General features: G+C 45.3%; 1 protein-coding gene across 2 annotated transcripts; it reads left to right on the forward strand.

Moving 5' to 3' along the window:
* The first annotated feature begins 39246 nt into the window (after positions 1-39246).
* On the forward strand, positions 39247-100386 carry LOC138261639 (zinc finger BED domain-containing protein 6-like). Of its 2 annotated transcripts, none has more exons than XM_069210774.1 (2): positions 39247-39770; positions 93279-100386. In XM_069210774.1, the coding sequence occupies exon 2, from the start codon at positions 94245-94247 to the stop codon at positions 97698-97700; it is 3456 nt and encodes a 1151-aa protein (XP_069066875.1). In that variant the 5' UTR covers positions 39247-39770; positions 93279-94244; the 3' UTR covers positions 97701-100386. The 2 variants fall into 2 exon arrangements, with proteins under 2 accessions (XP_069066875.1, XP_069066876.1); XM_069210775.1 differs by having other exon boundaries at positions 39247-39670.
* Positions 100387-144179: the final 43793 nt, after the last annotated feature.

Genomic DNA, 144179 nt, shown 5'->3' on the forward strand with positions numbered 1-144179 from the left:
ACCTGATACACATACACATACTACACCCACACACGCACAACACTATAAAACACCCACCCACATTACCCACAAACCCTTACTACCAGAAATCTGAAAGCAGGCCAGAGAGAGACACTACCTAAAACAACCCCAGCATCCACAGACACACGACACCATCACTTACACAACATCCACGCACCTCAAACAACACACACCAACACACCCCCTCACACTTCACAACAGACACCACCTCACACATCACCCACACCACATCATGGCACCTCAACGACACCCCAGGTTTTCTGAGGAGGAGCTCAGGGTCATGCTGGAGGAAATCGTCCGGGTAGAGCCACAGCTATTCCGATCACAGGTGCAGCAGACGTCCATTGCAAGGAAGATGGAGCTATGGTTCAGAATTGTCGACAGGGTCAACGCAGTGGGACAGCATCCAAAAACACAGGATGACATCAGAAAGAGGTGGAACGACCTACGGGGGAAGGTGCATTCCGTGGTCTCCAGACACCAGATTGCTGTACAGAGGACTGGCGGTGGACCCCCACCTCCTACCCCACAACTAACAACATGGGAGGAGCAAGTCTTGGCAATACTGCATCCTGAGGGCCTCGCAGGAGTAGCAGGAGGACTGGACTCTGGTAAGTCCAATCTTTACTACTATATCCCCCCACCCCACATGCATGCCATCACATACTCCCACCCTTACCCTCAGACCCATCACCCCAACAACCCACAGATACCCTACCAACACAACCCACACATCCCAAAACCAAGCCCAGCATGTAACACCAATGCATGGACACCCATCACCCAAGCATGTCCAGTACAGAGACTCACTCATGCCCCAAAATCACCAACACACAAGGACCAAGCCAATAACGCAAGCACTGGAATAGAGGGTCAACCACCCATTGCACACAAAGGCACACACAGATACAATAATTATGCATTTACACCCCAACAGGACCCCTACCCAACGTCACCGGACAGGAGGTGCCCGACGTATCCAGTCCCCCCACAGAAGAGGCCCACAGTGATGACAGCAGCTCTGCACGCCTGGATCAAGATGACCAGCCCAGCCCATCTGGGACCTCGGGACAGTCGGTTCCCCTGACACTGTCACAAGCCACCACAGAGCCTCCCCCCTCAGGAAACACCAGCAGAGCACCCACCCAGCGGGCCCATCCCTCTGTCCCCAGGACACATCAATCAGCAGTGTGTCCACCACTACAGGGAACCCAGGCAAACCCACCAACCCAAGAAAATCAGAGACCTGGGGGAAGGGGCAGTGGGCACACGGTTCAGGGGACAGAGGAACAGGATAACAGGGAAACTGGGAGAACTGCTGTGCGACAGGGGGAGGACAGGCCCAGGGAACCGACACTCCACGAGGCACTCTCCAACATCATGGGAGTTTACCATCATTCCCAGGAGACAATGGCAATGGTAGAGGCCGTGTTTCAGGAGGCCCAGCGGCTGCAGGAGGAACACTACCCTGGGATCAGGGAGGACTTGAAGTCCATTAACACCACCCTGGTCACCACTGCAGGGGTGCTGGCAGACCATGTCAACACCAGGAGGGACACAGTGGCACAACAAGGGGACCCTGACACTAGCCTGGACGATGAACAGCCCTCCACCTCTGCCGGCACTAGTGGACAGGAGGCACCGCCACAGGAACAACAGGACACCAGCACCTCACCCCCTGCAGATGGAGAACCACCCCGCAAATGGTCCCTGAGATCCAGGAACAAGACAGAGAACATTGCCAAGACCCCCACCAGGAGATGAGACCCCCCCTGAATGTCATCCTTCTGTCCCACTATGTCACCCTGTCCATCCTTAAACTGCCATTGCTCCACTTCCAATGCCTCTTTGGACAATGCACCTGTGAAACAAATAGACTGGACTCTGCTATGGATTCCTCACTGGGGTCAGTAGCCATGACAGGTTGGGGTAACCAGAGTCACCTGCAAATGTCGAGGGACAACTGTTAGACACACACTAACCCTTAGGGACAGCCCCAGACAGCAAATGTAACTGTGTGGGGAGTTTAGGCTCACCTATTAGCCACACACGGTGCCTCTGGAGTTCCCCCATCACATGAGGGATGCTGCTATTCCTCGAAATGTAAGCATCATGGACTGAGCCTGGATACTTGGCATTCACATGGGAGATGTACTGGTCTGCCAAACACACCATCTGCACATTCATAGAATGGTAGCTCTTCCGGTTTCTGTACACCTGTTCATTCCTGCGGGGGGGACAAATGCCACAAGTGTACCATCATTGGCACCAATGATATTGGGAATATGTCCCAGGGCATCAAAGTCACCTTTCACTGTGGGCAACTCCTCCACCTGAGGGAACACGATGTAGCTGCGCATGTGTTTCATCAGGGCAGACAACACTCTGGACAACACGTTAGAGAACATTGGCTGGGACATCCCTGATGCCATGGCCACTGTTGTTTGAAAAGACCCACTGGCCAGGAAATGGAGTACAGAGAGGACCTGCACTAGAGTTGAGATTTCTATGGGATGGTGGATAGCTGACATCAGGTCCGGCTCCAACTGGGCACACAGTCTGTATGTGACTAGGATGTGTCTCTCTTCCATTGTCAACAGGTCCACAAGCGGTCTGTACACCAGAGGATGTCCCATCTCATCACGTGCCTGTTTTGAGTGGTGTGGATGGAAGATACATTGGGGGGGGCTGAGGCCTTCATGTGCGGATGGGGAGTGTATGTGTGTCAGGGCAAGGGTGGGAACTGGGGGGCAATGAGTATGACGGTCCGGACAGGTAAGTAATTTCCTTTCCCCCGTACCATTCCTCTAGGTCAGCGCATACCAGAAGAAGGGTATTTGGCATGCCATTGCCAAGGACGTCTGGACCCTGGGGGTCTATCACAGACGGAGCACCCACTGCCGGAAAAGATGGGAGGACCTGCGCCACTGGAGCAAGAAAACGGCAGAGGCCCAGCTGGGGATGGCCTCCCAACGTGGGAGGGGTGCCCGTCGCACCATGACCCCCCTGATGTTCTGGATCCTGGCAGTGGGTGCTGGTTGGATGGGCGCTTCAGGGCATCACAGCAGCCCCAAGGGGGTGAGTACACACTCATTCAGCTGACTATGCGTGCATTAACGAGGTGTCTGGGTGGGGGAGGTGGGCAGTGGATTCCCCTAGGCCAGGGCGAACTTGGTAGGCAAGGTCCCTTGTATGGCAGGCCATGTGGCACCCGAAACCCACCAGTGGTAAGAGCCATCTACACCTAGTCAGGCTCCTGTGACTTCCAGGTGTGCAGCAATTGGTCTTAGGCCTCGTACCCCATGGTCAGCTGAAATTTCTAGGAACTGTCAGTGCATGGCGTAGTGCAGAGGGCTGCTCCTGTGTGTTGTGTCCGCCAACGGTAGTGGTGTTGCATGCACTGAACATGTCTTTCTTCTGTCTCCCACCCCCCTTTTTGTGGTCTCCCTGTTCTTGTGTGCAATAGCATCATCAGGCGGAGGAGCATTGGCACCGGAGCAGGAGGGAGCTGCAACCCACTTGTCCCTGGAGGGTGAAACAACGGAGTCTGAAGCCACCAGTGGGACGGAGGGCAGGGGAGCTCCACGGCTGGGACAGGAGCAGACAGCAGTGACAGCGAGTCCTCCTCTGATGGGAACTCCCTTGCGGTTGCGGGCACCTCTGTGCCCACTGCATCAACAGGTACAGCCGCCACCCCCCCCTGCCAGCACAGCCCTCCCAGCAGCCCCTCAGCGTGTGTCCCGTGCCCGCTCACCCAGGAGGGTGGGCGTCTCCTTTGCCCCAGGCACCTCAGGTCCTGCCCCAGTCAGCCCTGCTGCCCTCAGTGAGGAGGCTATTGACCTCCTGAGATCCCTCACTGTTGGGCAATCTATCATTGTGAATGCCATCCAGGGTGTAGAGAGGCATTTGCAACAAACAAATGCATACCTGGAGGGCATTCATTCTGGGCAGGCAGCCCAACAGAAAGCATTTCAGGCTCTGGCCTCAGCACTGATGGCAGCCATTGTCCTGGTGTCCAGCCTCCCCCTCCAACTTCCTCCACCCAGACCCAATCCCCTGTACCTAAGCCTATCCCAAGCACACCATCAGACCAGCATGCACACTCATCAACACACAAGAGTGGCTCAGGCAAACATAAGCACCACACATCCCACTGGCATTCACACAAGCACCATCCCCATGCAGACACAGCAACATCCACTGCCTCCACTGTGTTCCCCTCCTCCACGTCCTCCTCCTCCCTCCCTGTCTCGTCTCCACTCACACCTGCATGCACTACATCCTCAGCCACTGCCTCCATCACCAGCACGCCCATCACCACACACCGCTCATGTGCACTCACCACCCCCACTACCATTCACACATCCCCAGTGTCCTCTCCCAGTGTGTCAGTGAGCCCTCCTCCCAAAGTACACAAACGCAGGCACACACCCACCCAACAGCCATCCACCTCACAGCAGCCTCCTGCCCATGCACCTTCACCCAAATTCAGCAGACGTACACCTCCTACAACCATACCTCTTCCTTCACTCCCAAACCCCCTCCATCTTCCCGTCACAGAGTGTCTAAAAAACTCTTCCTGGCTAACATTGACCTCTTCCTTACACCTCCCCGCGTGCTTCCCCTATGGCCAGGCATTCCGGGTCCCAGCCCAGCACCTCAGCCACCACATCCCCAGGCACAGTGGTGCCAGCAACTGCGGGGTCATGGAGTGCGCAACCCATCAGGGCTGCCAGTGTGCCATGTAGCGAGGGCAAGGACATTCCACCACCTGTCAAGGTGAAAAAGGTGCCCACGTCTCGGAGGGAGAAGCCGAAAGTACCAGCCACCAAGGGCTCAGCAAAAACCAAAGGGAATAGTGGCAAGACAACTGCGGCACCATCAAAGCTGGGGAAGGGCCAAAAGCTGAAGAGTAGGTCAGGAGAGGACATGGTGCACCGCCTGAGGGACCAGTGTCACACTTTCTCTCCACGACCACACCAATCTGTACGGCGGCGGGCACCGCTAGCTGCCCGCCACCACAACCACCAAAAACACTGCCCCTGGCACGTCTACAGCCTCAACGACAGTCCCCAGCCTCTTCCCCAATAGGCAGGTGTCCGAGGCTGCAGGAAACATCCTGCTGTGTCCCTCAGCAGGTGCTGACCCATGCACCGCCACCAGCACTGCTGCCAGCACAGCCGCAACAGACACCGCCCAAGCACCGCCGCAGCAGACACCTCCGCAAGCACCGCCACCGGGCCCCGCAGCGTCCTCGGACACAGGTACCACCGCTGACATGGCTACCATCCCCAGTGGTAAGTCATCTGAGGCTGGAGGAGAGTTCCTGGACCCTGGGCAGCTTCCATGAGGCATTTCTTCCATCACTGTTTGCAACTGCAGGTGAAAGGCGCAGCCGCAGCAGTGTGAGGTATGTCGCTGCCTCCATGGCGTGTCATGCTACCTGAACCTCGCAAATCTCGTGGCACGCACACCCAGGGGAGGGAATTGTACCGGCCACACTGCACATGGAGCACTCTGGGCACAATGCCCCCTCCAGAACCAGTGGAGAGATACATCCACTACCTCAGTCCTTGGCAGGATGAAGCACTCTGGGCACAAAGCCCCCTCCAGAACCAGTAGAGTATCACATCCACTACCTCAGTCCTTGGCAGGATGAAGCACTCTGGGCACAAAGCCCCCTCCAGAACCAGTGGGGTATCACATCCAATACCTCAGTCCTTGGCAGGATGAAGCACTCTGGGCACCAGGCCCCCTCCAGAACCACTGGAGACTATTATCCACTTGAGAGACTGTGGCTTTGCACTCCCCAGGATAAAGCAGTGGGCAAACCACCCACTGGAGAGACTTGAGAGACTGTGGCGTTGCACTCCCCAGGATAAAGCAGTGGGCAAACCACCCACTGTAGAAACTTGAGAGACTGTGACTTTGCACTCCCCAGGATAAAGCAGTGGGCAAACCACCCACTGGAGAGACTTGAGAGACTGTGGTGTGCGTTCATCAGGCTGAGGTGCCACCCCCTCCCCCTGAGGTGCCTGTATATTTTCGATCTGATGCCCCAGCAGTGTTCTCTCCATTTCCATTCAGGTTTCATGTGTGGGCCTCGCCCATGCATTTTGGGCCCAGTGGTCCACGGACAATGATTAGTACACTATCCGGACTTGTGTAGTTGGTGTACATATTTGTATATACTGAATTCAGAGTTTTGACTAATGGATTTTTAATGATTACAGTTGTTACAATCATTTCCTTTTGTCCTTCCTTTCTTCCAAGGGGTGGGAGGGGGTGTTTCTGTAATGTTGCTGTATGTATTTGTGTGTATGTTGTTGTGGGTGAGGGTGGGGGTGGGGGTGTTGCATGTGTGTGTCACTCTCTTTCCTCCTCCTCGTGTTGTAGGTGCAGTACTTACTGTGGTTGCCGCCGCCGCCGTTCGTACTCCTAGTAGAAGAGGAGGTAAACCAACATGGGTAACACCTGAAGTTCGGGCTCCATGGCGTCCTGGTTCCTCGTTGGGTGTCGAGAGGTGAGAGTTTTCCCTTCTGTGTACTGTTTCCGCCGTGATTTTGATAGCGTTGGTTCCGCCCAGGAAAAGGTGGCGGATAGGCCTCTTGTAATACAGTGGGCGGTACTTTGTCTCCCACCTGTCTGGTCTCCCACCTGTCTGTTGGCAGTGTCCGCCGCACTGTTTGTTTCTACCGCCGTGGCAGTCGGAGTGTTAAAGTGGCTGTCTATGTTGGCGGTTTCCTCCACGGTTGTAATCCCATTTTTTTTTCCGCTGGCCTGTTTGCGGTTTTACCACCGCTTTAACACCGACCGCCAGGGTTGTAATGAGGGCCTGTATCTGGTGAACACCTCTGCTTTTTAGATTTTAAAAAGTTACGTTGTTACTGAACATTTTACCTAACTATAACCTTACTTTAACATTTTGTTTTTTTTTCAGTGAATTTCTAGGTTTTTTTTAACGAAAAGTAATATTTTATTACCATACGTAAATGTAAAAACCTGCCTATCCTGTGACTAAATCCTGCGGCCAACCCCCGGCATGCAGCCAACCCCACATTGAGCATGGCCTTCAGCTGTGCGTTGTGAGGTGTTGGCAACAAGGCCTGGCCTGCACCCCCCTGCCAAAGGCCTGGCCCGCACCCCTCCAAAGGGAGCCAAACCGATGCTGCAAAGGGCCTTTGGTCATGAACAGCGGGGTTGGCCGCAGTGCCTAGTCTGTGGCCAGGCCCTGTGAGGAACTGCCCACATTCAGCCAATTCAATGCTAGGCACTGCTTTTGGCTGTGCATGGCAAGCAGTTGGGCAAAGGGCCTGGCCTGTGGCTAGGCCATGTCGCCCACCCTCCCAAAGGCAGTCAATCCCATGCTGTGCAGGGCCTTTGCCCGGCGTGGCAGGGGGTTGGCCTCAGGGCCTTGACACGCATCCCACCACCCCATGCCTATGAGGCCCCTGAGAAGACATCCCCCAGGGGCCAAGTAATTAATAAAGTGAGGGGGTGCGCAGCCTCCCTCCCTGAGCCTATTTAGGCCCAGGGGACCCCATTGTCTTGAGCCAAAATATAAATAAGAGGGAAGGGGGGCCTGTGCAGCAAACCTCGCTGACCCCTTAAAGGCCTCAGGAACTAATCGCCTGGAGCTGTATCTTTTTTTTAAAGGGGAGGGGGACGTGTACCCCCCTCCCTGAGCCTATTTTGGCCATGGGAACCCCATCCCCCGGGGCTGTATTTTTCTAAAGGGGAGAGGGTCTGTGTGGCCCCATCCCTGAGCCTCATCAGGTCCTGAGGACCCCATCTCCCAGGGCCATATATATTTTGAAGGGGATAGGGGGCGAACAGTCCCCCTCATCTAGCCTCATTAGGCCCCAGGGACCCCATCCTCCAGGGCCTTATTTATTTTCTAGCGGAGGTGGGGTCACGTGGCCCCTCTCACCAACCCCCATCCCCTGCGGCTACTGCTTAAAAGTATCCCCCAGGGCCCGCATTAATAAAGGTGGGTGCCTTGGTGCCCATTGTTGGCACCTATCGTACACTCTTTGTGGTCCGTGGGGGAAGCTCCAGGACCCTATGGCTCCCTGCATGCAGAGGGAGCAGGCATTGCTCCCACCTGTGAGGAGCAGCTACTTATGCTGCTCACTCCAGACGGGAGCAGTATTTTGATCTGTTTCCTTGCCCGCATCAGTGCAGGCAGGGAAACAAATCACAAGTCTGCTCCCAGCCAGTGGGAGCATTTTTAAAGTTCCCCGAGTCTGGGAGCAGACTTTGGGGGTCATTCCGACCCTGGCGGTAAATACCGCCAGGGCCGGGGACCGCGGGAGCACCGCCAACAGGCTGGCGGTGCTCCCTTGGGCATTCTGACCGCGGCGGTTCGGCCGCGGTCAGAACAGGAAAACCGGCGGTCTCCCGCCGGTTTTCCGCTGCCCTGGGAATCCATTCCGACCCCCTCACCGCCATCCTGTTCCTGGCGGTTCCGCCCGCCAGGAACAGGATGGCGGTGAGGGGTGTCGTGGGGCCCCTGAGGGGCCCCGTAAGAGGGCCCCACTTTGTATTTCAGTGTCTGCATTGCAGACACTGAAATACGCGACGGGTGCCACTGCACCCGTCGCACATCCTCCACTCCGCTGGCTCCATTCGGAGCCGGCATCCTCATGGAGGGCTGTTTCCCACTGGGCTGGCGGGCGGCCTTTTGGCGGTCGCCCGCCAGCCCAGTGGGAAACCCAGAATGACCGCCGCGGTCTTTTGACCGCGGTACGGTCTTCTGGCGGTTCCCTCCAGGCGGGCGACCCCCTTTATGTTTGCTCCTGCATGGCAGGAGATTAAAAAAAGTTCCACTAAGCCGGAGCAAACACAGGTTTCTCTGCCCGCACTGGTGCGGGCAGGGAAACTGCTATGTCCCAGGGGTGGGCTCCCTGAGGCCTAGCTAGTGAGCCAGCCCCCTGGGGATGGGGTCTCCGGGGCCTCTTTGAGGCTTACGGAGGGGGTTGTTTGGCCCCCACCCCTTCCTGATGTATTTCGCCCATGGGAATAGCTCCTCACAGCCTATAATGGCTCAGGGAGGAGAGCCACACTGTCCTCCTCCCCTTAAACTTACTTTTCAGCCCCGGTGGATGGGGTCCCTGAGACCAAGGCAGGATCTGGGTGGGTGGCAGCACGCCCCCTCCCTTATTAGTTCACTTCAGACCTTGGGGATGGGGGTCCCTTGAGCTTCTCAGTGGCTAGAGACATTTTTAATGCCCCCCCCAGGACCTGGCCTACCCGCGTGCCTATAAATAAAACAATTGCGGGACCCGCACTTGCTTTTTAATTTCTTTTGCCACAAATTCGCAATTCTCGCAAACTTGTGGCAAAAAATAATTTTAAAAAATGTTTTTGCTCTAGAGGGGTCATCCACCGGTGCTAAGGGGTCAAGGTGTCCCTAACCCGGCCCCTTTTATTTTATTTTTACTTCTTTTCTGGGACTCGGCTCAAGTCAAGTCCCAAGATGGATGCCAACACTTTCTGGTCTGAAGTGTTGGTAGCCAATCAGAGCTGTGCATTTCCCTGCACGAGCTTGTCTTTGTTTGTGAATACATTGCAGCCAGAGATATTCAAATTTGAATTGCCCTAAATTTCTCAAAAACTGCTGAACGGATTTACTCCAAATAAGCAAAAGCATAATCTGCGTACAGACAGATAGCTTTCTGCCAAATCTGGTGTAATTCCATCCAGTAGTTCGCTGTGTAGTCGTGTCTAAAGAATCTTATGGAAAGTAACATGGGAAACCCAATGTTTTTTTAGCCCCTTTTTTCTCTGCCCCCGCTAGACGTATCACCCCGAAACTTTCAATGCCCAACAAGAATCACTGCAACAGTTTTTCTGGAAAATTTTGTGAAGATTTGTCAAAAGGTGCCAAAGATATAGGCAAGTCAAAACATACTTTTCCTATGGAAACATGGTCCTAATTATAACTACCTACTGGTGACCGCCAGTACGTAATATATATATATATATATATATATATATATATATATATATATATATATATATAAAAACAAAGTCGGTCGAGCACTCCACCAGGGATGTTTATATTTTAAAATGTATTCAAGTAACTGTGACAAACAAAGAACAACGTGTTTCGACCAACACGGTCTTTATCAAGTTCTAAAATTCATGAATCCATTTGTGTCTTATTTATAGCTACTTGCACTATTAACCAGAATGATGCATGCTGGAACTGATAGTACTACATGCAAAGAGATAGAAATAATAAAAATACTACGACCAATCATTTCATATTGATCTGAGTGATTATGCTGACAAATATAGTATGATTATATACATTTATAAATTAAATTTATAACAATTATGAATCACTAATGAAAAATTATTATTCAGTTAGATTAAACAAAAGGAGCATATACAATTTAATTAATCATTGTATTATCCAAAGTTAAAGTTTCAGATGCGTATTTTATCACTCAAATTCCAGATTTATTCATCTTTCACACTGAAAACACCAATTTAAATAAATGTGTGCCAAATGGAGTTAGATACACTTCTTAACCAATTGATTTTAACATCATCTTAAATATTCTCAAGTGTCTGTGATAAATAGTATGATAACACTAATACATCAGGTACAGGAATTATTACTGTTTCAATTTATAAATGGACATAGAGTTCCTCATCATAATTCATCCCATAAGGGTCCCTCGTTTGCATTTGAATTATATATCTGGATTCTAGTTGACGCAGTTTCTTAATTCGATTGCCCCCTCTTTCCTGATCTGGTATGTGATCTATCCTGTAATACCTTAAACTTTTCCAATCACTTGATGTGTATGTTTGCAAATGTTTAGCAATTAATTTATCGAGGGTACGGCTTGCCCTCTGTCTGAGCACCGGTTTTTAGGAGCGCGGCTCCACGATTAAGCCGCATTTTCAGTTTGCTATATATATATATATATATTTATATATATATATATAGTCTCAAAATAGCACATTTATGGGCAGCACCTGAACACCAGGGGTGCTCGTCTGATCACTCATGCCAGAGCATGTATGCATCCAAATCCTGTTCTCTCAGCAGGGTAGAAAAATCACAAGTATCAATCAAATATAAATTGAGGATATAGCAATACTTCAATCATCAACGTGTTTCGGCTATCTTAGCCTTCTTCACGATATCAACCTCTTTACAAACAATATATTTTACCCATAGATAAAACATAATCAAAGGACTATGCACAGTGTAAAAATCAGGCACCATCTTATAACAATACTTTGCGCCAAAAAAAAAGTATCACTTATAACAAAATTAAATGAAACAAGATTAATGTTCAATGCTCTCCCATTACCATGCACAACATATTAATGTATGTCAAAATCTACCAAGCGTTTACATTGTTATGTGGAAAAATCAATCTATCATTGATTATACCATTATATATGGATCAATACAAAAGAGAGAACTTAACGCCATGGAACCATTGGAGTCAACTTAAAATAGAACAAATGTAAAGTACTAATTGATTAATACTCATTATTCCCCAACGCCCTACATTATTATGTATAATTACCAACCAAAATTGTGTGTTCCAAAATTTGCTGTTTTAACATAAAATATTACAAAATGAGAAATTCCTAATCCGAGATACAGACGAGGGCCAAATGACATAGAATTTGTGGGTGCCACCTTTGAATGGGTCATATACGGTGTATTGTTACTCCAGGGTACCAGGATTTTGCCCAACAGGATGTTTAAGTTCCTATGATCCTAATGTATACTAATAAAAGTAAAAATAAGAAATACAAAATAAAAAATCCTTCATGATCAAAAAAATTAGAAAAAAGCTTTATTTATATACAAAAGGACAGACATATAGCCCCCAAGGGCTCACTCTAATGTCCTCTGAATCCATAAGGTAAAACAAAAAACAGAACCCAAGATAACTATAGGCCCAAATAGGCACAATTCCCTTTACTTGTTGCTCTGTCTCGCTATCTTCATTGCTGCAATATCATATGTCCATAATGCTGCCTACACCTACTCCAACTGTGTTCCTGTAATCATAAAACAAATACTGAAATGTTTTACACAAGCCATAAATAAGTACTTAACACACTTTAAATACATTGCTGCGGTTAAAACCAACTATTATCATAAATGAATATGAAACTCCTCATCTTTGTTGAGCCCATTGGGCTCTTGGTGTTGATTCACAAGATATATTTGGACCCTACAACCTACCCCACGGCGCTCATGAAGTGCTTTTTTGTTTGGTGGAGCTGTGATTATATTCCTATGTATCAATGTGAGAAAGGAGCTTCTTTCTAGCGTGGTTACCCCCATTTTTGGCCTGTTTCTCAGTGTGTTTTTACTGTCTCACTGGGATCCTGCTAGCCAGAACCCCAGTGCTCATAGTTTGTGGTCTATATGTGTTGTCGGTATGCTTGACTGTGTCACCGAAGTTCTGCTAACCAGAACTCAAGTGCTTATGCCCTCTCTGCGTACCAAATTTGTCACTATAGTTTAGTGACTCCATATTCCAATTCTGATTAGCACACTGGACCCCTCCTTATAAGTCCCTAGTATATGGTACCCAGGTACCCAGGGCATTGGGGTTCCAGGAGATCCTTATGGGAGGCAGCATTTCTTTTGCCACCCATAAGGAGCTCATACAAACCTTTCGTCAGTACTGCCACTGCAGCCTGAGTGAAATAGTGCACACACTATCTCACAGCCATTTTTTCACTGCACTAGGGGTCAGATGTAGGTAGAATCCGAATTGCGACCCGCAAATTGCAAGTCAGAGCGACTCGCAATTTGTGAGTCGCAATTCGGAATGTTGGATGGTGTCCCTGACACCATCTGCGAATCGCAAGGGGGTCGCAAAGGCCCACCTCATGAATATTCATGAGGTGGGTCGCACTTTGCAACCCCCTTGCGATTGCCGGCCCTCACAGGGATGGTGGCCTGCTGCGGACAGCAGACCACCATGTCTGTGACTGCTTTTTAATAAAGCAGTTTTTTTTTTGTAATGCAGTCCGTTTTCCTTAAAGTAAAACGAGATGCATTACAAAAATTAAAAATGAAACATTTTCGTTTCATTTTTTCAGAGCAGGCAGTGGTCCATGCAGTGCCATTCACAACGGGGAAGGGGTCCCATCAGGACCCCTTCCGTTTTGCAAATGAGTTACCACCCGTTACAAAAGGGTGCAAACTGCGATTGGTTTGCGACCGCGTTCGCGGTCACAAAGCAATCCTGCATTGCACTGTGACTCGCAATTAGGAAGGGAACACCCTTTCCTAATTGCAACATGCAAACCCGTTTTGCGATTCAGTAACCAGGTTACCGAATCGCAAAACGGCGTTTGTGCATTGCAAAGTGCATTTTGCACGTCGCAACTGCTTAGTACATCTTGCCCTAGGTAACTTATAAGTCACCTATATATCTAACCTTCATTTACTGAAGGCTACGTGCAAAGTTACTGTGTGTGAGGGCACCCTTGCACTAGCAAAGGTGCCCCTACGTTGCCCAGGGCCAATTTCCCAGACTTTGTGAGGGCGGGGACACCATTATAAGCGTGCACTACATATATGTCAATACATATATGTAGCTTCGCAATGGTAACTCCGAATATGGCCATGTGAGGTGACTAAGATCATTGAATTGACCCCCCAATCCAAATCTGGTATTGGGGGGGCCAATCTCATGCACCGTGGGGGCTCCAGCATGGACCCCCAGTACTGCCTAACCAGCTCTCTGAGGTATCCAATCAGCCCCAGTTGCTGCCACCTCACAGACAGGTTTCTGCCCTCCTGGGGATTGAACAACTCAATCCCAGGAAGGCAGAACAATACATTTCCTGTAAGAGAGGGGAGTTACAACCTCTCCAATTGGAAATAGGTGTTACAGGCATGGGAGGGGTATCCTCCCAGAGCCTCTGGAAATGCTTTCAAGGGCACAAACGGTGCACTCCTTGCATAATCCAGTCTACACTGCTTCAGCGACACCCAGTCCCTGCTCTGGCGCGAAACTGGACAAAGGAAAGGGGAGTGACTACTCCAGGGGTGGTGCCCAGAGCTCCTCTAGAGTGTCCCTGGTGTTAGCCATCTTGGATTCCAAGGTGTGGGGACCTTCTGGAGACCTCTGAGTGGCCAGTGCCAGCAGGTGACGTTAGAGACCCCTCCTGATAGGTGCATAGTTGGGTAGGTAGCCAATCCCCCTCTCAGGGCTATTTAGGGTCTCTCCTCTGGGTGATTCCTCAGATTTGGTTCACAAGATTCCTCCAAGACTCCTCTGCCTCCTCTGCTTCAGCTTCTGACAGTCGTATCAACTGCAGACTGCTCCAGGAACTGCTGTAACTACAACAAAGTATCTAGGATGACTCCTGTGACCTGCAACTTCAGCTCCAGCCAGCAATTGCAACAGTTTCCAAGGTGTGCACGCTCTGAAGACTGCCTGTCTTCACCTTGCACCAGAAGAACAGAAGGAATCTCCCGTGGGGTGATGGAGTCACTTCCCTGCTTCAGCAGGCACCTCTCTGCGATTACAACCGGTACTCTGGGACTCCTCTCCTGTCAACGGGTGTGAGCCCTGGAACACAAGTGGAGGACCAAAGTGACCCAGACTGTCCAAAGGTCCAGCTGTCCAAACCTGGTGGAGGTAAGAGCTTGCCTCCCTGTGCTGCAACAGTACTCCTGTGCACTACATCTTGTGCAGCTCCTTGGGCTTCTGTGGACTTCTTCCAAATGCTCTTCGTGCACAACATAGCCCAGGTCCGCAGCACTCTATTCTGCGTCGCACAGCTCCTTGAGTTGTTCTCCGGCAGCAGGGGATCCTCAAGTGTAGTGCTGCGACAACCGCATTTTGCATCTTCTTTGTCCCTGTGTTCTGGGACTCCCGTGGGTGTAGCCTGGTCTTCTATAGGCTCTCGTAAGTGCTGAAAGCCCCCTCTGTCTCCTCAGTCCGAGTTGAGACCCGAGGTCCCTCCTGGGTCCAAGCAGCTCCTTTTTTGACGCAAACTGTGTACTTGCTTAAACCAAGGCTTGTTGGCGGAATCCAGTGACATAAACAACCTGCATCCAACAACTCGACGTGGGACATCTTCTGCACCAAGCAGGAACCCGCAGCTATCTTCTTTGGTGCATTTCTGTATTTTTCTTCCAACCGGAGAATCCACTTTTGCACCTTCTTCCAGGCTGGCAGGGGCTCCTGTTCTTCCTGGACTCTTCTTCGACTTGTGGATATGGTTGTCTCTCTCCACAGGTATTCAGGTCCAGGAATCCATTGTTTGTTGCTTGCAGTCTTGCTTGGTTCTTGCATAATTCCTCATCACGACTTGTAGTGTGTTCTGAGGAAACTTGCTGAACTTTACTCCTGCTTTCCTGGGCTCTAGGGTGGGGTACTTTACTTACCTTTGGTGTTTTCTTACACTCCCAGCACCCCTCTACACACTACACCTGCCTAGGGGGGATTTGACATTTGCATTTGACTATTTTAGTATATGGTTTGTGTTGCCCCTAGGCCTATTGCAATCTATTGTATTTTCTACATTTGCACTATGCTATGACTGTTTACTTACCTTATTTTGATGCCTAGTGTATATATTGTGTATAATACTTACCTCCAGAAGGAGTATTGCCTCTATGATATTTTTGGCATTGTGTCACTAAAATAAAGTACCTTTATTTTTGGTAACACTGAGTATTGTCTTTTTTGTGTATAAGTACTGTGTAACTATAGTGGCATTGCAGGAGCTTTGCTTGTCTCCTAGTTCAGCCTTGGCTGCTCTGCTACAGCTACCCCTAGACAGCCTAAGCTGCTAGAACACTGCCTACATTTCACTAGTAAGGGATAACTGGACCCGGTATAAGGTGTACCACTACAAACCAGGCCAGCCTCCTACAATCAAGAATGCATCTCCAAAATCGTCAGAAAGTGCACTTCGGGGGTCCTTTTAGTAAGCTGTCCATCTTCCTAGAAAATGAGGGAAAGACGTTGCATACCACTAATGTTTAAACGGTGGGGCCAAAAGCGCGGGACATCTAGGCCATTTTACATACTTGTAGTTTTTAAAAGGGATAACACGATTTCTGGTCTCAGGAGCAGATGACAAAAAATAACCCACTCATCACAGACACTACATGAGATATTGTACTCACAATAAGTAAGGATGCAAACACTTCCTTCAAGGTTTATAGATAACGCTTCAAGTTGGAATTGCAGAGAAACAACACTTCCTTTGCTTTGACCCTGTACAAGAGATGAGGATGATTAGTACTTCACAGTAGTGAAGCTTCAATTTGGGCACCTGCTTTGTTTATATTTGTAAGTGCTTCCCGTTGAGGTTTAATTTCTGTGAAATGAGCATTGTGCCAGAATGAATCCTGCCCTGCGTATTTATCTACGATAAATATGCAGGACAGGATTCATTCATTTTTTTCTATAAATGTCAGGGACCATGGGGGGAGCCTGAAGGCCCCCTTGGTCCCAGCTGGCTTCCCGCCTCCTGCAGACCATGATTGCTCCTGCATGCAGGGAGCTGCTCGGAATGCAGCTCCTTGTGTGTGGGAGCAAAACTTTCATCTCTTTCCCTGCCCGCATGTCTGTGGGTAGGGAAAGAGATGAAAACTCCACTTCCAGCAAGCGGGAACATTTTGACAGCTCCCACTTGCTGGAAGAGGAGTGTTTGCTTTTGCTTGGCAGGAGCTGTCACAGCTACCACCAAGCAAAAGCAAACAGCTATCTCAAGAGGGTGGGCACCTCGGGAGATAGGAGGAGCCGGCCTTAGGGAATGGCAGCCCCCAGGGCCATATATGGCTTTAGGACAGGGCCAAATGTCCCCCCCTTTGTTCTGCGTGGGCCAGGCCTGCGGAGGTGGTGGTCCCCGGGTCTCTATATGGCCCGGGAAGGAGGGGGACGTGCAGCCCTCTACCTTCTTTTAAAAAAAGTAATTGGCCCCAAGGAGTTGGTGGTCCTCAGGGCCAAGAGTCCACATGGATGCCTTTTTAAATGTTTATTTTAGCCCCAGGGAGGTGGTGGTCCCTGGGACCCAGGGGGTCTGTGCAGCCCCTATATATATTTTGTTTGTTTAGAGCCCTGGAGAGGTGGTGGACCTCAGGGACCTGGTGGTCTGTGTAACCCCTGCTTAATCTTGCAATTAGTCCCGGGGAGGTGGTGGACCCTGGGGCATTGGAAGGGGGGCATGCACCCCCCCTTTTTTAAAATAAAGTCTGCATGCCCTGGGACCTGGCCCACCCGGGGGCTACAATTATAACAAGCCTGGGAGACCACACTTGTTTTTTTTTTTATTCATGGCAAAATTCACAAATAGTTGCAAATGTTTACTGTGAATTAAAAAAAATATGCTTTTTTGCCCTGGTGGCATCCATGGGGGACCCCAGAACCAAGGTTAGGGGGTTAGGGGGTTCATACCCTGCCACCTTTTCTTTTTTTTGCATTTTTTTGGGGGGACTCTGCTTAAGCAGAGTCCCAAAATGGCTGCCAACACATCCTGCAGTGTTAGGAGCCAGTCAGATCTGTGCATGAGATCCGGACTATTCACAAATTATTTACACACCTAGATATACAAATTTGGATTTTCTTTAAAATCTTGCAACTTAATGATCAGATATACATCAAATAACAAAAGGAGTGCTTTCTGGACCAAGAGCTACCTTTCTGCAAAATTTGGTGTAATTTTGTCCACCGGTTTGGGCTGTAGTCATGTCTAAAATCTCTATGGGAATTAACATGAGGGGCATTTTGTTTTACGCCCCTTTTTCTTGGCCACTACTTGATGGACCACCCCAAAACTTTCCATGCACAACTAACCTTATAGGAAATTTTTGGGGAAAATTTCATGAAGATTTGTAAAACGGTACCAAAGACATTGCCAAGTAAAAAAAAAAAGCTTTTCCTATAGATACTAGGTCCTAAATATAACCAGTTATAAATCGGACCTAGTTTCCATTGGAAAAGCTTTTTTTCTTTTGCCCATAACTTTGGCGCCGTTTAACGAATCGTGATAAAGTTTTCAAAACTAGTACACTGCTCAGTTCAGCTGGTATGTTGAACGTTTCAGGGTTATTCGTCAAGCGGGAGCTGAGATAAAGGGGCGGGGTCCCAAAATGAGTTTTCCCCATGCAATCTGCCATAGGGACTTTAAACATGACTGCAGCCTGAACTGATGGATGGAATTACACCACATTTGGCATAAAGATAGCTCTAGGTCCAGAAATAGTCCTTCTTTTTATTTGGTGTAAATTCATTAAGTAGTTTTAGAGATAATAAAGGGAAAAAACTGATCCAGGAGAAAAGCAAGGCTCTGATTGACTGGTCACAACCTGAGAGAAAACTTGTGGGTGCTATTTTGTTTTTCGGCTCGATGGGGGGGAGAGGTGGAATAAAAGTGAAAAGAGAGTTACTGGGTCAGGATAGAGGTATCCTGACCCAATAGGACAGAATGAGGGGTCCCTGAAATCTAAGATAACTATAACTTGTTAGAGACTTTATCTGAGAGCTTAAGGTGGTTGTTGAGCAGGAAGCTTAATTCAGTGGCTAAGGAGCAAAGCCTGATCTCCGTGGAGACCCAGGAGTGTTTTATGGCTGCCAGCAATTGTCCAGTTTATCCAATGCAGAAAGTGATGGGGTATCCCCCAATAACAGTGTGTCTGGAATAATGGAGGGCAGATCCTCTGATGCTGATGAAGGGCTAAACCCAGAAACATGTGTACAAATATATACAGCACAAGCTGCACCTACTAAGGTGAAAAATGACAGGCTACTTAGCGAAGTGAGAAAGAACTTGTACTACATTTACCATGATGCAATGGGGTTGACTGCATGCCGGAGAGTGAGGCACAGTGCTCCCAACTATTTCCTGTGTGAAAAGGCTCCTTTGAGCCAGTGAGCTGACGAGCTCTGGTTGTAGCACCTGTGTGACAGTGAGTGGTACTGAGATCTGAGAGGAATTTTGTCAGCATTTCCAGCAACCCGAGAGATAGACCTGCTGCTCTCTGCTGATGAAGGGCTAAACCCATAAACCTGTGTCCAAAGATATACAACACTAGCTGCACCTACTAAGGTGAAAAACTACAGACTACTTTATGAAGTAAGAACAAACTTGTACTGCATTTTATCATAATTCAATGGGGCTGGCTGCATGCTGGAGTGTGAGGCAGGGTGCTCCCAACTATTTCTTGTTTGAAAAGGCTCCCCTGAGCCAGTGAACTGATGAGCACTGGTTGTAGCACCTGCGTGCCAGTGAGTGGTACTGAGAACTGAGAGAACATTTGGCAGCATTTCCAGCAAGCCGAGAGATAGACCTGCTGCTGAAAGGCTAAACCCAGAAACACGTGTTCAGAGATCTCCCAATAACATTGTGTCTGGAATAATGGAGGGCGGATCTGCTGATGCCAGTGGAGGAGCAGGCGTGGCCGAACGTAGTCTGCCCATGGTCGGAGTCACAATGAGGCCAACGTCTGTCGCAGGTTAAGGTTCGAGGGGGCAGTCAGATAGGAGCTGGAGGACCAGTGAACGTTGCAGCAGTGAAAGGAAGGGGAGAAGTGATCATGTTGATACCCCAGTCAGTGCTGAGTAGCCATCCCACCTCGCTGAGTGGTCCGAGAGAGCAGGTGAGGGAGGGCGGAGGCAGACACAGGAGTATCTTAACAATGGGGCAACAGAGTTGCACAAACCTCCCACAGTGGCCCGAGTCAACTCCTGGAGCCGTCGACAAACTTGAACCGCTCCCCAAGAGCTCCGATATAAGTGCCAATTTGGGGGGGAGGGGCAGGGGACGAAGGAGTCAAGGGCCACCAAACAGGCCAGGTGCAGAGTGTGGATCATGGGTTAGAGGCTGCACAGAGGGCCGACATGATTAAATAATCAAGAATCAAGGGCTCACTGTGGCCGCCAGAGTAAATACGGCCAAGATACGGGGGAGGGTGTCCAATGGGCCATCTGGAGGAGAGGTTGCAGGTCTCAAAGGCACCTCTAGCTCACAATGCGCTGCAGGTTACCTTCCGAGTTTCTTGATCTTGGCGCCAAAGTGGGTGAGATGAATGGGGAGTGAAGAAATTGCCAAGCACCCTATGCAGCTCAGTGAATGGTCCCCCAGGGCTGGTCTGCACTGGGAAAGTAAAAGCAGTACTCTGAGGGCTCTCCTGCTCCCGAGAGGGCCCACGAAGCGCAGTAGGGTGCAATGTCACCCACCCAGAGGTGGGCAGTCAATGTGCAGAGGCTTGTGGGAAGGTCTAGGATTCAGCCCAGGAACTGCTGTAGAATGACAAGGCACCAAGGCAAGGGGCAGCCAGCATGGTGTGATGGTAGCAGTGGGCTGCGGTGCTCAGGGTTTTTCCGTATCAGGGTTTTAGGTGGAATTTCCCCCATGACCCTAGATCATGGTGCCGGAGAGAGGGCCGAGTGCATTGAGTGATTAGGGGTAGCTCCTATGTGGTCCCGCTAAATGATTCCCAGGGCCATCTCCTCCGCCGACAGCTCACCACGCGCCCTCCTGTGTACTCTCAGGGGGCAGAATACCCTTCTGAGTCTCACCTCTATAGCCACCGTGGGCGCAAACTAGTCCAAGGCTCAGGAAAGGGGCGGGGCAGTTCTGATCTCTCCACAAGAGCCATGAGGGCCCCTGCTCTGAGGTGGCCAGTGCAGTCCCATGCCAGGTGCTGCGAGCTCAGGAACACTGCCCGTTCGGGAGCTCATAGGCAAGTTCAAGGCCCGAAGAGGTAGAAAGCAGAGTCTAGGGGGTCATCCGTGCCCACCGGAGGCCATGAAGCCGATTCTCCGACATGGAATTTACTCAATTTGCTGGCTGACAGGTGGAGCGTTAGAAAGTCATGACCTCCATCCTGGCTGGCCTCGCCACGCCCTCTCGGTCACTGCGAGGTATATCCACAAAAAAAAAAAATAGTGATCCGGACACAATGGGCGAAAACTCCCATTGTGTTAGGGTCATTCGCTTTTTCTAAATTATTGCTAAACAACCTCCTGCTTTAGAAATTTGCATTGAAAAATAAAACAAACTTTGGAAAAGTTTGATAGGCAGCTATAGTTTGACAGAGCTCTCAGTCACACTTTTCCTACAGTGACAGAAACTGCCATGACAGCGGTTCCTTCCAATGTATAAAAATGTCCACAGGCTGACAGACAACTATAAGTTAAAGGCATGTGAAGTCTTGTGCCACCGTCTGCTTTTATTCTGTCTGCCAAACCCTAAATCAGGTCCTCTTTCTAGAGTGCCACAGTTGGTGAAAATCAATGGTTTGGAATGCTGCCCCGCGGTATTGACAGTGGTCAGACTATTTGCAAGTATTTGTCACATCACCTTTTGGATGTTTGATCGTAGTAGTATGCCTGGAAACCTGGGTGTGGCACAACTTTCTAAGCCTACTACTGCTAATGTTTGTGAATTCTAAGAAGTAGTAAATTTGCATTCATTCAATTATTATTTATATGGGTGCAGACTTGCTACTTTTTAGGGTTGAACCTGTGAGTGCATGCGCCAGCGAGACTCTGTTGTGTACAGTAAAGGGCTTGTAGCCCACCTGTCGCTCACCATTTGTTGGTGTGCACGGCACTCATCTTTACAGGCTTGTATTTTGTCCACCTCAGGCCTGGCATCAATTCTGTTCCCCTCTGTGGCGCAGGGACTAAGCACTGATTGATTCAACTTAATCAGTGCCCATTAGCTGCTCCTGATGTGATTGAGGTACTATTTTGGTCTTTTTAACTTCAAGTGCCCTGCAAACAGAAGGCTTGTGACTGGCAAAAACGTGCCCAGCAGGACAAACAAAAATGCAAAGTTTTCTTTTTTATAGCTAACTTTCTTTTATTTTGCCAAGTTGTATTTTCTCACTTTCCACTCATATTTTATTTTGTTTCAGTTTGTGGGTTCTCTTCTCAAAAGATTATCTTGTTTGAAATATTACAATACAAGGTTGTTTCTTTATTATGTGTAATTTATTAAATGATGCTTTAACACATTCATGCAGTACACCCCAATCCGCCTCACTATCATCCATCCTACACCTATCCTCCCCACTCAAATCCAAATCACTCACCTCAATCCAGTCCGACCCACCCCACGCCAATCCTACCAACCCACTCCAATCTAATCGGCCCCACTCTAATCCAAAACAATCTGCCCCACTTCAATCCAAAACAATCTGCCCCACTTCAATTCAAAACAATCTGCCCCACTTCAATTCAAAACAATCTGCCCCACTCCAATTCAAAACAATCAGCCCCATCCCAATTCAAAACAATATGCCCTACTCCCATCTACCCCACTCCAATACAAAAAAAGTTGCCTCACTCCAATCTGCCCAATCCAAAACAGTCTGTCCCACTGCAATATGCTGCAATCCAATCCAAAGCAATTTGCCCCAGTCCAATCTGTCCACTGCAATCCAAAATAATCTGCCGTACTCTAGTCTACCCCACACCCATCTACCCCACTCCAAACAAAAACAATATGTCCCACTCAAATCCGCACCAATCCAATATGCTCCTCTCCAATCCAAAGCAATCTCCCCCACTCCAGTCTGCGTCCCCCCAAACCAACCCATTCAAATTCACCCCACTCTAATCCAACCCAACCCATCCAATCCACCCCACACCAACCCAATTCACTTCACTCCAATCCACCCTAATACAATAAACCCTGCTCCAATCCAAAACAATCTGCCCCACTCCAATTCAAAGCAATCTTGCCCACTCCAATCCGCCCCACTCCAACCCAAAACAATCTGCCCCACTCCATTCAAAAATAAACTGCCCCACTCCAATTTGCCCCACTCAAATCAAAAACAAACTGCCCCACTTCAATCCATTTCAATCTGCCTCAATCCAACCTGCACCATTCCACCCTGCATTGCTCCAATCCCAAACAACCCACTCCAATCCAAAACAATCTGCCCCACTCCAATCCACCTCACCCCAATCCACCCCACTCAAACCCAAATTACCCCATTCCAATCCACCACAAACCACCCCACTACAATCCAGTTTGCCCCACCCCACACTAATCCAGTCCATCCCAGTTCAATCCAGCCCAGTCCTATCTAACACACTCCAGTACAATACACCTCACCCCAATCCAATCCACCCGAATACACTCCAGTTCAAGCCACCCCACTGCAATCCACCCTATTACAGTCCGATACGCCCCACTCCAATCCAATCCACCTCAGTTCAGTCCATCCCACCACACTCCAGTCCATCCCTCCTCAATCTAACCTACTCCAATCCAACCCACTGTACTTCAATTCAACCCACCCAGCTCCAATCCAACCGTCCGTACTCCAGTCCATCCTATCCCATCCCAACCCACTGCAATCAAACCCACCCTAATCCAAACCAATCCACCTCACTCCAAGCCAAACCATCTACACCACCTGAGGCCATCCTTTTCCAATACAATCCACATGAATCCACCCCACTCCAAACATCTTAAACTACCCCACCCCTCTCCAATCAATCCATCCACTCCAATCCAAAGTACCCTACTCCACTCCAATCCACCCAAATCAAATTCAATCCACCCCACCCCAATCCACCACACTCAATCCAATCCACCCCACCCTAATCCACCCCCTCAATCCAATCCACCACACTCCAAGCCACTCTACTCCAAACCACTATAATCCGACCCACCCAAATCCTGTCAACCTCACGACAATCCAATCTAACTCACCTCAATGCAATCCACCACACTCCACCCCAATTGATTGCACCACATTCCAGTCCACCCCTTCAGTTCACCCCACCCCATTTCAATTCACCCCACTCCACCCCACTCCAATCAATCCCACTCAATGCTAAAATAGCCCACCCCATCCCAGTTTGCACTCCAATGAAATCCAGCTAACCTAACCTAACCTACTCCAATCCATCCCATCCCAGTTCAATCCACCACAATGCAATCAACCCCACTCCAATCCAAAACACCCCACCCCATTCCAATCCACCCCACTCCAATCTACCCCACTCACTCCAACCCACTATTCTACACCAATCAATCCGCTCTATCCCAATACAACTCACCCCACTTCAATCTATCCAATCCACCCTACTCACTCTAATCCACCCCGCTTCAGTCTAATCCACCCAACCCATATCACCCCAAACCAATCCACCACAATCCCATCCACCTCAGCCCACTACAATCCACCCTGCTCCTATCCAATCTACCCCACTCCAATCCCATCCACCCCACATAAATCCACTTCACTCCACTCAACCCCAATCCAATCTACCCCACTCTAGCCAAGCCACCTCACTATCTCAATCCACTCCACCCTATTCCACCCCACTCCACTTGTGTACACTCTCAACTACTGAACTCTACTCCCCACTACTCAACTCCTCCTACTCCTTTAAAACATTCTAACAAATCCACTCTACTCCCCCACTCCACACCATCCTTGAACTTTTAGTTATGCTGAACTGCAGCCAAACTAGTGTACATGACAAAACACATTGCCAATAGCTCTTGTATAGGCAAGACCTATTGGTTTTGCCAATGCTTATTTGGTAAACCGTTCACAATATATATTTAAGTTCCTGGTCCTTTGGAAACCAGGATGACATGAAAAACTGACCCAGACATAACAGACCCGACTCATGGCCCCCAGACCCAACTACCAAACTAAGAATGCATTCATTAGGGGGGTGTCACAACTCAAATACACCCTCTTACCTAGGTAGAAAAGTTCCTGTGGCTGCTTTACCAAACTAGAACCTGCTGCAGGGTCCCTGATGCCCCCAAGGCTCCAAGCAGGGCACCCGCCCTTTTTCCTCCTTATGGCCCCTCTCAGACCACGTTGTACAACTTTAAGTCTGCAGCGGGGTTCCTCTCATTCATATGCCATGCATTAAAAAAACGCACTGGCCTGACACGTTCACCATTTTGTGTCACTGTGACAAGTCAATACAGTTGCCAAGTTTCCTAGGTCCACGTCTTATGTGCTGCTCCATTCCAGTTTTTTTCTTTGCATTCTGGGAGTGGTAGTCCTGTTTTATAATGGAAAACACAAGACTAAAAGTCGCAGAAGTCAAAGAAAAAAAACTAGAATTGAGCAGCACCTCACATATGAACCTGGAAAACGTGGCAATGGACACATAACAGTGTGCATAAAAAAGTCTGATGTGTCATAAGGGCAAGAGCTGCGGACCTTGGAGCTGGGGAACCAGGCTCGAGTCTGGCGCTGACTCAAGATTCAATGATTCTGGGCAAATCACCAGTGCCTACCAAAAATGAATGTGTCCTTCTATAACGTAAGTGGTGCTTATGTAAAGCGCTCCAATACCATTGGGTCGAGTTTGCGTGATATAAGACCGCCAAAACGAAATCACTATTGCTGAAGCAGATCTCTTAATTAGAAATTATTAATGAGTATTTACGTATTTTGAATAATGACATGTAGAAAAATGAATAACGTAGAAAAATAATGTGCACGTTTGAAATTGTGACCTCGAAGAATGGCCACCAATGTTCAAGAATTGTACTAAATAATTATTAATCCACATGAAATATTAAAAATATATTAGATTAATGTAGTAATATGTCATATTAAGGGTTATGAAATATGTTCTAGCTTATTAATTGTAGGCCTTAACTTAGCGAGTGTCTTGGTCTAGTTTTGCCAGGCCTCAGGCAGGAGCTGTATTTCTTAGCGTCTAATGATAACTGCTGACAGAGTGAACTAACTGTGAAATGCTCATTGTCTTGTTAAAAATGCTTAGCAGAAGCTTTCCTTTAGAACCAATGGACAGGAAATGATGTCTATAGTAATGTATCAAAATGTGTGTAATGTGTGTGAGATGTACTTTCCCAGGACGCAAACAGAGAAGACACTGACTGGAGACGAAGATGCAACAAATTCAATACCTGACGAGCCGGATGATGAGAACATCGTAAAGCAGACCAATCAACGATGTGTGACGTGTGAAATATTAGAATTCATAGATTTGGAATATGAAAATTATTGGACAGAGTAATAACGTACAGTTAATTGACCAATTGGAAATTAGGGGATAGTTTGGGTGACTTTGATATAACAACGTGACAGAGGAGAACACAGACAGATTTGAGGAAAGTTTAGGGAATTACTACTTTAGAGAGAAGAGATTTGAGATTCTGTCATTGGGCTCATACTCTCTGACTGAGAGCCTGATGTTTTGCTGATTGATTGATGACCTGAGGACGAAGACTGATTCTGCTTGCTAACCCATACTGTGGAAAATGTATTTTGTGCATTTTCTTTCTAGGGACCAACTGCGCTGACCTAATACTTTTCTATAGGTAGATGTTTTCCAAATTTGTGTTCGAAATTGTTTTGCATGAAGCCCCACATGCTGATGCTAATCTGGGTTACAGATTGCAGGGACAAAAGGGTCGACAAACTATTTTGCTGAACTCCATGGATGTTGTAGTAATATTGAAATTGGTTTTACTAATGGTTTGTGCTGATGCTCTGGAATGCCTTATGATTCAAGCTTTGATTAGATCATGTTTCTTGCATCTTTTCGGTTAAAAATTATTAGTAATTGCATTTAATTCGACTTGGAGATTAATCTACATAACATTAGTATTGTTAATAAAAAGGAAATAAACTTAATAAACTTTAATTAAAGGTGTGGTTATTCATGACCTTTCAGTCATTGTTCATGAAATTTACTGACTCCAATTGATAATTGACTTGGCTAATGATTATGGATTGATTATTTATTATTAGTATATATATATTATATATATATATTATTGATTAATACACCATTGTGTATTGATTATTGTGTTTCTGCTCTGGAACTATGGTAAGAACATCTTAAACAAGTCAAAAGGTTAATCGACCTATACGCGTCCCCTTGTAAGTTTACTTATTACAACCGACGCGCTAACAGACGTGGTAGCAGACTGATGATTAGTCTCTTTAGGAACTTGCTGTGAGTGTCTGAAGCAGGTTACGAGTTCAGTATTATTGAGATTTGGACTTTGTTGTTCAAAATAGCATTGTAGAGAAATGTTTCCTTAAGCCCAGAAATGACTTTCCCAGATCCTGGATCCAGCTAGTAGTGTTGGGTATGTTCTCTGCATTCTAGTGATAGAGTGAGAGGGATAGGTTGCGCTTGCACAGCTTATGCAAATCACATGTGAATTGTGAAGTATGGGAGAATTTAGGGAGTTTGCGTACTCTGTAGTATGAGAGTAGGGAAGTTGTCAAACTTCACAGGTGTGGTTCTTTGTTCTAAAAATTGTTCATGTGATTGTTGATGTACGGACCCTGCGTGGTCTACGACTCCGGAGTATATTGAAAAGTGTATGAGACACTTGGTTATATGTTGTAACCTGTCTGGTTTACTAGGTTGATCAGGCATGGTCAACGAGTCAGTGTGTGAGGTAAAGTGGGTGAGAGAAAATTTCGACTGAGATTTGGCGAGTCCTATGTGCATCGGGACAAACCCATTGATCAGTTGAGAGTAAAATTTGCGGGTCGAATTTTGCTTGCAAATCTGGGAGACCAAGAAAGAGGAATAGCTGCATGAGTAAAAGGGCATCAGCGAAAATCCGTAAGGTTTCTGAAGTGATTGTGTTACCTTCCTGTAGTAAACCAGCAGGTTTGTTTTTGTTTTTTGATTAGTGCTTGCAATATTTTGCATTTAGATTTGTGTGATTTGAAGTTTTGGAGGACGAGCCGCAAGACTTTGTCAGCCACAGTACGTGTGAGTGTGACATCATTGGAGCCACTCTGGGATAGGTTGGTTAGTGAGAAGGATCGCACACGGATTGGCAGCTGTCTGTAAGAGGCAATTTGTTGAGAACGTAGGTAAAAGGAATCTTGGGAGTAAAAGTAATTTCCTGATTTGGGTTTGAATAAACAAAAAGTAGAAAAGATGAAGTTTTTCAAGGCATTGAAAAGTACCCTTAGGGGAGATACGTGCATAAGAGCGAACGTAGGGGAGCCTACACCACCAGAAAATACACCGGCTTACATCGTAATGGAGGAGCGAGGTGTTGCGTCATCTCTTTGGTTAAAGCAGTGGTGCAAGTTGACAGAGAAAAATGGGAGCTTAGCGTTTCCTGAAAATGGGACTTTCAATTTGAGAATTTTAGAGTAATTGCGGATGGCACTATATAAACCAAAGCCCCTTCTGAGACCAGCACAGTTTGAGGCATTAGCAGTTTGGGAGCTGGTAGCTAGGCAGCAACAGCAAATGAAATTCGAGAGGAGAGTAAGAAAGGTAGGAAAGTCTTTAGCAGAGGCTAAATGGGATTGGGAGCAGAAAAGGTGGATAGAAGAGACATTGCAGGGAGTTAAGTTGTTTCCAGCAATTAGGCAGGAAGATGAGACGGAAGGAAAGAAAGCAACTACAAAGACTAATCAGAGCCCGTCTGAGAGTAAGGAAGCAAGAAAGTCTTCCATAGTAAAGGAGGAATCAGATGCTGAAGAACTTGTTACACAAATACCGAGAGATCACCCACCACCGTATCCGGTGCGTGACGATGGTCGGAGTACTAGTGTTGACGCAACAGCCCTGGCACAGGCAGTGGGGACAGTGAATCCGGCACAGGTTAATACTAGCCAGACACAGGGTGTGGTGCAAGGTAGTCCTAATGTGTTGACTACTCCAGTAGTTCAGGCACAGATGCATCCGCCACCAATACAGAGAATTTATCTTGATGTGCATATTTTAGAGACGACTTCAAACTTAGTGGTGCCTACAGAGCAGGTGGTTCCAAGACCACTGTTGGTTCAGACTGAGCCGACTCCAATTTTGTTGCACCAGGTACAGCCGCAGAGGATGCCCAGATATACGCCAATGGCAGGGACACAGTCAGACTTGACTCCGGTGATGAATCAGAGTATGGGAGTTATGCTCCCACAGTGTACAGGTGCCAGAGCAACCCCAGATGCGATATCGCTGCCGATTACGGTTGGTCCAGCAGTACCATTTTTTGCGCAGAAGAAACCAATTATGAATGAACAAGGAACAATGTCCCAGAGGCTAATGAGAAGGGGTCCAGATGAACAAGTTCAGGCAGTCTCTTCCGTGGGTCAGATTTTTAATGTGTTGAGATCATTGTTGGCTCTTAGTCCACTTGTTGCACTTCCAGATGCTGTAAATGGACCTAGTGCATGTCAGATCTTGAAATTATTGACACCACAGACACCGAGTGCAGTGATGCAGCAGGTGCCACCGATTCAAGCGAGTAACGTTTTGTTACAGGGACTGACAGCTTAGCAGTTGACTGAATGGTTAGACAAGCTGAATACCCCACAAAATACTTCCAAGGGACAAGAACAGATCAATTGTGCCAGATTGAGCGTGGAAGCAGGTGAACTAGTCGAGGGAACAATGTGGGTGAATAGATTAGAGTCCTACACAGAAGCAGAGTTGAGGTACTTACGCCCGAGGATCAAAAGAGAGGTGGGCAAGGTACACCAGAGATTAGCAGACCTGGCAGAGAAGCATGAAGGTGCACCTTAACGAACTACTGCAGAGTGCTGAGGTTTGGTGAGCATTAGAGAAGTGGGAAGGCAGATGGGTAAAGAAAAGAGACAAAAAGAAAAGAGAGTCTCAAGAAGTGACCGAAATTGTATAAAAGGACAAGGATCCGGTAAAGATTTTACCAATGAGAGAAATTCCAGGGGGAAATTTTGTTCATGTTCCTTGGAGTAGGAGCGATATTCTATCATTTACAAATGATTAGCCAAAATTGAGAGTGAAGCCAGTAGAGTGGTATCAGCAGACAGACAGGTTTGTGAAACTTGTGAAATGTTTGTGAGAAGATTTGGACACGTTACTGGAGATAGTGGGTCCAGACGACTTGTGGGTTGAGTGTAAGAGAGCTGTAGATTGCCAACAAGTGAACTGGAGAGAGATAAAAAAAAGTACCAGTGCACCATCTCCTGAGGTAATGAACCATTACTATAAGGTGATTGAGTTCCTGAAGATGAGGACTTTGCCCAAAAACACTGATTGGCAGAGAATTGACAGCACAGTGCAGGAGGTAAAAGAGTCAATACATGCGTATTATGAGAGATTGTTGAAGGCATTCAAGGAATACAGTGGCAAGGAAGCATTTGAGCTGAAAGACATGCTGCAGTTTGTGTTCAGGTTTGTGGAAGAATTGAAACCTGAGATAGATCAGATGATTAAGAGTCTTTTGATTTGCTGGCAAGCGAGGCCGATTGATGAAGTGTTGCAGTATGTGAAATACTGTAGTGACGAGATTGAATTGAAGCAGAAAAAGTTGAAAGCGAAGGCAATTGTAAGGCAGCTCAAACAGGAGTGCAAGGAGGTTTTGTGCAGCACATGCCAGAGCAGCAGGGAAATGTCATGTTCCAGCCTCAGATGAGAGGTAGGGGTCGTGGAGGCAATATGAATCGTGGTCCAAATTTGAATACTGTAGTGGTTCAAAATGATGTGCAGGGGATGAAGAAGCTATTGCCATGTCACATTTGCGGAGCTGTGGGACACTGGAAGCGGGAGTGTCCGATGATGGTACAAGGGGGTGTTGTTCAGCAAGGTAACAACGTCAATACATTTCAAAATGTGAGAGGACCAAGAATGAGAGGTCCAATTCCAAATTTTCAGAATAATGTGAATCAAATGAAACATTTTCAGCCCATGCAACAGGTACAAATGCCCCATGCACAAGTATCACAGTTTCAGCCAATGCAGTCGCAGGTTCCCATGGTACCTAGATAGCAAATGCAGATACCTCAAGCCCCGATGGAGCAGCAACAGATGATGACTTCTCAACAGGTCACAGGTCAGAGACAGGACAGAAGTATTAACGCAGTGCACCAATTCCCGTTACACAGTGAGAATGAAATAAATGGTGAATGGATGAGTGATTTTTCCGATGAGGAGCCATGTGTGCTTGCGACTTCTCTACAGGTAGATCAGAGAAGACCCAATGTGAGGGGAAAGGTAAGGGTTCACAGGGTCTCATTTTTGGTGGATACTTGAGCTACACGCTCTACAGTGAGAAGTGCAGAAGTTCTGAATTTGCCCCTTTCAGGTCGAACAGTTCAGGTTGTGGGAGTAGCGAATCAGTATTTGACAAACTCGATTACATTCCCAGTGCAAGTTGAAATTGGGAATTTCCAGGGACTGCATAAATTTGTAGACTGCGGTTCGAGTCCGGTATCCCTAATGGGAAGGGACTTGCTGTGTAAGACAAGGTGTCTGATTACTTGTTCAAACTATGGAATTGAGATCCAGACAAATAGTGATGATGAGGAAGACCCAGCCCCAGAAACTGAGTAAGAAACTGCAAATGAGACGTACCCTTTGATTGAGTTTTTCCCGATGTTCACAGTGAGAGAGCTTCATTCTGATTTGTAGGGAACAGTGCAAGAAACGTATGGGATTTGACAGGGAAAGAAGTGGGTTTGATCAAGGGAGTGGAGATGATTAACGTTACTTTGAAGTCGAACGCAGTGTTTCCAAAGCTTCCACAGTATTACATGCCACAAGATGTCCTGTTGAAAGCAGCTCAGATAATTGCAGATTTTGTGAAGCAGGGAGTTTTAAAGGAGGTTTTGAGCAGCCCAGGTAATTCACAAATAATGGGTTTGAAGAAGCCATGTGGGAAGGTCCGAATTGTTCAGGATTGGAGAAAAATAAATGACATTGTGGTCAAGTGTTGTCCTGTAGTGCCCAATCATGCTGTAATAATGTTCCAGATTCCATACGATGCAGAGTGGTTCGCAGTGGTTGATTTGTCACAAGCGTTCTTTTCTGTGCCTCTTCGTGAGGATAGTCAATTTCTCTTTAGTTTCAAATTCTTAGAGTCTTATGCTGGTGTAGACTTCCTCAAGGGTAAACGGAGTCACCTTCCTTGTTTAACCAGATCTTGAAAAAGAATTTGGAGTCTTTAGGGTTACCTTTTCAGTCGACTCTGGTACAGTACACTGATGACTTATTGATTGCATCCAAGACAAGGGATGAGTGTAAGTACGACTCGATTGCCCTGTTGAATCATTTGGGAAAGTATGGTCATAAAGTGTCACCACTGAAATTGCAGTATTGTCAAAAGGTACAATTTGGGTCACCAAACTGAGAAAGCGTTGATGAAAATATCCAGAGAAAAGATCACAATGATACTGCAGATAAATCCCCTGACTTCACAGAGAGATGTCAGGATGTTCCTGGAACAGTGGGCTATTGTCGCCAATGGATTCTGAATTTTTCAGAAATTTCAAAGCCATGGCAGAAGTTGACCCATAAGGATGTCACAGATCCCATAGTGCTAGATGAACAAGAGATGAAAGCATTTACTGAGATGAGAGAGAGTTTGTGCAGAGCTACAATGTTGGGTATGCCTGACTACATGAAACCTTTCACATTGTTTTGTCATGAGAGTGATGCATGTTCATTGTCTCTCTTGAATCAGGTCCATGGAGGTGCTCATCGCCCAGTAGCATATTTTTCAGCTACTTTGGACCCAGTTGCAGCAGCCTTATCAGGTTGTCGGTGTGCAGTTGCCACAGTTGGTCAGAGTCTTTCACACTGTGAAGGAGTAGTGATGGGATATCCCCTGACTGTAATGGTCCCTCACTCAATTGAAATTTTACTGACAGTGACGAAAACCCAGTACTTGACTGTGCTAGGCTGACTAGGTATGAAACGAGCATTTTGGGTGCTCCAAAAGTGACACTGAAAAGATGTACAGTGCTGAACCCGGCAACTTTACTTCCAAGTGAAACTACCGAAATAGAGAAAGAGAAAGATGTTGAACATTATTGTCTCGAAGTAACTGCGCAAAGCTGAGACCTGACATTAGAGATACCCGATTGGAAGAAAATGACCAAATTGTTTTTGTGGATGGTTCTTGTCTGAGAGACAGTACAGGAACATTGAGAGCAGGATAAGCTGTATGCACATTTACAGATACCTTGGAAGCTTCCTGGCTTCGAGGAGTGTATTCTGCCCAGGTAGTGGAATTGGCGCTCTTACTGGGACGTGCTATGTTTCTGCCCGATTCAGTCACTATCTACACAGATAGTCAAAACGGATTCGGAATAGTTCATGATTTTGGCCCATTATGGTCGCAGAAAGGTTTTCTGATCTCTACTGGATCACCAGTGAGGAATGGTGAGAGAATAAAGGAGTTGGTATATGCAATTCAACTACCTGAAGAAATTGCTGTGGTGAAATGCAGTGCATATCTTAAGTCACAGGACTACGTGTCCTTGGAAAATGGTTATGCGCATCAAGTCGAAAGGTTTTGCGCATTGAACCATATATCGTTCAAAGAAGAGTGGGAATTGTTACCGGAAGAAGACACAACATGTACGAGTTTTGCATTGAACGTAGTTGACACTTTAGAAGAGTTAAATCGCTGAAGAGTAATGTCGATAAAGAGGAGAAACATTCATGGAGCAAAATGAAATGTGTTCAAAGATAGAATGAATTGTGGGTTTCAGAAGAGGGTCAGTTGGTTTTGCCGAATAGTCTGTTGTCTCAGGTGGCCAGGTACTATCATGGTCAGGCACACATTGGGAGGGATGCCATGGTTCGTCTGTTCAAAATTGATTGGTTTAACACCAAGTTTAGACAAGCAGCTAAACCGGTTTTGCCATCGATGTGTTATTTGTAAGCAATTAAATGCGGGAAAAGGGACAGTGGTTAATTTGAGCCGCATTGGAAGAGCAGGAGGTCCATTCAGCAGAATGCAATTGGATTTCATTGAGATGCCTATGTGTGGGGGACTGAGATACGTGTTAGTGATTGTGTACATCTTTAGTCATTGGATTGAAGCGTACCCTACACAGAGAAATGATAGCCTCACAGTAGCGAAACTGTTGCTTAGGGAACAGATACCGCGCTTCGGATTTCCGATCTCTTTAGAATCAGATAGGGGAAAGCACTTCAATAATGAGGTGATTAACTATTGTGTGCAGCATTGAACATCGAGCAAAAGTTGCACTGTAGTTACTGCCCTGAAGCATCAGGACTAGTGGAGCAGATGAATGGTACCTTGAAGTCAAGAATTGCAAAAATGTGTGCAGCTATGAATTTGAAATGGCCTGATGCATTACCTTTGGTGTTAATGTCAATGAGAAACACACCTGACAGGAAGACAGGCTTGACGTCCCATGATATCCTCATGGGCAGAGCAATGAGGTTGCCAGCAGTTCCAGCAAATGCACTTGTGAACATTACATATTGGATTCACGCGAGTCACACGAAGAAAGTGACATGTTCACTGGATCATGAAGAAGTGTTGTTGAGAGTACCAACAACTGTGAGACAAATTACAACAGTGGAACAGGAAAATGAGTAAGGAGGAGCTGAAACTGAACTTGAACTCGTTGAAGCTGGTTCCATCACTCCTGTGAAAGACGAGGATGGAGACCACCAGGAGGGTGCTGAGTAACCTATTGTGACTGAAACAGCAGGAGGGGCTAATGTAGAGGGGGTTCTCCTGTTGTAGTTTAGCAGCGATTAGATTAAGCATTAGCAGAAGACATCTTGTATTTAGCAACTATTGTGAACATTTTGCAGAATCCATTTTATATTCATGGCAGCCATTTTCTCTGCCACCTGCTGCCATGTGCTCACCATGTGCTCTGTCCTACCTTTCTGTTAACTACTCTTGAAAATCTGCCTAGTGACAAGTTATATTTAGCATCTCCCACTTTCGCACATGCCCAGTAAGATCTGCAGCTGTTAGTAATCAGTAACAGACAGTAATGTGTCAACTAGTCCTTGAAACTGTTAGCCCCTCCTTCCTGTTGACTGTGCATTTCCACATGACCTTACATGTATGCAAGTCTTGCTTCTATAATTGTACCACCTCCTTTTAGCCCCTGCGTGGGTATAAAAGGACCATGCTCTCTCAGTTCAGTGTGCTACTTCAAACATTACCGAAGGGTGCTGTTTGAACTGTAGTATCACCTCATGAGGTTTAATAAACTTTGTCTTTTATTTGAGTTTCTGTGCCAACTTCTTCCTATATGGTCTGAGGACTTTGAGCAGAGAAGGGTGAACCCCTTGCACTAGTAGGCCTTGCGGAGGCTTACTTCAACACTCCCAGACGTAGACGATTCCGAGAGGCAAACAGAGCAAGTGCCAGATCCAGAAGGGGAAGGAGTTGAAGTGGATCAAAATAAAAATGATCTGACTCCTCCTGAACCGGTTGCAGGTCCATCAAGAGAAAACACCACAGAAAAGGATAAGGATTCAAGTTCAGTCCTGAAGAGAATATCGACAGAAGGTACGCGAAAAGGAGATAAGTGGCCAAATTCGCAAGTGGAGAAAGGGAAAGGGGTGGTTGTTGAACAAACAATAGCGGAAGAAGTAGATACTACGAGAAAGGAAGAATTAAGTGAAGGAGAGTTGAATGGTGATCGAAAGTTGAAAAGAAAGAGAACAGCAAGTCGAGGATACGCAGGTCCTGAATGGGCGTATGCAAATACAAATGAATGGCATCAAGTGATTATGGCTTTTTGTTTTGATAGGGAAGTTCCAAGCCAATATTTTGAGGTGACCTGAAGAAGATCAATGAACTGCACTGATGAAACAATCTGAGAAATATTTTTGAAAAAGACACTGATGAAAGTAACCGGAAAATACACTGATAACCTGATTTGACTTTTGAAACCTGATTTTGACAAGGAAGAAGGCTTCCAGGAAGGGAAACTGAACTGCTGAAAGAAGAGTTGTCTATTTAAGATTTTTTCTGCAAGTTTTTGAAGTTACTTCTGCTTTCTGATTCTTTACCGATCATGGCTGACTTTGATAAGCAAATTAGGGATGCTAGGTGCTATAAATATATGAGCATTGGTTTGGCGATTATGTGTGGGATGTTGTTTATAGTATTGATTGTGGGAATGTCTGTTCTTGACGCGAAAGGAGCCAACCATACTTCTGCTTTTGAGACTACTACACTAACGCCTGTGGAGAGGTTTAAGTTAGATGAGAAGTATTTGTGTGACTTTACTAATGCGCAAGGAGAACTTTCTTCTAACGTTTTCTATCGCTTGTTGAGTGAGTATGTTGAGACGAAGGATGCAAAGGATTGTCTTGTGTGTACGCAGATTCCTTCATCAGTCGAGGAAGAAGTCACCTATCATAGTCTTCCATTAACATACAGAATAAGTTGTAGTCTGTTACTAACAAGATTTTAGAACCAGGAGTATATTCAGTATTTTTACTCTAATCAAGACCTCCTGTTTTTGTTTGTCCCTATTATCAGGTATCTGCGTAGAGCAACTAAGGATAATGACATAGTCTTAGTTACAGGATTCTTTGAACCTACACTAACGTTTGGCACAGCATATGCTCACAGAAATATTCTCACATTCTTGCTTAGACCTTTATAGAAAAGCTTCTTAGATCATACTGATGACAGGAGAATGGCACTGAAGGAGAAATTAGAAAAAGGCTTAGAGAAAAGGACTTACAAGAATGGTTATACTTACACTGCAATTAAAACGCAAGGTAAATTAGCTTTAGATGCATTACACATAGAGAAGCTTTGTATATATAGGCCAAAATCCCGCACTGACACTTTATTTTTGGGTACGAGTGACCATAGGCATGTGTTTTTGTTTCAAAGTAAATGGACATTTATGATGAATGGGCAGGACCCTGCAATTCCAGGAATGTATTATATTTGTGGACTTAATGCATATTACCGTCTTCCAAGAGGATGGTATGGGACATGTTATTTAGGGATAGTATTCCCAAAGATTTACCAGATTGAGTATTTGAAAAAGTTTCCGAAAATGACAGAATTACATCATAAGAGACAGAGGAGGGAGTCCTCTTCTGCGATAGTGGGAGATATATTTGGTGTGGGGATTCCTTCAGTGGGAGTCATCCTGAACTCGATCAAAGATTCAGAAGTTGTCTACTATTGTGGATAACATGCTGACAAATTTTTCAGGGGCAATACTCCTGCGAATAGAGCTATGACTCTTCAAAATTGTCTTGCTTTAGACATTCTTTTAGCAAAGGATGGAGGAGTCTGTAAAATGATTAACTCTAGGCATTGTTGTTCTTACATTCCCAACAATAGTAAAGAGATAAGAGACCAGGTGTTTGGGAAAAGGTTGGTAAGGGGTTTGCTTCAGTGGGAAATTGGCTTAGTAGTATTTGGATTGGGGTGCTATTGAAAATTTTACAGGGAATCTTAATTGCTATAGGTTGTCTATTAGGAATATAAGGATTATGCTAATTATGTAAAATAATTAAATTGAAAAGGTCTAAAAAGAATCAGAGGAGGGAAGAAAAGAAAAGGGAAAGAAATTATAAGGAAAATTCAAGGAGAAGACAAAGGGGGTTATTCTAACTTTGGAGGAGGTGTTAATCCGTCCCAAAAGTGACGGAAAAGTGACGGATTTACCACCAGCCGTATTACGAGTCCATTATATCCTATGGAACTCGTAATACGGCTGGTGGTATATCCGTCACTTTACCGTCACTTTTGGGACGGATTAACACTCCTCCAAAGTTAGAATAACCCCCAAAATGTCGAAGAAATAGAACTGTAAAATTGTGGGTGGTAAATTTGGTGTGATGACATATTTAGTCATCAGAGGAGGGATTGCTGAAGCAGATGTCTTAATTAAAAATTATTAATGAGTGTTTACGTATTTTGAATGACTTATGTAGAAAAATGAATAACGTAGAAAAATAATGTGCACGTTTGAAATTGTGACCTCGAAGAATGGCCACCATTGCACTAAAAAATTATTAATCCACATGAAATATTAAAAAGGTATTAGATTAATGTAGTAATATGTCATATTAAGGGTTATAAAATATGTTCTAGCTTATTAATTGTAGGCCTTAACTTAGCAAGTGTCTTGGCCTAGTTTTGCCAGGCCTCAGACAGGAGCTGTATTTCTTAGCAGTTAATGAAAACTGCTGACAGAGTGAACTAACTGTGAAATGCTCATTGTCTTGTTAAAAATGCTTAGCAGCTTTCCATGAGAACCGACGGACAGGAGATGATGTCTCTAGTAATGTATCAAAATGTGTGTAATGTGTGTGAGATATACTTTCCCAGGACGCGAACAAAGACACTTACTGGAGACGAAGATGCAACAAATTCGATACATGACGAGCCGGATGATGAGAACATCGTAAAGTAGACCAATCAACTACGTGTGAAGTGTGAAATATTAGAATTAATAGATTTGGAATATAAAAATTATTGGACAGAGTAATAATGTACAATTAATTGACCAATTGGAAATTCAGGGATAGTTTGGGTGTCTTTGATATAACAAAGTGACAGAGGAGAACACAGACAGATTTGAGGAGACTTTAGGGAACTGCTGCTTTAGAGAGAAGAATAGATTTGAGATTCTGTCATTGGGCTCATACTCTCTGCCTGAGAGCCTGATGTTTTGCTGATCGATTGATGACCTGAGGACAGAGACTGATTCTGCTTGCTGATCCATATTGTGGACAGGTAGATATGACAATATGGCTGAAATTTATTTTGTGCCTTTTCTCTCTAGGTACCAACTAAGCTGTTGTAATACTTTTCTTTAGGTAGATGTTTTCCAAATGTGTGTTCAAAATTGTTTTGCATGAAGCCCCACATGCTGATGCTAAGCTGGGTTAGTTGAGCCTATTCATATGACGACGGACCGATTGCAGGGACAAAAGGGTTGACAAACTATTTTGCTGAACTCTATGGATGTTGTAGTAATATTGAAATTGGTTTTACTAATGGTTTGTGCTGATGCTCTGCAATGCATTATGATTCAAGCTTTGATTAGATCATGTTTTTTGCATCTTTTCGGTTAAAAATTACTAATAACTGCATTTAATTTGACTTGGAGATTAATCTACATGACATTAGTATTGTTAATAAAAGGGAAATAAACATATTAAACTTTAATTAAGGGTGTGATTATTTATGACCTTTCAGTCATGGTGAGTGAAATTAACTGACTCCAATTGATTAGGCTAATGATTATAGACTATTGTGTATTGATTATTGGGTTTCTGCTCTGGAACTATGGTAAGAACATCTTGAACGAGTTAAAAGATTTATCGACCTATAGGTGTCCCCTTGTAAGTTTACTTATTAAGGACCAAAGCTCTAACACTATCATCCTCTGGAAAAATAGGTTCCCTGGTGTGCACTGCCACCTCACTGCATGAGCATAGGCTAACTCGAGACATTGAGACAGGGCGCCTGAGGACACAGCTGCGCTGATCTTGTCTTTCTTTAGAAGGCAGCAGAAGAGAATTCCCCCGTTGTATATCAGAGTCTGCGTCTCCAAGCAGTAGCGTTACAAAAGGACCCTCGAGCTTCGGGGGGGGAGTGGGGGCCTTCTGGCACTGTGCACGGGCCCCTGGCACAGTGCTCCTGACTGGGTCTGGGGCTCAGGGAGCCCCCCTCAAGCTTTGTTACGCCACTGCCTCCAGGGTAATTTGCCCTACAAGCAATAACAATCCCTTCGCGACTTGCGAACATCAAAAACAACCAGCAGCGCCAGCTGGCTCACGTGCGGCTGGACCACATCTTCCGGAGCAGGGGGACTAACTCTTCCGGTACAGCAGCAAAGTAGGTTCTTCCTGTCCTACAACGCTTGTTTTATGTTAACGTTGATTCGAGTCGAAATCAAAGTAGACCAATATGTCTGCTGTCTTTCCCCGGAAAGCGCAAGGTAAACTTCGTCATTCGGGACCATGACCAGGGAGGGTTGGCATGGATGGCGTTGGAAGACTCAATGTATTGCCTCAGTGTGCAGAGTGCTGAAACTAAAAGTAAGTAGGATGGTCTTGTGTCCTTTGTGCTACAGGATTGCTGGTTGATATTTTTGCCTTTGCGTGCTTTGTGGGGTTGAGGGCAGAGCAGGCATAGATGTTCTCGTGGGCGTTTTAGTTTATGAACGAATTGTGGACTATGTACCCCTACGTTCTGTCTGCATTTGTATTAGTGACTATATATAGTCATATTTGTCAGTTGAGCCTATGCCACGAGGATTTCTCGCATACTGGTATGATTTTAAGCCATTATGAACAATGGCAAATGTAGCCTCGGTTTAGTGTTGTCCTCTTGAAAGAAACTAACAAAAACTAGCTGATACAGGATCCCAACACAATCTGTTACTCCAACTCTATCTTTAAGCAAAACCCCTCCCGTAACTTGGCTTTTTTCAGGTTGAGCATAGCGCGCTGCTTTTCCGGCCTGTCGGTATATATCTGGGCTTTTAACCACCCCCCACTGCACGCCCATCACTATCACTCGTTCATGGGCTTGCTCTTCAAAAATCCTTTACTTTGGTTGGTAAATACTTTACGTTTGTCCCTCCTTGGGGCGGTTTGGTTACCGCCTTGGACATCGCCCCTGTTACATGGCCAATTGAACTTTTGCCCATAGGTTTGACGGCCAGCGAACTTCTTTTTCTTTTTCTGTGCTCTTTCACGCTGATGCCGTGGTGCTTTGAATGTGTTCACTTATATGAAACTCTATTCATTTTCATTTTCAATTTATGTGGCAAGAAAAGTCCGATTAGGAGTTTACAGCGCTAATAACCCGAACAAATGCGAGACCCTCAAATGCATGTGCTTGTTTTCTTTACAGTGACCCAATTCTTGACTCTGATCTTTACAACTCTAAGCCTTGTTCTAAACCTCTCCTTTCACTAATATGACCGCTGACCTGCGTTTTTCTCCCCCCCCCCCCCCATGGGAGTTTTTAAATCTTTTCTTTAAAACTGTTTTATGTGAAATGTATCATCATACTCTGACAGGATTGTGTTTGACAAATACTTCTTACCGAATGTATGGACTGCACATACCATGTGTGGGTGTAGTCGATTTGAGCAAACGTAGAGTGCAGAGGAAGAAACATAGTGTTGTTTGTAGTATTGTAGGAGATGTGATCGGTAAATTAGTTGGATGTCGGTACCCCACGCAACATTGTGAATGGTGACCAGGAGCAAAGTTGTTCTGTGCAGCAGAGGTGGAGTCATACACTTATATTTCTGGATTCCTTTAACCCTCCCTTCTTTAGAACGTTTCCCGAGAGTCCTCTTATATACATCAGCGTGAAAATAATTGAAATAATGTACATGCATTCGTGAATGATCACGATAAGCATTCTTTTAGTCTCGAAACCCCACCAGTTGGCTCCTAAGGTTGATATACGCCTCCTGATCTGGTGCTTCTGAGTAAAGTCAACCCCCTGTTTCTGGATGATGCCGTTGTACTACTACCACCACCACCACTAATAACTACTACACTTCTATGTCACATGCTAACATTTGTCTGTTCTCTAGCCACTGACATCAGGTGTTAAATATTATGCCACTGATTGGTGTTCATTTTAATCAATCTCAGAAGGATGAAAAGGTATGTGGACCCACCAGATTTCGAACATCTGGCCCTCAGAATGCACATACTTCTCTATGATGTCTGAATTAGTTGAATTAGCTAGCTTACTAGCTTGCAGACTTGCCTTCACTCAGAACAGTTAAGGCTAATGGTCCACACCATATTCCACCGGAGCTACATTCATAGGAACCTCTGTTTTGATCACCTTTTATTGTTTGTGTTGCCGTGCATACTCTTTCTTAAGAGGTTCCATATTTACAAAGCTCGCTATAAATGTACTTTAACCTAAGAAAGGGAGAAATGATGGGAAAAGGCTCTGCAATTCAGACGATTTGAATCTCACTCAATTAGGTTGTGCTAACCCTTCAGCTACAATTTCTTTTTTAAATTATGTAGAGAGACAGATTTTGACGTCACTTTTCTATTCGAGTACATATCAGACAGGAAACTTTTGTGTAATTCTTCAATCTATATTGTAATTAATTTACATCTTAATCTTTTAATTTTGCTAAGATAGTTCTACTCAAATTCACATGCTTATAATTCAGAACAAACCGGCCAACGTGAGTTTCATGACTAAGTGATGTCGCTTCATCAAGGCCTCAATGGTGATTAAGTTAAAATAATGAAACTAAGGTATGTTTGTTTGGGTGTGTTGGAAATGGCCCTTTTTGCAGGGTTAACCCCCAAAATGTTGCCTTCTTCCTCCTTTTGTGCTACCTATGTAAATTGTATTAGTGATTGGTTTACCCATGATTGGCATATTTAATTTACTACTAAGTCCCTAGAAAAGTGCACTAGAGGTGCCCAGGGCCTGTAAATGAAATGCCACTAGTGGACCTGCAGCACTGATTTTGCCACCCACATGAGTAGCCCTGTGAACATGTTTCAGACCTGCCACTGCAATGTCTGTGTGTGCAGTTTTAAACTGCGAATTCGACCTGGCAAGTGTACTCACTTGCCAGGCCCAAACCTTCCTTTTTGCACATGTAAGGCACCCCTAACGTAGGCCTTTGGTAGCCCCAGGGGTAGGATACAGTGTATGTTAAAGGTGGGACATGTACTGATGTGTTTTGCATGTCCCAACAGTGAAATACTGCCAAAATTCGTTATTTACTGGGTTAACATGGGAGCTGAATTTAAATATCCTTAAAGTGTAGTTTCCCTTTGAGAGCAGATAGAAATATGGAGTTTGGGGTTTCTGAACTCACAATTTAAAAATACACCTGCTTTTCTTGCTTAAACCATTCTGTGCCCCTGCCTGCTTGTGTATTCCACATCTGGGTCAGACTGACAGTTGGGTTGTTGTGAATTCCCTTCTGACAGTGACAAAAAGGGAGCTGGGGTGTAGCCTGCATATCCTGATGGGTCATCTGGCCTACAGTGGCAGGAGGAGTGGTCACTTACACCTGAAAGGGCTGTGCCTGCCTTCACACAATGCAGTCTCCGACCCCCAGGAGTGTGTCTGGGGCCAGACATGGGAAAGGCAGGATCTTGTCAACAACATAGACTTTCCTTTGAAGTATGCCTACTTCAAGGACAGGAAGGGGTATAAGTAGTGGACCCAAGACCCCAGACTTCTAGAACACTTCTGGATCAAGAGGAGCCCATGCCAAGGAGAAGAGCTGGAGGAGGAGTACTGTCCCTTTGCTGTGTGTACTTTGCTGGGTTAGCCTGCAGTTGCTGCTTCTGCCTTGAAGAGGACAAAGACTGGACTTTGCTGTGTATCCTGCTTGAGAAGTTTCTCCAAGGACCTGGAGTAGAGCTTGCCTCCTGTTTGAAGTCTCAGGGATATTAAAGACCTTAGCTTCATCTGCCTGCAGCACTAGGAGCTGTGTGTTTTGTGCTGCAACAGAAGAAAAACCACTGCAACGCCGCCAATGACTGCATGTTGACCTGACAGCGCCACACGGAGCTCTGCCCCACGTTGCACCTTTCCCCTGGCTCACCGACGCCGTCACCAAGCCGCTACTTGCACTGTGACCTGTGGACACTGCACTCCGCATCGCTTTGCTCACACCACATGTGGCATCCCGACACCGCCACTCTACTCTGACGCCGCTACCTGCACCGTGGCCTGAGGACACCGCTCGTGAGGTACACAAAGCACCGTCTTATCCTGCGCTATCGACTCCAGTGTTGTCAACAGACACCCCTGTTTGCACTGCAACCTGTGGGCACTGCATGGAGCCCGCACCGTGCTGCACCGCCATCTTGGGGCTACCAATAACAACACTTCAGCAATGACTGCGTCACCTGGAGATGCTGCACGTTGCACTGCCCTGCTTCACACCGTAGCCCTGGTCTCGCTGCTGCCGCAGGGTGCCGTCTCCAACCTGCTGCCTGCTACCCGTGGGCACTGCACGTCTCATCGTCCTGCTTTGCACCACAGCCTGACTCCTTCCACGCCAGCGCTCCTAACTTCGTCATCAGCCCGGAGATCGCTCTGCAATGGTGTGACTTCAAGGGCCCGACAACCCCCCCACCAACCTCTGAAACTGACACCAGCGACGCTGCACTCCGGATCTCATTGCAAGGATCACAATGCCCTGCATTTCCAAGGTACTGTTTGCAAGTCTTCCCAACACCGTGGCTGACCGGCGACACCGCAGCCTGCCTGAACTGTTGGATTTGTTGTTCACAATGCTGTGATAGCCCCAGACGGAGCTATTGACTTAAAGGAACTATATTTTTATGTTAATTCTTACTAAATTCATATCTTTATTATTGTATGTTGTATTTTTCTCATTTTGGTCTTGTTTTACATAGATAAATATGTGTCAATGTTTTTAAAACTGGTGTGGTGTCCTTTATTGTGTCTTTACTGTGTGTTATGTGCAAATGCTTTACACATTGCTTCTGAGATAAGCCTGACTGTTCATCCAAAGCTAGGGGGTAAGCAGGGTTTATCTGAGCTTGGTATCTCCCTTATCCTGAGTAGAGTGGGGGTCCCTACTTGGACAGGGTGAAAACCAACTGCGAACTAGAGACCCAATTTCTAACAGGCCACTAAAAACAAGTACATTTTCCATACCGGTGAAGATAGAAAGTAAAAAGCAAAAAGTGATATGACTGAAAAAAGAATCAAGTATACAATATCATAAATTTACTAAACAATAAAATGTAACAAGCAATCATAATTTACTCACAAACGAAAGAAGATTAATTTAGAGAAAAAAATCTCAACAGTAGTGTCATCTTTACTAATCAGAGTATGTAAGTTATCAGAAAGCTTAATGTGCTAATTACCCAATAAATAAAGTAATATGTAAACCCTGGAGAGCTCTAAATGCCACTGTTAGTCCTGGCAGCTTTTTGGCGTGTCTCCCCTGTCTTTTTACCTTCTGACCTCCTGGTTTTATGGTGTACTGGACTCTGTTTTTACTGGTTTATTGTCTCTGCGCACTTTACCACTGCTAATCAATGGTAAAGTGCAAGTGCTCCCCATATAAATTGTACTGTGGATTGGTTTATCCATGATTGGCATATTTTATTTACTAATAAGTCCCTAGTGAAGTGCACTAGAGGTGCCCAGGGCCTGTAAATCAAATGCTACTAGTGGGCCTGCAGCACTGGTTGTGCCACCCACATTAGTAGCCCTGTAAATATGGCTCAGACCTGCCACCTCAGTGTCGGTGTGTGCAGTTTTATACTGCCAATTCAACTTGGTGAGGGTACCCACTTGCCAGGCCTAAAACTTCCATTTTACTACATGTGAGGCACCCCTAAGGTAGGCCCTAGGTAGTCCAGTGGGCAGGGTGCAGTGTATGTTTAAGGTAGGACATATACTAGTGTGTTTTTTTAATATGTCATAACAGTGAAATACTGCCAAATTCGTTTTTCACTGTGCAAGGCCTATCCCTCTCATAGGTTAACATGGGGGCTGCCTTTAAATATCCTTAAAGCGCAGATTCCCTTTGAGAGCAGATAAAAATATGGAGTTTAGGATCTCTGAACTCACAATTTTAAAAATACATCTTTTAGTGAAGTTGTTTTTTAAATTGTCTGTTTGAAAATGCCACTTTTAGAAAGTAGGCATTTTCTTGCTTAAACCATTCCATGACTCTGACTGTTTGTGGATTGTCTGTCTGGGTCAGTTTGACAGTTGGGCTGTTTTGCACCTCTCTAGACTGACACAGAGGGGGCTTGGGCGTAGCCTGCATATCCAGATGAGCCATCTGAGCTAGAGGGGAGGGAGGAGTGGTCACTCACACCTGAAAGAACTGTGCCTACCCTCACACAATGCAGTCTGCAACCCCCTGGTGTGTGTCTGAGGCCTGGCCTGGACAAGGAAGGATCTCACAAACACTTGAGACTTTGCTTTGAAGTTTGCCTACTTCAAAGGCAGAAAGGGGTAAAAAAGAAGACCCAAAACCCCAGACATTTAGAATCTTTCTGGAATCAAGAGTAACTTCTGCCAAGGAGAAGAGATGAAGAGCCTTGAGACCCTACCGGGTGAGTAGTGCACTTAAGAAATTATTTATTTGATTGATTGAAGAGCTGGAGGAGAAGTACTGCCAATTTGCTGTGTTGCTTTGCTGCTGGCCTGCAGTTGCTGCTTCTGCCTGAAAAAGGGGAAACTGTGAGCTTTGCTGTGTATCCTGCTTGAGAAAGTTCTCCAAGGGCTTGCCTCTTGTTGGAAGTCTCAGGGATAGCAAAGACTTGAGTTTCAACTATTTTGTGCTGTTCAAGGAGAAAAACCACTGCAACACCGTCAATGACGCCGCTGGCCTGCACCGTGACCTGCCGATGCTGCACTGCCCCGCTCGGCACCACGACCCTGGTCTCACTGACTCCGTCATCAGACGACTTCGCAGAGCCGTAGATCGCACCACGACCTGTGGGCCTGCATGTCGCACCGCCCTGCTTCACACTGCAGCCGTGGTCTCACCGACTCCACTGGATGACCGTCACCGAGCTGCTGCCTGCAAGTTACCTGTGGGCACCGCATGTCGCACCGTCCTGATTCACACCACAGCACCGACACCCCCAATCCCAGCGCTCCTGACTTCATCAGCCCGGAGTTCGATCTGCAACACGTGTGACTTTAAGGGCCTGACAACTCCCGCACTGACTCCGGAACCGACACCGCAGCGCCTGCGACGCTGCTCTCCGGAGCTCACTGCAAGGATCACAACACCCTGCAAATCCAAGGTACTGTTTGCGGGTCTTCACGACAACGTAGCTGGCCTGTGGCTGCCCTGAACTGTTGGTTTTGTTGATCACGACGTCGTGATAGCCCCAGATGGAGCTATGGACTTCAAGTAACTGTATTTTAAAGATAAATCTTACAAAAAATTAATATCTTTACACTGTATGTTGGATTTTATTGTTTTGGTCTTGTTTTACACAGGTAAATATTGGCTATTTTTCTAAAACTGGTGTGGTGTCCTTTTGTAGTGTTTTCACTGTATTACTGTGTGTTATTTGCAAGTGCGTTACACATTGCTTCTTAGATAAGCCTGACTGCTTGTGCCAAGCTACTAAGGGGGTGAGCAGGGTTTATCTGAGTGGGTATCTCCCTTATCCTGACTAGAATAAGGGTCCCTATTTGGACCGGGTGCAAACCGACTGCCAACTAGAGACCTAATTTCTAACATTGGTTGTCAGTGGTGAGGATAGGACTTGCACTTGACTTGATTGGTGTTCACTACTACCATATCACAGACCACTACGTGCCACATACAGATTTTTTGTTTTTTGAATTTTTCTCTTTGACCTGTTATTGATCTTGAGTTCAAGTGACCCCAGCAACATCATGTCTTAATCCAGAGCATCTTCAGTTGCATCCCAGGATTTGATTTTTGAGGAGGATATGTTGGAAACCCATACCATAAAAGAGCTGAAGACAGTTTGTAAAAACTTCAAAGTTCAGGTCAGAGGTCTCACCAAAAAGGAGGAGCTACAAAAGGCGCTGAGGGCCTGGGTAGCTGCCAGTGGGCAGTCTGAGGATCCAAATGGAGACTCTGCTGACACAAAATAGGAAATATGTACTGAGGGTGCAGGAGCTGCGGGGGAGGTACCCCTGTGCCAAGCAGCAGTGGTGTATCCAAAGGCCTGACTCCAGAGGAGCTGGAGGACAGGAGAGAAGCCAGGAGGCACCAGATTGAGTTGTAGAGATTAAAAATGGAGGCTCAGATGGAGCAGCGAGCCAGGGAGGAAAGAAAGATGCTTTTGGACCATGAGCTCAAAGTGAAAGAGCTGGATGTAAGAACCAGGATGGTGGCATCAATTCATGAGTGTAGTCAGACAGAATTGTGCACATTCCTAAAAACGTAGGGAGAGAGTACAAGAAGGGAGATGACATACAGAGGTGGTTTCAGAGATATGAGGCATCTATCCACATGAATGGGGTCCCTTAGAAAAATGGGGGGCAGGATTGTGGAACAACTTCACAGAGGAGGGGAGGGACACGTTGCTAGCTTTGGGTAAGGGGTAGAACCTTACCTACGCTGACATGAAGGATGCCCTTCTCACTCGGTATGGTCTCACTCCTGACAAGTACAGGGATCAGTTTAGGCACAGTAAGAAATCTGAGTCCCAGAACAGGTTAGAATGTGTAGATTTGTTTTGCAGAGCACTGGATGGTTGGGTGAAGGGAAGTAATGTGACAGATTTTCAGGGGCTGTACAACTTAATTGTGTGGGAGCGCTTGTCTAGTCTGTTTTTTGCAGAGCTGCACCAGCACTTGACTTGACAGTAAGCTGACTGACACCAGGAAGCTTGCTATGGAGGTGGACCACTGGGTGAGTACCAGAGTCCTCAAAAAAGTATATGGGGGTGATTCGGCCAAAGTAGGGCATGGTTCCCAGCAGCAGAGTGGGGGGCAAGGGTAAACAAAAAGAGTATCCCAAAGGGTCCAAGCCTAGTAACCTGGGTAAGAAATCCCACCCTCAGGAGATAAGAAACCATGGGCCTCTTCAGGAAAGCCTGCAGAGGCAGGGCACCATAAGTGCTTTGCTTTTGACCAGGAGGGTCACATGAAAGGAGATCCCAAATGTCCCAAGTGGATACCACCACCCAGCGGTGGGCAGACCAAGGGGTTGGCCAGTGTAGCGCTTGGGGAGGAGGTGGTCCCAGGTGAGTGTGCGGATCCCACAAAGATGACCCTTGTCTCACTAGGGGATGGTGAGATGGTCCAAAGAACCCTAATGCCTGATAACACTAAGAAATACAGGCAGAGGGTAGAAGTTCTCAGAGATACTGGAGCCAATGTGACCACGGTCCGGTGAAAACCACCCTGGCACAGAACACTCCAAGGCTGATGGTCTGTCTAGGTTCTTCCACCTTAGTGAGGAGGACTCCCTAGGGGTTGGGTAGTTTCCACCTACTCTCCGCTGGAGGGGGCATGTTAGACCTGACAGCTTTTTGGCGTGCCTCCCTTGTCTTTTTGCCTTCTGACCTCCTGGTTTCATGGTGTACTGGACTCTGTTTTTGCTGGTTTATCGTCTCTGCACACTTTACCACTGCTAAACAGTGGTGAAGTGCAAGTGCTCCCCATATAAATTGTACTGTGGATTGGTTTATCCATGATTGGCATATTTGATTTACTAAGAAGTCCCTAGTGAAGTGCACTAGAGGTACCCAGGGCCTGTAAATCAAATGCTACTAGTGGGCCTGCAGCACAGGCTATGCCACCCACATTAGTAACCCTGTAAACATGGCTCAGACCTGCCACTGCAGGGCCTGTGTGTGCAGTTTTAAACTGCCAATTGGACTTGGCAAGTGTACCCACTTGCCAGGCCTAAACCTTCCCTTTTACTGCATATAAGGCACCCCTAGGTAGCCCCATGGGCAGGGTGCAGTGAATGTTTAAGGTAGGACATATACTAGTGTGTTTTATATGTCCTAACAGTGAAATACTGCCAAATTCAGTTTTCACTGTGCAAGGCCTATCTCTCTCATTGGTTAACATGGGGCCTGCCTTTAAATATCCTAACAGCGCAGATTCACTTTGAGATCAGATAAAAATGTGGAGTTTAGGGTCTCTGAACTAACCATTTTTAAAAATGCATCTTTTAGTGAAGTTGTTTTTTAAATTGTCTGTTTGAAAATGCCACTTTTAGAAAGTAGGCATTTTCTTGCTTAAAACATTCAGTGACTGCCTGTTTGTAGATTGTCTGTCTGGGTCAGCTTGACAGTTGGGCTGTTTTGCACCGCTCTCTAGACAGTGACACAAAGGGGGCTGGGGTGTAGCCTGCATATCCTGATGAGCCATCTGAGCTAGAGGGGAGGGAGGAGTGGTAACTCACACCTGAAAGAACTGTGCCTGTCCTTACACAATGCAGTCTCCAACCCCCTGGTGTGTGTCTGGGGCCTGGCCTGGACAAGGAAGGATCTCACAAACATTTGAGACTTTGCTTTGAAGTTTGCCTACTTCAAAGGCAGAAAAGGGAATAAGAAGAAGACCCAAAACCCCAGACATTTAGAATCTTTCTGGAATCAAGAGGAACGTCTGCCAAGGAGAAGAGCTGAAGAGCTGGAGGAGTATTACTGTCCATTTGCTGTGTTGCTTTGCTGGACTGGCCTGCAGTTCCTGCTTATGCCTGAAAAGAGTGCAAAGGGTGAACTTTGCTGTGTATCCTGCTTGAGAAAGTTCTCCAGGGGCATGAAGTAGAGCTTGCCTCCTGTTGGAAGTCTCAGGGATATCAAATACTTCAGTTTCAACTTCCTGCAGCACTGGGAAGTGTGTGTTTTGTGCTGTTCAAGGAGAAAAACCACTGCAACGCTGTCAACCACGCTACTGGCCTGCACCATGACCTACCGGAGCCGCACTGCCCCGCTTCGCACCTTGACCCTGGTGTCTCCAACGCCGTCAGTAGACAACTTCACTGAGCCGCTGCTTGCACCATGACTTGTGGGCCCCGCACTCCGGCATTGCCTGCTCACGCCGCAGCCTGGGCATCCCCGCCGCCGCCATTCCTGCTAACACCGGTGCCGCTGCCTGCACCGTGGCCTTTGAACAACACTCGTGAGGAGCACGAAGCACTGTCCCATCCCACGCCGCAGCCCTGGTCCACCGACGCCAGCACCATCCACTCCAGTGGTGTCAACAGACATCCCTCTCTGCACCGCAACCCGTAGATGCAGCCCGGAGCCATCCCGCGCCGCACCGCTGACTTTGGCCTACTGGCAACAGCGCTTCAGGAACGACGACGCTGCTGCCTGCACCGTGACCTGGTGACCCCGCACATCGCACCACCCGCTTCACACCACAGCCTTGGTCTCACTGACGCTGCTGGACGACCATCACTGAGCCGCTGCCTGCACCGTGACCTGTGGGCACCGCATGTCGCACCGTCCCGCTTCGCACCACAGCCCGACGCCACCCACACCAGCACTCTTCACTTCATCAGCCCAGAGTTCGATACGCAACACGTGTGACTTCAGGGGCCCGACGACTCCCGCACCGACTCCGGAACCAACACCACAGCACCAGCGACGCCGCTCTTCAGAGCTCACCGTGAGGATCACAACGCCCTGCAAATCCAAGGCACTGTTTGCGGGTCTTCCCGACAGCGTAGCTGGCCAGCGACGCCACAGCTGGTCTGAACTGTTGGTTTTGTTGATCACTACGCCGTGATAGCCCCAGGTGGCGCTATTGACTTCAAGGAACTGTATTTTTAAGATAAATCTTACAAAATTCATATCTTTAGCACTGTATGTTGGATTGTTATCGTTTTGGTCTTGTTTTACACAGATAAATATTGGCTATTTTTCTACAACTGGTGTGGTGTCGTTTTTATAGTGTTTTCACTGTATTACTGTGTGTTATGTGCAAGTGCTTTACACATTGATTCTGAGCCTGAGTACTCGTGCCTAGCTACCAAGGGGGGTGGGGATGGGTTATCTGAGCGGGTATCTCCCTTATCCTGACTAGAATAAGGGTCCCTACTTGGACAGGGTGCAAACCGACTGCCAACTAGAGACCCCATTTCTAACAGCCACTAATGATACTATCAGAGAATAGAAAACAGAACATCAGAACATAAAAAGACTGGAAACAAGATATAGAAGAAAGGGAAACATTCTAACATAATCAATGAACAATTCTGAAAACAGGGAAGGAATGTCTGATTCCTAGCTTAAATTACAAAGGGATTTGATCGTAAAAAAATACTAACTGAAAGCAAAGATTGGATAACAACCAGTTAGAATAAATAGCCTTTTTATCAAATAAAAAACTCAGGTAGAACATGGTGTCACATTCAACTTCCAAATGAAATATTCCATCTAAAAGTGAGTGGAGCAAACAAAGAGCCAATGACAATAAATGATTTAAGGTCTAATATTACTTAGTATACAATTAATAATGATTGCATACAGCACACCTCCTGAACATTCATGTGATGGATAACTTCAGAGGAAAAACAATATATAATTAATTCAAACGTTGCCAGGATTCATTTACTAAAAACATAAAAGTAAGGGATCCATTATTACATTCACATTAAATAGACATATCTCCAAAATATTAAATCAGTTGTATTTTCCTTCATGTGTCATTATTGATCTATAATCAAGCCATCCTTAGTTATAAATGCCATATTGTATTGGAATAATCTGTATTTTAGGAAGACAGCTTATTTGTACAGACTGGAGTCCATGGCTCTTGCTTCTGTCTAAAACGCTTGTAAAAGCCTCATGCCCTCTTAACCTTCGAACGGTCACATATGCTTCCCTAATACAAAGTTCAATCTGATACTCAAGTGCTACAGCTTGGTGTCTTGAGCTCCGGGCAACAGCAACCTTAGCTTGATTCAAGTAATTGATTCAAAGTATCATTAGCTTTCATTAAGTATTAAAAAATAAAATAAAGGGGGTTTACAGCCCTCCCAATACTTATCACTGATTGCCATTCATTGATTCCAGTGTTGCTCTACTACTGCCTGCTGCCATTGTTTTTAACAAACCCCCTCTCACTTTTAAACCACCACCTCCTCCTCCTCTCTATTGATTAACCCACGCCCATCCATCCCCCCTCTCTCTTGTGTCCCTGAAAGTATTAGAGTGGTTTACATGATCACTATTTACATTACACATCGACTTTTTTTTTTTTTTTTTTACTATTACGATTAAGTGATTTGCCCAGGATGTGAAGCGGAGGCCAAGACTGAATCCCGCTTCCCTAGTTTGAAGGTCAGCAGCTCTGCTGTTGACATGTGTTAACCCACTAATCTCCGCCATTGCTTTTAACATCCCTCCTGCTTCTAAACCTCAACAATCTCCTCCTGCTCTGTTGACTATCCCATCCACCTGTTTTAGCCTCCCACCGCCCCTCACTCATGTCCTCGAAGATTTCTGAGTACTTTACATGAGCACCATTTACATTATGCATTTTATTTATATAGTATTACAGCTGGGGGAAATTAAGTGATTTGCCAGGGATCACAGGATGTTGAGTCGACGCCGAGACTTGAACCCGCTTCCCCTGTTCCAGGGTGAGCAGCTCTGTTTTTGACATGCATTAGTTGTTTTAAACCATCACCCCACCCGCTGCCATTGTGTTTAACAACCCCCTGTGTTTAAAAAAAAACACCTCACGCCGTCTGTTGATTAAACCACCCCTCATCTACAAATAGAAAAAAAGTCAAACAAAAAAGTGCTTAAGCGCATGATCCCAAAGTCAATATTTCCCTAAATACTCCAAAACAATTGTAATACAAGCCTTGACAAAGCCAATAGATCATGCATTGGCGAAACCTTTTGGCTTAGTCAGTGCTTGTTGAAAGTGACTTTATATATGTTGTAGATTTGTCCTCTTCAGGATAGTTGTGTATAATGTCTTTCAGGGTTCGATTTTTTTAGGTCTGTGTTGCTGAAAAACAGTTTGGAAAAAAAACAAGCATTTGCAATGCAACGGGTCTCGCAACCGGACTTTTCTTGCCACATTAAATGGAAAAAAAGAGCGCGATCGCACTGCTACAGTTCACTCGTAGTAAAACCTATCGGAAAAAGTGCAATAATCTACATAGAGCGATTAACTATGTAACAGGGTCGATGTCATGCAAATCGCTCGACTTTTACCAAGCGAGATCGTGCTGCGAAAAAAGATAAAAAGTAGTCCACAAACCGGACGGAAAACAGCGAGCCTCTAATGTTTTCAGGACTTGGTCTCTGCGCTTGAGGAGGGCTGACCACCGGAAAAGGCATGAGGTATGCATGCCTTCCCCTAATGAAAGCAAGCAGATTTTTTAAAAGGCAAGCCCCCGAACCAATGAAAGACACTGACGTGACATGGACTGGGCTCCGAGCCCTTTTCTAACTACTAAAGCGTCTCGCAAGCGATACGCATGTGCAAGCGCATGCTAGAGCAGGCTCGACCCTAAAAGCACATACATAACTTTAATCTACTTGTCGGAAGAGCAATACCATCCAGAGCCCACCATAAAATGAGCTAAGTGCTGTGGAGGAAAGGTAGTATCACTTGACTCCAATAGTAAGGAAACCACATAATTCAACACGTGGAACCTTCTTTCATTAAAAACAGTCGCAGCCTGTCTGCTATTTAGTGTCGCCTCGGTAGCTCTTATTATCATTATTATGTTTTAACAGTGTTCCCCCAAACCACTATTGAAAACTGTGGCAGAGCATGTATGATCTTCACACCCGTGAGACAGTTACAGGAGTGTCTAAAACACTTACAGTACGCGACCTCACCGAGGTTAAATATTTTAATGCAACGGGTAGTTGTGTATCATCTACACTCAAGCTATGCAGTAGTGGGAATCTAATAGCAAGCATTTGCAATGGAATAGGTCTTGCATTTGCTTGAGTTGGAGCTACTGGAATTATAAATTCATAACTGGACTTTGCTTGCCACTTAAATCGGTCAACTCTGCCTCATAATTTTGTCTTTTCCTGCCATAAAATTCCAGTGGCCCTGCATATAACTAAAGCACTTCCATGTACCACCTTCCCCTATCTGCAGCAAAAAATAAACATGTTACCATTTAGCATCCTAATTTAAATCTGCCATGCTAATTCCAATAAAATAGCACTTTCACCACCCCACCGTCAGAGTTGCTGGCAGGCTGGCTAGTACAATTCTCCAAAAAAGACCCAAGACAGCCACCGAGGAGAAATAAACGAAGGGTCACCCAAACATGTCAAGTGTGTTCAAGCATTCAGCATGCAATCAGGATGTTAAATTGGCCTGAGTCATGGGCATAATTGTAGTAAAGAGAGATTATTGAAACCTATACAATTATCATATAAACCGATATCAGAAGTGATCTTTTGGCATTAGACTGTAATTCTCAAAATAGCCCCTAGAGGGCACCATAACACAAATATCATTTGCAAGAAACGTGATCACGTAACCATATTGTTACCTCCTAGAGGGCATAACCCCATGGAAAAAAAACTGGAGAAATTAATGCGGTATAACCATATACTTAGCCTCTAGAGAGTGTTTTAGGTCTAGCAGGCCTGCTGCAAAGATATTACAAACAAGGTGTTTAAAACAAAACTACTCCCAGCTGTAAAACAAATGTTCTAGCCATGAGGAAGCTTAAACAACACTGAATGGTGGGAAGGGTTATTATTTTGGGGTTCCCACTAACCTAGAGTGGGGACCCAGAGATGATGTAGACAGCAAGAGCACTTTGAAGGTGGTCCCATTGTCCTAGGGCCACCACAGGCTGAGTTATGAGCAAAAAATTTTTGTAAAAGTAATGACCTGCAAAGCATTATGGGACAGTTTCCCCAAGTGCAGTGAATATTGTAGTATCAGCTCTGTTGCTGTGCCGGGAGAGCTGCTTTCACTTTGAGGATTAATTTTTTGCCTACAGCATTTACCAATTTAAAGTGCTTTAAAGATAGCCACAAGAAATTACTCTGATTAGAAAACTACGAACAATGTGACAAGCGCACCAGTACTGCCGAACAAGTTGTGCTGTGAGCGCCATGGCCACCATGGAGCATGAGGGGAGAGACAAAAACAAAAATTGTTTGTCCACGCTGAAATGTATTGTGAAAAAGTAACCTCTTTCTAGCATGGGTACCCCCATTTTTGGCCCGTTTCAGTGTGTTTGACTTGGTCAGTGGGATACAGCTAACCAGGACCCCAGTGCTTATGCTCTCTCCCCTTTAAATTTGGTTGTTGGATACTGCTGACACAGTATTCCACTCATAATTTGCATACTGGTGCCCCCTTATAAGGCCCTAGTATATGGTACCTAGGTACCCAGGGCATTAGGGTTCCAGGGGATCTCTATGGGCTGCAACATTTCTTTTGCCACCCATCGGGAGCCCATGCAAAGGCTTTCACTGCCATTTACACTGCAGCAGATCACTTATAAGTCACCTATATGTCAGACCTTCCAACCCTAAACGTTAGGTGCTGAGTACCTGTGTGTGAGGGGCACCTCTGCACTAGCAGATGTCCCCCCACGTCGTCCAGGACCATTTTCCCAGATGTTGTGAGTGCGGGGGCGCCATTTTACACGTGCACTGGACATAGGTCAATACCTATGTCCAGCTTCACAATTGTAGCTATGAATCTGGCCATGTAAGGTGTCTAACATCTCAGAATTATACCCCAGTGCCTTTGTAAGCATTGGTTGTATGATTATATGCACTCTGGGGGGTCCACAGTGGACCCCAGTCCTGCCATACCAGCCTTCTGAGGTTTTCCAGGCAACCCCAGCTGCATCTACCTCAGAAAGGTTTCTGCCCTCCTGTTGCTCAAGCAGCCCGAGCCCAGGAAGGCAGAACAAATAATTTCCTTTGGGAGAGGGGTGTTACACCCTCTCCCTTTGGAAATAGGTGTTACTGACATGGTAGTGGTAGCCTCCCAGAGCCTCTGGAAATGCTTTGAAGGGCACAGATGGTGCCCTCCTTGCATAATCCAGACTACAGCGGTTCAAGGATGCCGAGTCCCTGCTCTGGCGCAAAACTGGACAAAGGAAAGGGGAGTGATCACTCCCCTGTCCATCACCACCCCAGGGGTGGTTCTCGGCGTTCCTCCAGAGTGTCGCTGGGTTTTGCTCTCTTGGATTCCAAGATGGCAGGGCACTCTGGGAGCATCTGAGTGGCCAGTGCCAGCAGGTTATGTTGGAGTCCTCTCCTTATAGGTGCTTACCTTTGTAGTTGACCAATCCCCATTTCAGGGCTATTTAGGGTCTCTCCTGTGGGTGTTTCCTCAGATTCGGATTGGAAGACTCCAGCAGGAATACTCTGCATCCTTTGCATCTGGACCCTCCTGGAACGCTACAAACTGCAACAAAGAAGCAAAGACGACTTGTGCAACATTGTATCTTCAGCTCCTGCCAGCAACTGCAACTGTTTCCAGGTCGTGCATCCTCCGAGGACTGCCTGTCTTCATCCTGCACCAGAAGAACGAAGGAATCTCCCTTGAAGTGAAGGAATCCCTTCCCTGCTTCAGCAGGCACCCCTCTGCAGCGACTACCGGTGGCTTGGGTCCCCTCTTCTGAAGAAGTGCATAGATCCAGCAAAACGGGTGGTGGACTGACTTGGTCCTGAAGCCTAGCTATCTAACTTTGGTGGAGGTAAGAGCTTGCCTCCCCACGCAAGACAGTACCCCCATGCACCGCGTGACTTGCAGTTGCCAAGGCTTGTTGGCATCCTTCCACGAAGTTCTTCGTACACCATGCAGCTTCGACTCCCAGCACTCTATCCTGCGATGCACAGCTTCCTGAGTGGTTCACCGGCGGCATGGGCTCCCTTTGTGTAGTGCTGTGTGGGGCTCCTTTTGCAACTTCTTTGTCCCCATGTCTTGGGACTCCTGTGCCCACTGCCTGGTCTTCTGAGGGCTCTCTGAGTTGCTGAGAGACCCTCTGTATCCCCCTCCTGGGTGGAGGCTACCAGGTCCCTCCTGGTCCCGGGCAGTGCCATTTTCTGCTAACCACATGCTTTGTATGTGCCAAGGCTTGTTGGCAGAATCCAACGACTCAAACCAGACTGCAATCATCCATCCAGCGTGGGACATCATCTGCACCAACCAGGAACCTGCATCTGCCTTCTTGGGTGCAGTACTGATTGTTCTTTTTCACCGGTGGTTCTTCTTTTGAACCTTCATCCAAGTTAGCAGGGGCTCCTGTTCTCCCTATACTCTTCAGTGCTTCTTGGACTTGGTCCCTTTCTTCCACAGGTCATCAGGTCCAGGAATCCATCATTGGTATCTTGCAGTCTCTTCTGGTTCTTGCAAAATCTTCTATCACGTGTTCTTGTTTGTTCTAGGAAAGTTACTGTGATTTACTCCTGCTTTCCTGGGCTGTGGGGTGGACCCTATTACTTACCCTTGGTGTTTTCTTACACTCCCAGCATCCTTCTACACACTACACTTGCCTAGGTGGGAAACCGACTTTCGAATTCCACTTTCTTAGTACATGGTTTGTGTTCCCACAGGCCCATTTCTAACTATTGTGATTTTCACTGTTTGCTCTGTTTTCTAACTGTTTGTACAGCTATTTCTGCATTCTAGTGTATATACTGCGTATATTACTTACCTCCTAAGAGAGTATAGTCTCTAAGGTATTTTTGGCATTTGTGTCACCAAAATAAAGTATCTTTATTATTTTCTTTCATGTGTGTGAGTACTGTGTGACTACAGTGGTATTGCATGAGCTTTGCATGTCTCCTAGTTAGGCCTTGGCTGCTCATCCACACTACCCCTAGAGAGCCTGGCTTCTAGACAGTGACTACATTTCACTAATAAGGGATAACTGGTCCTGGTATAAGGTGTAAGCACCCTAGGTACCCACTACAAACCAGGCCAGCCTCCTACATTTATCAGCAATCATGCGATAATCCATGTTACTGGGACACTCTCCAAGGCGTGACAAAAACTGTCTCAAGGCGGGACAAGCGTAAAGCATTTACCAGTGACATCAAGTGATTTTTGAAAGGCAAGCCCATGAACAAATGAAAGTGATGGGAGTGGTTAAAAGCCCACAATACTCACAAAAGGTAAAATCGCTTGCACACTCAAACTAAAAATGAATACACTTCACTTATATCACACACTCTAGGGAGTTAACCACCTTATTGAAACAAAATTTAGAGGGCACTTGTGCAGACATGCAGGTTCATCACAGTGATATGTTACTTCTTCGTGGTCACACCTGTTTGAGGCATGCTTTGAGGATCAGTGCAGCAAAGTTGAGGCTTCCTGCTATAGGCGAAAGACAACCTGCAGTTCCCTAACTATAATAAATACGTATCCACGTATTCTAAAATCATATTTAAGATTTTTAACTTGTATATTAAATGCATTTTGTTCTGGCTTTGTAAAGGTGGCATTTGGTGAAAACTGTAGTGATGTGCATTCATCAGCAGTACAGGAAATTAATTATGACAAATGTTTCTATAAAAACTGTCTATGTGCGATTCTAGGGTACATCAGAGTACAAGGTTAAAATATATTCCAGTAAATAAGCATAATAATAAGCCAGTACTTGCATATAGTACAGCTTACTGCCACGTAGTCACAACTTCGAAACTTAATTGTGCCGTAAGTATGCAGATGTACTCCCAGTGATCTCATTTTATTGGCAGAAAGAAAGACGTTATTAATCTTAGATGGAAGCAAGCTTGCTACACATTGAACCGTTTCATTTGCAGAGCAGTTTTCTTAGATCAGTTGCTGGCTGTAAGCAAAAGCACATTCTAGGAACACTAGGAAGTTCCTCACCCGTCCATGCACTCCCTTGTCCATATATTGATTCCCATTCATGCACTCACTCTCATTCTCCCATGTATTCAGTCACCCACCTGTTCATCCACAAACTGACTCATTCTCACATTAACCTTCTCTCTAGTTCTCCTCAACCTAAACATAAAATTACCAATCAAGCGCACTTTAATTTTTTAACATGAGGGACAGATTATTCACCTTGCCAGTGCATGTTTTTCTGAAGTGACCTTGAGTTAGGTGTTACACAAAAGAATTTACAACTCTGTGTAGTATTTGAGAAAAATGTGTAAGAGATAACGTTGTCAATTATAGTTTTCAGTCAAAATTGAAACTACTGGATTCACTGTAGGGCAGGTAGCCAAAGCAAGGGAGTTGATTTTGTAGATTAAGTTTCTTCCAAGGTCTCGTAGGATTTATGAAGTTTGGTGTTACAGATGGTTTTAGCAGCGGGAAAGGTGAAGTAGCTGGCATGATGGTTGAAATAAAGCAGCGGTTTCTAGTCATGCTAATAATGCTTTGGGGGACCAGTTTTGCATCAGGTGTGTGTCCAGCTAAATGGATTGGACCAGAGAACATTTGGTGGTGTAAAAGTGATCCAAAGTTAAACAGCAGGCATTTGGTATGGCGGAGATAAGGTTTATCAAACAGGGTTTGAAGTCACCCAGTATTCAGAGCTTGAACTGTGTTAAAATGATCTCGGAGATGGAGTCAAGGAATCAATCAGCAAAACTGGGATTCCATGGAGGAAGCCTAGACCAGTAAGACTACTTGGGATCATAGGAGCACTAAGGAAACCTATAGTGATGCAATGAATTCATGGATTGTTGTGGTTGAGAGAGTTCATCAAGGCTGTAGCTGGTCCTCCACTTGTCATTTTCAGTCTCTTAATGATCCTGCTTCATTCTCCTGGCAGCACGGCTTCTTCATGTGAAGTAGGGACAGCAGCAATCATTAGCCAAGGTTCAGTAATAAAGAAGTCTGTGTTGGTTATGTTATGGATGTCGAGGCGTTTTTGTTCATTAATCTTGAGTTGCTGTGGTATCGGTGAGGTGTGGAGAGATTAGAGATCAATCTGCATTGGGGGTAGGACTGGCTTGGAGCAGAGGATTTGATAGGTTCACAGCCTGACTCCAAGTTGCCTAGGAGTAACTTCAGAAATTATGGATGACTGGGTATAGTGAGGGTGGGAAGCGGTTAGTATGAGGTATTAGTGAGCTTGAGGCAGGTAGGCTTATAGAGGTGCCGAATGAAGTATGATTGAAGAATCTGGTTCTGAGGAGAAGAAGGGTGTAGGTGCGATGGGGATTATGTGAGGTATTTTTGGATGAGTGAAGGCAGGGTGTAGATTTAAGGTTTGGTGTAAGACTTTGAAAGCATTTCTTATATTAGTTGGGGTCTCATAGGGATGGGGAAAAGTTAAGTAGAGTATAAATATAAAATATCCTTTGACCATCTTTCGTCTGGCAAAAAGGTCCTGTCCTTAATTGTAATTTAAAACATGAAATACATGTCACGTTTTATTAACCTGGATTGACCTATTTAGCTGCGTTATTTTTAATTCATATAGTTGTGAAACATAATAGTGCAATTTACAAAGCTATTGTCTTTTAAAACTGTCAGCCATCAGTGAATGTTTGTTACCGCCTTTTTAAATTCTTCTCTTATTTTGTATCCATGCTTAATATTGGCTGTGGAATACACCAATGGTAAATAAATCAACATACGTCGGATAGAACACGGTGCCATTTTAAAAGTAAACACTATGAAATTAAAACATTCATTGGTGGCTGGTCATCCCAGAATCCAATACTATTTCTCATGCAGTAATTTACACCATGGGTAGAGGTAGGGTTTTAAAGGGTGGGAACAGCTGTTGCTTTGATTGCATTCCGGAGTCAGAGTGGATTCGTTTTGACCCAAGAACAGCTGTTTTCTTGTGATTGTCAGTTTTTCAGGGGCAAGCGCAAAACGCTCAGTCCCTCTTCTAATCTCCCTTTAGGGGGATAAAAAAATGTCTAGCATTCGTGTTAAGAATTTTTCAATTCTATTAAGGACATGGAGGCGAAGATTATGCTTCTCTTTCTATGCTTTATTTTTAACAGCAGCCAATCAAAATAAAGAACAAGAAACAAGAAAAAACTACAAGTCCCAAGAGTCCCATCAACACGTGATGACCATGGAGGAGGAACCCTCTAAATGCTACCTCACACAATTCTACTCCTCTTCTTTGGCTTAAGCAGTATTGCAACAAAATAAGTCAATGTAAGTCCAAGAACATGGATCCTCAGACCATCCTGAAGAGGAGAAAAAACGACAACTTGAAATACAGGAGAATAGCCAACCATACGGAGTGTAGAACAACAAATGCGGAAGAGTCCCAACTATTGTGTTCTGCGCCCGAAAAGATGCAAAAAAATCAGGCCATAAAAACGGAAAAGTAATAGAAAAACTTCATACGAATGCAAAGGGAGGGAAAGCACTGAATCATAATAACAAGTCAATGAAACTGATTAACAGATAAAACATAATCAATAAAATACATAATCGAGTAAAATACATAACAGTGCGGTGGGATAATCCTCGCCTCCGTGTCCTTAATAGAATTGAAAGTCTTAACGCGAATGCTAGAAAATGTTTTATTCTATGTCAGGACCGGAGGCTCAGATTATGCTTGTTTAAAGCTGATCCACCACTACCGATGCAATATCAACAATAGGTTTACAGTAAAAAGAATTAAAAGTAGAGGGAGAAGACCAATCTGCGGCCTTTAAAATATCTTCTAGGCGAGAACCTAAGGCAAAAGATTTTGAAGTCATGGCACCTCGAGTAGAATGAGCACCAAATCTGGAAACATCAATACCTGCTTCATTCAAAAGCCAACGATTCCATCTGGCCAAAGTGGCTGATGAAACCGGGTGATAAGGTTTGACTAAGGAAATCAACAATTGGCCACCCATGTCAGAACAAAATTCTTCTGTACTTACCTTGTAAGCCCTGAGACATTGTACAACACAAAGCTTAGGGTTGTCCACAAAACTGGGATAAGAAACTGATTGCAGGTTACACTTAGTATGCCTAGAAATGGTAAAAGTAACTCCTTCAGGAGAAAAAACCCTCCCAGCTAAGTCTAGGGCCCGAACATCCAACACCCTCTTACAGGAGATTAAACATAATAACATAGTAAGCTTGGCAGAAACATGCTTCCTAGAAAGGAATCTATTAGCTGTCCAAGATTCCAGAAAACAAAGAACAATATTTACATCCCAAAGGGAAGAATAACGAGGAAGAGGAGGATTAGCTAATCTGATATCCCTTAACAGTTTGCATACAATGGGGAGCTCATCCACAGGTTTACCCTCAATAGGCAAGTGCCCTGCCGATATAGCGGATCGATAGTTATTAATTGACCTATAAGTCAAACCAGACAAAGCTAAAGAAAATAAGAAATTTAGGACCTTACTGCAATCCGCTGAAGCAGGACCTGCGTTCCGTGCACTACACCAAGCACTCCATCTGTTCCAAGCAGAAGCATATCCCCTATGTGTATTGGAGGACCAGGATCCCGCAATGAAGGCAGAAGATTCCTGCGAAAGGCCTGGGAGACTCCATCTTTCCCTGAAAGACGCCAAGCCACCAACGACAACTGACCCGAGAGGACAAACGGATGAAGAAGACTCAACGGGTCTAGAAGAAGATTCCTCCTGAACGGGAGAAGAAGCGGATGATCGCAACTCAACTCCAAGGCCACTGGAAACCAAGCCTGTGACCTCCAAAGAGGGGTAACTAGAGCCAGATCCGCCTGATGACACCACAACTGAGCCAGCACTCTGGGAATCATCAGAAAGGGGAGGGGGAAGCATATCCCTAACCAGTCCTGGAGGAATGCACCTCTCGCTGATGCTTCCGGATCCGGCCTCCAACTGACAAAACGCTTGACCTGATGTTGGGTCGTGAGGCAAACAGATCTATCGAAAAGGGACACCACCGAGTAGAGAGTGCCCGAATAATTTTGGGGTGAAGCCTCAAGTCGCTGAAATCTCGAAGATGACGAGAATGCCAATCCGCGACTGAGTTGCTGCTCCCTGGCAGGTACTCCGCTATCATTGAGATCCTGTGTTGCAGGCAGAAATGCCAAAAGTCCTTGGCAATCTCTGCTAGAATGCGAGATCTGGTCCCCCCGAACTTGTTGACATATCTCACTGCTGAGATGTTGTCCATCCGAAGAAGAATGCAACAATTCATTTTGAGAGGGGTCAGACTCTTGATAGCAAAGGAACCCGCTAGAAGTTCCAGACAGTTGATATGTAGATTCAGCTTCGAACTGGACCAACGGCCCAGAGTGGAGACTGATTGATCCGCAACGGGCTCCCCAGCCCCAAAGGCTGGCATCGGACTCTATCACTATCTCCGGGGAAGAACTGAAAATAGCCCTGCCGTTCTACACCTCCATGTGGTGAAGCCACCAATTCATCTCTGATCGAGCCTCTTCCGAAAGGGGAACCTGGTCTGCATACCTGAGACCTATCTGTAGATGGGAAATCTTTAACCTCTGGAGGGTTCTGTAATGCAGAGGACCCAGAAAAATTGCCTGGATCAAAGAGGATAGCAGGCCCGCCATGCGGGCAATCGCCCTCAATGATACAGTCTGCCTGGACAATAGCAATCTTAATTCCCTCTTGATTGAATGAATCTTTAGAGGGGGAAGAACTAACTGGGACCGAATGGAGTCGATCTAGAAATCCAGAAATTCCATCCGCTGAGCTGGAATTAGGACCGACTTCTGGGCATTGATTATAAATCCCAGATTCTGAAGCAGGGTAATGGTCCAATTTAGAGGAGAAAGAAGGAGATAAGTGTCCTGAGCCATAATGAGAATGTCGTCTATATAAATTATGAGACGTACACCTCGAGAACAAAGGTATTCTACCACAGGTCGCATTACCTTCGTGAAGCACCAGGGGGCTGATGACAGGCCAAATGGGAGAACCCTGTACTCGTAACAGTGGTCTCCCCCTCAGAAATTGAAGAAACCTTCGATGGGGAGAGAATATGGGGATGGTTAGATAAGTATCCTTGAGGTCTAAACAAACCATCCAGTCTCCCTCCTGGAGGATGTCCCTCAACAAGTGGATACCTTCCATCTTGAAGTGCCGATAGACTAAGAAACCGTTGAATTCTTTCAAATTCAGAACCAGACGCGACCCGCCTCTCTTCTTGCTTACAAGAAACACGGGGCTGAGAAAACCAAAAGGGTGCTTTGAGGTTTTGACAATAGCGCTTTTTGCCAACTGCGCCAAGACTTCGGCAGAAATGAAATTGCTCTCTTGTAGGGAAAAATACGTTGGACGAGGGGGAGGAAACTGGACGGGAAACTCGTAAAATTCGAGTTTGAAACCCTGAATGGTCCGAAGAACCCAGGCATCGCAAGTAATTTTGCTCCATTCTTGTAGAAAAATACCCGTCCTGCCACCCAGAATTACCTCTGAATTTGGAATCATGCTCACCTGTAGATCCTGCCTCCTGGGAGAAGGATTGGTTGCCCCTGGATCTTCCTCTGCGGAATCTGGAGCGGCCTGCTCTTCGGCGGGAAGGGTGAAAAGTAGAGGCAGAGGAGTCATATTCCTGGAAACCACCTCGACCTTGGTGGTAGTACCCACAGAGAGGGCCTTGTTGGTTGAAGCGGCCGAAGGCACGCCCTCTGTAGCGTCCGGCCCCTCGAAAAAGTGGACGAAGGGCCCTTTTAATAGAACCTTGGGCCTTGTCCAGGTTCGCATAAGTTGTGACAAACTTCGAAAGCTCCTTTAGGAAAGGAGAACCAAACAACAATCCCTGTGCCAAGGGGCCTGATTCAGAAGTAGCGAGGTCCGCTAACTTGGGGTCCATTTTAATCAAAATGGAGCGGCATCGCTCCGAAGAAATGGCACAATTTGCATTACCCAGGAAACAAAGCACTCTTTGGGCCTATCCTACTAAAACATCAGGATTAATGGCTTCACCTGACTCCTTGGCCTGTAACGCCATTTCCAAAATCTTCGTCAAAGGACCTGAGACGTCCAACAGTTTGTCCTGACAACCTCACCAGTCATGATCAATGCCCTTCTTAGGGTCTTTAGAGGACTTCAAAAATGTGACCAAAGTAGGATCTAACCCCGAAGTCTCGGTTACCTTGGAAGAGAAATCTGGTCTAGGACATTCAGACCGCAATCTGGATCTAACTTCTTTGTCGAAACTATGATTAATGTGGGATTCCACATAGTCCGAGAACTCAGCTGGGGGAACCCATAAGGAAGAACGAGGATGGACTATATCTTCCGGCTCGAAGGTCAAGACCTTAGGCGTAGGCAGAAGATCCTCCTGGTAATGAGACTTATTTTTGCATTTACGGGGAGGGTCATCCCCTGTCTCGGAAGAATGATCTGAGGAAGAAGAAACCAGATCCTCCCTGGACTTAGACTTCTGAGTCGAAGCATTATAGACTTGCTCCTTCGCCATGGCCCTGTTAAGGCTTTCAAAATCCGCAGAATGTGGGTTGTGACTCTGTTGGAGCGATTAGGAACCACCAGAGAGGGAGGGTTCTACTATTGATTGGACGCCCGAAGGGGCTACCCATCCCTGCTGCTCTGCAAAACCAATCAGGTGATGCTTAATGGGTTTGATCTCCTGTGCCAAGGCTTGATTAACAGTGTGACGTACACCGGCGTCCAAAGCATAAACCAAATCCTGTTCAAAGGACCCAGCAGAATCCTCCAAGTAGTATTCATCATTAGCCTGGTCTTCATAGCCAGCCATGCTGAAAACAGCAGAGATGGCTCCAAAGGAGAAATAAATCTGAGTAAAGTAGGACAGAACACCAAATCTCAATGCAAGGGGTTCACTAGAAGAGCTGCAACCATTGAAAATCGATGTTGGTGTCCTAAATATACTTTATATTATTAGGATGTGGGAGGGAGCTGCCCTACATAGGAAAAAATCAGGCCCAGCCTGAGTAAGAATCTTTTTCAACCCCAGAATATGAAGCTGGGGTGTAAAACGGGGAGCAAAGCAATGTAGGCTATGAGACAATCGCACACGCCTCAAACATGTAAGAAAAAGCGCTCTGCAACGCGAGCGTGAGGAATTAATTGCCAAAAGCCTGGAAATAAAAAGAGGACTGCGCGGCAAAACTGCGCGTCCTCGCTCCCCTGCTTCCGCTCCACAGACTGCAGGGAAGGGCCGAGTGGCCGCTCCCGGGAGGGAAAAAACGCTCCCAAAATAGTAACAACGCCTGAAGACCACAATTACAACAGCGTCGAACGCACGCACATACACACAAATAAATAATTGAAATAAGGGAGAAATGCACTTAACTGGCTGCGAAGCAGCAAAGAAAGAGGAGTAGAATTGTGTGAGGCAGCATTTATAGGGTTCCTCCTCTATGGTCATCACGTGTTGATGGGACTCTTGGGACTTGTAGTTTTTCTTGTTCTTTATTTTGATAAAAATAAAGCATAGAAAGAGAAGCATAATCTGAGCCTCTGTCCTTTTTAACCACACCCATGTTACGTTGGTCACTTTCCTTGGTTTGTGAGCTTACCTTTTAAAATCCGCTTGTTTTCATTCATGGAAAGCATGCATGCGTCATGCCTTTTCCACTGTTTAGCCCTCCTCGAGAGCACCAGTAAATGTCGCGGTTCTCAACGGTCTTACCCTCGCAGCGGAGAGGCGTAGGGGAACGGTCCTTGTTCCGACGGGTTCTGCTCTGGCCGAGGTAGGGGCGACCCCTTCCGGTAGCCACGGTGCTGTTTGGTATGAGCGAACCACTACAGTCCGTGCCCTCCAGAAGGAGTCCCAGAGGAAAAACCCCAGTAGGGTAAAAAACCTCCACAGGAACTCCCTGAAACGAAAGGAGGACACCAGGGTATTAGGACCGCAGTTCAGGAAGGCAGGAAAACAAAGCAAATCAGGAACAGACAGGATTCGCAGAAGGATATCAAATAGGAGCGTGACTATCACCAAGGAGTGTTGCAACGCAATGAACAGGCAGTTGGAATCCCCTTAAATACCCCTGGACAGGAAACAGGAAACAGGAAGTAGAACACCGCCATCTTGGATTGGGGAAAAGAAAACAGTAATGAATTAGGTATGTGTGTTAGACAATGCATGCCGGGTAGAGAGGAAGTGGTAAGCATGCTGGGAAGAGAAAAAAGGCAAGTATAAAGAACCCCCAGTGTAAGGGTTCGGTTTGTCCTAGGAACATCGGTAAGTGGTGGTGGGCAGGTGAATACATGCAAGAGAAATAAATGTTAAGCGCATAATGCGCTGTGTGCGGCCATGCCTGAAACCCCCTCGGGGTTTCAGGCTCTGCCGCGTCTGCCTTTAAGGCAGAACTTGAAAAAGGGGGAGCGGCGAGCGCCGTGACCCCCAGACCGGCTCCCTGGAGCCTTTATGGCCCTCGCCGGAGCCGCGGCGACCCCCGCGACCTGGGTGTCTGCCTCGGCGTCTACCGCGGCCCGGGCGTCGGCCGCGGCAAAATTAACGTGCCGCGCCGCGGCAACCTGAGCCCGCGGCCGCAGCGAGCGCTGCGGTGTAACAGTATGCCCCCTCCCCGAGGCCCCGGGTTTGTGAGGGAAGAGCCGAAAAAAGCGGCGGATTAAAAGAGGAGCATGGACTGAAGAGGCATCCTCCCAGGAACACTCACTCAAAGGGTACCCCTTCCAATGAATAAGGTATTGGAGGCGCCCATGGAAAAATCGAGAGTCACAGACCTCCTGCACTTCGTATTCAGGCACATTGTTAACCAACAAAGGAGGGGGACAGGGCAACTGCCTATGAAAGAGATCAGGACGGTAAGGTTTCAGTTGCGAGACATGGAATACTGGGTGGATCTTCCATGTCCGAGGTAGGCGAAGACGCATGGACACTGGGTTGATCTTCTTGAGAATGAGAAAGGGACCATAAAAGCGGGGCTTGAATTTGTTTTGGGTGAGTCGGAGAGGTAGGAATCTAGAGGAGAGCCAGACCCTATCATGGACTTGATATAGAGGAGCCGCACAGCGTCTCCTATCTGCTATTGTCTTCATGCGGGACTTGGTGGACACAAGGTTAGAATGGATAATTCGCTGTATACCCCGTAGCTGTCGAACGAAAGAGGAGATGGCGGGAAGGTTGGAGTTGTCTCTCAGGGGAGTTGGGAAGGCCCTGGGATGGAAACCATAGGAGCCATAGAAAGGAGAGACTTTAGAGGCACTGTGTAGAGAGTTATTATAGGAGAATTCGGCAAGCGGTAAGTAGGGAGCCCAATTACTTTGTGTAGCGTTACAGAAGCTACGTAAGTACTGCTCGAGACCCTGATTGAGTCGTTCTGTTTGTCCATTGGTTTGAGGGTGGAACCCGGATGACAAGGCCACCTGGATCCCCAAGATCTTGCAGAATTGGTTCCAGAAACGGGAGATATATTGGGGACCTCTGTCTGATATAATAACTTGGGGTAGCCCATGTAGCCTGAAAATTTCTTGAGTAAAGACCTGACTTAACTCCTTTGCCGTGGGTAACTTTCTCAAGGCCGTGAAGTGGGCCATCTTGGTGAAGGAGTCCACAGTTACCATTATGACGTGGTTTCCCATTGAGGAAGGTAAGGCGCACATAAAATCGGTGGATATGGTAAGCCATGGGCCTGGGGGAACAGGTAATGGGCGGAGTAAGCCCACAGGTCTGGTTCGGGGTGTCTTGGCTTGAGCACATGTAGGACAGGATAACACATATGCCTCAGTGTCAGCCTTGAGAGTTGGCCACCAGAAAGAGCGAAGCAAAAGATCTTGAGTCGCTTTCACTCCTCGATGACCCGCAATAGGAGAATCATGGCACATGTGTAAGGCTTCGATTTGCACTGTTTTAGTGGGTAAAAACAGGGCCTTATCATGATAATAGTAGTCATGATCTATGTGCAGCTGTGGACGTAACCTCTTTAGTTCTGTTTCGTGTAGACGGGCATATTCAGACTTAACTTGATCTAAAAAGGTCTGTGCTACCCCTATGATTTTATTGTTGTCGAATAAGTTTTGAACCGCGGAATCACCGCACCCAGGATAACGTCGGGACAGGGCATCCGCCAGGATGTTCTGAGAACCAGGGATGTAGGTGATATAGAAATCATACTGGCTGAAGAAGAAGGCCCATCGAGCTTGCCGGCTATTTTGGCACTGGAAATTTCTTAAACACTGTAGATTTCTATGATCGGTCCGGGCTTCGAAGGGCTCCTTTGATCCCATCAAAAAGTGTCTCCATTCAGTGCACGCGACCTTTAAGGCGAGTAATTCGCGTTCTAGCACGGAATAGTTTCGCTCAGAATCAGATAGAATGTGGGATAGATAGAATACAGGGTGTTCTAGGTCATCATCGTCTTGTCTTTGTAACAAGGCAGCCCCAATGGCTCTTTCTGAGGCGTCTGTGACAATAATGAATTGTTTGCTAGTGTCTGGGTGTCGAAGAATAGGGGCTTGACTAAAGGCTTTCTTTAAGTCCTGAAAAGCTGACTCAGCGCCTGGTGTCCAACAAAAACCTTTCTTTAGGTGTTCCTTTTTGAGGGTTTGAGTAATGAAGCTGGTTCTCTGGGCAAAGTCTGCTATGAACTGCCGGTAGAAGTTGGCTAGTCCCAGAAAACATTGAGTCTCCTTGATGGAAGAAGGAGATGGCCAGTTCAATATAGCCTGTACTTTGTCTGAGTCCATGGCAATTCCGGTTTGGTCTATACAGTATCCCAAATATTTCACTTCTATCTGATCAAATTCGCATTTTTCAGGCTTACAGAACAAATGATGTTGTCGGAGTCTTTCTAAGACTTGGCGGACGTGTTTGGAATGTTCCTCTGGATGAACCGAATAAATTAGGATATCGTCAAGATACACTACCACTGTTTGTTGCAAAAGATCAGAAAAGATAGAATCCATGAATCTTTGAAAGATGGACGGGGCATTAGTGAGTCCGAAGGGCATTACTCTATATTCGTAGTGACCAAAAGGTGTTCTAAAGGCGGTCTTCCACTCATCACCTTCTCTGACTCTTAGCAGATGATAGGCTCCTCGGAGATCCAGCTTAGTGAACCTCTTGGCTCCTCTGACTGCTTCTAAGATGTCTTTGATGAGGGGTAGCGGATACCGGTCTTTGATAGTGATCCTGTTTAACCCTCTGAAGTCGATACAGGGACGCAGGTCTTTGGTTTTCTTTGGTACAAAGAAAAGAGGAGCCCCGGCGGGTGAAGAGGAGGGAGTTATTAACCCACTTTGTAGATTCTCATCTAGGTACTCCTTCAGAATTTGTTTCTCTGGTTCGGTGAGGGAGTACATCCGCCCAAAAGGAACTACAGTGTCTGGCTCTAAAGAAATGGCACAGTCGTATTCTCTGTGGGGTGGCAATTCAGGTCTTTCTGGCTTCTGGAATACATCGATATAGTCCTGATACTGTCTGGGAACTCCCTGTAGAACATTAATGGATCCTCCCACCTGGGCAGGTGCTGTTGAGAGACTTTTTGGGGACCAATAATCCCCGGCCGGATAGCAATGGTGTTGACAAAAATGGGAGGATAACGAAATGGTTTTTGTTTCCCAGTTGATGTAAGGATTGTGCCGTGTAAGCCATGGAATTCCCAGGATCATGACATGGTGTGGTGATGAGATTAAGTCAAACGAGAGAATTTCCTGATGTTTACCGAACTGTAAACAGAAAGTAGGGGTGGTGTATTGTACCGGTCCAGAGGCCAAGAGTGACCCATCAACAGTATGTACCTGTTCTGGTATTTCTTTGGGTATTTGTGTTATTTGTTGTTCTTTGGCCCAGGTTTCATCTAAATATAGGCCACTGGCTCCGCAATCCAATAAAGCCAAAGTTCTTGCTTCGCGGCCATCAGTTAAATGGAGGATAACTGGTAAGAGAAAAAGAGCAGTTCCTTCCTCCCTGGAAGAGCAAATAGAAGGTATATCACGATATCCCGTCCTCACCCTTCTTACTGGGGACGGGAGTTGGCGTTTCCCCAAGGGCTTGGTTGGACGAATGGGGCAGGCGCGAATTAGGTGACCAGCTGCACCACAATATAGGCAAAGCCCCTTCCTTCGTCTATGTTCCCTTTCGCTGGCGGATAGAGGTCCGCGAGCTGTGTCAATCTGCATGGGCTCTTCCTCGGTATTCCCTTTGGATTCAGGGCGGGCTTCCTCGGAACGATGGGCGAAGGGACGAGATGGTACTGAGTGAAAAGGCAAACAACTCTTCTTTTTCTCCATTCGTCGTTCATTTAACCGATACTCTATAGTTAGTGCTTGGTCCATCAACCCTTTGAGGTTTTCTATCCTGGCAGAATGTACTAGTTCATCTTTGATGTCCTCTCTTAGACCTCTACGGAAGAGTGTCACCAAGGTACGTTCCACCCAGGTTGTTTCTGCAGCTAATTGTCTGAAACGGGTGATGTATTGTAATACATCCTGACTCCCTTGTTGGACTTCGCAAAGAGCCTCTTCTGCTGACGCCTCGAGTCCAGGGCGTTCAAACATCTGTTTAAAAGTAGTGATAAAGGTGGAATAATTAGATAGACAGGGATCGTTTCTGGTTACTAGAGGTGTGGCCCAGGCCAAGGCTGGTCCTGATAAGGCACTAATCAAATACCCCACCTTGGTCTTATCTTGTACAAATTGCGATGGGCGAAAGGCAAAGTACACCGTTAAGGCATCCAGGAATTCTTTTAATGTGGTGGGATCCCCGGAAAATCGAGGTGTAGAGGCGGCTACTGCAGGGACATCTGTGGTCCTGGAGGCAAAGGTTTGTCGATAAACAGTATTCTCAGTACGTAATTGCTGGAGTTCTTGAGCCTGTTGTTGTATCGTCGCCAGCAGGTCCTGGTTAGTAGGTTCCGTGTTTACCACTGGGTTATCCATAGTTCCGGACTGCAACAGGAATTGTGGGCGTTGCAATCTGTCGCGGTTCTCAACGGTCTTACCCTCGCAGCGGAGAGGCGTAGGGGAACGGTCCTTGTTCCGACGGGTTCTGCTCTGGCCGAGGTAGGGGCGACCCCTTCCAGTAGCCACGGTGCTGTTTGGTATGAGCGAACCACTACAGTCCGTGCCCTCCAGAAGGAGTCCCAGAGGAAAAACCCCAGTAGGGTAAAAAACCTCCACAGGAACTCCCTGAAACGAAAGGAGGACACCAGGGTATTAGGACCGCAGTTCAGGAAGGCAGGAAAACAAAGCAAATCAGGAACAGACAGGATTTGCATAAGGATATCAAATAGGAGCGTGACTATCACCAAGGAGTGTTGCAACGCAATGAACAGGCAGTTGGAATCCCCTTAAATACCCCTGGACAGGAAACAGGAAACAGGAAGTAGAACACCGCCATCTTGGATTGGGGAAAAGAAAACAGTAATGAATTAGGTATGTGTGTTAGACAATGCAAGCTGGGTAGAGAGGAAGTGGTAAGCATGCTGGGAAGAGAAAAAAGGCAAGTATAAAGAACCCCAAGTGTAAGGGTTCGGTTTGTCCTAGGAACATCGGTAAGTGGTGGTGGGCAGGTGAATACATGCAAGAGAAATAAATGTTAAGCGCATAATGCGCTGTGTGCGGCCATGCCTGAAACCCCCTCGGGGTTTCAGGCTCTGCCGCGTCTGCCTTTAAGGCAGAACTTGAAAAAGGGGGAGCGGCGAGCGCCGTGACCCCCAGACCGGCTCCCTGGAGCCTTTATGGCCCTCGCCGGAGCCGCGGCGACCCCCGCGACCTGGGTGTCTGCCTCGGCGTCTACCGCGGCCCGGGCGTCGGCCGCGGCAAAATTAACGTGCCGCGCCGCGGCAACCTGAGCCCGCGGCCGCAGCGAGCGCTGCGGTGTAACAGTATGCCCCCTCCCCGAGGCCCCGGGTTTGTGAGGGAAGAGCCGAAAAAAGCGGCGGATTAAAAGAGGAGCATGGACTGAAGAGGCATCCTCCCAGGAACACTCACTCAAAGGGTACCCCTTCCAATGAATAAGGTATTGGAGGCGCCCATGGAAAAATCGAGAGTCACAGACCTCCTGCACTTCGTATTCAGGCACATTGTCAACCAACAAAGGAGGGGGACAGGGCAACTGCCTATGAAAGAGATCAGGACGGTAAGGTTTCAGTTGCGAGACATGGAATACTGGGTGGATCTTCCATGTCCGAGGTAGGCGAAGACGCATGGACACTGGGTTGATCTTCTTGAGAATGAGAAAGGGACCATAAAAGCGGGGCTTGAATTTGTTTTGGGTGAGTCGGAGAGGTAGGAATCTAGAGGAGAGCCAGACCTTATCATGGACTTGATATAGAGGAGCCGCACAGCGTCTCCTATCTGCTATTGTCTTCATGCGGGACTTGGTGGACACAAGGTTAGAATGGATAATTCGCTGTATACCCCGTAGCTGTCGAACGAAAGAGGAGATGGCGGGAAGGTTGGAGTTGTCTCTCAGGGGAGTTGGGAAGGCCCTGGGATGGAAACCATAGGAGCCATAGAAAGGAGAGACTTTAGAGGCACTGTGTAGAGAGTTATTATAGGAGAATTCGGCAAGCGGTAAGTAGGGAGCCCAATTACTTTGTGTAGCGTTACAGAAGCTACGTAAGTACTGCTCGAGACCCTGATTGAGTCGTTCTGTTTGTCCATTGGTTTGAGGGTGGAACCCGGATGACAAGGCCACCTGGATCCCCAAGATCTTGCAGAATTGGTTCCAGAAACGGGAGATATATTGGGGACCTCTGTCTGATATAATAACTTGGGGTAGCCCATGTAGCCTGAAAATTTCTTGAGTAAAGACCTGACTTAACTCCTTTGCCGTGGGTAACTTTCTCAAGGCCGTGAAGTGGGCCATCTTGGTGAAGGAGTCCACAGTTACCATTATGACGTGGTTTCCCATTGAGGAAGGTAAGGCGCACATAAAATCGGTGGATATGGTAAGCCATGGGCCTGGGGGAACAGGTAATGGGCGGAGTAAGCCCACAGGTCTGGTTCGGGGTGTCTTGGCTTGAGCACATGTAGGACAGGATAACACATATGCCTCAGTGTCAGCCTTGAGAGTTGGCCACCAGAAAGAGCGAAGCAAAAGATCTTGAGTCGCTTTCACTCCTCGATGACACGCAATAGGAGAATCATGGCACATGTGTAAGGCTTCGATTTGCACTGTTTTAGTGGGTAAAAACAGGGCCTTATCATGATAATAGTAGTCATGATCTATGTGCAGCTGTGGACGTAACCTCTTTAGTTCTGTTTCGTGTAGACGGGCATATTCAGACTTAACTTGATCTAAAAAGGTCTGTGCTACCCCTATGATTTTATTGTTGTCGAATAAGTTTTGAACCGCGGAATCACCGCACCCAGGATAACTTCGGGACAGGGCATCCGCCAGGATGTTCTGAGAACCAGGGATGTAGGTGATATAGAAATCATACTGGCTGAAGAAGAAGGCCCATCGAGCTTGCCGGCTATTTTGGCACTGGAAATTTCTTAAACACTGTAGATTTCTATGATCGGTCCGGGCTTCGAAGGGCTCCTTTGATCCCATCAAAAAGTGTCTCCATTCAGTGCACGCGACCTTTAAGGCGAGTAATTCGCGTTCTAGCACGGAATAGTTTCGCTCAGAATCAGATAGAATGTGGGATAGATAGAATACAGGGTGTTCTAGGTCATCATCGTCTTGTCTTTGTAACAAGGCAGCCCCAATGGCTCTTTCTGAGGCGTCTGTGACAACAATGAATTGTTTGCTAGTGTCTGGGTGTCGAAGAATAGGGGCTTGACTAAAGGCTTTCTTTAAGTCCTGAAAAGCTGACTCAGCGCCTGGTGTCCAACAAAAACCTTTCTTTAGGTGTTCCTTTTTGAGGGTTTGAGTAATGAAGCTGGTTCTCTGGGCAAAGTCTGCTATGAACTGCCGGTAGAAGTTGGCTAGTCCCAGAAAACATTGAGTCTCCTTGATGGAAGAAGGAGATGGCCAGTTCAATATAGCCTGTACTTTGTCTGAGTCCATGGCAATTCCGGTTTGGTCTATACAGTATCCCAAATATTTCACTTCTATCTGATCAAATTCGCATTTTTCAGGCTTACAGAACAAATGATGTTGTCGGAGTCTTTCTAAGACTTGGCGGACGTGTTTGGAATGTTCCTCTGGATGAACCGAATAAATTAGGATATCGTCAAGATACACTACCACTGTTTGTTGCAAAAGATCAGAAAAGATAGAATCCATGAATCTTTGAAAGATGGACGGGGCATTAGTGAGTCCGAAGGGCATTACTCTATATTCGTAGTGACCAAAAGGTGTTCTAAAGGCGGTCTTCCACTCATCACCTTCTCTGACTCTTAGCAGATGATAGGCTCCTCGGAGATCCAGCTTAGTGAACCTCTTGGCTCCTCTGACTGCTTCTAAGATGTCTTTGATGGGGGTAGCGGATACCGGTCTTTGATAGTGATCCTGTTTAACCCTCTGAAGTCGATACAGGGACGCAGGTCTTTGGTTTTCTTTGGTACAAAGAAAAGAGGAGCCCCGGCGGGTGAAGAGGAGGGAGTTATTAACCCACTTTGTAGATTCTCATCTAGGTACTCCTTCAGAATTTGTTTCTCTGGTTCGGTGAGGGAGTACATCCGCCCAAAAGGAACTACAGTGTCTGGCTCTAAAGAAATGGCACAGTCGTATTCTCTGTGGGGTGGCAATTCAGGTCTTTCTGGCTTCTGGAATACATCGATATAGTCCTGATACTGTCTGGGAACTCCCTGTAGAACATTAATGGATCCTCCCACCTGGGCAGGTGCTGTTGAGAGACTTTTTGGGGACCAATAATCCCCGGCCGGATAGCAATGGTGTTGACAAAAATGGGAGGATAACGAAATGGTTTTTGTTTCCCAGTTGATGTAAGGATTGTGCCGTGTAAGCCATGGAATTCCCAGGATCATGACATGGTGTGGTGATGAGATTAAGTCAAACGAGAGAATTTCCTGATGTTTACCGAACTGTAAACAGAAAGTAGGGGTGGTGTATTGTACCGGTCCAGAGGCCAAGAGTGACCCATCAACAGTATGTACCTGTTCTGGTATTTCTTTGGGTATTTGTGTTATTTGTTGTTCTTTGGCCCAGGTTTCATCTAAATATAGGCCACTGGCTCCGCAATCCAATAAAGCCAAAGTTCTTGCTTCGCGGCCATCAGTTAAATGGAGGATAACTGGTAAGAGAAAAAGAGCAGTTCCTTCCTCCCTGGAAGAGCAAATAGAAGGTATATCACGATATCCCGTCCTCACCCTTCTTACTGGGGACGGGAGTTGGCGTTTCCCCAAGGGCTTGGTTGGACGAATGGGGCAGGCGCGAATTAGGTGACCAGCTGCACCACAATATAGGCAAAGCCCCTTCCTTCGTCTATGTTCCCTTTCGCTGGCGGATAGAGGTCCGCGAGCTGTGTCAATCTGCATGGGCTCTTCCTCGGTATTCCCTTTGGATTCAGGGCGGGCTTCCTCGGAACGATGGGCGAAGGGACGAGATGGTACTGAGTGAAAAGGCAAACAACTCTTCTTTTTCTCCATTCGTCGTTCATTTAACCGATACTCTATAGTTAGTGCTTGGTCCATCAACCCTTTGAGGTTTTCTATCCTGGCAGAATGTACTAGTTCATCTTTGATGTCCTCTCTTAGACCTCTACGGAAGAGTGTCACCAAGGTACGTTCCACCCAGGTTGTTTCTGCAGCTAATTGTCTGAAACGGGTGATGTATTGTAATACATCCTGACTCCCTTGTTGGACTTCGCAAAGAGCCTCTTCTGCTGACGCCTCGAGTCCAGGGCGTTCAAACATCTGTTTAAAAGTAGTGATAAAGGTGGAATAATTAGATAGACAGGGATCGTTTCTGGTTACTAGAGGTGTGGCCCAGGCCAAGGCTGGTCCTGATAAGGCACTAATCAAATACCCCACCTTGGTCTTATCTTGTACAAATTGCGAGGGGCGAAAGGCAAAGTACACGTTAAGGCATCCAGGAATTCTTTTAATGTGGTGGGATCCCCGGAAAATCGAGGTGTAGAGGCGGCTACTGCAGGGACATCTGTGGTCCTGGAGGCAAAGGTTTGTCGATAAACAGTATTCTCAGTACGTAATTGCTGGAGTTCTTGAGCCTGTTGTTGTATCGTCGCCAGCAGGTCCTGGTTAGTAGGTTCCGTGTTTACCACTGGGTTATCCATAGTTCCGGACTGCAACAGGAATTGTGGGCGTTGCAATCTGTCGCGGTTCTCAACGGTCTTACCCTCGCAGCGGAGAGGCGTAGGGGAACGGTCCTTGTTCCGACGGGTTCTGCTCTGGCCGAGGTAGGGGCGACCCCTTCCGGTAGCCACGGTGCTGTTTGGTATGAGCGAACCACTACAGTCCGTGCCCTCCAGAAGGAGTCCCAGAGGAAAAACCCCAGTAGGGTAAAAAACCTCCACAGGAACTCCCTGAAACGAAAGGAGGACACCAGGGTATTAGGACCGCAGTTCAGGAAGGCAGGAAAACAAAGCAAATCAGGAACAGACAGGATTCGCAGAAGGATATCAAATAGGAGCGTGACTATCACCAAGGAGTGTTGCAACGCAATGAACAGGCAGTTGGAATCCCCTTAAATACCCCTGGACAGGAAACAGGAAACAGGAAGTAGAACACCGCCATCTTGGATTGGGGAAAAGAAAACAGTAATGAATTAGGTATGTGTGTTAGACAATGCATGCTGGGTAGAGAGGAAGTGGTAAGCATGCTGGGAAGAGAAAAAAGGCAAGTATAAAGAACCCCCAGTGTAAGGGTTCGGTTTGCCCTAGGAACATCGGTAAGTGGTGGTGGGCAGGTGAATACATGCAAGAGAAATAAATGTTAAGCGCATAATGCGCTGTGTGCGGCCATGCCTGAAACCCCCTCGGGGTTTCAGGCTCTGCCGCGTCTGCCTTTAAGGCAGAACTTGAAAAAGGGGGAGCGGCGAGCGCCGTGACCCCCAGACCGGCTCCCTGGAGCCTTTATGGCCCTCGCCGGAGCCGCGGCGACCCCCGCGACCTGGGTGTCTGCCTCGGCGTCTACCGCGGCCCGGGCGTCGGCCGTGGCAAAATTAACGTGCCGCGCCGCGGCAACCTGAGCCCGCGGCCGCAGCGAGCGCTGCGGTGTAACAGTAAACTACAGTAAACATACGAGGCTCTATGTTTTCTGTATGATTTCTGGACTACTTTTTCTCTTTACTCCGCAGCGCGATTGCGCTGTGGTTTACACAGCACTATCACCCTTGTGTTTTTTTTTTTTTTTTTTAAATTTAATGTGCCAAGAAAAGTTCACAACGCTAATAGCTCTAACTCGATGTAATGCGAGACCCATTGCATTGCAAATGCTTGTTTGATTATACTTTTCATGGGTTAATCAGTAACAAATTCCTTATAAGCTAGTCAGTTTTGCAACCACTGTGTTTCATAGCAGACTTGTATAAGGATTTCTGGGCACTCTCGATAAATGCCAAAGTGCTATGATCACCTAATTCACTCCACCAAATCCAGCTTCTGTCTCTCCCTACAGTGCTGTTTCATATGCTGTGCACTAGTGTTTACTCTTCACACCGTACGTCAGTGTCTGCCTCCTACTTGGCCTGTCAACAAATGCCCCTCACTATGTGCACAAGCGATAGCTCTTCACAGTCCACAGCAGGTGGATGCTCCTTCCGCTGCTGCCCAGTGTGAGCTTTTCAAACTGCAGACCAGTCAGTGGCCGCTCCCAGGAGCGTAACTTCAGGGGGCTGTTAGAGGTGTTACACGTTCCTAATAAATGTATTTTCTGTTCAGTAGTTTGGTACAGCTGCTCGCAGTCGGGCTGGTGAAGTGTCTGTCGGATTTTACAAGGCATTTTTCCTTACACACACACACACAAACACAAACGCATGCACACTCCCTCTCTCTTTGTTGAGTCTTCAAAAATCTGTTATTTTACCAAACATTGTCTTTGCTTTCACATGGTACTTCTGCCAGTCCATATTCTTGTACCTTTCCAGTGCCCCAAAAGCCCTTCTCATGCGCCCTGCTTGCATGCTTTTAATGAATCATACGTGGTGGTAACTTTATCTTATCGTCAGGCATGCACGTGTAGTGGAATGTTATTCTTTCCTCGGCCTATGTATTCTGAATGCATCTGACCAGCAGTTGCGGACGGAAGGCACTGGAGGAGGACACTACGCTGTGGGCTCCTGTATTGTAGCTGAAATAAACCTTCCTTTGTTGGTTATCTTCGCTGTTCTTGCTGCATTCGTTTTTGTCAATGTTTCATCTGGTGATGGGGAGAAGTGTTTACTGTCTATTTGGGAGCCCACCAGCATTTCTATGGAGTTTCGTCCTGCTCGGCGGCTCTTCTGCTGGACTTTGTGGACTTCTGTACGCGGTGAACCGTTCTTGCTTCTTAGCTGATTTCTTTGGAGTTCTTCAAACCATCCTGGCTCCGCTACCCTTGGTATATGTGAATTCTTCACATTTTGGATGGTTTTCTTCATGCCTGACCAGCTTTGTTGCGTGATACTGAACGCTCTTTTCTACATACATCACTTTGCGTCTGATGTCACGACGTCAAGCATGGTGGCCATCCTAAATTGGTATCTGGCTGAATTGAAGACACTTGTTACATAATGTAACGTGCCACTTTACGACGTTTGTACAATGTACATTTTCTACACAGGATTTTCCTTTTGGAATTTTCTTGGAGATTGTTTACTTTATTATACTTTTGACAGAACTTGACAGATCATGAAATTTCCGAAGTACTACCTTTCTGGTAGGTGATAAATCTGTCATAACAGATATTTTCACTCCTTTTATTAAATCTGTTCTCATGACTTCAGCACAACAAGTTGTTCAACCTAATGCATTTCTACCATTGCCTGGGAAACCTAAAATGCCTTAGAAAAATATGGTGTCGCTTGTTTGAAAATTATTTGGTCGCTATTGATGCTGAGAACTATGCCCCTAAGAGAAAACTGGCAGTGCTTTTTGGTTACCTTGGCACTGAAGGCCAACAAATATTTAATAATTTACCGGTAGTTACTCCTCCCTATGGTGATGGAGATAACTGGATTGTCTATACAGAGGCAATTCAAAGGCTAAATAAAACATTTTTGGAAGAGCCCAATGTAATGTTGGAGTGTTTCAATTTCATGAAAAGAAAACAATAAGTAGATCTAACTGTGGAGGAATACATCTTTGCCCTTAGAAACGTGGCTGCTTATTGCAATTCTGGACCAGCGTTGGATACATATTTTAGAGATCAATTTGTGTACAGTTGCTTCCCTAAAAAATTCCAAGAGAGTATTGTAAGTTGCAGAGACCCTTCTCTTTCCGAAGTAATAGATATGGCAAAAGGAATTGAACACGCCATGTATGTAAATGTATTTCAAGTGATTCATCTAGTACTGTGTGGTAAACTCACTTCAAGATTCTGATTCGGTTAATGCGCATGTGTTTAAAAATAAGACTAAGAAATCTGTCTATAAAAGGTTAGGTACAGTTTGTTTAACATGTTGTTCTGCTTTCCTGCTCTTATCTCATGACCGAGCTTACAGAACTTCTCTGGAATGCACTTCTTAGTTTAAAGAAGACTTTTATTGTTATTATTACTTCACCACGAGGTTCCTGAGAGACGAAATCAGTAGGTTGGAAGCACACGTTCAAAAGTAGTCGCAGCAATGAAAGCAAAATACATCAAAGTACTTCTCAGTTGCAATGTACACAGCAAATACATGTGATTATATTATAGCATAACTTCAAAGCAAAGCATAAAAGTCAAAATTGCATCACTGTAGAGCAAGGCTGTAGGTCCTATAACTCGGCTTCATCTTTTTGGGACCTGCAAGTTGATGACTCCGGTTCAACTGTGAGAAAGAGATTTTCTACGCAAGCGGAAGACAGCCAACTGACGCCTCCGTTCCTGTCTGAAGTCAAGATAGTTTCAATCTAACTCTGCTGTAGTCCAGAGCCATCCTTAAAGGCAAACTCTGTGTGAGAACCGAAGAAACTTGGAGAGTGGCCAATTCTCTGAGCCTCACTCGTTCTCAGACTGGATTGAGAGGTAAACACAAATTCTACGTGCTCTTATCAGCTAGGGTCTGGTGTGAAAAACACAGCTTGGTCTATCATGTGGAAAAACACAGCTCATCTGCAGTGTCTCAAATGTAATGTCTAATGTCATGTCAAAGCCAATAGGCAGCTAACCTAAATACCAAATGTAATGTCTAATGCCATGTTAAAGCCAATAGGCAGCTGACCTGAATACAGAATGTAATGGCTAACACCATTTCAAAGCCAATAGGCAGCTAAACCGAACAAAACATATAGGGCCAGATGTAGCAACCAGTTTGCGACTCCCAAACGGCAAAAATTGCAGTTTGCGAGTCGCAAACCGGAGTTTGCTATGCAGAAATGCATTTTGCGAGTCGGGACCGACTCTCAAAATGCATTTCCGACTCGCAAATAGGAAGGGGTGTTCCCTTCCTATTTGCGACTCGCAGTGGTATGCAATTCCAAATGGAGTCGCAGTTACCATCCACTTGAAGTGGATGGTAACCCACTCGCAAATTGGAAGGGGTCCCCATGGGACCCATTCCCCTTTGTGAATGGACCCCAAAATATTTTTTCAGGACAGGTAGTGGTCCAATGGACCACTACCTGCCTTGAAAAAATTCAGAAACAAAAGGTTTCAGATTTTTTTTTAAGTGCAGCTCGTTTTCCTTTAAGGAAAACGGGCTACACTTGAAAAAAAAAACTGCTTTATTAACAAGCAGTCACGGACATGGAGGTCTGCTGACTACAGCAGGCCTCCATGTCAGTGAGTGCCCATAGTCGCTATGGGGCCGCAATTTGCGACCCACCTCATTAATATTAATGAGGCGGGTCTTTGCGACCCCATAGCGACTCGCAGACGGTGTCTGAGACACCGTTCTGCATTGCAAATTGCGAGTTGCAATTTGCGAGTCGCTCGGACTCGCAAATTGCAAGTCGCAATTTGCAAAGTACCTACATCTGGCCCATAATGTGCTACTGGTGAACATTGAGCAACTAATATGTGCAGTGGTGAAATACAAAGTCATTGGTCAAACACAATTAATAGCATCACACATGTGGTTCTCATTCCCATCTGAGTAATAGTCCTAAATGTCCAGCGTTAGGAAAGAATTGTATTAAATGTCATAAGCTAGGACTATTTCAATCTGTTTGTAGAGGTAAGAGTGCACTTCAAGTTAGTATTGTGCAAATTTATGAGGACAATGACTCTCTACAGAATGATTTTAACTATTGATTGTATGGATCCTGTTCAAGCAAATATCAAAGTTAATGGTCCCTTTTGTCAAATGACATTTGCTTGGTGCTACACGTTGGATATGATGGCTGACTCTGGTGCGCCTGTTTCTATTATCTCAGATCGACTTTATTACACTCAGTGGTCTGAAAAGTTTTATTTGTACAAAAATGAAATTTTTCCCAGTGGTAATGGAGATAAAGATATTGATATATTAGGTTATTTTATTGAGACCTTGTCATATTTGGGTAGACTAATTTGTTCCAAACTATACGTTGCTGTTGAAGGCAAAAATATTTTGGGCTGGCAGGATCTGGCAAAAATAGAGTTGGAACTTGTCCCTGGTTTTGATAACCCCGTACAAATAAATGACACATAGATTTCTTGTATTTCTCACTCAGCTGACAATGTGGAGTTAAAAAAAAAACACTTCTAAATGACTTTCAAGATGTTTTTAGTTCAAAAATTGGAAAACTAGACCAGTTTGAGCATGTGATAAAACTGAAACAAAATGCAATTCCTATAGCACACAAAGTTAGATCTATTCCATTAAGTGTGAGAGATGATTTTAAAGCATTGCTGGACAAATTGATTCTTGAAGGTGTAATTACTACCACTGATTCTTCTAAATGGGTCAGTCCCATTGTGGTAGTTTGTAAAAGAGTAGAGAATTTTGTTTATGTGCTGATTTAAAATCTCTTGACGAATATTATTGTTGACTGCAACCCTCTACCAAAAAATCAAGATCTTCTTGCAAATATTGGCAGTACAAAAAATGTTTAGTCTATTGGACTTGAAGTCTACATATCATCAAATCCCTTTAGCATCGGATTCAAGCGACCTTACTACATTTGTGACTCCATTTGGAGCATATACATTTCTGAGACTACCTTTTGGTCTGGCTTCTGCTACCAGCGTTTTAAAAAAACGTATGGATCGCATTTTAAAAGGGATTGATGGTGCGCAAGCCTACCAAGACGATGTACTAATTTATTCAAAGTCTATTTCAGAACACTTAGTAACTTTAAAGAAAGGTTTAAACCTATTCAAAGGGGTTGGCATCACTCGAGGTCTTGACAGTTGTAATTTTTTAACAAACAATTTGGATTACCTAGGTCACTCCAGTACTTCTGAAGGGATCAACCCTAAGTTTTCTCTCACTCAGGCTATTATAGAAGTCTTACCGTCAGAAGATAAAGATACACTCAGGTCATTTCTGGGGATGACAGAATATTACTCTTGCTTTGTACCCGGTTATGCCCAAGTAATCCAACCTCTGCGTTCTGTACTTAAAAAGGGCATATCATTTAATTGGGACTATTCTTGTGCTAAAGCTTTTAACAATGTTAAGCTATTGATTATAAACATTCCAGTAGTATTATCTTATATTTTAGGTCAAAAATGTTTCCTCACTGTGGATGCTAGTCAACAGGGACTGGGTGCTGTTCTTTGTCAGTGGGTCTCAGGGGAGGAACTTACTATTGAATTTGCTTTCAGGAGTCTTAGGCAGGCAGAGTGTCACTATAGTACAATTCAGAAAGAAGCTCTTGCTTGTTCCTGGGTTGTTGAGAAATGCAAAACCTTTCTACAGGGAACCCAATTTGAAATTCTCACAGATCATAAACCTTTATTACATCTGTTGAATGGCAACAGAACAGGCAAGGATTCTTCAAGATTGGTTAGACTTCTATCTCACCTGCAAGAATTTAATTTTGTGATTAGATATAGTTCTGGAGGACGAAATGTCAGGGCTGACTGCCTTTTCAGAATGCCCTTACAACATTTCATTCAAGATGATAAACATGGTGTAGGAGAGTGTGCTGGTGCAAACATAGAAAAAGTTTTGGAGTCTGTGAGATGTATATAGTACATAAATTGGTTGGAAGCAACTCAAAACTATGAAGTTCTGCAGAAAGCAATGGATTTTGTAAGAGAAGGCTGGCAAAAAGAACGCTCTCTACCTTGTCCCTTAAAATCTTTTGCTCAGGTATCTACAGAACTTTCCATAATAGAAAGGGGTCTTGATGCGTGCAGATCTGTGTGTCCCACCTGTGTTGTTACACAGTAGACTAATTGAGTCTGCACTTTAGGGACATTTAGGGATTGGAGGTACTTCTAGAATTTTAAAAGAATATTTTTGGTGGCCATCAATTGATAGAAATGTATCACATTGGGTTGACACATGTGAAACATGCTTATTATTATCTGATAAACATTGGAAAACTTTACAGACACCTTTATACTCTGCTTCTATTCCTAAGGAGGCTTTGAACAAAATTGCTTTGGATTTTGCAGGGCCTTTTGACGTTCTTCCCCCTGAACAAAGATTTCTGTTGGTTGATTACTGTTCCAAATGGGCATGCTTTGAATTTATTAACGCGCCCAATATGGGAGCAGCTATACATTTTCTACACAGGATATTTAGTATTGAAGGAGCACCCAAAGAATTGGTAAACGTTAATGCTTCACATTTCACCTCAACTCAAATGAGAAATGTCTTCGATTCTCATTACACATAAAACATCTTAAAGTTGCATTGTATTCCCCTCCTTCAAATGGTTTTGTAGAAAGAATTACATATTTATGAAGGAGGAGATACAAACGGCGCTTGCTATTAACTCTCCAGTGGAAGATTTCTGAATAAGGAGCTTTGGTCGTATTTGATTACCCCACACTCTACTACTGGGATTTCTCCATTCTGTCTGCTGTGTAAAAAAGAGACCCTAGGAATGTAGTTTGTCCTGATTGGATTAAAGATTAAGCAGGGCAACCAAGATGTTATGCATGTTTTAGACTCAATTAAAATGAGTCCACTCAAAGTATTTTTGGTTGCTTTTCTAGAAGATATCAATACTGTGATACACAAGGCGCACACAACTGTATGTCAAAATGTACAGTGAGACCGCTTGATATGGCCTAACACTGTTAAAGCTCTTGACATTACAGTTAAAGCCTTAAATTTTCAATCAGATACACGGGAAGTCCAGACTGATTTATGACGAAGTCGCCTCACATATTGCGGGTAGAGACACAAAACTGGAGCACCTAAATAAGTTAATTTACTGGGCAAAATCCGAGACCTCAAAATTGACCTGAAGGTGTCTATACACCCCAATAGTATCCAAGTAGGAGTACTTACCTCCTGTATTAAATGACTTGGTTCAGGAAGTAAAGTCATTAAAAACAAAGACTGCCCAACTATCAAAACAGATAGTGAGGGAGAAAAAATGTCTATCTGCAGAGATTATTCAACCTTCAGTGGAAATAAATATCTCCATTGAAAGCTAACCACAACTAGTGTGCACACCAAGTAAAATGGCAGCGTCTGTTTAAGAGCCAAAAAAAATGTGGCTTTAGTTCATAACCAAGCAGAAAATGATGAAATTCTATTCCTAAAAACCCCAAATGGTCCCTTAATAGGTTCTTCTGAAACCCTGAAGGATGTGTCATTTGTGCAAGGTGATCAAAATAGAGACCTAAAACCGTTGACCACACAGAAAGAAAAGAGGATTCGAAAAACTAGAAACAAACAAGCAATCTGGATTCGCTAACCAAAACCATTGGACTGTTAAAATGTATCCTATTTTTGAGCGGGCAGGAAAAAAACAGGACCCCCAAAGTCAGTCAATCTCCCCCAGAAATTGAGTTGGATAGAACCACTATTAACGCCTGCAGTTCCAATTGTGAATTCCACAAACAAGGAAGAGGGGCAGACTACCGTAAACATCGCTAAAGCACATCAGTTCAAAGGTATGAGAAGATTGCTTAGGATATTAAAGTGTAGTCCCCTTTGACATCTTAACAAAGGAAATCACCCTCAATTTTAAATTGAGTACTAAACTCCCAAGAAACAGCTAATTGGAAAACAACACAATGTAATGCCCACTTTTTTACTTTGAAAATAATGTATGATATCTAAAATCAAACAAACTATCATTTTATCCCACATATAATTTTAAGGGAACTTTCGATACATTGAATAGAGGCAATATCATCAAGTTGCTGTCAGCAGTGGAGAAACTTCAACAGGTTAGATCATCTAATATTTGGGCAATTCAATTCATACAAAGTGAACAAAATCATGGAAATGAAAACACATTGTAACATTTGCCTACTGGGGAATTAAAGTAACCGCTGTAGATCCAGCACCTTGTCCATACATTTTAAACCCTGTTTATGTTAATGATCCAGTGTGTGTTACGTCGCAATCTGGATTTCAGGGACATAACAATTCAGTGATACCAGCAACAGGCTCTGTGTTAAAAAACATAGTAGACACATATAACAACATATATTGAAAGACATTCAAAACCAAAATCTAACCATAAGCTTTTTCCCTAGCACTGTTAGAAGCTGCAGAGAGGTAAATATCAAGTCTCAGGAAGGTCACACTGATCAATTAAAACCACCTGCCAGATTCAATATATGTTGTTGGAATATAAATGGATTAGCAAGTATTACACAAGAGGAGGATGTAGTAAAATTCTATCAAACCTTTGATATCCTTGCCTTTCAGGAATCATGGCCCAAAAACTCATTTTCACTCATAGGATTTATTGAATGTCACGGATTAGCTACAAGATTGTTCGTCAAAGGGTGGACTAAGGGAGGTTTGGCCATCTATTCTGCAATCACTTTAAATTGCAATATTGTACCACTGAATCTCCCTCAGTCTTGGCTTAATGAAATAATTGGAAAGACACAGTTTCGGATCCATTAATGGTCCTCAAATATATATACACCTGGACTGAGTGCAAAAAAAGATTGATCAAGAAACTGAAAGACAAATATTTGGGACCTAAACACTAGTCATCGATATCCCAGCTTGTTCCTAACTGGTGATTTCAATGTTAAGCTACTTGCTTCTGGTGTAGATTTGGAACAGGTGTACATTTTAAATGAAATACGGAAAGTTTTGTTGCAACTCAGACACACAAAAAAAGCAAGTTAGGAGAAGTGCTATTGGATATTTGTCAGCAATTCTATTTTAGTTTCCTAAATGGGCAGTGCAAGGATGACTAACCAGCAGCCTACACTCAAATTATGTCAAACGCAAGGTCAGTATCATACTATACTCTTGTGAGTTTGAACATTTTCCACATGATTTCTATTTTCCAAATATGCCCAAAAGAGGGGAGTGATTACCTACCACAAATAAAAAAAAAAAAGCCCAAAAACCTGGAAGAAGCCAGAGTCAGCACAATCTTATGTTTTCTCCTTAAAAGATTGAAATGGAAAGAAACAAACATAATGCCTATCATAAGTTTCTTCAAATTGTTTCTTCAAACATGGTTACATTGGGAAGATGCCTCATGGATGTTGGTGAATGCTTAGTTCTCTTGCATGGGAACGTTCTTGGAAAAAGTTACACCTCCCAACAGCCACAAAAGCATATAATTTCTGTCTTGTTTAATGGAATCATCAAATGGTTCATTAAATTGTTAATGGGTGAAATGTATAAACTAAACAAGGAAACAAAAGCTTATTGGAAACTTCTAATATCTACCATACAAGTTTCAGAAACTATGGCTAATTAGGATTACGTATTAGGCAATAATAAAAGCCAAATATGATAATGTAAGTCACAAATGGTTAACACTACAACACATAGGTTGGCAGGGAATTCCGAAAACTTGTTGAAAGTTTATTATTGCGCTAACCTGTAGGGGGCACAGGGCGCATACTGCAAAGATCTCAGAATTATTCTGGATAAAATATGTAGATAACCTTTATGGGTCAACAAATTCCAAGGTTTGTGTGTTTGACAACACACAAATTCAACCAGACATTCATCTCTCCCCTTATACCACAATACAGATTCAACAGATCACTAAAGAAGCCAAAAATGACGGGCACCTGGTCCAAACGACCTTCTAACAGTATTGTACAAAACAGATCTGGAGTTCTGGTCAGTTATAAGTATATATTATTTAATACCTGTCTAGAAGCTAATATTATACCGGATTCTTGGAGAGACACCATACTTCACCCTATCTACAAAAGTGGTAAGAGACGATCCAACCATTTATATGTTGAGTGCCCTTATTTACATAGAGGCAAGGTTTTTTGCTAGCCTTTTACTGAGGACTTAAAGGAGTGGGTCTCAGCGAGATCTTTGATTCCACAAAACTAAACTTGTTTTCAAATAGGCAATGCCACTGCAACAAACCTAATGGCACTTGGAGTTGTTAACCAAGACTTATCCATATTTAGTAGTCATTTTCATTATCAACTAAAATACACCTGATATTTTCCAACTATTAAGCAACAATCAAACTCACTGTTAACCGCATTTAAGTCAACGGAATCCAATTTGAGAGGTCCATTGCTTATTCCTATACTCAAGACAATTGAGGTCAAATTAATGCCATCAATTACATGCAACTCAGAAATAATGTGAGAATGAGAAAGCAACCTATTAGATACAATCACGGCTAACTTTTTTTAGGTGTCTTTTTAACTGCAGCCGAGTACCACACAGATATGCCTGGAATTCAGCTTAGTTAATCAAGTGCTGTCATGCCAAAGCACATTCGTTAAATTCTGTAAATATATTTTTTTTTAAACTGGAACAAGCACCCAGTAGCTCTTTGGCCTCGCTTATTTGGGTCAAAGTTGGTTTTGAAAAAATTAAATACCCCATGGGGTAATTACCATCCAACTGAGCACTTTAGGTCACAACTTGTGAAGGACCTCCGGGGCTTCAGTATTCTCTTTTAAGCAAGCTTTAAACAGGTCAGTCAGGCTTGCCTTGTACCTTCAGGACAAGAATCAATTTGCCAAAAAACCTTATTGATGGATGGTTATAAATAACTATGGCCGCTTAAAACCACAGTCTTATTTTAGTACCATGTTTTCTTACTACACTAAGGCAAAATTAATGAGATTAAGGATGGGTGCTCTCCCAACAAAAGAAATAACTCTGTATTGGAAGTGCACTTGGTTAACACAATCCTGTTAGTTCTGTGGATACAAAGAGGAAACTCTAATTCACATCTTATCTGTTTCTCCAGATCTGTTGGATGCAAGTTTGTATCGCCTATGTAAACACTTTAACACTCTACAAATCTAATCATGTAGGCAAGCTGTGCTTCACTGCCCAAGTAGGGACCGAAAACAAGATGACAAGAAATTGTGTCGCTGCTAGAAAAAATCGTACTTATTCCCCATGAGTTTGGACATCGATAGGGTTGATGTACATTGGCACTTTTTGCACTAATATTGTAATATACGCGATCACAACCATTTGAATAAAAATTGATATAAATCTTCTACATTAGTTTAATGATCTCAGCCCTGCCACACATATTTTAACTGCTCATTTTGTTTATGAATGTTGTATTAGACGCCTTCATAGTGTCATGAATTGAATCTGCTCTTTTTAATGAATGTGTTTTTCTTATACCGGTTTTTATAATTACAGTTTGATGTACTTGCGATGGTTCTTATTAACTATATGCAAGAAAATCAGTCGGTACCAGTGCAGTCTCTTCACATGGCACACTGGTGCCTGTTACTTAGTTCTGACTACTAGTTCCTGCTTCACATACTTCCAGATGGTGCTCCCTTGTCCCACTGCTGAATTGTATTCCCTACTCACACTGTTGGTCACTGCTACCTCTACACACAGCCTGTGCTGCCGTTCCATGTGTCTCACCAGTGTTACCCGGTGATGCCTTCCAAACCTGCTGGTCAGTGCTAGCTCTCTATCCATTCTTGCTTCCTGTCGGCAGCAGCTTCCTGTTTTGATCTGTTGTCTGTCTTGTGCTCACCATTCTTAATGCTGCCTTTACCACCACTTGCCAGCTAGAGCAAGGGCTAGGGAAGGTATCAGATGAGTGGGTTTCACAGGATCTGGGAAATCCACAGTGTACCTCTTGTCAATGTGTCTAAGAGGGATGGACTTTCTTATGAAGGAATTAGTGTGAAACTGACCTGGCCTTCATTCATAGCTCCATAGTAACCCTTGTTAAAAGTCTCACCCCAATTTCCCCATGTTTGCTTAGAAAAGTGACAGTTCCTTACTAAATATCCTGCTGGGCAGTGTGTTTTAATGAACACTTTGAGTTGAACTTTAGACATTGTCATTTACATCTTAGATCAGCCCACATTTGATTGGTTCTCTCGCCCCATTTTATCAGTTTCTGTGTCCGGCATCCCTCCACTTCTTTATGGAGTCCCTGTATTCCAGTACGGGGGGCTATTATCTCTCTCTCCCTATTTACTTGTGTTCTTGTGTCCACTCATACTTTTAATACAAACTTGTTTTATATTGTTTCTTAATGAACGGAATTGTATTGTATTGCCCCGTTTGAATGGTTTTAATTAACTATCAAATCAAGATTTTACAACACTTATGCCCACTACTGTGTCTCTCATTCTTTCTTCCTGTTTCAAGCCTCTCGCCTCCCCTGACTGCTATTCTGGTCTGGTGCACTGACACCCCGCCCTGTGCTTTTGCCTTTTTTTAAAGTTTTATCTAGGACCTGGGAACTGCTCTACCTGACCACTTGCTTAGATGTATATGCATGTAATCACAAGCATACTTTACTTTACCTTTCAAAAATGTCCATCTGCCATCTTCCAACTTTAAATGAATAATAAAGTATAACATAAAGGTGCTACACAGCCCATGCATGTATGATGGTTATCTATCAGTGGGTGTTCTTGTACTTTATCATGTTATACTCCAACAGGGCTGTTGTTTGTGCCCTCTTGGAGTGATTGTTTGTGAATAAGTATAACGAAAACTATTCAAATGTATTCCTCATGCCAGCAAGTATACACATACTTATAAGCAGGTGGCCATCTTTCAGTGGTATTTGCCATAAGTAATCGCAAAACAAATAAGCACTAGCAAATCAATAACTTTGTGCCTCAGTGTATTAGGATACACCTATTGGTCTAGAAGCCAGGCTGTCTAGGAGGGGTAGCTGTAGGCAGAGCAGCCAAGGCTGAACTAGGAGACATGCAAAGCTCTTGCAATACCACTGTAGTCACACATTACTTACACACAAAGACAATACTCAGTGTTACCAAAAGTAAAGGTACTTTATTTTAGTGACACAATGCCAAAAATTGTTTAGAGGCTATATTCCCTTAGGAGGTAAGTAATGCACATAACATATACACCAGTAACCAAAAACAGGTAAGTAAATAGTCAGAAAATAGTGCAAATCCCTCGGTTTTTCTAGAGCAGGATGAAGACCGGCAGTCCTCAGAGTGTGCACAACCTGGAAACTGTTGCAGTTACTGACAGGAGCTAGAGTTACAGAGTTGAAGTAGCCTTCTTGGATACTTTGTGGCAGTTGTAGAGTTCCTGGAGCAGTTCTGCGGTTGATTCAATGGTAGAAGGTGAAGCAGAGGTTGCAGAGGAGTCCTACTGGAAACTTGCAAAACTGAATCGGAGGAAACACCCAGAGGAGAGACCCAAAATAGCCCTGAGAGGGGGATTTGTCACCTAACCTGGTAAGCACCTATCAGGAGGGGTCTCTGACGTTACCTGCTGGCACAGGCCACTCAGATGCTCCCAGAGTTCCCTGACCATCCTGAAAACAAGATGGCAGAACATAGGGAACCTCTGGAGGGACAGGGGAGTGGTCACTCCCCTTTCCTTTGTCCAGTTTTGGGCCAGAGCAGCAACTGGTGGGGTCCCTGAACTGGTGTAGACTGGATTATGCAAGTAGGGCACCGTTTGTGCCCTTCAGAGCATTTCCAGGTGCTCTGGGAGGATAACCCGCCCATGTCTGTAACAGCCATTTCCAATAGGAGAGAGTGTAACACCCCTCTCCTAAAGGAAATGCATTGTTCTGCCTTCCTCGGACTGAGCTGCTCAAGCCCCAGGAGGGCAGAAGCCTGTCTGTGAGGTGGCAGCAGCTGGGGCTGCAGTGGAAACCTCGGAGAGCTGGTTTGGCAGTACTGGGGGTCCATGGGGGAGCCCCAGGGTGAATGGAATTGCTTCCCCACCCCCCAAATACCACAATAAGATTGGAGGTACAATTTCTCAATCTTAGACACTTCACATGGCCATATTCTGGGTTACCATTGTGAAGCTATCTATATGTATTGACCTATATGTAGTGCACACTTATAATGGCGTTCCGGCACTCACGAAGTCTGGGAAATTGGTCCTGGACAACATGGGGGCACCTTTGCTAGTGCAAGGGTACCCTCACACAGTAACTTTGCACCTAGCCTTCAGTAAATGAAGGTTGGACATATAGGTGACCTAGTCACCTAGTGCAGGGAAAAAATGGCTGTGAAATAGTGTGTGCACTATTTCACTCAGGTTGCAGTGGCAGTCCTGAATAAGTGTTTGTATGAGTTCCTTATGGGTGGCAAAAGAAATGCTGCAGCCCATAAGGATCTCCTGGAACCCCAATACCCTGAGTACCTAGGTACAATATACTAGGGACTTATAAGGTGGGTTCCAGTATGCCAACTTGATGTGCATTATTGGGCTACCAGTATGTAAGTACAAATGTGGAATCAGAGAGAGCATAAGCACTGGAGTTCTGGTTAGCAGGACTCCAGTGACACAGTCAAGCATACTGACAAAACAGTAAAACATACTGATGTGGGCCACAAACTGTGACCACTGGGGTCCTGACTAGCAGGATCCCAGTGAGACAGTAAAAAAACACTGACAAACAGGCCAAAAATGGGGGTAGCCATGCTAGAAAGAGGCTACTTTCTCACACCTCACAACAGAAATGTTTGCTCAACTCCAGAATCTTTGGCTACTTTGTAGATAAAATTGAGTCACAAAGTTGGTACCACTGTAATCCATTCAATGTCTAATTGTCTCTTCTCTGGTACATAAAATGCAATTTTCTGTTTTACTGCAGGTCATTGCAAACTAGGTTTTATCACAAAAGACAGTGGAGTGAGGCAGCTATTCGTCAATGTGTTTGACATTTTATTTATGTCCCTCAGCTCATCTGTTCCTTCCCTGTTGCATCTTATTACGTCTTGTGCCCTGAGTCTAACCTAGTCTTCTCTTTTCAGTTTACAGGTTAGTTTATCCAGTCTCAATCTAAGAAGCTGATCTCTGCATAAAAGTGTGATACTTACCTGCCTGTGAAGAGCATGATAAAATAAAGACTGGCTTCCATAACCCTGAGTGAAGAAGGCTTTAGGTAAACCAAGCAGTAAAATAGAATTTATGAAACAGCCTGCAAAGTTGCATCACTGATTATTTTTAACCAAGTCTGAAAATTCATACCAAAGATATAATCGTGGGCACGGCTGAAGATCCATTGACTCTGATTTACAGAACAAACCTGCTTTTTTGTTATTTCTTGAAACCAATATAGCTTTCTTTTTCTTAAGGGATATGAATCAGGCTAAAATGAAGCCAAACGTGCATTTTAAGATGGAGCTGTAGGACATGGAAACAAATGGTTTATTTAAAGAAAAGTCACCCTTGTTACCAACTAAATACTCACCTGCCAAAGGCTGAAAATGATACTACACATTTATGATGTACAACAAACCAACCTGGTCATCATCCTCTGGACACATCCAATGAGTATTTGTCTCAACTCCTTCTGCTGTTTTTGGGCAAAGTGAACAAGCCTGTCTCAGCACCTTCCTTTTTCTGCATTCAAAAATTAGGGTGTGTTGTGACTGCTGCTTTCAGTAGGACTAAGTGTCCATAGACTTGCTGTAATTAGCCAGAGCAGGCTGAGGATGAGGAAAATCTTAGTTTGCTGCTGCAACAGACAAGTTAGTAAATAAGCACTTGCAAGTATTTTTTAGCAGCCAGAGATTTCTGTGGATCCCTGAAACTTGCCTACCAACACCAAAAGCATGTTGCACCATGACTTTATTGGAAACTCTAGTGAGATTTGGGTTACACGAACTATTGTAATAAGTAATTTTATTTTGTATCTTTTGTAGAACATCAGCTGTCCTGGGAAGTGACACAATTTTGTACCAGTTGGCTTACTCTTTACCACTTTTGCAAACGTTATGCAAGCCTCAAAAGGTCGAAGGAAACGGAAGGGACCCAGTTCAGGTCTTCCTAACCCTGTGCTGCGTTCCTCTGCCCAAAAGGAAGCCTCTGAGGTGAATGATTTTGAGCCTGACGAGCTGACTAGTACTGTGGGCGTGTCCAGCACCATCGAGACTCACCTTCCAACAATCTCTGTAGCCACAAGCCATACCGAATCTGTACCGGAGATTGAAATCAAGTTGGAATCTAGTGACGAAGATGATGAGAAATGCAGGCGGAAGTTCAAAGGTCCACAGGTGTTGCATGCTTTTGAGCAAGAAGAGACAGAGAAAGCTAAAGCAAACACAGTTTCTCACCGTGGTAGCAGGTGGAGAAATAATTCATATGTTGAAATAGAACAAAGTCCTTCTGAAATGGACGGATCACTTGGGGAACTAAAAGATCCTGCTGATATCCATGTATGTCCTCTAGCAAAGCCACCTGGTACTAAAGGAAGAAAGTCCATCTCAGAGGTATGGCTGTTCTTTTACCCTGACCCAACAGATGTAAGCATAGCCAATTGCAGCCTCTGTGGGCTGAGTATGCGGCGTGTGAAGCATGGCGCATACTTTGCCACAGCCCCCCTAAGGCGCCATTTAGAAGCTAAGCACCCAATGGAGTGGGGACAAAGGGATGAAATGAATCAGGAGATGGTAGAAGGTGGACGGGATGAAGAGGAAGAAGTGGAAGGACAGGATGAAGGTGACCATGACCCAAGAGAGTTGTTTCTGCCAGCCTATGCTGGGCAACATCAAATGCTTAATGCTCCTTCAACATCCTTGGCTCCTATGCATGAGAATGCTGTTCCCACCAATGACTATAGCAGTGAATCCAGTGAAGAGAATGAGGAAGACGAAGGAAAAGAAAGTACTGGATCCCTTAGCACAGAAGTCCTCCCAGAATCTCAAGTGGAAAAGGGCAGTGAGAGAAGAGTCGGCAGGCCTGCCAAAAGTCAGGGTAGAGGTTCCAAAGCAAGTGCCAAATGCCCCAGAAAAACTAGGGACTTAGGAAAAGCTTTCCTTGGCATTTCGGAGGTAGAGAGCCCAGACACAGCGAGTTCTAATATTCCCAGTCATCCACTCGTCCCTCCTGGGACCAAGAGGAGAAAATCCACCTCTGCCGTCTGGCAGTTCTTCTACATAGATTGCACTAACATATGCCGAGCTATTTGCACTCTCTGCGAAGTAAGTGTCAGTCGTGGAAAGCAGGGTGGCCATTTTGGTACTTCTGCTTTAATGCGCCATTTAGAAGGTAAGCACCCACAGGAGTGGGCAAAGGGAAGGATAGTTAAATCTAAGACCACTAATGAGCCAGAAGTTGAGGAGGAGGAAGAACAGGAAGATGAGCAGTTGGAGGAAATGTTTCCAGCATCACCCATCACATGTACTGCTTTAGATCCCTTGTGTTATGATCCCCAGTCACAATCCTCCACTGTGTCTCCAAGTACGCCTCCCGCTGCTGATGATGACACTGGGGAAGGTGAGCTGTCTCTGCGGCGTAAAAGGAAGCACAATGACTCTGGTGGCACAACATTATCAACAAAATGTAAGGTCATGGTGCCAGAAAAGGCAGATGTCAATGGCAAGTATACCCCAAATCACCCTAGAGCTCAGTCCTGGAACAGGAGCATTGCAGAGCTTCTGTGTGGCATGGCACTACCCTATTCCTTTATCTCCTCAGGGCCTTTCCACAAGTTCATGGCTAGGGCTGACCCAAGGTACAGAATGCCTTCCAGAACTTTCTTTTCAAAAAAGGCAGTCCCTCAGCTCTATGAAGCTGTATGTGAGAGTGTCATCCATGAGCTGCAGTGTTCTGAAGGCCCTCGCGTGCATCTTACGGCTCACATGTGGACCAATGATTCTTTGGTAGACTACATGGCAATCACTGCACACTGGGCTGCTTTTACAGCAGATGCAGAGCTAACCAACACAAGAAAGCATGCAGTGCTGTGCATTAAAGGATTTCAGAAGGATCCAACAGAAGAATCAATTCAGCAAGCATTGGCAGAGCAAATTACCACCTGGCTTATCCCCAGTTCTCTGAGCCATGGATTTGTCCTATCAAACAGTGGTTTAAAGGTTGAATGTGCCATTCAAGGAGCAGATTACACATACATTCCATGCTTTGCACACTGCTTAAATACAGTGGTCATGGATTTCTTACAGGACAATCATCAGATTGCAAATATGCTTGGTGTGGCCCGTAAGATCTGCAGCCACTTTTTCCACTCTGCAAAGGCAAGGCAAACACTGACAGAACTTCAGCAACAAAATGGCCTTCCTAGACATCCGCTAAAGCAAGAGACAGTGCCCCACTGGAACTCCACTTATTACATGTTAGAGCGGCTCTTGGAGCAACAGAAAGCTGTCCATGAATACATTGGCAAGCAACAGATTGGAACCAATGATGTGGTGCTGACATCTACTTACTGGAACCTGATATCTACCGTTGTGGCTCTTCTGCAGCCTTTTGAAATGGCCACACGTGAAGTGAGCGCAAATAATGCCTCTTTGAGCCAGGTGCTGCCAGAGGTCCGATACCTTTATATTTTTCTGAAACAGATCCGGGGCCATTTTGGAAATCTAGGTGATGGAAGTGCCATTGCTCTTGCAGATAGCTTATCACTCAAGCTGTCTTCAGACTGCCGAATAAATGAAATGTTTAATCGGGAAGAATATGTGCTTGCCACGTTACTTGACCCACGTTTCAAAGGGAAAATTGAGGCCATACTCCCTCTTGGTGCGGATATTGATCACTGGAAGCAAGTGACTGTGAAGAAAGTTAAAGAAATCATGTTAGCCAGCAGTGCTCCCCCACCACCACCATCTTTCCCATCCACATCTTTTGTGTTAAACAGACCTACCAGTGGTTCCCAGACTGTGAAAGAATCATTTTCTGACTCTGAAATAGAGCTAGGTGTTGAAAAGATGTGTGAGGGAGAAAAGGGGTTTGGGGATGCAACATCTAGTTGGCAAAAGGGCAGGGTTGTTCCACCATTAATCCAGAAGGAGAAGACGTTGATTGAGCATCTAGAGAGCGTAGGTCTTTTGGCATCAAAGGGCAGTGGAGCCTCCCTATCAACAGAGAGTCACTCGGCTTGCATCATGGTAGAGAAATATCTTCATGATAACAAGACAGTTGGAGCAAAGGAAGATCCACTGACCTACTGGGAAAAGAGACGCAGTACTTGGCCAGCTCTGACCAAATTGGCCATTCTGTACTTGAGCTGTCCGCCATCCAGTGTTTTTTCAGAGAATGTCTTCAGTGCTGCGGAAGGGCTGGTAACCAAACAGAAATCCACCCTTGAGGTTGAGGGGGTGGAACACCTCCTGTTCCTCAAAGCCAACTTAGTGAGCTTCCCTGACTATACACCACCCCCGCTGATCTTCTGTTCAGAAAACGAATTGGAGCAGAGTGGTTGTGAGGAGGAGTAACAACTAACAGACTGACATTTTTGTTTACTGGTCTTAATCTGGCTTTTTTTGCTCTCCAGTTTGTCACTTTCGGTGCATTGCCAGAAAAAAAACATATACTACAGTGGACTCTTATCCACTTGGAGAGATGCTTGACAAATCCAGGAGGAATCTTGCTTGACTCTTCGTTGATGTTCATCCAATAGTTGCATCTTCTCCTGCAGCAAGGTGGACATGCAGCATTTGAAGATTCCTTCTTCTGTGTAAAGCCTATCCATGACTAAACTGCAGCATTGACTGGTCTGCTTTTTAATTGTTTACATTATTTCTGTTTTTAGACACAAAAAATGTATACTACACTGTGTGTATGGGCTTACCCTTTTAATGTTATTTTACTATGGTTGAAAAAGGCCTGAGCAGAAGCCCTTCTCCAAGAGCTTCAGCACATTGTCAAATGGTTAGGGACCATTTAAATGACAGTTCTTGGTCAAAAGTTTTTCAAAGTTTGTGTTTTAGATCTTTCTTTTCTCCCTTTGATAACTGAGCATCTTCTTATTGACCCTACTTCTTACCGGTGATTAATTTCAAATGTAAATAGGGATTTTTGTTTTGTAAACCAAACGATTCTTCTGATTGTGTTGCCCTTTTATTAGGCCAATACCATCAACAAAAAAGATAGGCTTGACTGGTAGGTATTGTTCATCTTTTTCCAATAACCTGTTTAAATTTGTAGCTTCAGAAGCAGCATGCAAGTCAGAGCTAATATTATTGCTCTTTGATTTGAAGACATCATATAAGATAAAAACATTTGTTATTTACCATTTTGAAAGAAAATATTCTCAATAAAGTTCTGTCCTTTAATGAAACGCAAACTGTAATTGGCCATTAAAGGCCATTTGCAGTGCTCCCCCCTTCCTTAGCTTTTATTCCCTACCTCCAACATTAGTGAGTAAAATAGTGCCTCTTTTGTGATATGAGTATTGTTTATTAAGACAAAAAGCCCATAAAGAATTAACAAAATACATTTGCTATCAAGCATAGTACAACTGCACACTAAACCAGAGCATACATATGATATAGTATAATAAGTTGACTATTTACAATTTTAAAGAATTAATGGCAACCGGAAACAACAGCAACCATACAATATTCAATCAAAAAACAACAAATGGAATACATTGCACCTTCTGTGTGTATTAAAATGGAAGATACCTGGATGCAAAAATGTAAATCTTTTGTCATAAAATAAGCAACAAGTTAACATAATATGTGCAGGATCAGAAAGAACATTCATTCCACAACTGCCTTTCTGTATTCCCCCTCCCCACCTTAACTACTGCCGACGACTCACTCACCATCCATTCAGGATTTACTCTAACCACGAGCTTCAATATTTCACTGTGCTGTTTGGAATTAGAAAGATCACCAAAATACTTAAAAACACCTTTCTAATTTCGTAGAGGAAAGGACGAAATGCACTGAAGATTTCCCTTCCAAGTAAAACAGATCTCTGAACAGATTATTCCACAAAGAAATACGTTTACTTAAAAATTAAGAAAGTGGATAGTTCAATCCAAAATAAACTTTTAATGTTTTCCTTTCTTACACACACCATCATGCATATGTTTTAAGAAGGACTGCGAAAGGGCTCACACTGCTTGACCATTCATCAATCCATACCTGAAAGATGAGTGGCTTCTGAACTGTTTGACTGCATCACAAATCTCTAGAGACGGGATCCTGATGATGATTGCAATCTGGAGAGTCCCAGTTGTAGAAGTGCCCTCTAAACTTTGATCCAAGAAAAGTTGATTTGAAATATTTTTTTGCTTCTGTTAAAAAAAAAAAAAAAAAAAAAAAAAAACTAAGTACATTTATCCCTAGAAACTCCACCAAATAAAATAAGAGTTAGTCCTAGTCTTATAAGCCTTTACTAAAGTGATAAACTATGCTGCTTGTTGAAGCTTATTAATCTTGACATGAAAGCCATGAATCTGGAATGCAGAAAGAGTATACAAAAAAAGAATCCCAAGATTTTTTTAACTGGACTTGCATATAAACCACTGCCACAAGAAAATGGTTACCTCTTTTTCAAAAACAGTTTTTTTTTTTTTCTTCACTTTTGTCAAGTTGCTGTTTACACACTACTTGGAAAGCGTATTGATTTGGCATTGAAAGCCAATAGGTGCCTGATCTAAAATGGCCAGAATTATTGGCATGAAGCATTGTTCCAGTGTAATGTTTGAAGCCGAGGTGGAAAACAGTTTGCCAGTCATCTGCCAAAAATAAGCATTTCATCTTCAAATGTAGCTGTAGACCTCTACATGCCTTCAAAATAGTTTTTTAAATATATTGAACATTGAATATGGACATTGCTGATGCTCTAGTTTCTTGTCCATGTCTAAGATGTAAATTGATTTTTGTTATTCCTAGAGGTTATAAGGGTGAGTGTGGAGTATTTCAAAACTCAGTTCATATTCAGTTATCTATAGATGTTAAAACTGCCCCAGGGAGCCTGCAGACCTTGCCTTTTATCGAGAAATGTGTAAAATAGGAGTCTTCCAAATGGAGTTGATTCCTAAAGACCTATTTTAGCTTATAGTTACCCATCCATTTATCAATATTTTGTTTTGCAGCTTCTGTACTATTGACAGTATCTTATTTTGTATTTGTTCTCAATACACACTGAATATGTTTCCAACTGTGAGTCCTCTCTTCTCTTCATTATTGTTCAGGTTCTATGTGTTCATGTAGTCACCCATATTAGCAGAGCCATGTGGATTTATAGTTATGGACTGTATATTTTTCTGATTGTTTAGGTATGTTCTCTGCTCTGCCATAGAAGAGGTAATGAATGGACTGAATCTAAAAATAGTTCTCCCTTTCTAAGAAGCTGAAGTTTCCGGTTTGGTGAGTCAGAAACTTGAGAACAGAAGCTAAGAGCAGAAAAGAATACCACTGTCCATCGATTCTAGGTTACTGAGTGGTCACAAATTTATAAAATCTGAACCCAAGTGGAAGCACTTGTGTGCTGGGATAAAAAAAACTCTATACACACATATGCATCTTAATATTGCACCTTCCTTGTAGTCATGAGAAAGGTATTCAAGCAGGATAGCAAAATTAGAGTAAGTGTGAGTAAGCAGCACACATATGAATATATTCTTGGTACTTGTAATATAGTTGAGTTATGCTGTTTGAGCATCAACTGGGGGCAGATTCTCTGAAGTTGAAAAAAAACTTTGCTGGAAGGGCATGCTCCCAGTACTGTCCTCGTTGATTAACGACATTCCTTTTCCAGTCATTGTTGGGCGAGTTGTCCGTGATGTTTGTGACTGAAAGGTAGTTAGGCAATCCTTATAATGAATACTGCCTCTGCCTGTGGGAACACAAAAACCAGGCCATGCTGGAAGCTCAATGATTTACTAAGTAACTACCCTTCTGGCTTTGGCTTTCAAGGGGTAGTGAAGAATTACCCTTAGTGGTGTTGGGCAAGAGCATACACTTTAAGCACCTTATGTATCTGTCAAAATAAATATTTTTCTTGCTGATATGATTTTTATTTCTGTTAAGATAATATGTATATTCAGAGATATTCTGGAACTGGTTGGTTGCTCATTTTTATTTGTACAGATCAAGAGATGCAGTGAAATAACTAATCCCCACTGCACAGCACAGCTTCCACTTGTAAGGGTTCTTTAGTGCACAGTTTGATACCTGCATCACGCAATGCATCAACATGGGTCTTTGCAGGAGCAGTGTATCTTTGCTGGAGCAGTGCAGATGAGACTGCAATGTTCAGAAGTGGGCTAATAGTTCTTGAGTTGCAGGTTGGACATGAAGCAGTAGTCTGGGCCAGGTCAGAGTACAGAGCAAGGGCAGGTACAGGGGCCCAACTGTTGGAGCGGACTGTTTATGCCCGGTGCAAAGTATGCAAAGTATTCCACTGACTGAGAATAGCCACAGTCTGGGATTAAATGCAGAAGTGCGTGGTGGAGATGATGATTGGTTGCTCTTGTAGTAATAGAGCAGCACTGTTTAGCACATGGGCCCCGGCATAGGAACATACCATTCTGTAACCTCACAGTTCCCAAAGGGCTACATGATTATGGTGCAAAGCAGAAGGGTGGTCATGTACGGTGCAGAACAAGTCTGATAAAGTTAGATGCTATGAGACATGTTGTGTAGAATGTGACTATATTTTTCAAAGGAACCACCAGAGGCAGCGTGGACAACAGTGGCTCACTTTGCAGGTTCACAGGAAGAGAATAAAATGTTAAACGGTTCTACAGTGGTTTTGTGACTCCATACTAACATTCCATATGGAACGTCACGAAGCCGGCTCTGTTACTAGCAGCATGACGTCCCAAAAAACTAAGTTAATTCCCCTCTTCAAACAAAGCTACACAACAAAAGAGATTACTTAGGAGGGTTTAAAACCTAATGCTACGACTATATAATTACCTGAACCATCATAAAAACTGAAACCTTGAATTCACCCAAACATAATAAACCCATTATGTGTCTAAAAGAAAATTACTAGATATCTTAAACACCTATTAGATCTCAAGAAAAAGTAAACTTTTATCTTAAAACAATAAAAACTAATAAACATTATTTATGCACAATTAATATTGTGATTACCAGAATACATATTTAAATATTGATAAGACACAACAAGATCACATCTCCTGTAACTATGTGGTAAGTTATGCTTTCTCATACTTTTGTTTACAGGCAGAGATTTTTTACAATCACTGTGAACACCACCATTACCATAATCTTTGTTTTACAGTTTGATTTACATCAATACTCTTATCCTTCTCTGTGTTCTTGTCATAATGTTGAGGGTGAACTTTATCAATTTTTGAACAGTTCCACTAATGGCCACCTTCAACTTTGACCGCATTCCCACACGTTTTCTCAACTTTAGCTGGTATCGAAAAGTTTGATTCTCCTTTTTAGATGTGAGCATTTCTTAATTCTCACAAAATCTGCACCAGGTATATTTTTTCAGAAACTCTCTTCCTCATATCATAGTACTTCTTTTGTTTACATTGAGCAAGAGTAACATTTTGTCTCACAAGACCATCCGTACTTGCTACATCCACTTTTTGTTTCAGCTGTTTTGCCATCCACTCAGGCCTACAATCAATAGCTGATCTCTTACCTATGGGTAGTTCAAAAGGAGAAACTTGAGTAGAAGATTGGAGTGTGGTTCTATAAAACCACAACATGGTTTGTACTGCAGTGTTAATTTCAAACTTATTCTGTAAAGTCCAACGCGCCCACTCCCCCCAACTCTATTAAAGTGCTCAACAAGACCATTTGTTTGGGGGTGTTATACCAAGCTCCTGAGGTGTTTGTTTTGTGCTACTATTTTTAAGAAATTCCTGTACTTCATGTGAAACAAATTGTACTCTCATAGGAAACTATGCATTCCAGAAAACCTTCCCTCCTGCAAATATCTCTAAGAATTTTTTATCGCTGTTCTAGAATCTGGTTCCCCAATGAATCTTACTTCACGCCACTTAATATAGTTATCTATGACAACCAATGCATATTTATAATTACCCGGAAGTGAATTGAATAGGCCTACCAGATCAATACCTAATTTTAACCATGGTCCCACAGGAAGTTCAGTTGGGGCTAATGATGGTCTAGTTGATTTCAAAACGTTATTGCTAGTTGAACATACCACACATTCCTGACTAGTACATCACTTCTCTATCCATTTGTGGCCCCCAAAAAGTGGACCGCACTCTACGTTTCGTGAAAGTAGCTCCTAGATGCCCCTCATGAACTTGCTTAACCCCTTCGCTGCAAAGCCTTTTCCCCCTCCTGTGCCAGGCCTTTTTTTTTGGCTATTTGGGGCAGTTCGCACTTAGGCCCTCATAACTTTTTGTCCACATAAGCTAGCCAAGACAAATTTGCGTCCTTTTTTCCAACATCCTAGGGATTCTAGAGGTACCCAGACATTTGTGGGTTCGCCTGAAGGAGACCAAGAAATTAGCCAAAATACAGTGAAAATTTCGTTTATTTAAAAAACAAATGGGAAAAAGTGGCTGCAGAAGAAGGCTTGTGGTTTTTTCCCTGAAAATGGCATCAACAAAGGGTTTGCGGTGCTAAAATCACCAGCTTCCCAGCTTTCAGGAACAGGCAGACTTGAATCAGAAAACCCAATTTTTCAACACAAATTTGTCATTTTACTGGGACATACCCCATTTTGACAATTTTTTGTGGTTTTAGTCTCCTTCCAGTCAGTGACAGAAATGGGTGTGAAACCAATGCTGGATCCCAGAAACGTAAACATTTCTGAAAAGTAGATGAAATTCTGAATTCAGCAAGGGGTCATTTGTGTAGATCCTACAAGGGTTTTCTACAGAAAATAACAACTGAAAAAGAAAAATATTGAAATTGAGGTGAAAAAAACAGCAATTTTTCTCTACGTTTTACTCTGTAACGTTTTCCTGCAATGTCAGATTTTCGAAAGCAATATACTGTTACGTCTGCTGGACTCCTCTGGTTGCGGGGATATATAGGGCTTGTAGGTTCATCAAGAATCCTAGGTACCCAGAGCCAATAAATGAGCTGCACCCTGCAGTGCATTTTCATTCTATACCTGGTATACAGCAATTCATTTGCTGAAATATAAAGAGTGAAAAATAGCTATCAAGAAAACCTTTGTATTTCCAAAATGGGCACAAGATAAGGTGTTGAGGAGCAGTTGTTATTTGCACATCTCTGAATTCCGGGGTGACCATACTAGCATGTGAATTACAGGGCATTTCTCAAATACACGTCTTTTTTACACACTCTCTTATATTTGGAAGGAAAAAAGGTAGGGAAAGACAAGGGGCAATAACACTTGTTTTGCTATTCTATGTTCCCCCAAGTCTCCCGATAAAAATGATACCTCACTTGTGTGGGTAGGCCTAGCGCCCACGACAGGAAATGCCCCTAAACACAACGTGGACGCATCACAATTTTTGACAGAAAACAGAGGTGTTTTTTGCAAAGTGCCTACCTGTAGATTTTGGCCTCTAGCTCAGCCGGCACCTAGGGAAACCTACCAAACCTGTGCATTTTTTAAAACTAGAGACCTAGGAGAATCCAAGATGGGGTGACTTGTGGGGCTCTGACCAGGTTCTGTTACCCAGAATCCTTTGTAAACCTCAAAATCTGGCTAAAAAAACACGTTTTCCTCTCTTTTCGGTGACAGAAAGTTCTGGAATCTGAGATGTGCCACAAATTTCCTTCCACCCAGCGTTCCCCCAAGTCTCCTGATAAAAATGATACCTCACTTGTGTGGGTAGGCCTAGCGCCCGCGACAGGAAATGCCCCAAAACACAACGTGGACACATCACATTTTTTCACAGAGAACAGAGGTGTTTTTTGCAAAGTGCCTACCTGTGGATTTTGGCCCGGGGGGGGGGTTTGGGCAGAAATGGCCTAAAATAAATTTCCCCCCCCCCCAACCCCTCCCCGGGAGCTACCCTTGCCTACGGGGACATTGGCGCAATGGATAATTGCCCAACGATAATCTCCTTAAGCTCCAGCACCATGCAGAAAGTGGTTGAGCATTATTCCTCATTTTACACTTTCCTTCTGTTTTTAATCTTGGTCCCGGTCTTATTCCATTGATTAATTAAATTGACTCGCTCCTATTAAGACTGGGAACCAATTTTAGCTTTCACTCTCCTGCCAGGATTAGCGCCTGACCGCAACACCAGGTCTTGTAGTGTCCGCTACAACGGCTGCTACCTAAAAGATCTCCGGCAAAGAGCCCCCTTACGGGGAGCCCGTCAGACATTGCAGCGCCGGTCTGACGAGGAGCTACCCGATGATGAAGCATGGCATCCTCTCGGATGTGTGAGGGCTCTTGCTCCTGAACTTTAATGTTCCCCCAGTGATTATATTTTTCCATTTGGAACAATGTACACCTTTTTTGTATGTTCAGTTAATTGGGAGACCGTACACTGGACCAACTAATCTCCCAGTCCCTCCCTTTGTTGAAACCTTTTTGTAGCCATATAAATTTTGCCCTGTATGCGCCTGGGTTTGAAACACAAAATATCCTCAAAGTACCACGCTAGATCTTGTTTCCGTCCTTCGTAGGACACGGGTGAACAATCAGAAGGTATCCGGGTTTTGTTCCCCAAGGTTTGATGGAAAAATTCTTTAGTGATCATAGCAATATGTGCGCCTGAATCAACCATGAAATGATCATTGTGCCACCTTCCATTAGATCAAGGTAGTGGTCTACACAATCTGAGGGATCATCTCTTTTTACTTCATCTTGACCTTTAGCTAATACCGTATCCTGCATTTCATATACTAGATCTTCACGCTCCTCTCCTCTCCCATCTTTTCTGGTTTTGCTGCAACCTTGGCTTTAGTACGATTATTGCTTTGCCAAATTTTTCAAAATGACCCACTTTGCTGCACAGTCTGCATGATGCATTTTTTGCAGGGCAAGGTTTTCCTCCTCCTTTGTGATAGGGATTGCCACATCTAAAACACATGTAGGATTGGTTTTAAGAAAGAGTTGGATTGTGTACTGCCCACCATGTAGACCCTCTTCTTGTGCTCTAGGTTATCCTCCTTACATCTGAGTGGATTAACTTGCTCACTAGATTTATCTTCAAGCTCTTTGACTGACATTTCTATGCTTTTAGCAATTCTAATACATTCATTTAGTGAAAGGATGCCTAAGGAGAACAATTTCTGGCATATTGTTTATCTGTACATAGACATATAAACTGATCCCTCATCAGTTATTTGCTGAGTTTTTCAAATTGACTTTCAGCCACTAGTTTCCTTAAAGTAGAAATGTATGTGTCGGCATCTTCATTGGTTTCTGTGTCCTTTTGAAAAATGCATGTCTTGAAACAAACTGGAAGATACATCAAACCTGTTCGACAATTTCTTTATGGCTTCTTGAAATTCATCAAACTCTTCATCTAAGAGTCCAGTAGGTCAGATAGGTGTTTAAATGTAGATCTACCTTCAAAACCCAAAGAATGAAGGAGTAGAAACTTCTTCCTCTCAGGCCTGAATCTGGTTGCACCAATGGCTCCTAAGTAAGTTTCGAATGCATCAAACCATTGTTTCCATGGAATAGGTGGGTCTCTAGGAGTATCCAAAAATAGTGGTGGGGCGGCGACACAGACTTCATATCTGTGCGATACTTACCACTCTTAATGTAAAGAAAACAATAAATTTTCAGTTGTTTTGTAGAAAATTAGTCCCTGCACGACTGCCTCTTCAACACCAAATTGAAAATCAATGTCAGCCAATAAAGTGAAAGAATTACGTAAATAAGGTGTCCAAATCACCATGTATTCCTGCATGCCCTGTACTATGTTAACAGATTTTTCACTGACTGGTGGTGATGAACATAAAAATAATTCAAACAGAATACAACTTTTGTCAATGACCATGGGTTAAAAACAGTACTAGGCTTCTAATACTGGATAAATAGTGTCATAAGCTCAAATTAAAAGAAAAAAAAAATGCGTTTCTCCCTAGTATTTTTATAATTCTGCCCAATGTATTGGTCTTTAAGGAGTAGAAAATTGTGTGCGTATCACAGTGGCACGCTGCTGAAACTAAAATTACCAGTGTGCGCATCACTGTAGAATACACATGTAGCTGCAATTAGCAGTTGTATTTGAAATTTGATTTGAGCTGTGTGCATGTACAGTGGATTTCGTGTGAAGCTCACCAGCTTACACAAGTAGCGTGCATATCGCAGACAGGATTTGACAGAAACTTTTATATAATTGTAGTCCATGTTGACTTGGACAGCAAACAGCAGTCTGACTAGATAGCGTGCAAGTTTCTGATAGAGCAAGAAACGCTCCCTAGTACTGAAGCGACACTCTGGCCAACAAAACTCCTCAGTTAAAGAAGTGAATGGTAATATTTAAACGACACACTGATCAACACAACTTTAACTAGAAAAGAACAGCCTGTTAACTCGCTGCTTTAAATCCTTGGGCTTCAAACATAATGCGCCTCCAGGCGTGTCCAAACTGTGAATAATGTCTCCGTTTCCCACTTCCTCCCAAGCGATGAGGCGTCACCTAATGCGCACGTCATTTATGGATGGTCTGTATTCAAATTGTTTGTTTCCAGTTCGATGCTATGCACTGTGATAGGGTATGCTGCTGAACACATGCCCCCCAGATATATATCTGCTTTCCTGGAAATGCTGAATCATTCAGGTATGTTGCTTGTACCCGTTGTCAAATAATGTATTGGGTATGTTCTGTTGGGGGTTGGTTTCACTGCACTCATCGCCACATAAATGTGGTAAAATTAAACGCTGTGAAACATACTGTGTAGAATGTGACTTTAATTTTCAAAGAAACTATCCCATGCAGCGCAGACAACAACGGCTTACTCTGCAGATTCACAAGCGGATAATACAACGTTAAATGGTTCTACTGTGTTTTGTGACTCCATACTAACGTTCCATATGGAATGCCGCGAAGCCAGTGCTGTGTCACAAGCAGCGTGAAGTCCCAAAACACTACCAGGTTCACACAATTATCAGGGAGAGTAGAAGTGCAGCAGATGCAGGGCACAGTCACGCAAAACATCGCATGATAATCAGTTACAGAAGATGTTCTCACATAGTTGGGAAACACACTGTCTTCAGGGACCGGTCACAGAGAGAATGAAGGATAGGGTGGGGAGCAGTTCCAGGCTTCTGCTCTAAGCAGGCTTGGTGTCTCGGAGCTCCACACAGCACAATTCTCAAAGTTGAGGTTGGGCTCTGACTAAACAGGAAAAGGCCCCCAATATGTAGAGCAGCCCGCTTCCTGTGTCCTCCTGCACCAACAGCAGAGTTTCTTCCTCTGTCATGAGGTATAGTCCTGTCTAGCAGGTCAGAATTTAAAGCCAGTCCTGAGGCAGTCCACACAAGACAAACTCTCCAGCTATTTGGAATTTAATGAGTTTATATAGAATGACTAGACCCCCATTGGGTAGTAGATTGTTTTACGTAGGTGTTACAAGAACAATAGCAGTCTGTACGATATTAGAAGTATGGTGTTAACGCACTATTGGAGTGCCTTACACAGCCAGAGACAGTAGCAACCACTTAGTCAACATGAAGACGTGATTCCCACAGAATCGAACAGTAACAAAGATGAGAAAATGTTGGTTTCCTAGCAAAAGTTTAAATATGCCAATCCAGGTTATGTGAGGTATAAGCATATGAATATGATGCTGAAATAGAAGGATTTAAGTCTCTCTTGAAGAAGTCAGGTAAGGGACTCGTCCTGATGGCATATGAAAAGATGTCCTGTGTTTTGGAAACATTTGTCACAGTTTTCGTTTTTCTGAATGTAGGAGTTTCCAGTCAGACATAGGGCCTCATTACGAGTTTGGCAGGCCAACCGTTGGCCAGCCAGAACTGTGCGGAGGAGATGGCTGCGAAGCTGGAGGTCTACCCGCACCCCCAGGCCCTGTTGCAATGTTTCCCGCAGGCTGACTGGTGGAAACCTCCATATTAGGAGGTTTCTGCCTATCAGCCCAGTGGAAACAACAATCGCAGCATTGGCCTCTGCTCAGGGAGCTGAGGCAAATGCGGTCTCACAAAGGGTGCCCCACTACCCTCAGAATGCGCATTGTCTGCTTTTGCAGACAGCGTGCACTCCGAGAGTGCTGGGCCTTGGGGCCGCCAGCACAGCCTTACCACTAGCCTTTTCATGGTGGGGATCCCACCATGAAAAGGCTGGTAGAAAGGAAAGTTGTGATCAGCACGGCGATGCTGAACTCATCGCCGCCGTGGCTGAGCACAACTATGACCACCACCAACCTGTCCAAATCCATGATCCTGGCAGTGGCGGCGGTCTGACTGCCAGTGTTTTAATCTGTCTGTCGGACTGCCAGGAGTGCGACGATCCGACTTCTACCACGACTTTAGCAGTTGCAAGACTGCCAAACTCGTAATGAAGCCCGTAGTCTGTATTTTAGAGGGCACACTCACTTTCTAAGAAGATTAGTTTGTGCGAGCTAGGAGGCAGAATCCTCAGGCATAGCCTTATGAATTTTGGAAGCTCGCTTAGAAATGCCCCTGGCCTCATTGGGGGCTAGTTAAGAGTGACGAGTATAGCAGTCATGTGATTGAATCGGCTATTACTGGTGAATAGGAGAAATGTGGTGTTCAGGACTAACTTCAAATGGGCTAGGTGCATTCTGGGAATGCCCATCAGTTGTGAGTTACTATAGTCTAGTTTAGAGAGAATAATGGATTAAACTGTAGCCTTGAATTCGTCCTCTGGTAAAGAAGGCTTGATCCCCTTGAGTAGCCAATTTTGTATTGAACATCCTTCGCTACCACGTTAATGTGGATATGTAGATTTAGGCTCTAGTCAAATGAGAGCTAAGTTTTAAGTTCTCAGTCAAGCAGGACTGAAGTGTTACTTAGCTAGTTCCGACATCGTTAAGTGTGGCAAATAGAGTAGAAGGAACTCTGTTTTATGGAATGAGTCTGAGGTGGTGCTTGAACATCCTGGATTTAAGATCTCTGAGAGTCTTTGCCCGATTCACTACATCCTTTTCTGAGGAGATCTTTAAGAACTGCTGTGTACATGACTTTGTTTCACAAAAATGGAAGGGGTAGCAGAAGTGACATTACTTGCACTTAATGACTCACAAGCATAATACCACATTCTCACTCAAGCTCACTTTCATTCACTCATTCTCACTCATTCATTTTCACTGACATCCACTAATTCATTGTTGCTCAGTCGTGCACTCACTCTTACGCCATAATTCTCACTCACTTTCACTCATCACTCATTCTGACAACTTCACACTCGCTGTCACCCAGATTCACTCTGACTCAATCATACTTTCCCACTCATTCATACTCACTTTTTTATCACACTCATTATTACTCACATTCATTCTCACATTCTCTAACACTTCCTCACATTCTCTCTAACTCAGTTTCTCTTACACTCACTCAGTCTCACTAATTCTGAGCTCACTCATACTGACACTCAGTCTCGCATACTGTTACTCACAACCTGTCATTTAATCTCACTTTCACTTACACAAAATGCATACATCTAGAGATACATTTACAGATACACAAACACTCTCTCAGATACACACATTGTCACTCACAGGAACACCCAAAACATATGCTTAAAAGCGTTTTTTACTTAACTCTGCTGCCAAGGAAGGTCCCATTCCAGCTAATTGTATTCCATTTTTTTTTACACATAGTGAAAACATAAATTGTTATGTACTATTAGTTTGATAAAATACTAGCAAAAACATGGAGATAGGACCTCCAAGCATCCTCATAAAGACAAGTTGCCCCTGTGTTCTTGGCACTGATCTTGCCTCCTTTGAGGACAGGGGTTGCACAGGCAGTGCCAGGGGTTGAAAGGAGCAAGTCAGGGATTGCAGTTGCAATCATTTAGTCATGATGACCATGGTTTTGTGACATCGGCATAAAGATGAAAAGATATGTTGCATTTTTTCGGACGGGGCAGAGGGGTACCATTTATAAATTGAATAGTTTTAGCGAGACGTTGGAGCCTTGGTTGACCCTTTGATGTAGAGAAGTGTGGCTTGAGAGGGAGTCAGTTTTATTTGTTGAGAGCAGTTTGTGAGATGAGACTCAAACCAGCATAGAACTGAGCCATTGATTCCCTTTGGTTCTTCTAAATTTTCAGTACACGAGTGTTAGTAACATGACAAGACAGGGTTTTTCTTTGTCCGTGATGCATTGAGCATCGTCTATTTGCTGCAGTCGGATATAAATCTCAGCTGGTGGTCATTAAAGATGTTATTTTTTGTTAAGTTCTTTAATTGTATTGCAACACAACTTTCCAATACTTATCCTATGGAAGCTAGGTTGGTAATGGGGCAAAAGTTGTTGTGGTCAGTGGAATAAGTATATGATTTTATTTATTTATTTATTTATGTAAGAAGAGGAGTAGGTGACCATGCCATATTTGAGGCAATCTTGTAGTACACCTTTGCCAAGGAAGGAGTTGATTACGTGACTGAGGGGATGAGGGATGACAATATGTTCTTGACAGGAATGACTGGAATGGAGTCAGTGAAATTAGTGGACGTCTGATAGCAGAGAGTTTCTCAGGGCAGATTCAGTTATCTATCCACTCAACCGTAAATTTGAGGGTTAAGGCTTCTTGTGGGGAAAAACGTTTCAGCTGTCAGAAGAGATAGCTCAATGATTTTCTTATACAGCAATCAGATGCATCAATATTCCCTGGCAATCTTTTCTGTTTTTGTCGGTGAAAAAGTTGAAGAGACTGTCACTTCGTTCTTTGGTGTTTCTGTGATTTAGAGAGGGCACAGGGCTTGTGGAGGTCTTGGAAAGATCAAAATGATTATTGAGTCTGTTGTTAGACATCTTTTCTTCTCTTTAGAAAAATGCCATATTCGTCTAGACAATATCGCATATGTTTTGATTCTGTTTGAATTCAGACTTTTTAAAGATTGTTTTTTGCTCGGTAAACCTGCCAGGTGCATTGTAGTGCATTAAGAGTTTTCTATTCTTCTAAAAGTTGTTTAGAAGAACCATTGTCATCATTCATTGCTGTGTTTTGTTTTAGTTACAATAGAGCCAGTTCTCGTTTGTGACATCTAACAAGATTGAGTTGTAGATCTCTGCTAACCAGATAGAGTCAGATTGACCTGTGAGTTCATTAGATGTGTTGCTGTTTTGATACTTAGAAAGGACTGGTTAACATCGTTGAAATTCCCGCCCAAACCATAGGTTTACTTTGGTTGCCTGAAGGTGGCCACTTTTTTGTGCAGAGCAAGGAGAAAGGAACAAGGAAGTGGTCAGACCAGGCTAACAGAAATCGATTAGGTTTTTTCTACATTTGATAAGGTCGAGAATAGAGCCCTTTTCATGTGAGAATGTAGAAGAGGATGGTTGTCGTTGAACACAAAGAGTTGTGGTATGGCTGTATCAGACTTCTAACCCCAGTAGAACTGGAAGTCACCCAAGAAGATGTTATTAGAGTTGTTATTTGGCCTTTCTCCTGTAATTTCTATGAGCTGTTCGAGGAAGATAAGATTATCCCTTGGACGGTGGCAAATGATGTGAAATATTGTGGGTTCTTTTCCTAAGGTCTCTATTTCAACTGAAAGAAATTCGAGCAAAGACAGCTGGTTTAAACAAAAGTTTTTGCACAGTACAAAAGTTATGGATAATTGCAATCCCTCTACCTGTTTAAATTCTTGATCTTTTTGATGGATAGTCTTGCCTTTTGGAATCAGGGGATCAAGTGAACTTTGTGGGGAGGCAGAGGAACACGGTTCTGTCGAGAATAGTAATTCAAGGTTATGGAAGTGGAACAAGTATGCATTTTAATGCAGTAGTTTGGCCACAGATCTGTTGAGGTGGAGCAAGCAGTTGAAAATCAGTTGAACAGTTCTTGTGATGGGTGTAAAGGCAATCCGTGCTTGTATGAGGTTTTAGGTGTGAGCATACATTCCTCTGGAGTGATTACTACATTTCACTCCGTCCCTCTTGATGAATGGAATGTATATGGGGGATGCACAAACCTCTTGGGAAGTGGGAATGATGAGTGAAAGAGTTAGAGTACTGTTTTGATGCTCTTAGAGGGTTAATTAAGCGGGATATAGGTGAGAAACAGTCAGTTGGATACTGGGAAGTAGTTTTGTTGTGCGAGACTGTCAGATTACACATTTGAGACGAGCTTTTTGAGATAATCTGCGCAGCAGAGATTAGTTTGACTGGGGACGAGCCGGGGATTTCTGTTGAAGACCTAGGATGATGACTGAGTAAGCAGGTGAGCGGTCACCCAGAATTCAAGGGTGGAATAAATATATATATATATATATATATACACACACACACACACATACTATAACCTGCGCTCCACCATGCACAGTATTTTTTTCAAAAATGTTACTGCAAATATTACCTTGATATTATCAATGATGTTATGAAAGATGTCATGAGTGCCTTAATTTGTCGCGTGATTAGCAGTGCATGGCGAGGGCGCGAGTTATAGTTACCTTAGGGCACGAGTTTTGGTTAAATGAGATAACTAACTATAGCAGGTGAATTTCTATGGTTTACTATAGCAGGTGAATTTCCATGATGTTGTTTGTTTAAAATGTGAGCCTACCTATAACGTCCCTGTAACCTTTGATTTTTAAGTGAGTTTCTATGTTTTTGTAAAATTCTATTTCCTAACTATAACGTCCCTGTAATTTTTGTGTTTTGTTTCAGTGAATTTCTGTTTTTTTATTAAACGTAAAGTAATTTTCATTACTGTATGTTAATCCAACCCCGCATTGCTCACAGCAGGGGTTGGATGGAGCAAGTCAGGGATCGCAGTTGCAACCACTAAATGATGACCATGGTTTTGTGGCATCCACATAAAAATGAAAAAATATGTGGTACTTTTTCAGATGGGGACATAGGGGTGCCATTTATAAATTGAATAGTTTTAGCCCTGTGGCCAACCTCAATAACTGCCCAAACCCATGCTGTGCACAGCTTTTGGCCTTTTGTTGTGCAACTCCTATAACCACCCAACACTGTGACATAGCAGGTGCTGGCCCTGAGGGGTGGTGGGAGGGGGGAGTTGGTGGTCCCCAGGGCCATCAGGGGCTCCTCAAGAGGGCTGTCACGGCCCCCCTCTAATGAAAATAGCCCTGGGGAGGTGGTGGTCCCTGGGAGTCCACAACTGAGCCCTTACCCTTTTAAAATTAGCCCCAGGAAGGTGGTTGTCCTCAGGGCTGCGGGGTGGCGGGAGGCCCCCCTGCAATGAGTTTAGAACGTGAGCCGCGGGAAGGTGGCGGTCACTGGGGCTGCGGGGAGGCAGCGCACTCCTGCATTTCTTTTTCACAATTTGCCCCAGAGAGGTGATGGTTCCTGCCCCCCTCCCACCACATTTCTTTTTCACAATCTGCCTGGGGAGGTGGTGGTACCCTGGGATGCAGTGGGCCGGGCAGCCCCCAGCATTACTTTTTCACAATCTGCCCCAAAGAGGTGCTAATCCCCGAGGTTGGGGGTGGGGGATGGGTGGCACCCCTGCATTCAAAATTTTAATGTCTCCTGGTCCTGGCCCAACCACGAGCTGAAGTTAAACAAGTGTGGAAGCCTGGCTTTAAAAATAAAATAAAAAAAAGTCTGTAATTTTTGGACAGGTCTGCCGCTGCTCATGCCCCAATGTTTTTTTTTTTATTGCTCTATGGGGTGCCTCTGGGACCCCAGCACCAGAGCCAAGGGGTCAGGGTGACCCTGGCCCCTTGTATTTTTTACAATTTTGTCTGGGACTTGGCTGAAGCAAAGTCCCAGCATGGCTGAGAACACTTCCTTGCTGTAGTGTTGGCAGCAAATCAGCTCTTGACACGAGATCGGAAGGGTTTCCCTATAGATACAAATTAGATTTTTCTTTAATTTCTAAAAAAACTACTGAAGGGATTTACTTCAAATATCAAAAAGGACTCTTTCTCGACCAAGAGCTACCTTTCTGCCAAATTGGGTGTAATTACGTCCAGTGTTTAGGGCGTTATTCCTCTTCAAAATCCTTTTGGAGAAATGCCTGGGTCAAAAATATTTTAGAACCCTCCTTTTTCTTGGCCTGAACTTGACAGATCACCCCGAAACTTTCCAGACTGACACTGAAATGAGCACCATATTTTCTTGGAAACTTTTGTGAAGATTCATCAAACAGCACCAAAGGTACTAGCAAAACAAACAAATCTTTTTCAATAGAAACTAGGGCCTTCATTGCGAGTTTGGCGGTCAGTGGACCGCTGCGATGGAGATGGTGGTCACACCACTGCAGGCCTGGTAGTGTAGACCGCCATATTACGAGTACTGGGAAGGCACCTGCAGAACACAGTCAGGTTTCCCTCTGGACCGCTATTGTGGACGGACCACTGTTGCCGGCGGAAGGCCTCTTCCGTCCGGCAGTCAGACACTTTCTACCCATCGTATTACGAGGTTGCACACCGCCAGGACTTCCGGGGTGGTCTAACCCCTGCGAAAACCATGGCAGGAATGAAAAACATAAAAGGAAACACTCACCTTCTGGAACACAGGCACGTCCGTAGGCGCCATGGCATGCGAATTGCCAGTCTTTCCAATGCTCCTGCTGGCCATTGACATCCAGGACCAGCAACGTCGACGCAGGCAACGGCCGTAAGTACCCCAGCCTAGCACACACTGGAGGGAAGGACATTAGTACATGCACAAATACACAGTCACCACACATACATGCGCAAGGAATGCCAGGACAAGCTATGTAGCATTGTAGCATTGACACCAACATTGCCGTTGTAGAAGACTATAATTTGATATTTTTAAATCTTAATAAAACCAACCATTCACAAAATGCCACAGGGGCCAGTGCATATGTATCCAAATGTCCCGGACACAGTGGGTATATGAGGAGTGCTCAACTTGACTCCTCACTCCAGACCTCCACAGGGCAGGGGCACCAATGGGGCATACACGCACCTCAGGGATTGGAGGTGGAGGGGGTGTGATCAGGGTTTGGATGGCAGGGTCCCTCCTCTTGTCTTTAAGCTTCCCCTCCTTACTGTCCTGCTTTCAGGGGGACACCTTAGCCATGCCCCTCTTTCCTGCCTTCTTTGGTGGGACGGTGGTGGAGTTGACAGCAGGGGACCCAGATGGAGTGGTCACAGGCCTGGAGGTGTGAGGGGCAGGTCTGCTTGTTGTGGCAGCACTGCAGACTGCTGTCTGTGGGGCATGGCTCAGCAACAGGGAAAACTCATGGAGGAATATTTTTTTCAGGGCAGCAGGTAGGTCTTCGGTAAAGCATTTGGGCATGGAGGTAGAGGGGATGGTTGATAAGTGTGTATGTGGATCTGGTCTGGGTGCTGATGCGTGGGTGGATGATGTTTGTGTTGGATGGATGAGTGTCGGTGTATAGGTGTACTGGGAGGAGGAGGGGAGGAGACACAGGGAGATGACAGGGGGGCTGTGTGAGTGAATGGGGTGGTGTGTGCAGGTTATGCTGACACACATTCAGTCCTGTACAGGATGAAAGCCATATCCTCAACACATGGCTGAACCATCCCATTGGGTCATGCCTCTTTACGTTCACATGACCCAAACTAAATACCCTACGGGTGTTGGGAGGCATACTTGCACAGCCACATAACCCATGCACAACATGACAGCAGATAGGGATATGGCCCCAGCTGCACTGTTTGGATAGTTGGGAGTACAATGTCTGTGAACTCCAGAATCAGGGACCCTGTCCACATCAAATACCCTGCTCATCTACTACACAGTTGCCATGTAATGGATACTACTTAGCAGTTAAGTTTACCTCAACTCACATCCTGCACGGCATTTGAACACATATATGTAGCACATCCAGCCTCTGTGTATCCCAAGCCTAGTCCGACAGTAGCTACCTAGCACACATTGCACAGCCTTCACACACTGCACAGGCGGCACCTCTCACTCACATAATCTTAGTCGTAATGTGTACTCACCCACTTGTGGCTGCTGTGCTGCCCTCAAGTGCCCATCCACCTCAGTGTACGACATCGCCAAAATGGGGAATGTAAGGGGGATCAAGGTCTGACGGGCACCCCTCCCTCATTGAGAGGACGTCCCCAGCTGGGCCTCACCAGTCTTCCTGGCCCAGCATCTCAGCTCCTCCCACCGCTTCCTGCAGTGTTTGCTCCACCAGGCATGTACCCTCAGGGTCCGCACTTGCTTGGTGATGGTACGCCAAATCCCCTTCTTCTGATGGGCGCTCACCTGCATGGATGACACGGAGAAAAGGAGATAATCATGTAGCTTGGCATCTTAGGGACTGCATTGGACACAAAACATCTCATGAACATACGCACATTTCAACATTTCAGTTGTCCTCACAGCCCTCAGCCAGGTACTTCCAGAAGTCACTCATCTTCGTCTCAAGGCCCCCATCCACATTCCTACCACTCACAGTACAATCATAGTGGCCTCACCTGCTGCCCTAGTGCCCCATACAACTGGGCATTCAGGGGTAGGACCCCCTCCACAAGCTTCTCTAGTTCTTCCTGTGAGAAGGCTGAGGCAATATCCCCTGCAGCACGTGGCATCTTGGCTACCAGAGTCAGAACACAGCAGTACATGCAGTGGAGGTCTTCTAAGCACGAGTACCAGGAGTCAAGTGAACATGAGCACATGAAATGACGGTCACAGCTGCCGCAGGCATCACTTTCGGCAATGATCACCATTGGCTCATGTCTCCCATAGGCAACCATGACAACCAATAAGGAGTTGCACGGCGGTTGCGACCGCCTACTACCATGATGTCTTATGCCAGTGGGATTCACTCACTTCCATCTGCCATGTGCATGCAGGGCAGTCAGCTGCCATTTTACATCTACAATGTGTATAGAGGGGTCTTATGAGGTCCGTCATGGATGTTTTACAGTGACCTGTGCACAGCTTCACTGCGTCCTCACAGTCCTTTATGCACATAATTATTGCTACTCCCTCCTGTTGCCAGGTACGGTGGAAGAATGATGGTGAGGAATGCTCCTGTCTACAGGTCCCTAGTCGATCTTGCAACCCTTGAAGAGCGGCACGTCATCCAGTGCTATAAGCTGAACCGTCAGACCATCATGGAGCTGGTGAGACTGTTGGAGCTGGATCTGCAGCCTGGTATTCGTCATCCCAATGCCATCACACCCACAGTACAGGTGTTGGCAGACCTCCACTTCTTTGCCTCAGGGCCCTTCCAAATTACAGTGGGCTGGGCTGCTGGAATGTCCCAGCCCATTTTCAGCCACATCTTGAAGACTGTCCTATGTGCCTTACTAAAACATATTGGGAGCTATATCAGGTTCCCCCAACGTGACGATCTGCCCACTGTGAAAGCAGTTTTCTACGCTGTAGCACATGTGCCACAAGTGATCGGTGCTGTTGATGGAACCTACATTGCCATGGTGCCACTGAGGAGGAGTGACAGGTGTTCAGGAACCGTAAAAACTTCTTCTTAAGCAATGTGCAGGTGGTATGTCTCGCAGACCTCCACATCACACAAGTGACTGCCCGATTCCCAGATTCAGTGCATGATGCCTACATTCTGCGGAACAGCAGCATCCCACAGTTGATGTCACCACTGCGAAGGGATTGTGCCTGGCTCATCAGTATGTATTGTGTCATATGTGTGCATCTGTATTCTGAACACTCTACATCACCTGCCCGATTTACCTACAGTTTTCAAAATGCCTATTACTTCTGTGCACACAGGTGACTCTGGTTATCCGAACCTGCCATGGCTACTGACATCTCTCAGGCATCCGACTACAGCAGCTGAAAACCATTTCAGTGAGGCCCATGGTAGGACTCGACTTTAGGTGTCCGGCTGTTATCTGTATTTTAGAACTTGTTTTTGATTGCTCCCCCTTCTGGCACTGTCACATACGTTGGTAGGACAATAGTCTGCCTGTTACGCATTACATGGCTGTCTATATTGTAATCATGGTAGATAAAGACGTAGGCAGTAACTGTGCTCAAAGGTGTTATTTTTATAAGACAGGTGCATGGGCTGATGAGTGGAGTCATGGCGAGTGGGATCATCAGAGTACTTAGCCCACTGCGGAGTCGAAGTCCATTATGATGGCTATGTGAAAACGGAGTTATGAAAGTGGACAGTCAACAGGGTGTCGCTACAAGGAGGTATGTTATGAAGTGGCTCACTTCCTGGCAGTGGTCTGGGTATCAGCTGAGGCTGGATGTCTGGTTGGACGTCCTCGCTTGTGTGGGTGCTCCTCAGCTACAGGGGAAGGGGTGCTGGTGTCCTGTGGGAGGGCCTCCATTTCACTGGCTGTGGCTGACTTGGAGGGCTCAGATGTGATCTGGCTAATGAAAAGGGCCTGCTAGTGGGAGATGGACTGACACAGGATGATGGTGAGTTACGTAAGCACCCTTGCTGTGCAGGCCATGGTGGCATTGTGGGTCTGCCACTGCTGCATGGTCTCCTTATGGTTCTCCCTCTGAAGCCTCTGGGTCTCCTGCAGGGTAGCGAGGATCTGGGCCATAGTGTCCTGGGTTTGGTAGTGTGCACCCAGAACTTGGGTGAGGGGCTCCTGGCAAGTCTGATGCTTTTGCTGCCCCATCCCTTGGACCACAGATCGCCTCCCACTACCCCTGGCCCCTGTGCCCCTGGCACAGTGGGCCCACTCCCAGTAGCACCAGGGCCTTCATTGTCTGGGCGGGTGCCCTTGACTCAGGCCCTGTACTGGGGGGCACACCTCTAATTGAGTGGTCCCTGAGGCACAGGTTTGGGGAGGAGGGGCTAGCTTAGGCTTTATAGCCACAGGATAGGGTGAGTCCGGGGTGTCCAGGGTGGGGCTGCTGGGGGTGGACTGGCTAGTCGCCCCAGATGGCTCAGGCAATTCATCGTCCTCCAGACATCCACTGGGGCCCTCATCCTGGGGAGGGCTGTCTGACCCTGCCATCCTCTGCTGGGTGGCAGTGTTAGCTGTGTATGGAAAGGGTGAGAGTTAGTACGTGGATATGTCATTGTAGTGTCATGGTGTGCTGCTTGCAGTGGGTGGATTTGTTACCCAGGGATCGCAATGAAATTTGGAGCAATGCAGACACTGCATGGTGAATGGGCTTTGGGCCATGCATTTTACATCATATGTAGTCTTGGGTTTGATTTTTGACATTGCTGTAATTGCCATAGGTAGTGAGGCTGTGTTGGCTAGCAGTCGGGTGGGCTGTTGGATGATTGTCCATGTAGGTGCTCCACTGTGAGGTTTGAGAGTGACTTGGATCTCTGTGTAGTGATGGATTGTGGGAGTGGTAGTTGAGATTGTGAAGGTTCAGCGTGCATTGTGCGGGTGGGTGTGTGGATGGTGGGAGAGGGGTGGTGTGGCATGCAGAGTAGGAAGGTGAGGAGATAGTGGGGGTGCAGTCTTTTGGTTTGTGATAGAATGGGGAGTGCTGGGTGCTGGGGAGGCATGCAGGACTGGAGTGGTTACTGCTCAGGGGGAGTGTTGCTTCCTTACCAGAGTCAATCCATCCTATGATTCCAGTCAGGCCCTCAGGATGCATGATGTCCAGGACCTTCTCCTCCCATGACATCAAGTTGAGTGGAGGAGGTGGGGGTCCACCACCAGTATTGTTGAGGGCGATGTTGTGCCTTGACGCCATTGAACGGACTTTCCCCCTGAGGTTGTTCCACCTCTTTCTGGTGCCCTCCCTTGAGCGTGGGTAGCTGCCGACTGTGTTTAACCTGTTGACGATCCTCTACCAAAGCTCGTTTTCCTGGCCATAGATGTTTGCTGGACTTGAGCTCTCATCAGTTCTGGCTGGACTCTGACAATCTCGTCCACCATGACCCGCAACTCATTGACTGTGAAGCATGGGTGCTTGTGGCATGACGTTGTGGGGGTGCGTGATATGCATGTGAGGTGCAGTGCGGGCATCTGATTGTTGTGCGGCGTGTGCAACGTGTAAAATAAATGTGCAGTGGTTCGTGGGTCGTGGTAGTATTCGCAAGGGTTTGAGGTGGTGTATATTATAGTGCGATAAACAGGTGGGTGTGGTGTGTGTATGTGTTTCAGGTGTGGGGTATTCGACCTTTCCAATCTGGTGTAACCTTTTATTGGTGGTGATTTTCTAGCCCGCCGCAGTGCGCACTGCCAATGGTTTCCGGCAGTACATGTTCCGCTGTGCTGAAGTGTAGCTCATAATATGGCGGCCAGAATGGTGTCAGCGTGGCGGGCCTGGCGGGCGGACAGTCGCTCTTTCGCCATCAGTGGCACTGGCGGTGTTGGATTTCTGGCTGTGTTTCGTCGGCTTGGTGATTGTGAATCGTTTTACGGCAGCCACTGCACCGCCAACACTGGCCGGATGGGGACACGATTTGCCATTTGTCTTGCTCAAAGACCGCCAAACTCGTAACGTATTATACATATATATATATATATATATATACACACACACACACACACACATACATAGCACTCTGAGGGTTCAAACTAAAAGGTTATTTAATTGAACTTAAGGGAATAAAGTTAGGCGGACACGTTTCAACCTCTTGGTCTTTCTCTTGAGAATGATAATAGCGTCCAGTGATTTGTCTTGTTGGAAAATTCTGTTAATGGTTTTGTTAATGAGTACCCAGAAATGCCTTACATGATTGCAATGAATGTATCTTCAGTGTCTTCAGAACAGTTCCATCATTTATCTGGCTCCACGAGGCCGATTTTGAAAAGTTTGTTGGGAGTCCAGAACCATCTGTGAAGTATCTAATATTACATTGGTTATTGATTGGCAAAGTCTTGGATTTGTTAGCAAATTTCCTTAATGGTGCCCTTTTTTTAACTGATGGAGACTGCATTAATTGTTTCTCCCCAGTTTTATATATAATTGTATTGCCTTCCTGTTATTTGTGGTAATAAATTTGTATATCTTTGCTGCTAGGTGATCTTGGGTGGATAGGTGCCTAATCTGGTTAATAAGGTCCATTAGTGCCTATTTTGAGTCCTACCTTATGTTTGAGGAACTCATAAATGTCCATGTTTGGGAGTTGTGTTTCTGTTGGTATGTTGGGAAGGACATAGGGTTGTCCAAGTAAATACAATCTTTAATGTATAATATCTCTTAATTTCCAGTAATTCTAGAACAGTTTTCCCTCTAGTTGGACATGGGGATTAACCTAGAGTGATGCTAGGGTTGTGTTGCACAGTTTGTTAGAACACTGTCTATCAAGAAATCTAAGGAATTCTGTGGAATCTTTGAAAATGCTGTATGAAAGTGTGGCTTTTACGTATTTCATAGTGGGGATTGCAGTAGGGGGTCATTGATTTCAGGAGATCTTTTTCGTTTGGTAGCCATAGGGGGGAGTGTTTTGAATTCTTCTTTTAACCAGTATGTTACTTGTTTTTATCAGAAAAGATATTTGGTATTTGAAGAAGTTGGTGAAGTTACGTCCCTTTTTTCTTTGTCAAGTGTAAATTATTTTGCCACATGAAGGCTGATACTGTTTTGTTAATAGTATTAAAGAAGTTAGGTGATTGTTGAAGTGGTAACATATTGGTTCAACTCTAATTTTGGGCGCTATCATCATTTTGACTATCCAACCAGGTTATATATTTAGGAGAAAATACAGAATTTGGGGCCAGATGTACAAAGCATTTTACACGTCGCAAACGGCGAATTGGGCCGTTTGCGATGTGGAAAATGCTATTTGTGATGTACAGGCTCATTCTTGCGATTCTGTAATTTATTTACTGAATCGCAAAAAGGGTTTGCGAGTCACAATTTGGAAGAGGCGATCCCTTTGTAATTGCGAGTCACAGTCCCATGTATGATTGATTGTGAATGACAGCGAAAATATTTTTTCAGAGCAGGCAGTAGTCCTACGGACCAGTGCCTGTTCTGAAAAAAAATGAAAAAACTTTTGATTTTTTTAATTTTTGAAATGCATCTCGTTTTCCTTTACGGAAAACGGACTGCATTTAAAAAAATAAAAAAATAATGCTTTATTTAAAAGCAATCACAGACAGGGTCTGCTGTCTCCAGCAGGCCACCATCCCTGTGAGGGCGGTCATTCCCAATGGGGTCGCAAATTGCGACCTACCTCATGAATATTCATGAGGTAGGTCATTTGTGACCCCATTGGGAATCGCAAATAGTGTCATTGACACTGTTATACATCAGTTTTTACGACTCGCAAATTGTGGGTCGCTATGACTTGCAATTTGCGAGTCGCAAAACCTGAGGTTTGTACATGTGGCCCTTGGTTCTGTATTTAAGAGAGTAGGTTCTTCCTTTTGGACTAGGATAGAGAAGTTCTGAAGTGTATACCAAGATATTTCCTATGTTTTGGCTGCCATTTGAGATCTCTGATTCCAGTTATCATTGAGGTTCAGAATTGATTTAGAAGGATGGCTCCCATTTTCTTAACATTTTGTTTATAACCTGAAACCATGGTATAGGCGTTAATAGTTTTCCATAATCTGTGGGATTATATCATCAGCTTTTAACTTTGTGATTGCCAGACTCAAACAGTATCTGCCTAATCTGTTGATTTTGTTGTATAACTATAAGGAAATGCTCAATTGGTAGGAGGAAAAGTAGCTGGGAAAAGGGACATCTGTGTCTTACGCCTTGAGACAAAATTAGTTTCTCTGAGAGGGAACAGTTAATTCTGATGCATATATAGAGAAATCCATGCGCTCTAATGCCGGTCCTAAATTGTATCTGCATATTACTGTCGTCAAAAACGTCCAAGAGACTTTGTCAAAGAACTTTTCAGCATCTAAGGCTATGGCTGGTGGGAGAATTTAGTAATGTTGCTTTTTTCTAATATATTAGCAAAGAGTCTGATACTGTCAGCTACCATTCTTCCCTGGACAAAGCCAGTTTAGGAGAGGTGCATTATCGACAGGAGGATTTTTCAAGTCTGGTGGCTAAATTCTTTGCATATCTTTTACACTCAAAATTGCTCTGTAGTTATTTCTGTCTAAAGTCTTTGTGTATAGCCACTATTGTGACTTCTGAAAACGTGGTGCCTGTTACACCAGTGGAACCATAGCGGTCAGAAAGGTTCTCTAGTTTGTCTATTAATTTTCATTGGAAGGTCTTATAAAAGCTGGTGGGAAACCCATCAGGTCGGACTGCTTTACCCTTTTTAGGGAGTTGTTTGTGTTGATGATTTCGGATTTACTGATGAGTATTTTTAATTTATTTTTTGAATCTTTGTTTGTTAGGTAGTTTGATGGTGTCAAGTAAAGCTTGAGCTCATTAACAATAGGTTGTCTGCCTGGATTGTATTATTCAGTATAATTACTTTGGAATTGCTAATAAGTTTATTATAGTTGTATTTTAGAGTTGTAAGATTATTCACATTATTGATTTATCTTTTCATTTATTAATTGCTTTTCAAGAAGCTTCATTTTATATTCAAGTTCATTTAAATGGTTGTTCAGATGGTATTTGATTGAACCTAATACTTATTTTCCCTCTAGCTGTGCCTTTCACGGCTTCTCATTGCTTCTGGTAATATAGATGGGGCAAGTTTTCTCTAAAATAGTTTTGTATTGAGTCATGGATTTAATTTATGGCCCCTTAATGATTAACAATATCTTAGTTCATTCTCCATACACATTTCCTGTTAGTGGGTTTAGGCAGATTTATATCCACCACTTTGCAGGCGTGGTCAGAAATTAGTATTAGTCCAATTCTGAGGTTAGATCAGTTTTGTGTGAGCACTTCACTTGCTAGGATGTAGTCTTTTATGGAGTGTGTATTGTGTGATGTGAGTAGAAGGTAAACTCACTGCCTATTAGGTTGTTTAACCTCCATATGTCTATTAACTTGTTTGCTTTGCATACGTTTGTCATTGGTTGATGAGATTTACTTTGTGGTATTTGCAAGTTGACAATCTTTCTAGTAATCTATCCCATAGGAGATTGAAACCATCCCCTCATATAGTTTTTTGTATTGTTAGGAATTTCATTTATTCTTTTTTTTTTAGGTTTGTCCAGAATTTAGGATTGTCAGGGCCCCCACAAAATCTTAAACAAACTTCCTTTAAACGTCCTTTTATTTGCCCTGCGTTGCCACACTGGACCAGTAAAAGGAAGCTTGGCAGGAGAGATCTTTTTCTATTTCCTCTGCCGCCATAACAAAGCAAAACAAAAGACTGCAGTAGACCGGGACTTAAAAGGTATGTTAATGTCCCAGCCTCCTTTGACAGTCTTTGGCCCCTACATCTGTACCCCCATAATGGCACTGATCTCTGCTCACCCTCACCCCTAGATAACTACTCAATCCATGGGGCACCCATCGTGCACAATTAGCTTGAAATACATGGTGCTGAAGGGCAGCCTTTACTTTAGCCACCTCTGCCCTCCTCACACCTTAATTTAAGGTGGGATGTGAGCAGAGGAGGTTAAAGTAAAAGCTTGCCTCCAGCACTATGTATTTGATGCAGGAAACCGGACATCTGGGTAGTGACAGAGAGTGCAACTTTAAAATGTAATGATTTAATATCATATTTGACTCAATGTGATGGAGATGCCCCTTGTTTGGCCAACACTAAGGCTCTGACCCCAATGTTTGCACATAATACTTTGTTATCCAAATCGCCAATGAGGCTGCAGATAATCCTACATTTCTTTGAGAATTTTTGTAACCAGAGGGGTCTGGAAATAAATGTAGCTAAGACGAAGTACGTGGTTTTAGACCCCTGCCCCACTGCAAGACCTAATTCCACGCTCCTAGGGGTCACTTTGGAACGTGTGCAGATATTCAGGTATCTTAGGTTAACACTCCGAGCAGCTCGACTGGCGTCCTATAGACAAGTGCATGTTGAAATTGTTACAAAAAAACAGCAGGGGTGTGGAGCTCCCAAAGCCCAATGCCCAGGACATGCTGTCTGGGTTCAAGGACAACAGGTTTTCATGTTTATTTTGTCCTTGGGACAAGTAGCCCCTCCCCCCTTGCAGCACAAGCCCTTTGGCTTCCAGTACCACATAATGGAGCAGGGAAGGGAATTGTCTGCAGTTGAGGTAGTGTTTGGGTCCATATGTTAATTCTGTTTGAACTTGTATTTATGGTTCATTAATCTAAAGCCTTTATTATTAGGGTGAGCTCTCTAAATAAATGTTGTAGACTCTGAGTGCACTACTGAGAGTCTATACACTAAAAATAAAATGTGTACACACGTTTACAAAGTTTAACTATATGAGGCTACGTATAATACTGTCTGATTAGATGCAAATATGTCCAAAAACTTGAAAGCAAGATTGATGAGTCTTTGCTTCCAGAATAAAATGGTCACAAAATGGAACTAGGAAACAAAAACATTTTGCTAAACTACTGTGACGTTTTGGTACCATTTCTTTAAAGCATCATTTAGTAAAATGTGTTGATGTGTGCTAGTATTTCCCAAAAATATTAATGATTGAATATCTGTGTAACCACTTTCAACAAGTTTGTGGGAAACATGAAAATAAGCAAGCATTGGCTAAGCCACAAGATCTAACACTGGTGGTCAGTTGTTTGGTTTTGTCAACACGTGTCTTGTTTTGACATGGTTTTTGTAAACCTTATTGCTGTGGGACCTGCCAGACTCTCATCATTGTAACAAACATTGGCAAAAAGCAAAAATATTTATGATCTCAAAAAACACGCATTACCACAATAGTTCCTGACTGCAAACAAAACTTCTTGGTGTGCCAATATGCTCCTTGTGAAAGAGCAGGATGCTGTCACAAAAGTGGACCCATGGAATAGGTCCTTGCCTTAGTGCACATTTAAGTATTTAATTAATTCACAAGAATTTAAAGAAGAAAAGGAAATTGCACACCTAAAAATATTTGTTAACTGTATTTTTAGCATGAGCAAATATGTGTAGATTTGCTCATGTGAACATCTGTTGAGCTGTTACAAGCCCACTTTCCCTCCAACCACTTTTTCCCCAACCCTGGAAGAAGTTTTACCTCTGCCCTTGTCAGGCGTAAATTTCCAACCTTTCTCATTATAGGAAAAGATTAGAGAAGAGCTGGTCAAAGCCCTTAAAACATGCAGTTAGTAAGTTTGTACAGACTCAAAAAAATGGCCATTCCAATCCTGGAACTACCTCCAGCCCCAATATATAGATCTGCAGAAAGGTGGCAAAATAATGATCTTGGTTGTGATATTCAAGCTGTACTATAGTATTATCCCTAGCATAATAAGAAAGGCTATTAACAGAGCTCTTATAAAATGAGATTGGTGCCATACCGCACTACATGGCACAGAAAGGACAACTACATTTTTTTACATGACAAGTAGATTTATGAAGCAACCTGTCCCATGAACAAGTAGATTTTTATTAAATTCCACACCCCTGAAACTGGGACCTTAACTAGAACACTACAAAGGTCACTCTTCCATCTGTTGTCCCTAGTGATTCAAATCTACAAACAGCAGGCACTAGGTTCAGCTCCTTACTGAGTAGAGTTGTGGGGCCAAAAGGACTTGGGCAAACTCCTTGTTGTGGTGAACTGCTTGTTGCGTCAACTGATGGGACTTCCAACCAGTACACCATTGTTACCCCTCAGGATGGATATGGGTCTCTGGCCAATTTCAGAGATGATTGGAGTTGGGCCTATTCTTTACTGGAAAAGTATCTGGGCTACACCAGAGCTCATGTCCTACTGTGAAGGGGTGAAAGAAGTTCTGAGTATTTCTGGGTAAGATGGGGTGTGGTAATCTGTCGGTTGACCCATTGGATGCTTCCGCAACCAGATCGTTCCTAAACGGGAGGTACAGGCAATTTATAATGGGTCATTCACAGGTGTTTGTTTCTCGGGCAGCTTACTGACTTTTCTCCTGTTTAAGGATTACTTCATATTTGAGCAGTTTCTTGATGAGGTTGAGCCCCCTCAAACAGGGAAGCTGTATGTACAGTTTAGGTACAGTACCTTTCCACTTGCTTTTTTTACTGCTAAATGGGGTAGCACACTTGAGCCAGCCAGCTATGCTTGCCCCACCTGTGGGGCAAAAGAGGAAACAGAAGGGCATGTCTTGTTCTTTTGCCAAACCTATCAAATGGCTTGTTCTGGTCTGCCAGAATCTTGGGGCAAGGAGATATGCCGAGGCTTTGTGCATTTAAAAAACAGACACTAGGTCGTGGCCAGCAGCATCAATATGGCAGTCTCACTTTGAGTGCTCCGAGCCCCTCCATCATACGTTCTCTTCCATGCAGAATTAGGTACCCCCTCACCACCACCTACTGCAGCACAGAGGTCCCAGGATCTGGAAGCCATGAACCTGACGTCCGCCGACCGCCTTGATGACCCATAACTAATCGAAGGCCCACCCCGCACCAGGCCACAAGATGGCCTCACCCTGAGAGTGAGCCCCCTCCACGCCAGATGCTGCAAAACTCCAGGGCCGTGACCTGTCGCAGTGTGGGATAACGGAACTTGTGACCCCTGGTTGCTGACTGGGTCAACTGACCTGGCTCACGACTGGCTGGGAGGACGCCTGGTGCGGTCTTGACCGCATCGGTGACTGGAGTGGTGGAGACTTGTGGTCCCGCGAGGTGAGTTTCCCTGAAGGATAGCCGTGGGATCTCTCCTATCTGACACCGCGTCCCCTTCTCTCTCACTGCTGACTGGGCGACCTACTTCTTCCGTGTACACAGCGGATCCGAGGGCCATGACGCCCTGGCTGTCATTGGCGACTGGATCCAGGACTCTGAAGTGCCCTGTCTGGTTCTGCCTAACGCCAAGCCCTGCAACTAATATGGGGGTGATTCCTGGCACTCACCACACGGCCCTCGCACCTGTGTCGTGCTCCTGAACCACACTGTCTGGCGCCCTGGAGAAGGCTCTGGAGGGGACTCAGTTGAGCCTAGGGCCCCTCTCCATGCTGTAATTTCTGTGTTGTGCGGCCGCAATAAGTAGGGCTTGTCCCAGACACCAAGAGCCCAAGCTACCAATGATGATATCGCCGGGGCCCAGTTTACTGATTTGTGTTCTACTGGGGTCCCCTGGAATCCCCAGCGCCACAAATTCACACTGAGGATGATCTCTGAACTATCGCTATCATCTTGGGGATGCCACCTACCTAGCTCATGCCTAGGGTGCGGGCCACTGTAGCCCCTTACATACCTGTAAGAGGGCCCTTCCCCTGATATGAACTACTGATATTGTCATCCTCCTGACACCCCTTGGGTTCCCCTAGGGACATTGCTGTGCGCTGGGGTGCTTCCTCACCCCCAGCACTACAAGGGCAGAGGAAATGGTGTGTTGCACCACTCAGAAGAACCCCTGATCCCTGCTCCTTTGGCACCTTATGCAGAGAAGCACCCCGGGCCTGTGGGACTGGCTGACGAGTCAGGGAATCGGCAACCCGGCTGGTGACACCCACCCATCACCACAATCACCCATGACCTGCAGCACTACCCAGATTCCACAGGACCAGATTCATTGTGTTGATCAATCTACTTGGGCCTCATGAGCAGACTACCTGAACCTGGAGGCATGGGTATTAAAAGCAAAAAGAACAAATGACAGACGGAATGCTGAGCAATGCAAACATTCACCCCCGGTCACAATGATCTGGGTTTAATCCATCGTTTTTTGTCCACCATGCCACCCCAATTTGGACCCAGCCATAAGCAAATCAGTTTTGACCCTGTTCCCCATGGGAACATACCAGTCCAAGCTGCCAAGCCAGGTCCTCCCTGGACCAGAAACAAGCATCCTGGGACCGGTTTCAGGGTAGCACCCTTCATCAGCCATCGGCATTGCCTCACCTAGCTTCAACACGGCATGTGTGCTGAAGTTACCCTGATTTCTCTGGCTGGACGGGGTATCAATCCCAGGGTCTGGCTGTTTATGCTCCTGTGCCGCCACGGTAAGGAGGTCGGCCCTTCTGATAATCCTGAGTAGCAATTCAACCCTCAGTGGCCATGGGCAAAGACTTCACAGACTCACATAGATTAATAAGCCACAAACCACTGCCCCGCCGAAGGTGCTACCCCTGACAATTATTCCACCCCCGATGGCAGCCTGGCCACCATTCTCCAAGCCATACCCACCTCCCAAGCCTCGGTCTAAAACAAAATAGGTGAAGTGCATGTCGACATGGCTCTCTTAAGACAGGATTTACGCAATGCCACAGCAAGAATCACAGAGGAAGAAGGCCATCTGACCACAGTGGAAGACAATGTTATTGCACTGAAAACCCAAACTACTATCGCACACTCCCAAGCTCCACTGCCATGCAAAATGGCTCCCAACTAAATAACTTTCAATTCGTAGGAATACCTGAAGGGGTGGAATCTCTACAAGCGGCGGCCTTCATAGAAACTTGGATTAAATCCTGGATGCCTACAGACCGACTTTCCCTGTGGTTTGCAATCGAGTGGGCACGTCAGGCTCTGGCACCCAGGCCACCTCTAGGTGCCCCTCATTGACATATAATTGCCCACATCCTCAACTTTAAGGTCAGAGATACCATGCTGCAGGAGCCTTGCTCACCCTGACCTATCCTACCAAGGGAACAAAGTGCTCATCCTCCCAGATTACACAAAAGAGGTAGGTACAGTGTCGCTCCTATGCTGTGGTCAAGCAGAAACTGCCATCACTCAATCTCTCTTACAGACTGCTGTTTCCGGTTCGGCTTCGTGTGGTCTTCGCCAATAAAAGTCACTTCTTTGAAACTCCAGAGGTGGCCTGGGCTTGGCTCACTGAGTAGTGACCTCTCGATACAACAAATAAAACTCCAACCTCTACCTTGAGACCAGAGGAATCACCCAGGCGGGATCTGGCCCGAAACCAAAATGACATTGCTCTCGTTCATGCAAGGGACGCAATACCAAAGAGAGGGCCCTCTGTCACCCTTATTAATGGAACAGGGCGACCCAATCCCCATCCTTCAGTCTCTCTATTCCCCCGATCACTGGAGGCCACACCGGGCGACCTTCTGGTACGGCCCACCAGGCCACCAGCCTCCCCAGCCAACGACACTGAACTTTTGTGGAGCCCGACACTTTGATGAGGTAACCTCACTTCCATCATTGGCAGCCCCAGACAATGTCCTACTAGCTATAAGCTGCCATGGGTCCTGAATCCTGCTCTTGATCCTACAACTTGGAGGGGTCCACCACTCAATTCCAGAGTTCAAACTGAGTTAGAATTCCGTTAACACATTTGGGGTGACTGATGCTTCTACGGTTGAAGTACTGGGGTGGGTTGGGGGGGAGATTACTGTAACTGTGATGTGTTGGTTTTTAAAAAAATGGTTTTAATCAGGTTGTAGATACAGCTTTGCCTGGTACAACACTCAACCAAGCTGCACTTCTATGCTCACAATACCACTTAGAAGACATGTCACCATTCCCCCTAGATGTTACATGATGCTATGGCTTACAGCTCACATACTTTGGCCTACACTCTCTATTGCACACTATTATGGCTTCTCCATACCTTAACTTAGAGCCCTTGACGTTACTGTCCTGGAATGTTACTGGGCCCTTAGAGTGAAACATACAGTAGTCCTAAAATATTCCCACCACTTTCTTCCCGACGTCCCACTGCTTCAAGGGACACATCTAATGGGGAACCATTGTCCCTTTTTGGCACGCCAGGGATTTGACAGAGTACTTCATGTGGGGTTCACATGAGACTCCTAGGGAGTGGCAATTCTCCATCGTTGTTTCTTACCACTGGTGATGACACAGAAAAGCAGAGACCATCAAGGCTGATTCCTGGCACTTATGGGGACTACTGGAGAGTGTACAATTAATCTTATCTCTACCTACATACCTTTGGCAGGTATAGACGTCCTGTTTAGGGACCTCTCTACTATACTGATAGACCTTCCGGAGGGACTAACAGTAATTGGGGGGTGACCTCAATGCAGTGCTGGATCCTGACACAACTGGGACTCCCTCCACTTTTCAAGGATTGGGTGCCAAGCGCCTCTTGGGTTGGGCCTCCACACTTTATCTTTGCAAAGTCCCCAGCAATCACAATACACCCATCCCTCCATGGCCCTTTGCAATCATTCCAGCATAGATCTTATATTTATGGCTGCTTCAAATTGCTGTGCCGTCAACCATATCCAAATTCTCTTGTGCGGCCATTCAGGTCATGCCCCTCTCTTCCTTCATATCAGATCTAACACTGGTGCTCATTGCGGCGACTCAATGCCTGGTTTCTCCAAGACAAAGCCTATAAACAGGCACTGGGTAAGAAGGTACAAGCCTACTTCCAGTTCAGTGACTGCTCAGTCCAGTTAGCTGGTACCCTGTGGGCGGCCAGAAAGGCCACAATTAGGGGATAGGCCAAAAGATACATGAATCGTAAGGAACATACCCTATGCCAACAACTCTATCGACTAGAGGCCCAAGCTCTTCACCTTGAGAGAACTCTGACCTCAGACAGCCGAGACGATGTGTCCTGGCAACTTGGGCTCATATGTGAAAAAATCCGTCACCTATCACTCGAAACAGAGAGACGGATAGGAGAGCTTCAACTGACAGAGTTTATGGATGGGGAGACAAAAATAGTAAACTCCTTTACTGTCTCTCCTCCCATCCACTAACAAACTGCATAATACCTGAGGTAATGGAAGTCCAAGGGGACCCTCAACATACCTTTCGAGGTGTAGCGCAGACATTTACGGAATACTACTGCCAACTCTATACAGCACCCCTGCTGGTGAAACATGAATGGTACACCCCCTCCTGGATGGGTGCCTTTCCTGAGACTCTTCCAAGCTGTACCTACTGTTAGATCAGTCCCGTTCGATAGAGGAGGTTGGCACCGCAATATTGGCTGTTTTGTTCTGGAAAGACCCAGGGCCCCGATGGGTTCCCCGCAGAATATTACTTCATATTTAGGGACATCTTGACTTCATGCTCTATATCAAGAAGCAGCCAAGAACTGTGCCTTCCTCTCTGACATAGACATAGCCATAATTGCAGTCTTTCCAAAGATGCAATCTTGTTCAACCTCCTGCTCTGATTTTGGTCATGAATTCCGAGGTGAAGATCTATGCCAAGATTCTGGCTACCCGCCTAAGGCAGTTAATAAAAACACCCATTCACCCGGACCAATGTGGCTTCATGCCCCACAGGAGCATGAGGCACTGTCTTCCATTTCTCCACGTTGCTCTAGCCCAGCATCTGACTCCCAGGCTGGCCTCACTGCTTATAGACTTTGAAAAGGCCTTTGACTTGGTTGACTGGGGATACTTGGATTGAGTGCTGTTAAGAACAGGCTTTGAGCTGCATTTCTGTGGACTCGTCCGTGGGCTCTACTCCAGTTATACAGCTTGAGTCAAGGTCAATGGAGTCCTATCAGACATCTTTCCCATCAGGGCGAGGGACACAGACACAACAAGGCTTCCCCCATGTCTCCCCTCCTCTTTGCCCTGGCAATCGAGCTGCTGGCTCAACTTATCAGATGCCCAGATACATGGCTGGTGCTGGCATGACACTTAAGGACCGCATTGCGCTTTATGCAGACAATATATATATATATTTTTTCTGTCAGACCCGATGATGACCAGCCCCCATTGCCTCTGGGTACTCCAACATTTTGGCAAAGCGTCAGGTTTACAGGTAAACCCAGCCAAATTGGTGTTGGTACTGCTGAATGAGTCCTGCGAGTGCGTGGCATGGCAATCTAAGATTCCTGTGCGCCGCCTCCGTTTCTGATACCTAGGGATTTGAGTAGTACTTCTTCCAGAACTCACCAGGTCCTTTAACCACCTGACCAGAAAGGCAAAGGAAGATCTCCTCTGCTGGCAGTCCCTCCCATTGATCGTAGTGTGGCGGATAGCCCTATATAAAACAATGATGCTTCCTAGATTCCTACATGTCTTTCAGAACCTCCCTATCCACTTGCTGTACCACTGGTTCCAGGCCCTAGATAGGCTTGTCACTACGTTTCTTGAAGCAACTTCAGGCCTCATTGGCTCTTGTCCATTGCCAGCATGCTCCTTATGATGAGGATATGGGCCTCAGGCTCAATCGGAGGAAGGTCCTCCCTTGATAGAGAGAGCCTTCTCTCGGCTAACTTAATCTCTTTTGTTACTATGGAGACTGACCGAGACAAGGACCCTTCAATGCTAGTAGTTTTTACTACTTTCTGCGGTGATTTTAGGGTGGCGACACCCACCTTACACTTCCCCATGCTTATGGCGAATTGATACCGTCAATTTAAGTGTATTTTGGTTCAGCTGAATTAAAAGCCTTAACTATTCTACACTTAAAAATATGGAGTGTAAATATCCTGCCACCCTACACAAGAGAAGCTATGCAAGTAAAAAACAGGGAAAAGGGCCAAAAAGTACTATAATAAAGTATACACAAAACATTTCATCCACACAGCACAAAAAGGCCACCAAATAGCCTCTAATGCTGAATAAACAGGTGTTATAACCAGTCCACCAAAGCTTTACATTTCCAAGAATGTTGCAGTTGGTGTGTAAAAAAAAAAAAAAGAAAATTCCAGAAATCTGAGGACCCAGGGTCAACACTCGATCCTGAACAATAATCAAAAAAACACATGGCTATTGCGTCAAAAGTCGACTTTATTCTATAAATATAATAGAAAATAAATATACCCCCCAATCCAATAGTCGGATGCTGTTAGTGTTAGGTTGTGTTATTTCCAGAGTTTGTATCACACGCTGTCAAAATTATAATAGGCTCGTCAGAGTGTGACAGTCTTGCAAAACAAATAATATTCACTAAAACTTAGGGACACCTGCTGTGCAGCGCAGACTGTAATACTGCGATTGGCTAAGGATGCGGTTACGCGCAGTGTAAGAGACTTGGACCTCACGCTTAATGGCGAGAAATCTGAACCCAGTATAAATATAATGGAACAAACGCTACGTGCAGTTCACAATGGACCACCACCTCGGGCTTGGTTAAGATATACACAAATATTAGTCCAATTAAAAAATTAGGCGTTCATGCGGTTACCGCCGAATGACCGCTCCGCGGTCAGGAGACCGCGGCGGCCATTCTGGCTTTCCCGCTGGGCCGGCGGGCGACCGCCAAAAGGCCGCCCGCCGGCCCAGCGGCAAAGCCCCTGCAACGAGGATGCCGGCTCCGAATGGAGCCGGCGGAGTTGCAGGGGTGCGACGGGTGCAGTGGCACCCGTCGCGATTTTCACTGTCTGCCAAGCAGACAGTGAAAATCTGTATGGGGCCCTGTTAGGGGGCCCCTGCACTGCCCATGCCAGTGGCATGGGCAGGGGCCCCCAGGGGCCCCACAACACCCGTTCCCGCCATCCTGGTTCTGGCGGTGAAAACCGCCAGAAACAGGCTGGCGGGAAGGGGGTCGGAATCCCCATGGCGGTGGAGGATTCCCTGGGCCAGGGGAAAACCGTCGGGAAACCGCCGGTTCCCCTTTTCTGACCGCGGCTTTACCGCCGCGGTCAGAATAGCCCTGGAAGCACCGCCAGCCTGTTGGCGGTGCTTCCGCGGTTCCCGGCCCTGGCGGTCATGGACCGCCAGGGTCGGAATGACCCCCTTAATGTCTTAACAATTGGTTACTTTGTTTTTTTTAAACGCTCTTCTGTATCAGAGTTAACCCACTCAAAAGCTTCGGGTCTTGCTGCATACATGGGCTCTTGATCCGCTCTTGGCTAGTAGCTAATACACAGAATGTTGCCAAGGGTCCAGTTGTAAATAATATCCAGGACTTACCAACCATGCAATGTCCCAAAAGAGTAGGACCAAAGTGAGGTGGCCCTGCCCTTCCTCTTCCTAGACTGACAGGCGGAGTACGGGCCCACCCTAGGCCTGGCTTTGCCCAAGTGCGTCCCGCGCTGTGGGATTTCTAAAGCACTTAAGAGTGTGATGAGAGGAAGCCCTGCCTCCTTGTGACAGCTGTTTGCCAGCTCACCTCCTGGCACGTGGTAATGTGGGAGATTGGGTCCCCTCATAGCACAGTGGCCCTGAGGCTGGGATACCCCAGCAAACACCACAGCATCCTCCAAATGTCTCCTGTGCTTCAGGATTCCTAAAGCGCATAAGAGCGCAATGAGATGACGCCCCACCCCTTGTGACAGCTGGTTCTGGTGTGTGGTGGTGTGGGGGATTGAGTGCCCTCATTGTGCGGGGTCCCTGAGGCTGGGATACTCCAACAAATAACACTACAGTCTCCAAATGTCTCCCAAATGTGGCATAGAAGAGCATGGCATAGACTAGAGTGACACAGAGTGGCATTGTTTGTAGTGTACTGGCGTAGAATGCCATAAGTGGCTTACAGTGGCACTGTGTGGAATGGATTGGCATAGAGTAGAGTGACGAAGAGTGGAATAGGGTATCGCAGAGTAGTGGCGTAGATTGTCATAGAGTAGAGTTGCATTGTGTGGCGTGGCATAAGTTGAATTAGTATAGAATTGAGTGGCGTAGAGTGGTGTTGAGTGGGGTTGGAGTAGTGTAAATCAGAGTGGCACTGTGTGGAGCAGAGTGGGGTAGAGTGGCATGGCATAGAGTAGAATGCTTTAGAGGGGTGGAATAGAGTGGCACAGAGTGGAGTGGTGTAGAGTGGCGTAGAGCGACTTAGAGTCTTTGTGGCGAAGAGTAGCATAGTGTGAAATGGAGTAGCATAGGGTGGCATACAGTGACTTAGAGTGGTGTTAAATGGAGTAGTATGGGGTAAAATAGATTGGCATAGAGTGGCACTGTGGAGTGGCACGGTGTGGAGTGGTGTAAAGAAGAGTAATGTAGATTGGAATAGCACCAAGTACAGCGGCATATAGGTGTACAGTTGTGTGTGTAAGTCAATATAGATGGCAGCCAGAGTGAAAACAAAATAAATAAGCTGTATACCTGTGTTAAAAGTAAGAAACACATTGAACATCCAAGATGTGATTGTACTATATGATATGGCTCGGTAGCCCTATCATGGAGCACACTCGCAAATACTGTCTTGGGTACAGTCAGGTATGTTTACTCAACCTTAAGCTCAACTCTGGGTAGCTGTAGCCCGAGCAGTAAGGCTTAAGAGAGGGACAAAGGGCATTTAACAGCACCAAACAATGGAATAAGAATATCGCACGACAGGAAGGAAACAAGACAGCAATTTATACAAATAGATCTTATTTGTATGAAATTTTAAATACTTTAATTATCAAAATCCCCAGGAGGGTTCAGGAGATACAGATTTTATAAGTAATAAATAACTTTTAGATCAACCGTAAACATGCATTGGGCAACCAGAAGTTTGGAAACTTTTGAAAAGTTTGACAACTGCAGCTTGAGTTGGGCTACCAAGTCTGACAGGATAGTGGGGGGAGGGGTGGCAAAATGAACATTTTGTACAGTTATCTGGCCACCAGATCATTTTTAAAGCAAGAGCCAAACTTTACAGGATGACCGCCATAAACGTCAACGGAGTGGTCCTGATCCTGAGGGGTGCAAGCTTAACCCCTTCGCTGTCAGGCCTTTTCCCCCTCCTGTGCTGAGCCTTTTTTTGGCTATTTGAGGCAGTTTGCGCTTAGGCCCTCATAACTTTTTGTTCACATAAGCTACCCACGCCAAATTTGTGTCCTTTTTTTCCAACATCCTTGGGATTCTAGAGGTACCCAGACTTTGTGGGTTCCTTTGAAGGAGACCAAGGAATTTGCCAAAATACAGTGAAAATGTAGTTTAAAAAAAAAAAAAATGGGGAAAAAGCGCTGCAGAAGGCAGCTCGTGTTTTTTTTCCCTGAAAACGGCACCAACAAAGGGTTTGCGGTGGCAAGATCACCATCTTCACAGCTTTCAGGAACAGGCAGACTTGAATTGGAAAACCCAATTTTTCAATACAATTTTGAGATTTTACTGGGACATACCCCATTTTTACTATTTTTTGTGCTTTCAGCCTCCATCCAGTTAGTGACCAAAATGGGTGTGAAACCAATGCTGGATCCCAGAAAGCTAAACATTTCTGAAAAGTAGACAAAATTCTGAATTCATTTGTGTAGATCCTACAAGTGTTTCCTACCGAAAATAACAGCTGAAATAAAAAAATATTGAAATTGAGGTGAAAAAAACAGCCATTTTTCTCCACGTTTTACTCTGTAACTTTTTCCTGCGATGTCAGATTTTTGAAAGCAATATACTGTTACGTCAGCTGGACTCTTCTGGTTGCAGGGATACATAGGGCTTGTAGGTTCATCAAGAACTCTAGGTACCAAGATCCAATAAAAGAGCTGCACCTTGCAATGGGTTTTTATTCTATACTGGGTATACAGCAATTCATTTGCTGAAATATAAAAAGTGAAAAATAGATATCAAGAAAACCTTAGTATTTCCAAAATGGCCACAAGATAAAGGGGGTCATTACAGCATTGGCGGTATAAGGCGCTTACCGCCGTGCAGAAGACCGCCAACACACCGCCGCGGCCACGGAATTCCGCCACAGCTATTATGACACACATCACGGAATCCGCCGAAATTCAGACACCCACACAATACCGCCACACCAAAGGTCAGCGATAAACATGCAGAAACAAATCCTCCACGCCAACAGAAACACGCCCATGCCATTACGACCCATGAATCCACACGGCGGTCTTTCAACAGCGGTATTCCATTGGCGGTACACACCGCCGCGCTCAAAATACACACACTTCTACAAAACACCGCCACATTGGACACTTCCAAATACACACACCTGATACACGTACAAACACCACTCCCACACACCCAACACAATATAAAACACACCCACATCACACACAAACCCCTACGACCAGAATTTCTGAGAGAAGGCCAGAGAGAGACAGCACAGAATAGAGAACCCAATCACACAGAGGCACACTACACCATCACCCACACACCATCCACGCACAAAACACCACATACCACTACACTCACCACACTCATCAACACATACACCACCAAACACCTCACACACACCACCCCATGGCACGCCAAAGACACCCCCGCTTCTCCGAGGAGGAGCTCAGGGTCATGGTGCAGGAAATCATCCGGGTAGAGCCACAGCTATTTGGCTCACAGGTACAGCACACATCCATAGCCAGGAAGATGGAGCTATGGCAAAGAATAGTCGACAGGGTCAACGCAGTGGGACAGCACCCAAGAAATAGGGAGGACATCAGGAAGAGGTGGAACATCTTACGGGGGAAGGTGCGTTCCACGGTATCCAGGCACCACATCGCGGTACAGCGGACTGGCGGCGGACCCCCACCTCCTCCCCCACAACTAACAACATGGGAGGAGCAAGTCTTGTCCATCTTGCATCCTGAGGGCCTCGCAGGAGTCGTTGGAGGAACGGACACTGATAAGTCAAATCTTAACTATCATATCCCCCACCCTACCTGCATGCTATCACACACCCCCACCCTCACACCCTCCCCTATCACCCCAAATTCTCACTAATCTACCCATGACACCAACCACCCATCCCAACCCCAAGACCTGCATGACATAACTAAGCATGGATACCCATCACTAAAGCATGCCCACTGCACAGACCCACAACCAATGTTCCCTCTAAGATGCGCGCCTGGGCGGCCGCGCACACAGCAATCAATCTCCGCGCAGGGGGCACACTGGAGCACGCATTTCAAAGGCCTTTAAGGCCTAAGTGGAGAAATCTGTCAGAGGAGCAGTAAAACAAGCAAGGCTAATTAAACCTGAAATGCAGTTTATTTGCATCTGTGGATGGGGTGATCTCCATCGTATTTGGCAGTGTTTAACTTTTCTTGCAGTTCAGAATACAAAGACAAGCACTGCCAAATAGCACGTAGATCATCCCATTCACCCATGCAAAGGATTGCTTTAAAATATTTTCAGGGCTCTTGCAGGGGCGCTTCCCATTTAATTTGTTTGCTATGTTTTTAGTAACATTGTCATTCAACTTTGTAAAAAGGAGCAAAATTAAGGAAATTAGCACATAGGCAACATGTTTCTGTAGAGATGAAACACTTTACTATCACTTTAAGCCAGCCACGTGCCTCCTTTGTCCTAGAAAGTAGTATGTTTTCACAATTATTGTAAGGCACATCCTTCCTCTCCGAACACTTTCCTTGTCCGGTTTACCTACTTGTTTCACTCAGAATTTTGACTCTGAGCAGACTTTAATATTTGATAGTTTCACCTACTCTGCATTATTTTAATGTCAGAGAGAATCTGGTTAGACACTGTCTTCATTCTTTGTAAATTCCCCATTGCAGGAAAAGAAAATCAAAAAAAGGCTTGCATGACCTTTGCATTTTAAGTTTGTCTGACAGTTTTATTGCTTGAGAATGTTCTTTCAGACAGATATCACATGTCACAGAAAGCAACAAGGAAGGAATTCACCCCAGAGGAAGAGAAAAATATAAAAGGAAATCTTTTTCATTATAGGTGGTCATTCCAACCCTGGCGGTCCATGACCGCCGGGTTGGAGGACCGCGGGAGCACCGCCGACAGGCCGGCGGTGCTCCAATGGGCATTCCGACCGCGGCGGTAAAGCCGCGGTCGGACCGGCAACACTGGCGGTCTCCCGCCAGTGTACCGCCGCCCATTGGAATCCTCCAAGGCGGCGCAGCTAGCTGCGCCGCCGAGGGGATTCCGACCCCCCCTACCGCCATCCAGTTCCCGGCGGTCCGCCCGCCGGGAACCGGATGGCGGTAGGGGGGGTCGCGGGGCCTCTGGGGGCCCCTGCAGTGCCCATGCCACTGGCATGGGCACTGCAGGGGCCCCCGTAAGAGGGCCCCTAAATGTATTTCACTGTCTGCTGCGCAGACAGTGAAATACGCGACGGGTGCAACTGCACCCGTCGCACAGCTTCCACTCCGCCGGCTCGATTCCGAGCCGGCTTCATCGTGGAAGCCTCTTTCCCGCTGGGCTGGCGGGCGGCCTGAAGGCGGCCGCCCGCCAGCCCAGCGGGAATGTCAGAATTACCGCCGTGGTCTTTCGACCGCGGAACGGTAACCTGACGGCGGGACTTTGGCGGGCAGCCTCCGCCGCCCGCCAAGGTCAGAATGAGGGCCATAGTGTCAAGTATGTTACTAACAGAACCCAGAGTCACTTCTACTTAACCTTAACCTTTCTTTATTGATGTTAAGAGGTTCAACATTGTTCTGCAGAAAAAGATGGTGGTCACCAAGCCTCCTTTTAGATCCACAGGTGAATGTTTTTGCAAGCATTCTCAATTTTCCCTCTGCCCTCATCAATCTTAGCACTACCTGCACTATAAATAGATGTACATCTAGAGATAACTCCTGCTTCTACAGGCAAAACTGCATCTAAGCTGTTGGGATTGGAATGTTCCCTGCATGGGGACGTGCGTGTACTGATTTCCTGAGTGCTTGACTGCATATGAAGCTGACTTCTTGATGTATATCTTAACCTTGGTATCATACTGGTCTACTGTGTAGGCAGTGGCTTTGGCCTGCCCCTGGTAATGCAAAGCCCAGAACCTGTTCGTTGACTCAAAAGGGGTGCACTAATAAAGTGGTGGTAGCAGTGTCCCCTATTCTTTAAATCTGTAGCTTGACCAGACCTTTTCTCTGAGATAAGGAGAGGCGAGCCTTGTGTGAAGTTCTGCTGGTAAGGGAAACTCAGATCCTTGCTCTGGGATTCTGTGTGCATGTCAAGAGAGTGTATGTGCAGTGAGTTTGTAGCATTTGTATAGTGGTAGGACTCTGTTGTCTGAAACCAATAGGATCCATTTTGCCTGCCCCTGGTTTTAGCATGGCACAAAATGGAGCATGGGTGCTGCTTGCCCCAGACAGTGGAAGTGCATTGCCTTAGTTCCTGTAGCTGGAGATCCAGATACTAAAGGCAGGGCTACCTTTAGAAATTCAATGAGGACTTTTGTTAGCAACAGACTGCGTATTAGCTCTTCCTCAGCACTGCCATTTGGTAGATGGTAGTGGATGAGGCGTGGGATAGCAGTTTCTGTTGCTCAAGTTGAGAGATGTTTCTAGGCAGGACCTGTCCTCTTGTCTGTCTGTGATTAATGCTTCGTGAGGGCTGATAAAAGCCAGGGGCAGAGATCTCACAGTTAGTGTTGCCCTCATTTTGAATGCACCTGATTAGAGACAGCCCTTTGCGTTCTGCTGTGTAAGCCATCACTTTGCACAAAAGCCTGTGTCTGGAGAGAAGCACGTTAATGGCATTTGAAACAGAATCTTCCTAAACCTCTATTAAAACCTTAGGCAGTGGGTCCACATCTCTTATCTGGAAATGTGTAATAAAAAAATGAACCAGACCTCCCCACTTTGTACTTGACTAAGGAAGGGAGAGCTTGCCAGACGACTGCTGTGTAGTCTGGGCTGGTGTGTGCCTGACATTTAGTCTAACTCTGCATTTTCTGCGGGAGTAGCTGATGATCTGCCTGCAGTGCCTAGTAGTCGGTTGTCTAAGATGTGTGCCTGGTCCTTCAGGAGTTGAGCCTATCCAGAAGAAGAAGCACAGCATGTTCTTGGCACATGAAAACACTCCTAAAGAAAGCAGACTTTCCCAGAAAGTAAAACTAGGAGTGACTCACATTTTGGAGGGGTACCCTGGGTCACTCTATGCAGTTCCATGTAGGCTGCATAAGACTGTACCAGAACTAGTATCCACGTCATCCAGCAGTTTGTCTTTGGACGTAAGTCTGGTTCTGATGTTGCTGTGAAAAAAAGCCAATTGGTGGGGGGGAGGGGAGCAGCTGGGAGACGGGAGCGGTGGGCAAATGTGGGCGCGAGGGGGCCGGGACGCAGGGGACGCAGCGGCGGGACTAAGGAAGGGGGAGAGGGCAACAGAGTGTGAAGGCTAAGAAAAGGAGAAAAAGGCTGCAAAATGGAGATAAAAAAGCAGTGAAAGGCAAAAATAAAAAGACAGTCACAAGACAGACACACAATACTTACGGCACCAATAGACACCAGGGATGAGGCGCAGGCGGGAGCCTGCGGATGGAGGAAAGCCTCGAACTTGCAGCAGCAGAGAGGGTGGGGTAAAGGACTCGGGCGCAGTCAGGTGGAGCTGCGCAGCGTGGGGAACTTCTCCTGACCAAGACCAGGTCAAGGGTCGCTCACTTCACTGTGCAGCAGCCGCCATTAAGAAGGGGAGGTCGGAGGGAGGAGCAGCTGGGAGGCGGGAGCGGTGGGCGAATGGGGGCTCTGGGGGGGGCGGGCCGAGCGAATCATGAGTGTGTGAGTGATTGTGAGTCGTGTGTTGTGAATGCATGTGTGCGCAAAGGTATGTTGGTGTGTGTTGTGGTGTGTTGGTATGTATGTCTACATGCGTGGGTGGAGGTGGGTATGCGTGTGTGCATGTGTGTATATGGGTGCACGTGTGGGTGTGTATATGTGCGGGAGCAGGAGAGGGAGGGGGAGGGTGGTGGAGGACTGTGGGGAGGGGAAGAGGGCGGGGGAGACTCCTATCAGTGTCAGGGAAAGGATTCCCTTGCACTGATAGTGCCTACCGCCATGGTTTTCATGGCGGTAAGATTAGCATGAAAACAATGGTGGTAAACCGGGTCGTAATCCCGAAGGTGGAAATGTGATGGCCGCAAGGCTGGAGACCGAAGTCTCCAGCCCAGCGGCCATTACCACCCTGGCGGTCGGTGTGTTAAAGCAGCGGTTTTGGATGGCGGCAACCGCCATGGTCCAAATCCTGATTCTTTTTTTTTACCGCCGGCCTGTTGGCGGTATTACCGCAGCTTTAACACTGACCGCCAGGGTTGTAATGAGGGCCTAAGTGATTTGCCCAGAATTAGAAAAGGTTAAGTTTACTCTGAGACTTGAATCTGATTCCCCTGCTCCAAAGTCAACAACTTTGGTTATAACATAACATCCAGGGTACAGGGAGGGGAGGCAGGCAGAAGCCACATGAAAGCTTGCTTCGGTATAGGCACGAGGCTCCAAAAGACCCTTGAGCTAAGCCAGAACCTGGCTTCAGGCTCGAGCTTTCAGTGGCTCACCCACCTATAATGTTTTGTAAAAATGTAATTACATTAGATGCTACTATTTTAAGTTTAACCACCCAATAAACACAACCTGTATTCAGATTTAAAT

Source organism: Pleurodeles waltl, chromosome 10 (assembly GCF_031143425.1).
Source record: "Pleurodeles waltl isolate 20211129_DDA chromosome 10, aPleWal1.hap1.20221129, whole genome shotgun sequence".
In the NCBI taxonomy this organism is placed as follows: Eukaryota; Metazoa; Chordata; class Amphibia; order Caudata; family Salamandridae; genus Pleurodeles; species Pleurodeles waltl.

Excerpts from the sequence above, each read along its gene's own strand:
- LOC138261639 (XM_069210774.1), top strand. The coding sequence starts at position 94,245 with ATGCAAGCCTCAAAAGGTCGAAGGAAACGGAAGGGACCCAGTTCAGGT.